The sequence below is a fragment of the Hyperoodon ampullatus genome (assembly GCF_949752795.1).
Source record: "Hyperoodon ampullatus genome assembly, chromosome: 17".
Lineage (NCBI taxonomy): Eukaryota > Metazoa > Chordata > Mammalia > Artiodactyla > Ziphiidae > Hyperoodon > Hyperoodon ampullatus.
The window spans coordinates 27,139,039-27,245,613 of NC_136930.1; the positions used below are offsets into that span (position 1 = coordinate 27,139,039).

The 106,575-nt window shown below is 36.6% G+C and overlaps 2 protein-coding genes and 1 pseudogene across 4 annotated transcripts; all 3 read left to right on the forward strand.

Moving 5' to 3' along the window:
* The first annotated feature begins 7,235 nt into the window (after nt 1-7,235).
* On the forward strand, nt 7,236-10,193 carry LOC307065315 (solute carrier family 7 member 13-like; annotated as a pseudogene). The gene is made up of 3 exons: nt 7,236-7,913; nt 8,524-8,534; nt 9,905-10,193. The product of its transcript is annotated as a solute carrier family 7 member 13-like (transcript).
* Nucleotides 10,194-19,753: 9,560 nt separating this feature from the next.
* On the forward strand, nt 19,754-51,937 carry LOC307065316 (solute carrier family 7 member 12-like; the record flags this gene model as incomplete). The annotated part of the gene is made up of 6 exons (XM_079722142.1): nt 19,754-20,420; nt 27,872-28,003; nt 30,992-31,353; nt 34,108-34,377; nt 51,415-51,526; nt 51,624-51,937. 6 exons carry the CDS (start codon nt 19,754-19,756, stop codon nt 51,935-51,937), a joined length of 1,857 nt encoding a protein of 618 aa, XP_079578268.1.
* Nucleotides 51,938-51,962: 25 nt separating this feature from the next.
* LRRCC1 (leucine rich repeat and coiled-coil centrosomal protein 1) lies at nt 51,963-85,242 on the forward strand (the record flags this gene model as incomplete). Of its 2 annotated transcripts, none has more annotated exons than XM_079722239.1 (19): nt 51,963-52,051; nt 54,307-54,512; nt 54,826-54,891; nt 59,208-59,375; nt 61,339-61,514; nt 61,615-61,824; nt 66,066-66,262; nt 66,537-66,675; nt 67,624-67,772; nt 71,990-72,194; nt 72,723-72,862; nt 74,251-74,452; nt 74,994-75,179; nt 75,927-76,101; nt 76,996-77,159; nt 80,129-80,337; nt 80,430-80,567; nt 83,074-83,209; nt 85,085-85,242. In XM_079722239.1, 19 exons carry the CDS (start codon nt 51,963-51,965, stop codon nt 85,205-85,207), a joined length of 3,078 nt encoding a protein of 1,025 aa, XP_079578365.1. In that variant the 3' UTR covers nt 85,208-85,242. The 2 variants fall into 2 exon arrangements, with proteins under 2 accessions (XP_079578365.1, XP_079578366.1); XM_079722240.1 differs by having other exon boundaries at nt 61,615-61,677.
* Between the last annotated feature and the right edge of the window lie 21,333 nt (nt 85,243-106,575).

Genomic DNA, 106,575 nt, shown 5'->3' on the forward strand with positions numbered 1-106,575 from the left:
TAATTAAAAAAATAAAATTTTATAACACAAAATGGTTAAAAAACCACTTATTTCTCTTCAGATAGTTATGTTAAATCTTTTGAGAGTCAAAGAGGAAAAATTATCATGACTAATGACTTTTTGAAAACTGTTAAAATTGCAAAAAGGAAAACACCAAGCTCCCAAAAGCAATGGGTTTTTTTTCCCAGGAAGAAAGGTTTTCAGAAAAATAGGTGTGGGGACTTTTCTGTCTCCCAAAGAGGTACTGAAATACTCCTCATTCAGCAAGAGAATCATCCCTGCTGTTGGGGCTGTGTGTTCAGTGGTGTCTATGCCATGTGCTCTTAGTCATGTAGAGACAAGAATAGCTTTCCTGGAAGTGGAGCACAGTACTTTGTTCTCTATCTTCTGATCCACCTACTGTCTCAGCAGCATGAGATGCCTGAAGAACTTTACTGCCAGCAGAGTTTATAACCCAGCCTTTCTATCCCTAGTATTCTAAAGTAGACCTCCTAAGAAAGGATTTTGTTTGATGATTTTGCAGTCTTGAGAAATTTTGATTTTTTGAGGTTTCAGGACATGGTTTCAGTGTATATTAGAATAACAGTCATTCACTTTATTTCCTTAACTGGAATTGTGCTTAGTTACAGGAAGAAAGGGGTTTGGAGCAGACTTGTGAATACTCTCAGTGATAGCCTTCTGAAGACACTGATGAAGAAAATTGAAGAAGCCACAAGTAAATGGAAATATATTCCATGTTCATGGCTTGGAAAAATTAATATTGTTAAAATGTGCATTCTACCCAAAACAATCTACAGATTCAATGCAATCCCTATCAAAATTCCAATGGCATTTCACAGAAATAGAACAAACTCCTAAAATTTGCATGGAACCACAAAAGACCCCGAATAGCCAAAGCAATCTTGAGAAAGAAAAACAAAGCTGGAGTCATCATGCTTCCTGAGCAGTGTCATATTGGCATAAAAACAGACATATTGATCAATGGAATAGAATAGAGTTCAGAAGTAAACCCACACATATATGGAGAATTAATTTATATATTAAGATATCATTCAGCCATAAAAAAGCATGAAATATTCCCATTTGCCATGACATGGATGGACCTTGAGGACATTATGCTAAGTGAAATAAGTCAGACAGAGAAAGACAAATACCATATGGTGTCACTTATATGTGGAATCTAAAAATGAATAAACAAACTCATAAATACAGAGATCAAATTGGCGGTTGCCAGAGAATAGATTGGTGGGAGCTGAGTGAAATAGATTAAGGTGGTCAAAAGGTACAAACTTCCACCTATAAGTAAGTCATGGGGACAGACTGTAGTTAACAACAATGTACTGTATATTTGAACGTTGCTAAGAGAATAGATCTCAAAAGTTCTCATCACAAGAAAAATATTGGTAACTATGTGTGGTGATGGATGTGAACTAGACTTACTGTGGTGATCATTTCACAACAAAGTTGCCATACACCTGAAACTAATATAATGTTGTGTTTCAATTACATGTCAAGTAAAAGAAGAAGAACAGAAAGCTTTGGCATATTTTTTACTGGTTACTTTTCCCCTCCCCCTGCTGGAAGCATAAGGGGATTTTTCTCTGATACTCATTGTGGGGACCTAGTAAAGTTCTTGAAAGTAAAACTCACAAAAGTGCGATGGCCCTCCTATGACTGGACTCCCTGAATTTTCTCTCTCAGACTTGTCCACATGAAACTTCTAGCAATTCGTCGACTACATTTTAGGTTTTCCTACACTAATACTGGTCCTTGCAGAGGTTTCTGCTGGTGAATTTCTGCTCGTCTAAGTTGTGATTCTCTGTATCTTCCTGTCTCTCATATTTTGGGCTCAACAGTTTTCCCGGTGACCTCACTTCTCTGAGAGATCTAAAAAGAGTTGTTAATTTTTCAGTTTGTTCAGCTGTAAAGAGCTATTGTTAGGACAAACTGAAGACTTCTGTGCTCTTTAGATGCCACACTAGAAACCAGAGCTCTTGAGGTAATATTTTAATTACCTTCCTGAGCTCCTTCGTCTGGGTGTTAATTTATAGTCCAGAGTCTCTTTCTGCTCTATTGAACTGTTCAAATAGCTCAAGATCACCATCCTCTCTCTCCTGCTAGCAGCAATGATTTACATAGATTTCCTGTACAAATCTATTCCCTGACAGGATAAGGGCACATAGGAAACTTCAGCCCAAGCTCACTGCTATCCTTTTGCCCCCAAATCTTCCAAGCCCTGAGACCAGAATGTATATCAACCAGATCCTAATAAACTGGATAGTATGCTTCCTGGCTCTCCTAAGAGACCCACACATATCCTTGTCCAGACTCCTCTACTGCCTATTTTTTAATTACCATATCTGGTTTTGGTATCAACAATTCAGAGAAAATAGAAAAAGGGCCCACATTTCACTCCCACCCCCATCTCCAGCCATAGATGCTTTCACATGCAATTTTTATTATGAAAACAAAATGATTTAGAAAAAGGAGAAGGATAGGGTCTGTGTAACTCTAAAATTTGTTCTATTTCTACCATCCCATGCTTTAGGAAGGAAATATATCGACAGACCAGACCAAGAATAAGGGCCTCAAAACACATGCCTTCCTAAAGGTCAGTATGTATTCCTCATCTGACTATGAAATGACATTAACAACAGAATTTACTTTTGTGTCATCAACTGTGCCATCCTCTTTCTCACAGATGGGATATAGGTACTGGCACAAAAGCCACAGACATAGGCACTCTGTTAGAACAGTGTGCATTTTTTCTGCATGAACTGATCCCAAATGAGGATAAAAATTTCCTGACCGGGCTTCCCTGGCGGCGCGGTGGTTGAGAGTCCGCCTGCCAATGCAGGGGACATGGGTTCGTGCCCCGGTCCGGGAGGATCCCACTTGCCGCGGAGCGGCTAGGCCCGTGAGCCATGGACGCTGAGCCTGCGCGTCCGGAGCCTGTGCTCAGCAACGGGAGAGGTCACAACAGTGAGAGGCCCGCGCACTGCAAAAGAAAAAAAAAAAAAATTTCCTGACCATCTTTCCCAATCTCAAGCCATGGATTTTAAACAATGCCAAAAGAATTGAAGTTCTACTGTGTCTAGAATCTTTGTCTATTTTGTATACTGATATGTACAGAGCACCTAAAACAGTGTACAGTTTAGGCACTTCACAAATATTTGTAGAATGGCAGAGAAGGCATTGGTTTAATATACCAAAACTTGGAGGCAGGGTTCTGGAGCTATAGCTCAAAGAAGCACTCTAATAATGTAAAAAATCCATATTAATAAAAAGTCTGATTCCATTTTGATGTTTGACTGTTGACAGCTTTTAAGTCCCACTACTCCCCTTTCCTTTTCTGCCCTACATCTGGACAAGCTGATAAGAAAGCCTGCCGTTTCCTCCATTGGCACCAAGAGGAACTTAAAATCACACGAGTGCCATCCCATTCAAATGGGAACTCTCACCTCAGCCGTACTTCCTCACCACCATAGAACACCAAGCTAGTAGCTCCTGTCTGCCCTCTCAAAACATTTTTGGACCTGCTTGGGATCCTACCCTGCCTCCTCATGAGAGTCTCATTATAAGAATAATGAACCCTTCCATATCTTCTTAGTGCATGTATGTCATCATTAGTTTTGATATCTGAACCAAATCTTGGATGGCAGGGATAGTGTGTGCATCCCATCTCAGTGGGGTAACTACATCTTTTAAGATTAGTTTTTTATCTTAAAAAAGCATGTTAATTTTATATTCTATTCCATAATATTTGCATGTTTAAAATAAATGCTTCAAAATAAATTTTGAATGCTTAAATAAATGCTTCAAAAGTTTTCCCCAAAAAAAGTACTTTGAGTGAAATTGACACTTCATGAAGATGAATAATATTTATCCCATGGCTTCACCTATTCCCTGGCATACAGTTATTTGAGCAATGGGTATTTCAGTTGGAGAGGTATAGATGCAGTCCTATTCCATCAATTTATAAATGACAGAAAATAATTCCAAGAAAACAAAAGAAATTTCTAAGGTTACGCAGTCAGCCTGAACAAAGATCTTTTGACTCCTATATGTCAAATATTTCCAAAATCTAGTTTATTGTTTTATTTTGTTTTTATTTTATATCTAACATTCACCTAATGCAATCAGAGACTTTGTATAAGTTATTCAGAAGCACAGTCAAGCATAAACACCGATTACAAATTACTACTTTAGGAGTTAAAAGTATCCAGGCAAAGGGTGAGTTACAAGTAAATGGCTACAAAAAAGCAATCACCATCTTTTCATATACTTGTTAGCCATTTGTATGACTTCACTGGGAAAATGTTTATTCAAGTTGTCTGCCCATTTTCAATTGGATTCTTTGATTTTTTGCTATTGAGTTGTATGAGTTCCTTATATATTTTGGATATTAACCCTTATTAGATAGATGGTTTGCAAATATTTTCTCCCATTCCATAAATTGCCTTCTCATTTTGCTGGCTGTTTCTCTTGCTGTGCAGAAAGTTTTTAGTATGATGTAGTCCCACTTGTTTATTTTTTTTTAAACATGTGAAGAATATTTATTTCTCTTCCACTTATTCTTTTTGTTTTAATTGAAACATTTCATGGTAAACCATACATAACATAAAATTTACCGTCTTAGCCATAGTTAAGTGTACTGTTCAGTAGTGTTAAATACATTTACATTTTGGGGCATACAATCTCCAAAACTTGTTTCATCTTGCAAAACTGAAACTGCAAACCCATGAAAGAGCAACTCCCCATTCCTCCCTCCCTCAGCCCCAGGGAACCACCATTCTACCTTCTGTCTCTATGAATTTGGCTACCCTGGGTTCCTGACTTCATACAGTATTATTAATTTTTGTGACTGGGCTTATTTAACTTAGCACAGTGTCCTCAAGTCTCTTCTATTTATTTTTTATAAGTTCTCTCAAGTTAGGTACTTTTATAATTTGGATTGTAGCTTTGCAGACTTTTAATGCATGCTCAGTCATTATATCTATCTATATCTATCCATCTATCTTCCTATCTACATAATATATATGCTGCTCTGTAATTTGCTCTTTGAAACAACATACTTTCAAATAAAACAGTCATACATTCCATAAGAAAATTGAGGATTACACAGACTGACAATCACTTGTTTATTTTTGCTTTTGTTCCTTGCCCTTTTGGTTTGAGAGCCAAAAAAATCATTGGTAAGACCAATTCAAGGAGTTATTTTCTGTTTTCTTTTAGTTTTACAATATCAGGTCTTATGTTTAAGTCTCTGATCCCTTTTCAAGTTAATTTTTGTGAGTGGTGTAAGATAGTGGTCTAATTTTGCATGTGAATATCCTATTTTTCCCAGCACCATTTATTGAAGATACTGTCCTTTCCCCATTGAGTATTCTTGGCTTCTTTGTCAAATGCTAGCTGGCTGTACATGCATGCATTTATTTCTGAGCTCTCAATTCTTTTCCATTGGTCTATGTGTCAGTTTTTACACTAGAAAAAGGAGTACAGGCTATTCCCAAAGAGTTTTGCTCTGTAGTAATATGTCTAGAGATCTTCAGAATACTGTTCTCACAGCCAAGACTTGAATTAAAGTCTGTTTATTGAGTTGCAATAACCTGTGCTCACAGGCCATTGTTATTGTGCCACTTGTGAGAGAGAGGAGAGTGAGGCTAATGCCACACTCATGGCTGTGAGTCAGACTTGAGTACTCCATCAGTCCTAATCCAGTCCCTGCACAAGGGGAGGCATCTCTGAGATTGGATAAACACAAGACCCATGAAAAAGTCACCAAGAAAAAACAAGCCAATTCTTATGGTTTATATTGTTGTTTCTTGGCTTCTTGTGGATTATGGATTTATTTATTTGTAAGTGAAATCATAAATATATATAAAAACATATATGTAAAATACATTAAAATTAGTTAATTTAAGTGAATAGCTAGGTGAACTTGACAAATTAATTTCTTCTTTCTTTATTTCCTCATCTATTGGTACTGTATCACAGGTGGTTGATTTGATTTAAAGAGTTAATATAAGTGTTAAACACAGTTCCCAGCACATAGTAGGTGCCATGTAAATATTAGCTATTATTAGTATTACCATGTTGAAGCTCACAACCAGTATATAAAAAGTCTTGGTTTATATACGTCTTCTTCTCTAAACAGGAGTTCCTGGAGGATAAGATCATTAATTCAACAGATTTACTGAGACATACTGTGTTACCCCAAGCTGGACCAGATGCCAGGGTAAAATGGTGAACAATATCCAGACCTTGTCTTAGTCATTCCTGCACATGCACTGATTCACACTGTACCAGGCAAAAAGCAGATGCTCAAAAGAGTGTGCCCTAAGTCAATAAGTAGCTGAAAATATAGAAAAAAATAGAGAATTCTGAAAAGATGAATCATGCCCCTACTAGGTAATTAACCAGGGAAATGTAAAACCCTACATATGTGTACTAACTGACCTGTTTGTCAAAAACTGAGTCTAATTTGCAACTAATTACAAAATGTTTTTAAAGGACCTTAGAGAAGCTGAAGCACTCTGTATATAATGCAGATAGTGAAAATTAAAATAACCAAATTATGAAACTAACATATATGAATCCCTAAGGTATGTCAGGTATGCTACCAGGAGTTTTGTATTAGTATTTGCTTCATCAATAAATTACCTTATTTAATTCTATTAAAGAAAAAAGGATTATCAGTCCCATTTTTCAAAATAACAAAATCGAAAGTCATTGAGTGACATAGATGTGCTAGTAAGTGGCAGATGTGTGTGTGATTCAAACCAAGATCTGCTAACAAGTGGCAAACATGTGATTCAAACCTTGGATTTTTTGTCATTCTTTAACTTCCTTATGGTACAAACTTTAAAAATTACTTGTTTAAGGATCAAAATTAATGAGGTTACATATCCATAGAAGAAACCTGACTTGGAATTTTTCATCTCATTCCCAATTAGCTGTGTCTAAAATCTTTAATTGTGCATAACTTTTTAAATGCTTAACACGTAAAACATAACTCTAATATTATCTCAGACAGTTTAGTTCAATTTACTCACAAGTTAATTTTTTTTATTATGTTAAGGGCTGTGAGAAAATCTATTTGAGTAAGAGAGGAAGAGGAAAGTAAAGCACTTAACTATAAGAAGATTGGCTGAAGCCTTTCACAAGTATGAACAGAGTAAAAACTGAATTTATGTTAGCTTTTAAATTTAAGTTTCAGACTTAAGAAAACGAAGATGGGAGAAAGTACTCAGCTTCAACGGGTAATAAGGTATTTCCATGGAAATATTTTTTATTCAGTATCATAATGGGTGCAGGAAGATTTGTTGCTCCTAAAGGGGTGTTAACATACTCTTCACTCAATGCGGGCGTCTCGCTAATTATTTGGGCTGCTTGCGCCATAGTGTCTATGATGGCTGCCCTTAATCACGCAGAACTGGGGACCACATTCCCTAGAAGTGGAGCACAGTATTATTTCCTCAAGAGATCTCTTGGACCCTTTATTGCTTTCTTCTATGTCTGGATCAATCTATTTAGTACCCCAGCAGGAACCACTGCACGTGGCTTTTTACTAGCAGGGTATATAATGCAGCCTTTCTATCCTGGATGTTTTGTTCCTGAGATGCCAAAAAAATGTTTACCATTGGCCATTTTATGGTGCTTGGGAATTCTGAACGATCGAGGAGTGAAGGAGATGACTTGGTTTCAGACTGTCAGTACGGTTGTGAAAATGACAGTACTCTGCTTCATATCTCTAACTGGAATCGTGTTATTGGTGAGAGGAAGAAAAGAGAGCCTAGCCAGGTTTGAGAAAGCTTTCAATTCTGAAGTTTCAGATGCCTCACAGATTGCTGAAGCTTTCTTACAAGGATTATATGCATATTATGGCTGGGGAGTCCTTGTTCGAATAGCAGGTAAAGTCATTATTTTTAAATTATAAAAAACACCACCACACTATAAACATACAACGGTTAATCAGCTTAATTCTAAGAAAGAAATACTACATTGTTTTAATATAATGTGTTTCTCTCTTGCTTTTATCAAGTGGGTGGGTGGAAATGCATTAAACTCTCTACAAATGTGTCTTTCCAGCTTTGGAAAGTGAAATATTTTCCAGGTGTTTACAAATGTAAACATAGAAGTGACACAGCTTAAGGACTCCAAGACAATTGCATTTTTTTACTGAACAAATATTTTAATAGTCTACACTTCGTAGTTATAACAACCCTCATCAGAGAAAAATTTTAAATACAGAAGATATAAATTAAACTAAAGATTACCTGTAACCAATTATCTTGTATTTACACACATGTGGGGGTCACACTTCACATATACCCTTATAACTTTATTTTACCTAAAGCACATAGTGAGAATTCAAAATATTATTAAATATAAATGCTTTCAAACGAATACACAGTATTCTATCATATGTAATTTGACCATTTTTCAAACTTTTTCCCATTGTTGTATCCGAGTTGTTTCTAGTTTTTCACTTTAAAATTTTATACTTATTGTTCCAATCAGCATCCTTTTATGTAAATCTTTGTGGGTTTCTCATTGCTTTATTAGAAAAAATCTTGAAGTAAAATTACTAAGTGAAACATACAAATATTTAGAAATGTCTTGAGAAATATTGCCAAATTACCTTCCAGAAAGACTTTACAAATATATCTATTAGTTGAATTAAAATGACTAGACTTGGCTTTATCAAACCTTGTTCATTCTTTAGTCACCTAAAGTTGTGAAAATCAAATTTCAGTGTTATAACTCATTTTTCTTCAATTTCTAATGGGTGGGAAGAGTTTTGCAAATGTTCATGACCAGTTATGTTTCTTCCTTGTAAGACAGGTAAATGGTTTTCCCAGTTTCTTTGTTTTTTACTTTGTTCATAAGATTTTTAAAATTTCAGTTTTAAAGACTAGAATTTATTTGTTTATTTAGTTATTTATATAATACCTATAAGTATCAAACTATCCATCTTTTAATTTTTCATTGTTTTCATACTTGAAAAGTCATTCCCCATCTCAAGGTTTAGATAAATATGTATCTGCGCTTCTTTCTCTAAATCTTTATGGTCTTATTTTGCATTTTACCTTTTAATACATATGAATTATTTTGAGGGAGTTGCATACTGTGAGTTAATAATATAATTTTGTATTTTCCAAGTAAATAGATATGTCAATTTTGGTGTTGGCAATATACACTCAAGTTTAATTTAAGGTTTAACTAGTCTAGAATCTTAATCCAAGGAGTGAAAAGAGCAGGAGAGTCTACCCTAAAGTCCTAGAATATTGTGACCAGATTAACAGATGAGCTATTCCAGCCCTTCATTAACACGTACTTGTAGTTCTATTGAATACAATGATGGCCGTAAGGTAAGGGAAGATTTGCTCCAGTCCTCCTGGCCTAGAATCCAGGTTTTCGGAGTTATTTTCTTGTCCAAAAATGCTCATGTTGGGCTTCCCTGGTGGCCCAGTGGTTGAGAGTCCGCCTGCCGATGCAGGGGACACGGGTTCGTGCCCCAGTCTGGGAAGATCCCACATGCCGCGGAGCAGCTGGGCCCGTGAGCCATGGCTGCTGAACCTGCGCGTCCGGAGCCTGTGCCCCGCAACGGGAGAGACCACAACAGTGAGAGGCCTGCGTACCGCAAAAAAAAAAAAAAAAAAAAAAAAAAAAAAAAAAAATTATTAAGTAAAAGCTCTCAGTTCTGCTATTTCATACGCCAAGGAGATTCTCAGCAGATTATTTTCTCTTATATAAAAAGGAGGAAGACCTGGTAATATTTTTTTTATCAATAAAACCAACTTCCTCAGTAACAAACAAATGTCTGTGGATAAAATGTTTTATGTTATTATTTGTAATAACCTCCAAGGCCACTCTAATACAAATTTATGTTTGTTCTCAGGTATGTTTGCCATTTGTATTTGGAACCATGGCCATGTCTTTGTTCTTGGTTTTGACACCCATTATCAAGTCTCCTAAGATGCACCATATCTATGTTCTTCTTTTTATCCTCAGCGGACTTTTATTTGCCTTTTGTTCACTTTAATTTGGGTTCTACATGTTTCAACAAGGTAACTTGCTTTTTACAGTTACTATTAAACGTTTTGCCTGCTGATGACGTTGATGAGTATATTTCAACAGAAGGAAATTTACAGAAAAATCCACCTACAACTGCAACCAAAAAAGAATAAATTATGCATATTTGACAAATGATTGATTTATTAAAAGCATCTTTCTCTTTCTTCTTTTTATGTATCAATTCCATACAATTTATTTTTCTGGCCTTTACACAAAATCTTTTAATTATGTGTTATCATCAAGATTTTGATTAAATTGTGTTCTATGACAGTCATGATCTAAAGGATTACAAAGATAAAATAAAATTATATTTGATCACACAAAATGAAATCGATGTCAAAAATGGGAAAATTTGCTTCCCAACAAATCCTTCCCTAAAATGGACCTCTAGAGTGACAGGGCCTATGGACCGTGAACATCATGACATACACAGGCTGGATACTGTACTGTTGCCTTTCCACCCAGGCTGTCTGAGGCCCTCCAGAACCCAATGATGTGGACTGGAGACTTCCCTACTTAGTTTACATCAGCTGTCTTTGAAATGTTTCTCACCAGCCCAAGAAAAGCAGGAAATCAGTTTAGCAGAGGGAAATAAACAGATGGACAGAGTCATTTATTTTGAGGGGAACTCTGTGCTGTTTGAATTAAAATAATGAGCACTTTATGATGCAGTGAAGCTGTTTTTGCATTTCATTTGAGTAATTCAAGATGTGAACAGAGCCCCATGGCAGATGAGCAGTACCAAACTTCCTCAGCTTCTGGATATTCTAATAAAAGATTAGGGAAGGGAACATCCTCCCTCTTACAGAAGTTAATAAAATAATAGTAATAATGATGGTGATGCTCTCAATAATAGCATCTTCTTATCAAGCATTATTATGTACAGGCCCCATATAAGATACTTCTGTATACAGTATCTTTAATCCTCATCATACCTCTGCATGTTCCTACTTAAAGATGACAAAACTGAGTCCCAGAAACTGGGAAATTTGTTATGTTTCAGAGCTGGTAAGCAGTGGAGCTGGGATCTGAACCCACTTCCCTATTATTCTAAAACTCTTAACTCTTTCTGCTGCACCACAGACTGAGGAGGTTCTTCTGTCACCCATTCCTCCACTTTAGCATGTTTGCTTTGTTTTTATTTGAACTTAATTGGAAAGAATTTTTCTCTTTCAACCAGAATAATACTCCTTATGTATATGTATGTACATGGTACATATGTAAAACACAACCAGCACAAGATACCTAATGCCCAGAACTTTCATGCTTTAACTCTCCTTATCTGTAACTAAAGCCTTACTTCCCCAATAATGCATGCAGATCTCAGTCTCCCAAGACTGAAGTAGACGTCCCTTTTTGTGCACTGATGCTTCTGAGCTTATTATGTCATAGTCCACACTCTCTTTTAATTGTCTACCTACTTTTTTCCCTAAATACAGTGAGCTCCTCTATGGGAGGGATTGTTCCTTAGTCTTTTTTCTTTATTTCATTCATTTATTTAAATTTGTATGCTCACCCCCTCAGACAGCGTGTGGATAAGAATAGACATCTTATAAAATAAGTGTCTGAATGCACAGACAAATGAGTGAATAAGTGAATGGACTGTAGGTGTACATCCCTATAGGGGGCATCTCCCCTGATATTCTGCTTCAGCTTGGGTTCTTGGCAATACCTCAGAAGTATTCCATTATTGATTTTAGCTCTACTTTTTTGTGTGACTGAGGCTGGAATGCCATATAGAGATAGTACCAAAGAAGAGTCTACACTAGTTCTTACCAAATATTTATTTTCTTTCACCCCTTGACTGACTTCTCTGAAACTGCTTTTGTCAATATGACCCTACCAGTGTCAACATAAATGTTCCCATTTGTATTTATCACGATGCTCACTGGTGACCTGACACCACTATTCTAAACATAATTGCAAACCACTTTTAGTGATCACATTGAAATGATTAATACAAAATGAAAATTAAATCCTAGAGAAGGCAAATAGGTATCAGAGAACCTAGGTTGAGAAAAAAAATGGGCAGTTAAGGATAAAATTGGATCTAGCATATATACTTGGACTAGCTTACTACAGGAATAATACATGGAGAGTCTTGTGATGACCTAGTGAATGATTAATAAATCACAGCCCAACTCTTCTTTTCAAATTTTGTCTCAGTGAGGTTTTCGATAAAATGTGTCTGGCAAAGAAATTCACAAATAGCAGGTGTCTGAAGGGCATGTAGTCTATATTCTGTTTGAAAGTTGATTCAAATACTCTAGGATACAGGTCTCTGAGTTTAAAAGTTGATGTTTTATAATGATAACAAAGGAGTCTGGTCTGTAAAACACAATTCAAAGGAAAACACCACATATGACACTTTCTGCACACTCTAAATAGTTTACAGGCACAAGGCTGGTAGACTACAGGTGGTCTTGCAGATTCTGGACAGCCCAGGAAGGTATGTTTGGCTATGCAGAGGACAAGTGGGCTGGTGCACCAAGGGTGTCACTCTAGGAGAGAGATCTGATGGCCTGCCACCTCACATTTCTACAGAGAGGTTGGAAAAGGGTAGAGATCACTCAACTGTGTAGAAAGACTCTGAGCTTGGCAGTTAAGGTGTCAATCCAGCAGACATGAACAAATACAAATTAGTCCCAGGACTTCCCTGGTGGTGCAGTGGTTAAGAATCTGCCTGCCAATGCAGGTGACACGGGTCCGAGCCCTGGTCCGGGAAGATCCCACATGCCGTGGAGCAGCTGAGCTCCTGCGCCACAACTACTGAGCCCGTGTTCTAGAGCCCATGAGCCACAACTACTGAGCCTGTGTTCCACAACTACTGAGCCTGTGCTCTAGAGCCCACAAGCCACAACTACTGAAGCCCACGCGTCTGGAGCCCGTGCTCTGCAACAAGAGAAGCCACCACAACGAGAAGCCCACATACCACAGCGAAGAGCAGCCCCCACTCACCACAACTAGAGAAAGCCGGCGTGCGGCAACAAAGACCCAATGCAGCCAAAAGTAAAATATAAATAAATAAATAAATTTATTAAAAAAAAATTAGTCCCAAATACAGCTAGTTTATTGCTCCTCACCCCCATATCTCATTTTTTATTAAAAAGAAAAAGATGTTTAGGGTTGATATGGAATTAAATGTTCAAAAAAAAGGATTTTCCCTTTAAATTTTCCTTTAAACCTCCTTTAAGGAGGCACTTCCCAGTTTTGTGAAATGTCCTTCTCTGATCAAAATCTTTCATCCCACCAGCAAAGAGCCAGCCCATCCATTCCATAGAGTAGTATCCACAGTCATCTTCAATCAGGGCAAGTTAAAGCCCCCAGCCAAAGGGTAGGTATGAAAACAATGCGAAAACAGTAATCATGACCTCAATCTCCCATTCATAAGTAACATTTGTAGTCCCACAGCACAAATGAGGAATTCACTTACTGTGGTCTTTCTAGAATTTCTGGATATCTATTTCTAGGTATAATAGTCACTAAGGATTCCATCCTCACTAACATTTATTATTTCTTGTCTTTTTGATGATAGCCATTCTGATAGGTGTGAGGTGATACCTCATTGTGGTTTTGATTTTAAAACAAACCATTTTCGAGCGCAGGAGCCCAGCAGTAATGAACTGCTCTGGATGCTCCACATACTACAAGCAACCTCATAATTCCCAGGTTTCCATTGCATGGAAGACTTGCTGTTCCAGAGCTTCAGTTCTAAAGTTCTAAAACCACCATGTAACTGGCCAACCCTACTTGTCAAGTGTCCTGTCCTGGACTCTAAAGGGAATGCCTCTCAAACCCTGTATATCACATTTGGCCATTTTACCGGGAAAATTGGTCCACATTTATGCACCTCAAGGTGCACAAGCCAAAGCTACTAATAACACAAGCTACAGTGCAGGGTCAAAGGAGTTTACAGATACAGTGCTGTGGGTACACGAGGGTCCCCAGACTCTTAACGTCCTATGAATAGATGTCCTTATACCAGATATGGTACCAGGATTCTAATCCAGAGAAGGGCCCTCAATACTCTGAATACGTATACATTTATAGAAGAAAAAGTGGGAGCAGGGACCAGATAAATAAGTCCAAAGCCTCTGAGGATTCTAGTATTCCCTTCACAATCATCCATATTGAAGCAAATACAAAATATGTTCAGCAGAAATTTAAAGCCAGTCCCTTTATCTCTACTTCCAACCAACAATCAAGGCACAGACAAACAAAAGGAATGAGTACTACTGCCACTTTTAGCATTCAATCACCTCAAATTATTATGCTATGTAACTATTATGCTGATTATTAACCAGAGACTCTCAAGATGAAATCAGGCATCTAAAAAGTCTATGTAAAACTTAGTAAGGACATTATAAACATGAACACTTAGGAGGTTAATTTTTCTGAGATACTAAATAAAGATCAAGAGAAAAAATGTTCTATATACAGGAGAAATGATTCAAAAATTATCCATCTGGCTTTAGCTGAGATGTCTATGACCATTTGACCCATATTTCTAACATGTAGGGAGAAAATAAAGTAGCCTAATGGTTTGGCCAGAACGGAAATCATTTTGCAAAAATTCATTTGTACACAAAATAATTTTAAAATCTGAAAGAAAATCAGGTAAAATGATGTATATTAACTTTTCATCTTGCCACTTCCAGGGAAAAGGTATTTAGTTACTATGGGGATGCAGTGAAGAGCAGTGGTTTAGAGCATGAAATTTAGAATCAAAAGACCTAGTTTCAAATCTTGACTCTAACTTGGCATGTGGATATTTGACAAGTTATTAAAGTTCTCTGAGCCTATTTACTCATCTCTACAATGAGGATAGGGAACTCCCTGGTGGTCCAGTGGTTAGGACTCCATGCTTCCACTGCAGGGGACACTGGTTCAATCCCTGTTGTGGAACTAAGATCCCACAAGCCATAGGGTGTGGCCAAAAAAAATAAATAGATAAAATAAGGATAACCATAAATCAATTTGAGTACAGATTAAATGAAATAATTCCTGGAAACTTCTTAGCATAGAGACGCATGAAATATTAATATATGCCTTAATTTCTTTTTGGAGAATCCACAGAATAAGGAAAAATGCATGGAGATTAGTATTATATTAATTCTGTAACTTCAAGTGGACACGAACACCAGAGTTGGACAAAACTAATTTACTTGAGCATAATACAGCATGGCCCATCATTTCCCTGGTCAGGTTCCAAGCATAGTCATCTTAAGTTAAAAGAGGCTTGACAGGGAGTCACTAACTGCTGAGAATGACAACACTTTGTCCTGCCCAGTTCCTGAGGCATTAGAAATAACAAGAGGAATGTGTTCACTAGTATCTTCAATTCACCAGCTAGGAGGAACTAAACTAAATCCTCCTGTTGAGTCCAGAGATACTCCCTGGACACCAATGAGACCTCTAATTTATGCCTTCCCTTACCCACTACTACATTGCACTCACCAGATCCCATCCCCTTTGCACTGGCTTTATTGAGGTTGCTAGTGTAACAATGCTAGGTATATTACTTATTTATTACTGTATAATAAACTACCCTCAAAATTTAGTGATTTAAAATTTAGTGATTAAAAGCAAGCCTTTATTATCTCATATTTTCTGTCAGCTAGAAATTTGAAAGAGCATTGGGAGAGTCTGAATCTGAGTATATCATGATTTCAATCAATATATGGACCAGGAGGACTACAACCATCTGAAGCTTGACTGAGGCTGAAAGATCCTCTTCCAAGATGGCTCACTCACATGCTTTTGATGAGAGGCTTCAGTTCCTCACCAGGTGGGTCTCCCCATAAATTCTCCTCATGACATGGCCAATGGCCTTCCCCAGAGCAAGTAATCTGAGAGAGAGAGAGAGAGAGAGAGAGAGAAATAGAGGTTGAGAGAAGGAGAGTGGAGGGGGAACAGAATTTCACTGACTTTTGTAACATAATCTTATAATTGACATACCATCTCTTCTGTATTCTATTGTCACATAGACCACAAGTAGTGGTAGCACAGTATGGGAGGGAAATACACAAGAGTGTATGGATCATCTCAGATGTTGGCTACCCCAAAGAAGACCTACCTGAGTTACAGTACAAATACAACACCCATTATTACACAACTTTGTAAGGTAAAAACTAAAAGACCCTCCTTTATCAGTCTTCGGTCACTTGCCCCTTCACTCACTATACTCCAGACACAATACCTATCTTTCAGCTCCTGAGTACATCAAGTTGCTTTTCACCTACGAGGCTTTGCATATCTCTTCCTTCTTCCTGAAATTCTCCTCCCTCCCAGTCCCTGCATCTTAAGTTCTCAGTTTAAATACTGCTTCCCCTGAGAGGTCTTTCATGATCAAATTATGTCATCAGTGACGTTAATACTAACAATGATAATTGTTAATATTTACTGTATGTTTACTATACGCCAGGTACCATTCCAAGAACTTTTTATGTTCTAACACATTTAATTCTCACAATAACCCAATGAATTATGTACTTTTATTATCCACATTTTACAAATGAGCAAACAGACCCAAAGAAGGAGCTTTCTTAAGGCAAGAAAACTAGGAACTGGTGAAGGATTTGAGGAATAGTGTGACTCACGTGTCTTGAACAAGAAGAGAGGGGAATGAGAGGAGATTGGAAAAAATAGTCAGGAAACTGATCTTGTAGAGCCTCATAGACCATATTATGTTGATATTTTATTCTAAGGGCAATAGTAAGCCATTGGAGAGTTGTAAGCAGTACATATAATCTGATAAAGAAATACTTAGACACTTTTTAAAATATAAAGAATAATAAACACTCAACCTAAGAAATGAAACACTACAAATATTGTTAAAGAGTGCTAGGCAACTCTCCTTTCCCCACTTACCCTTAGAAGTAGCCCCTATCTTGGGACTTCCCTGGCAGTCCAGTGGTTAAGACTCCACACTTCCACTGCAGGGGGCACAGGTTCGATCCCTGCTGGGGGAGCTCAGATCCCACATGCTGCTGACGTGGACAAAGAGAAAAAAAAGAAGTAGCCCCTATCTTGAATACCATTATATTTTTATCACATATGTATGTATCATAAATAATAGATGACATTCTTTTTTAATATTAACACTATATAGCCACATACTATGTATATTATGTATATATACAGTGCAACTTGCTCTTTTGTTCAATTTTGTGCTTTTAAATATATATACATTAACACTATTATCTTTAGTTCATTCATATTGACAGCTTTGTGATATTGCATTGCGTAAGTGTAGTAAAATACATATTTTCATTCTCCCGTTTGACAGACATTTATATGGCTTTAAAATTTTTACAAAGAGAAACAATACTGCTGTGATCATTCTTGTATGTTTATCTCTCTAAAGTGTGTCCTAGATATCAAAAGATTTTAAAACAATAGAAAGGAAAACAAAAAGGAAAAAACACCAAAACTGTCATTATCTACAGACTAAATGATTATCAATATATTAGAATTAATAAGAAAATAATTATTAAGCAATTAATCTGAGTCTAAGGTCAATTATGAATTACACACCAGCATCAAATAGTATGAAAATGTTCAAAAGATAGAATTTACAAGTGAAAATAAACACAATGTACCTAATTCTAAATTTAATCAAAAAATGAAAGAACATTAAATTTACTTTTAGAGTAGTCTATCTTTTTCTATGGAGAATGAGTTGGAAAAGACAGCAGCTAAAGCAGAGATGAGTTCAGAGTTTTTCACCATTACCTAAAAGAAAAATGATAGTGACTAAGATCAAGTTATTTGTAGTAGAATTGGAGACACATGATCAAATAAAGATATGATTTGGAAATAGAACCAAGAGGACTTGGTAATGGCTTGGATGTGGGGGATGAAGGAAAGTATCAAAGATATTTAAATATAGTTTTGATCAATTGAGTGGTAATGAAATCTACTGAGGCTTGAGACAAATTAGAATGTTAACAAGAGTTCCACCTTAACATATCAGTATTGAAGTTGCCTGTTATGTACAAGTAGATATAAGTAGAGGCTTCTGTTTCCAAGTGAGTGAACTAGCTTATACCAAAACAACCCTTCCACCAAAAATAATTAAAAATGTATAAAATATTAAAATGTCTATTTGAAAAAATAAGAAATATAGCAAAGCAGTAAGGGTTTAAGCAGTCAAAATCCTGAAGAAAAAAGAAAACTGGAGAAGTGAGCCTGACATTCAGCATCACTTCTCCCCTAGAAGCATTTGACAATATGTAACTGGTGAATCAGAAGGTACATCAAAATAAAATACCTAGACAGAAACATGGAGAAAGAAGTAAAAGATGGAAATACAGAAAGCAGAGTAAACATGTATAATATGGGCACAAGTCTAATATACTTCTGGGATATATTTTCACATCCATCAGATCAGCAAAAACTTTAAGTCTGACAATACTAAATGTTGACAAAGCTGTGAAATTTGGAATCATCTAATAAAACAGCAGAACCCTGTGAACTAACCATTCCATTTCTATGAATATCCTAAACTCAAATATGGATTAAAGAAGAAATTGTAAAGAATGTTCATGCAACATTGAATTTAATAGTGAAAAAAGGTCATCAAAAGGCAGATAGATACATTCATAAATAGAAACTGTAAAGACACCTTCATTCTTTCAGTTGCCAGGCCCACATACCTTGGTCAATCTTATTCCTTTCAATCTCTCATAACCCCACATCTAAATCATCAGCAAATTCTATAGGGTCTACTTTAAAAATATATCAAGAGTCCAATCACGTCAAACCTCCAATGGCAGCATTCTTGTCCCTAAGCTTAAATACTTGCTAGTTCTATGTACTTGGAGTGGTCCATCCCCAGCTTCTTCCCTTTTTTTTTTTTCTTTTTTCTTTTTTCCCCAGCTCCTTTTCTTGTGTGCAGCTCTAATTCCAGAACTACAAGTAATACCATAAATAATCCAGACAGCTATCTACTGCATGCTTCGGAACATCCTTGGATCAGGAATCAGTAAATAGAAACCCCAGCAACCTCATCTATCTCCAATAGCAGTAAGTTCAATTCAGGGTAAAATTTCCCTCAAGAGTACCTGTGGTTGAGATATAATTCCTATACCATACGACTCTCCCATTTAGAGACGTTTTTTGTATATTACAACTTTTTAAAACTTGTGGCAAAATACATATAACACTAAATTTGTCACTTTGACCTTTTTAGGCTCCGGACACGCAGGCTCAGCGGCCATGGCTCACGGGCCCAGCCGCTCCGCGGCACGTGGGATCCTCCCAGACTGGGGCACGAACCCACGTCCCCTGCATCAGCAGGCGGACTCTCAACCACTGCGCCACCAGGGAAGCCCACTTTGACCATTTTTAAGCGTACAAATCAGTGGCATTAGTCATAATCACAATGTTGTGTAGCCATCACCAGGCATATTTGAATTTTTAAATAATTAACATGAGAAACATTTTAACTCTGGCCTTAAAAGAGTTCATAAAATCTTAGAACAATTCACAAGTTAATCATTTTCAAAACCAAGTTAACGGCAGTCATAAAATGCTTATGTAAGGACAATGTTTAAATCAAGAAAGCACTTTGCAGAAGAATCATGGGGGGAAATGTATAAGAGTTAGTGATCCCCATGAAATTTTAAAATTATTTTTCAGGATTAAAAAAGAACAGGAAAAAGGCAAAAGCATGCAACTCCTGAGGGCAATAGGATTCTTCCGTGGAAACATTTTAATATTTAGTGCCACAATAGGGGCAGGAATCTTTGTGTCTCCTAAAGGGGTATTAAAATATTCCTCCCTGAATGTAGCTGTCTCCCTGAGTATTTGGGCTGCTTGTGCTGTGCTGACTTTGATCTCCGCTCTCAGTCACGCAGAGCTGGGCACAACATTCCCTAGAAGCGGAGCACAGTATTATTTCCTCAAAAGATCTCTTGGATCCTCTGTTGCTTTCCTCAGTCTTTGGATCAAACTTTTTACTCATCCCTTAAGACTAGCTACTGAAACTTTGTTATTATCTACCTATACAATTCAGCCTTTCTATGCCGGGTGCCCAGCTCCAGAGCTACCAAAGAAGTGTCTAGCTTTGGCTATTCTGTGGTCTTTGGGACTTCTAAATACTCGACGGGTACAAACAGTGGCTTTGTTTCAAACTATCAGTACTGTGGCAAAGATGACTGTCCTCTGCTTTATTTCCCTCACTGGGATTGTGCTGTTAGGGATTGGGAAAAAAGAGAACATAGCCAGGTTTGAGAACGCTTTCGATGCTGAACTTCCTAAAGTTTCACAGATTGCAGAAGCCTTCCTACAAGGATTGTTTGCATATTCTGGCACGTCAATCCTGAACAGCATAGCAGGTAAATCGTTTTCTGAAATATTTTTGTCGCAAGCATAAAGTTTTGTCTACAAGTCTGTGGAGAAAGATATATCTGATTTGTTTATTTGTGGGGAATTGAATTAAATCTGTTCTGCATGCTCTACATGTATGTAGTTTAATCATCATTAAGACTTGGTAGATACTTATCTATATAATATACGCAGAATTTAGTGTTTTTCAGGTCATTCCCTTATCACAAACTTGGGAATTTTATAAAGTTTTCAAGAGAAAATTAAGACCACTCTCAGATTTTACCGTACTTTATTCTAACAATTTTTCAAAACATTTTGAGTTAAATATCAATTTTATAAGAAATATATTAACATAATCCATTTGTAAAAGAATAAAACTATCACAGATTTTATATATCCCCTACCACATTGGTAAAATGTCACATCCTAATTTTGATTCCACAATATGTCTTAGAGAAATTTCCATATTAGTTCTTAGTCATCTAACACATTCTTTTAACTGCTGCATAATATTCCTTAGAATGGCTTTACCGCACTTTCACATTAGTGGTATTTAAAATGCTTCCCATTTTTTACAGTTTCAAGGACTGGTGTAATATCCATGCTTCCCTGCTTATATGCACTGTTGTTTCTGCAGGGCAATGCTACCCCCTCTGACGTCATGGTACCAAATGAATTTGGTAATAGTTGCATAGCTCTCTAGAATAAACAAAAGAAATAAATAGAAAACAATTCACTATATTTCTTTTTCATTTTAAAATTATAGGAATATTAAAATTTAAGGAATATATTAAATATTGAAGTTATATAAGACTTCCAAACAAAATTTTTGCAAAAATTTTAATAAGAAACTGGAGCTTGTTCCTCTAAATATAACATTGCTATAGATTTTATGTTTGAAATGTCCTTAATACTTTATCAAAACTTTTAGTGATGATTTCTTCAAATTCTAAATTCTTGAATTATTGAATTTTTTTTATGTTCCCTGGTCAATGAGACACTTTGCTCACTCATGTAGATTACTAAAAACTTAACAGTTGATATGATTTTTAAGTACTTTAGCATTTTCCTTTTTTAATTGACAAATTAAAATTTCACAGAGAAATTTAGAGAAGAGAAGAGAAGTGTAACTTCAGATCAATATGGTTGTATTTGAAATATCTAGTGAAATTTTCTGGATCCGCAGACTATTAGAGCAGAAGGTCGAATGCGATGAGTACAGTAACATGGTCAGAACTTGTGGCTAATTGAATGGGGCTGGCTATCAGAACCAGCACTTCATTAACTTACCAGATTTAGAGATCTGGCTTCTTCCATCTCAAAATAAGGTGATTCTCGCTAGAAAGAACTATCTCCCTCAAGTTTGGTTCTCCGAGTTCCTGAGCTGCCATATTCCTAACTAATCGTAAACAGAATAGATAGCTTGAAATTTCTTGCAATAAAATTAACAAATTTTTAAATATCAAGGCTTTTCAAATAAGACTTTAATTTACCTAGCACAAATTAATTATGCCAGCAGTCACCTTGCTGCTAGTTTGGCCATTAAAAGGCACATGAGTCATAAGTGAAAATATTGGATATATATGGAGGCAGAGTTTCACAGGTCACTGCTTTTGGAACTACATCCTCCAAGGTTCACCTAGTCAGTGGGCAGTGGTGGGTTCTGCAAAAATAAATACCCAGATGTTGGTGCACCCCTTGGTTAAAGTAAAGCATCGCACTAGAGCAAGCCCAGGTGTTCTTAATAGTGATCATTACCTAAAGACACAGCGCAATGCAGCCTTAGACCCAATTCTGTTTGAAGCACTCATCTCATTCTCCCCCTACTCCTTGGTTTGATTTGTTATCAAACAAGTTAAACCTTGAACTAAGGACAAGAATCCCATATCTGGAACTGATAGAGAAGTGTAACTTCAGATCAATATGGTTGTATTTGAAATGTCTAGTGAAATTTTCTGGATCTGAAGACTATTAGAGCAGAAGGTCGAATGCGATGAGTACAGTAACATGGCCAGAACTTGTGGCTAATTGAATGGGGCTGGCTATCAGAACCAGCACTTCATTAACTTACCAGATTTAGAGATCTGGCTTCTTCCGTCTCAAAATAAGGCGATTCTCGCTAGAAAGAACTATCTCCCTTAAGTTTGGTTCTCCGAGTTCCTGAGCTGTCATATTCCTAACTAATCATAAACAGAATAGACAGCTTGTGTCTAGATTCTTACACCAGGGCCTCCCAAAGGGATAACACTGCATCCCAAGCACTACTGTACATCCTTTATATTTACCTCTGAAATAAGGAATTATATTAGGTCTCAAAGCCATCAGTGCATCCATCTAAGTAGCAGGTCTGACAATATGCAAAGGAGTCTCTAGTGACATAGAGAACTGTTGGGACTTGAGTTCTATCCACTCAGTTACAAAAGGACAAAAGGCCACTGCTTCCATAACATGACTTTTGCAAGGAACAATCAGACAAGATACCATGGTATTCTGTTTAGAAAATCAGCATCACACAAAGCACATTAATATTGTGAGCAGTTTAAAGAGAGCCTCAGATTTAATAATCTGCCTAGAATTCCTGTTGTTAGTGAAGGGAATTTAGGAGGAGAAATAGGGATATACAGTATTGGCTGACCCTTAAAGGAAGTTGCATTAATAACGGCCCCACCCACTTGGATTTGCAACCACTCCTCTGCCAAAGCCTCAGGGCTTTCAAGCAGACTTGAAAACGGTAGTTCCCCAGGTCTGTGCACAAGTGGCGCAGAACAAGTGGTGACTTCTGGTCTCATCAATACCCTGATTGGCTTCCTATTAGAGGAACTTTTCAGAGACAGAATATACATGAATACTTGGAAACCCTCCTGACACTTAGCATGTTGCAATATAGTCCCCCCTTATCCACAGGGGATACATTCCAAGACACCCAATGGATGCCTGAAACCATGGATAGGACTGAACCCTATATATACGATTTTTTTCCTATATTAAGGGATCAGGAAGGTAGCATATACAGCGTGGATCCTAGAAGAAGGGATGATTCTCGTCCTGGGCAGGACAAGCAGGATGGCATGAGATTTCATCACAATACTCAGAACAGCATGCAATTTAAACTTTATGAATTGTTTACTTCTAGAATGTTCTATTTAACATTTTCAGACCACAGTTAATGGCAGGTAAATGAAACCATGGAAAGTGAAACTGCAGATGTGGGGGGGAGGGGTACTTTATCTCAGTTTCAGGGAGAAAAAAAGGACTTCTTCAGGACTGGTGAGCCTGAAGCACGCATTCTCTTAAGTTGCTGCAAGATGGAAATCTATGACAGACTTCATTCACCCTCAAGAAATCCAGCTTAGTCCTCCAGAAACTAAAGTTGTGCACACATGAGCGTGAAGAAAAGGCTCATTAGACAAAACTTTCCCCTCCCTTTATGGGAGACCAAGCAGGAGAGTCTAAGCAGATAGAGCCCCCACCATAAGCTGCTCCTCTCCTATGGTTGGAGATCAGAGGCCCTGGTCTTAGTTTACACTGAAGACAGGAATACCACAGGAAACACAAGCCACTGTTTTCCTAGACACACTTAAAATTTGGTAATACTCCCAGGTCCTAAGGATTTGACCAAAGTTGGGATCTGTTAGAGAGGATAAGGAAATTTCCACATTAAAAACAGCCAGGCTGGGCTTCCCTGGTGGCGCAGTGGTTGAGAGTTCGCCTGCCGATGCAGGGGACACGGGTTCGTGCCCCGGTCCAGGAAGAACCAACATGCCGCGGAGCGGCTAGGCCTGTGAGCCATGGCCACTGAGCCTGCGCGTCCGGAGCCTGTGCTCTGCAGCGGGAGAGGCCACAACAGTGAGAGGCCCACGTACCGCAAAAAAAAAAAAAAAAAGAAAAAGAAAAAAATGGCCAGGCTGAGCCAAGAGACAATATTCTCAAAGGACTCTTTACAAAGGATGTTGTTTTTTGAACAGTGGTGGGAAAAGAGTAGGATAAGGAAGAAAGCGTTAAGCTGGCACAGGTTAAATTTTTCTTATCTTTTACTCTTCTCTTCTTAAAGAAAAAAAAAATCCATGTTAGATGTTAATGTGAGTTTTATAACTTTCCAAAGTTGGAGTTAAAATTATTAGTCAATTTTCTTATGGTATAAATTAAAAATCATAACTTTTCATAAACCATTAATTTTAACTTATAAATAATGATATACATATATAAAACTAAAAATTTTACATAAAATTCACTTTTTCTTGTTTTTAATAAGCGGTTGATTACTAAATTGAACATATTAAATGTCACTAAAGAATATAACCTCATTCACAATTTATAAACTGTTTTAATTGCATGTTAAAATGTATTTAATTTTTAAACACTTTAAATGTCTGACTTGCAAAGCCTTTCTAATCACTTATGTCCTGTAACACTAAAATATTATCTTAAATATGATGAATTTTAAGTTTTCTTGTATACTTAAATACTGTTTATAAACAATGTCTCCTATACTTGCAACTTAAAATCGCACATCTAAAAATTCATTTACATTTAAAATTTAAGTAACAAGGTTGTTCTTTCAGGTTATCTAACATGCCAGATTCTCATAAAAATTAAGACACTGGCACAAATTGTGTAATTTAGCAGAAAATAAATGGTATCAAAGGTTTTCATTTACCTGATCATTGTTGTATTTAAATTGAAACATTGTGGCTTCTCTTGTTGCGGTTTCCTAGAAGCAGAGCCTGAGATGGGGATCCTTGTGCAAGCACTTTATTGAGGGCCTACTTCCAAGAGACAGCTGTGAGGAGTGAAGGAAACAGGACAGGGTGGGGAGGTGGAGCTGAACAAACATGTGGTTTCAGCTGAAGTCTAGACTCTGCCAGATCCTGCAGAGCCACACTGTCCAACCTGGTAACCACCAGCCACATGTGGCTAGTAAGCATCTAAAATGTAGTTAGTCAAAGTGAGGTGCTCCATAGGTGTAAAATACACACCAGAAATCAAAATCTTGAATGAGCAAAACAATGTCCAATAGCTCATTAATACTTTTTTTTATAAATGTTACATACTGCAATGATAACATTTTGGATATCTGGGGATAAATATATATTAATAATTCCATTTCATTGGTTTTTCTTTTATGTAGCTACTAGAAAATTTAAAATTACATAAATGGCTCACAGTATATTTTTATTAGACAGTACTGCTAGAATAAGAATATTACGAAATGTTCCCAACTTGAGGCATTAGGGATGGGCTTTTGTACCTTTTACCAGTTCATAAATGACTGTGGGCCGCCTCTGAGGGGAGAATGTAAACTTCTAGATTTTTCTAAGCAAGACAGCTTCCTCCCCTCCCTACCAAATCACCCAAGGACTAAGGGCAATTCTCAGGAGAAGGGTTCAACTATGGGGAATTAGCAGCCATTATTCACAGAAGCTGTAGGAGAGGAGAACCTGCCAGTCAAGTTGTAAAATCATTTACCCACACAGGGGATCAGGGTCACTATCTCAGGTGATTGAAGCTGCTGGGTGGACCATCCCAGCTTACACAGTTACTTACACTTCCCAGATTCAAGATAAGACATGTGATCTGAGCACTTGATGCTTCAAGTCACATATGCACAGGCTGGTTCTGTCACACCGTTGCTATAGTAATAGGGGACCCCAAGACCTCACAATTCAGCTGACACTGATTTTATATCAATATCGCCTGATTTCTTTCCAATTGGAAATTGGATGGACAGACTGTCTCGTTTCTACATGGCTTACGAGAAATTTCCTTCACTGCTTGGGTAGATTCAAACAATCTCTTGACTGCCTGATGGACTCTAAATTGTTTTCCTCTTATTATTTTATTCATAGCCCATAAGATCCTGAATTCCATTCACACCTTTCTTACTTATGATGACTCAGTAGTCATTTTAATACAGTAAATTTGCCTAGGTAGGAAAAGTTTGCTTGGGAGAGTAAGGATGAGAAAGGAACTTCCTCAGAGGTCAATTTGCTTGAGGGAAAGAGATGATGAGAGAACCGTTACTTCTGAAAAAAAGGAAGAAATTACATATCTCAGATGGGATGAAGAGACATGCTACATACCAAACAGTCTTTTTTTTAAACAATTGTACATTTTTTATTTGTACAAATCTGTGAGCTGGCAATCTTTGTTGCCAACTGCAAAACCTGTTTCCCAAAGTCCAAAAGCTAGTAAGGGTCACAGCCAGGTTAGAACCCCAGACCATTTAGGTCCAGGCCTGTGCTCTTAACCACTCCCCTGAACTTCCTTTTTAAGAAAAACAGTATGATGTTTAGGAATTTTGAGATAATATGTCAATTTTAGGAATTCACTGTTGATGCAATGTCTCCTCCCCTGAGGTAAGGCCCCTACAATTGACAGAAACTGACCAAAAGGCCCCTACAATTGACAGAAACTGACCCAAACATTGTTAGGTGCCTTGAGATCATCCCTGCTTTTGGTTTAAAGCAGGACCTCAAAGATTTTCCCAACTGAGGACGTCTATCTAAGAGGGTGGGAGTAAGTGTCAGAAAGAACTCGGCACCTTCTGTCCAAGAAATCCATCACCTCAAGGTCCAAGAGATCTAGTTACGTGAAGGCTGGAGGGTGCAGTGGTTACTGTCTGGTGTCAGACCAAACGTGGTTAAAGTCCTGCCCTCACCACGTATTTGCTGTGTGACCTTGGGCAAGTCTCTTAACCTCTCTGAGTCCCTGCAGTTTCCTCTGTATTTGAAATGTAGACAAAGCACAGTATGTCCTTGATGCTATCATGGATATTCAATATTACACTTTGGAAACCTCTGTGACAGAGCAAGACATAGATGCGCTCACGAAAGGCTGCCATGGCATGGGGAGGGGGAGTCTGCTTTCTTTTTGCACCAACTGATCCCTTTGCATAGACAGCTACCTACTGAGTTCTTCACATAGTTCCCTCCCTCACTTCCTTTAGGTCTTCCCTCGAATGTCATTTCTCGGCTAACTTATTTAATGCAAACTTCCTCCCCCCACTCTGCTCTCATCCCTGTTTCATTTCTTTCTCTTTTTTTATTGAGGTATAGTTGATTTACAACATTATATAAGTTTCATGTGTACAACATAGTGATTCACAGGTTTTAAATGTTATAGTCTATTTACAGTTATCATAAAATATTGGCTATATACTATGCACTGTACAATATACCCTTGTAGCTTATCATTTTATACATAGTAGCTTGTATTAAATAGTCTTTTACATCACTGTAAATCCATAATCATGAAATATTTGGAATAATTGGATTTTTAGTATAAGATGGTGAGAAATCCAAGCTTTCAGGCAAAACTTGCAAAGGAGTAGAATCAGTCAAGCAGATGAGGAAATAACAGACACATGAATAATACTTTCTCATCCTTTTCATTACAAAGAAGTCTTCAAAAGTCTCATAATAATATGACCTTTTCTGATGAGTTTATTTGTGTTTTTTAGGAGAGATAAAAAATCCTGGTGAAAATATTCCCAAATCTCTGATTACTGTCCTTCCCATGGTGGCTGTGATTTACTTACTGGCTAATGTTTCCTACCTGGCAGTTTTGACTCCCAGGGAAATCATCTCTGCAGGTATGAATGTGTCTAGACAAAGAGGAAATAGTCACTACTACCTCCTCTGAATAAACAGGGACTCCTATATACTGCTATTTTTTTGATACACCCATAAGGGTGTAAATGTGATGTGGTTCTGCTTTGGTTTTCACAAGAAAGGAAAAATAATCATCTAAAAAACCTATAAAAAAAATAAACACATGCTAAAGACTAAGGTCAAAGGGCAGAAGAATGTGAAGAAGCAAGAACTGAAAAGAGAATGAGGAGGAGGAAGAGAGAGATGGAGGAGAAAGAGGAAAGAGATGAGGAGAAACAGGAGCAAGCAAGGCAAGAAGGCAAAGAAGAAACACTTTGTTAGAAGATGTTCCACCCTTTAAGGTGCACCCAGATACCTCAAAATAGTTGTTTGGAACAAGCAGTACCATCTTCATTATCTTCATTTTTCATATGAGGAAACTGTAGTGAGGGAAGTTAAATAATGAACAGCATTGATAAGATTCAAAAATAGGTCTCAGTCATGCTCTTCTAATGATAAAAGATTTTCTTGTCCAGGTTATTTCTAGTAATGGATTGTAAATGTGGACAGCAATTTGCGAGGTCTGACCTTCAAAAATATATTCTTCCCGGGCTTCCCTGGTGGCACAGTGGTTGAGAGTCCGCCTGCCGATGCAGGGGGCACGGGTTTGTGCCCCGGTCCGGGAAGATCCCGCGTGCCGCGGAGTGGCTGGGCCCGTGAGCCATGGCTGCTGAGACTGCGTGTCCGGAGCCTGTGCTCTGCAACGGGAGAGGCCACAACAGTGAGAGGCCCATCTACCGCAAAAAGAAAAAAAAAAAAAAAAAAAAAAATATATATATATATATATATATATATATATTCTTCCCAATTCCATTAAGCATGGTGCTCAAAGTTACACAGCTAGTAATTGAAAAAGACAGACTCAAATCCAGGTTGTTTGACTCCAAGACCTGTGTTCTCAACCACCATACTAAAATGCCTCAACACAAGCAAACCAAATCAAAGCATAACCACCACTAATAGGGCCTATCAGCAAAGCAAGCAATAGGATGAATATTTATTAATATATATCAGATGATGAATTTTATTAATACATATAACATACACATGACTAAATGGAGATACAACAAAAAGTTAATAGTAAATGGTGCCACCTGAATGATAATATTGCAAGATATCTTTTATTTCCTTTTTTATACCATTCATATTTTCCACAATTAGCATGTTGTACTTATGATCAGAAAAAAAACACTTTAATACCAAATAATTATATTTCCACAGAATCAAGTGATGAGTTTTTATGACACCTTTTTTTATTGTGGTAAAATATATATAACATAAAATTTGCCATATAACCATTTTTAAACATACAATTCAGTGTCTTATGACACCTTTTTAAAAAAAGGTGTCTTTTTAAAAAGTGTTACATTATGTTCACTTTACTTTAAAAAGACAGAATAGTATTTGAAATATATTAGAAAAATTCTACAAAATTTTATTTTTTAAAAAATAGTTACTCCTGAAAGACGAGAAGTTTGGTTATCTAGAAAATTCATTTATCGAGAACAACTAACTCTTCAAATATTCTGGATAGAGGCCAAATAATACATCAACAAAAACATAGACTCCAAAAATATTGTATATACAGATAGGCACAGGGGTCTATGAATACGTATATGGTGTGTGGCTTTGGAGGGGCTGACTGTGTCACTCCAGTAACTAGAATTTCCCTGTAATGGATGTGTTTTCAAGGCCAGAGGTCACAAAGAGGATCAGTCTAGTGAGCCACACCACTGAAGTGGAGTTCTTTTCTATCATCTGCATTCAAAGCCTTTACAAAAATAAGAAGCTTTGAAGTTCATTTTTTTAAAAAACGATATTTTACATGGCCCCAAAAGTCAAAAGGTGTATTTATGCATCTTCTCTGAGACTAGTATAAAAATGTTATGTTGATTCTAAAAGAAAAAGAGTAATATAAATTTCTAAAAGTAAAAAGAAACACGATGCTTCCCACAGTTTGGTCACACAGGAATACAGTAACACACTAAAGGAGATTTTTTTAACTATGAAAATGAGGGGGAGAACTATAATTTGCCTTTCACCCTACATCCAAACCAGACAGCAAGTTCTGTAAAGACCCACGTCACTAACATCTCTCTCTTTGGGTGTTTCTTCCTCTTCTTGCCCCCACTCAGTGCCCAGGCCCTTATTTTTCTTACTTCACTTACAGCAATAACCTCCTAATGTATACGCTCACCTCTAACTTCCTCCTTCCAATCCAGCCTCCACTCAGTCTCTAGAGATGACTCTATAGAACACAAATCTAATCCTGTCATCTCCCTGCTTAAATATTCCATCATCTTGTTTTCTTGCATCTCCTCCCAGTCTCACTATCACAACTGCTGCAACTACCACCCCATCACTCCATCATCATCTTCCTTCAGACCAACTCTCAACTCCTAACCTGACCATGGCAGGTTCTCCAAGGTCTGACTCAAGCCTAACTTTCTATCCTCATCTCCTGCCTTCTCTTGCACACACACACACACACTCACCACACGTCAGACTTTCTAAACAATTTGCTGTGTTTCCAGAATAAATACTATCTCTCTGCCTCCCTCACAATGCCATCTCACCACCCCCCACCTGATTTAGATGCCTTCCTCATGCTTAATGTCCCACTTATAAGATTTATTCTAAGTTCAATACTCTTTGAGTCCTGAAAAGTGCCTCCTAAATCCGACACACAAGCTAGTCTTAGAAAGTTTGAAATGCAGTGGCAGATTACCCCTTCCAGTGCATTCCACTGACCAACACAGACCACAAGGCCAGACCGTATTCAAGAATAAGTAAAGAGACTCCCTTTCTTGGAAGGAGCTGCAACATCGTATTACAAAGGGTATGGTTGCAGAGAAAGTGAAGAATTATTGCCATAGTTTCAATCAAGCAAAGGGACTGACTTTTTTGAAATTTTTCTAAAATTTTCATAGATGCTGTTGCTGTCACCTGGACGGACAAAATAATCCCTTCCATGCAGTGGGTCATTTCTTTTGGAATTTCAACTTCAATATTTAGCAGCATGTGTTGTACAGTGCTTTCAGCATCAAGGATGATCTACACAGCAAGCCAAGAAGGACAACTGCCTTTGATCTTCTCGATGCTCAATAACCACTCGTGTCCAACCATGGCTGTCAGCCAGATAATCATCTTAACTTCAGTTGTTATTATAACCTCAGATTTGATCAATTTAATAAAATATTCAGGATTAGCAACATGGTTTTTAAGAGGGTTACATATGATAGGTTTACTTAAACTAAGGTACCAGGAACCCAATCTACCTAGACCTTACAAGGTAAATCAAAATTAAAATGTTAATATTAAGCTTCTATTCTCTGTCTAGGAATATAATTTCTTATTCTATATGGGATGCTTCTAACCAATCATGAGTCAAATTTACGAAACATCTGAACCAGACCTCCATTTCCCAGCTTACTGATGTGTAATTGACTGTAAGGCCTGCATTTGGTCTGATGTTTCTAGAGTAAAATATCAAAACTGATTCTCCTCAATGAAGACAGATGTTATCCTTTTTGTCATCTTTCAGGAGCTAGGCAATAACACTTCTGAGGGGAGGGCTTTTTGCCCAGCTCAAAAGCATCTCCTCAGTCCATGAACAAATGAGGGTGATGTGGCATACTCTTCTTGTGTATGGCCTTGATAGGGTCTTTATTTTATACAATAAGATGTTAATCTAAACCTCAGTTTAGGTGATTACAAAAATTTTGAACCTGAACTTACCTAGCAAGATAGAATCACTATCCTCTAGGTAATGTCAGCAGGGCTACTGTAGTTTCCTAGAGTATCTTTGTGCAAAATATAACAAAGCACCACTCTCTCTAGGCAGCCCCAGCCCCGTGCCCAGGCACAGAGCCTGGTGAGCTAGATATCAGCCCCCTTTTACTCCCTCAGATGGGTATGCTTGTATGAGTGTGAACTGCCTAAGTAACCATATGCAAAAGAAATAACATCAGACTCTCATTTGAAAAGACCATTCTGACAATAGTGTAGAAAGTGAATTAGAAGGAGGGGTGAACAGATTCAGGTCAAACAGCTGGCATAGATTTTCTTAGCTTTACCCCCATTTAACTCAGGAGAATCCTAGATCTCAGAGATTAAGTAAATTACTCTAGATAAAAGGATCAGGGCTGGGATTTAAACCACACATCCTGATTTCAGAGACCAAATTTTTGTTATATTTACTGAAAAGATAGTGATGAAATTTTTTATTCTATAAAGGATCCACTGAGGAAATTTTCTCTGATCTTAGCATCAGAAATACTTGGGCCTCTTCTAAACAACTGATTTGCTTATGCCTTTTGGTGGCCTGCTTTCAGAATCTATATGGGGCTTTGTGGCATGCATTTTGTGAGCCAAATTTAGTGTTTATCCATGTTTCTTTATTTCCCTCATTTCTTTTTTTAGTTTTCATTTATTTTGCCTTGGTATAAAATAAGCCATACCTTGCTATAATGTAAATCCTAAAACTTTCCAAACAGTCTTTGTTTTATTCTTTAATCATGTTGTAAATATAATCCGGGGGCCCATATAATTAAGATACTTCCTGGTTGTAGAGATTGTATAGACAATAAAATGATAGTCCCATATTTCATGCCAGCGACCATAAAGCCACTTGAGTGTGCTTGTTAAAAATCTGAATTCCAGTCTCACCCCTGGAGGTTCTAATTTATTAGGTCTTAGTTGGGCCTTAGGAATCTGTGTATTTATCGATTATCTTGGGGATTCTTATGCAGAGAGGTCGATTGACCATATTTTAAGAAACACTAGCTTAGACAGTTTTGACTTTCTTCCCCCCCAAAAAATGGCCATGTCCCAAGTTGAAAAAAGAAAACAATAATATCTTGAATTTCAGTCATCCATTTATTCAACAAATATGCAGTGACTATCTGCTATGTTTCAGGCACTCTGCTAGGCAGTTCATAGAAACAAAGATGAATTTTTCCATCAAGAATCTTCTTAGCCTCATAGAAGAGTAAGAAATGTATACAAATCACTGTTATAAAGTTAATTAAGAAATGCCATTTGTTGAACACATTTTACTGAAGTACACTGTATGCAATTCTGACAAAGATTTTAGGAGACCAGCATTAGATAAAAAACTCATTTTGCAAATGAGTCTAAGAGGACCCTATTTTTTTCGACACTCAGACTTTATATTTAAACTGTAATAACACACAACACACACATATTTCAGGAATATTTGATTAAAAACCTCTGAACATTAATGATCCATTAGTACCCGCCAACCCACCGTGTCCTTCCTTCAGTTGTGGTAGGGGTGCGGGGCCCTGAGGGTCTCACTGTGCCGTGTTTGGGGTCCCTGTGGAACAGGCACTTGGGGAACCACCTTCTGGTTCTCTGCAAATGGATCTGAAGATCAGATTACTTAGGTAGACCAAAGTTATACTGCTAGTCAGTGTCACAAGCTCCCTGGAGAAGAACCTTCTTTATCTGTCCTAAATACCTCTGTATCCTTAGCATAGCACATGCCACCAAGCAATTCAGTGAATATTTCTTGAAAGAATGAGCAATTAAAATAACAGAGATTGCATTTCTAACCAGACTTTTCTTATTCCAGTATTGCTGTTGTTTCTATTACTTGATGGTGCTTCCCTAAGAAAGACTGACACATGCTCCCTTAAAGAAGCATTATAAACAAATATTTCAGTTATGACATTACTGGATTTTCAAATTACCAAAACTAAGAATGCTTCAATGATTAATACTAGAATGACATAGTTAATTTTTGATGATGTTTAAATGTATTTTTTTCTATGCCTAAAAATGAATAACTAATTTTAGTAAATAAATGACAATATCTGATGAATTGAGTAGGCATTCATGAAAACTATAGAATGAATAAAATACAGTTCCACTTTTTTACAATCAATCAGTCTGCATTGATTTACTTTCTGTAATGTAATAGTTTGGAAACATTTGTTCCATGAGAAAGAATGTTCTTATGTTGTTTATAGAAACCTGAGGACAACGTCATCACTAATCTTAATCTTTTTTTTTTTACTTTCAGGTGCCTTTGCCATTTATATTTGGATGCATAGCTATATCTTTGTTTCTGATTTTGACGCCATTGATTCAGGCTCCTAAAATAGAGCATGTCTATGGGCTTATCTTTATGTTCAGTGGACTCCTGTGTTACTGGATTCATGTTCACCTTAATCAACATTCTGTCTGTTTTGTCAAAATCACTTGTTATTTACAATTACTGTTTAATGTTTCACCATCTGAAGACCATGATGAAGGTACTTCAACAGGAAAAAAAGACCTTAAAGAAATCTTTGTAAATAAGAAACTTTAAAATGTAAAATGTTTAATGAATGAATGAATACATTCTTAAAGGTAACCTTTGCTTTAAAATATATACACACAAACACAAAGCCTCTACCTCTTGCGCAACCCCCAGCTACACATATCAAAGCCACCCCCCTAGCTACATATTCAAGCTCCTTACAATTCAAATTATTCTCCTTGTAACTGAAGCCTTAGTTCCATAGTGCCCAACATGTTTCTCACCACTTTCTTCTTGGTCAAAAATTTTAAATGCGTGCACACACACACACACACACACACAAAGTTTAAAAGGCATAATATGCCCTAGTCACTTAATTATAGCCTACTTCCATGTGTAAAAAATATTATAATGTTGTAAACCAGAAACTAATATAATGTATGTCAATTATATATCAATAAAATAAACAAGTAAATTAAAAAAACAAAAAGTCATTGCCAGGAAGATAAATTCATAGGTGCTTAGTGTATAGCAGATACTTAATATTTGTTGAATGAATGAATATAGTTGCATCAGCAAAAATAAAGAAAATATTGTAAATCTGTAATTGATATTAATAAATACTATGCATTACTTTCTACTCACTGGTTTAAACTCTTCGCAGTGATACCAATTAAAAGAACATATTTTACTTTCAAATCTCTGTGTTTAGCCTATATAAAGTGTGATACGTTAAATCATGGCCCTCAAAAAATACGTCCAGGTCAATTAAGTTCATATCTAGTAAGAGAAGTTCATCAAAATGTTTCCCAAATTTTGTGGAACCCTAAAATCAATACAATAACTGGCATTAAAACGGAAATAAAGACACTAAAGTTTCTAAAATCCAGTAATAATAATAATGACTTTATTTTGTCCCTGTAAAAATAAAAATAAACAAGGCATTATTAAAAAAAAAAAAAAGAAGGGAGAGAATGTCATGACAACTTGTTTAAAGACTTTGAAATTGGGGTGGGGAACTTATTGGATGTCCTGTCTAGTATACCTTTCTTAGTTATTTGTGCTTTTTAATGTCTTTAAGCTATGTTACAACTCTAAGTTGCAGAATACTCACAATAATGCAAATGATTTTTGACAATAGAGATATAAGTGAATTTTGTCTAGTGGATGCAGTGATTACCATGGATACTGGCCACTTTTACTTCTACTTGTAAATTTATTTCGACATTCTTGACTGCCTATGTGTGCACATTGTTTGAATTCTCTTTTAAACTGGTTATAACATCTCACTGGTTCCCTCATTAAATAATGAGTTAAATATTTTTTAAAATATATATATATATATGTATAAGGTTATATATATTTTTTAAATATTTAACTCATTTTATAGATATAGATGATAGATATAGATATAGATATTGATATTGATATTGAGATAGATAGATATAGATCACCAGGTCCTAATCCCTGGAACCTCTGAATCTTACTTTATATGGAAAAGAGTTTTTACCAATGTGATCAAGGATCTTGAGATGAGGAGCATTTTACTGGATTATCTATGTAGGCCCTAAATGTAATCACAGATGTATTTATAAAAGAGAGATAGAGGGAGATTAGATACAGACAAAAGAGAAGGCAGGGGGAGACCTTCAAGATGGCGGGGGAGTAAGATGTGGAGATCACCTTCTTCCCCACAAATACATCAAAAATACATGTATATGTGGAACAACTCCTACAGAACACCTACTGAATGCTGGCAGAAGACCTCAGACCTCCCAAAAGGCAAGAAACTCCCCACGTACCTGGGTACGGCAAAAGCAAAAAAGAAAAAACAGAGACAAAAGAATAGGGAAAGGACCTGCACCTCTGGTAGGGAACTATGAAGGAGAAAAAGTTTCCACACACTGAGAAGCCCCTTCACTGGCGTAGACGGGGGTGGGAGGGGGTGGGCGAGGGAGGGAAGCTTCGGAGCCATGGAGGAGAGCGCAGCAACAGGGGTGCAGAGGGCAAAGCGGAGAGATTCCCACACAGAGGATGGGTGCCAACCAGCACTCACCAGCCCGAGAGGCTTGTCTGTTCACCAGCCGACAAGGCGGGGGCTGGGAGCTGAGGCTCGGGCTTCGGAGGTCGGATCCCAGGGAGAGACTGGGGTTGGCTGCGTGAACACAGCCTGAAGGGGGTTAGTGCGCCACAGCTAGCCGGGAGGGAGTCCGGGAAAAAGTCTGGAACTGCTGAAGAGGCAAGAGACCATTGTTTCAGGGTGCACGAGGAGAGGGGATTCCTTTCCCATGTGCCCACAGGAGGCAGAGCGCCACCTAAACGAGCTCTAGAGATGGGTGAGAGCTGCGGCTATCAGCTCGGAACCAGAGACGGGCGTGAAACGTTAATGCTGCTGCTGTAGCCACCAAGAATCCTTTGTACAAGCACAGGTCACTGTCCACACCACCCCGGCACCCACCCGGAGCCTGTGCAGCCCGCCACTGCCAGGGACCCATGATCTAGGGACAACTTCCCTGGGAGAACACACTGCTCCCTGCAGGCTGTTGCAACGTCATGTTGGCCTCTGCCACTGCAGGCTCCCCCCACATTCCAATTTTAACTATGTACCCCACCCTCCCCACAAACCTGAGTTAGCCAGAGCCCCTAATCAGCCGCTGCTTTAACCCCATCCTGTCTGGGTGGGGAACAGATGTCTGAGGGTGACCTACATGCAGAGGTGGGGCCAAAACCAAAGCTGAACCCCAGGAGCTGTGCAAAGAAGAGAAAGGGAAATCTCTCCCAGCAGCCTCAGGAGCAGGGGATTAAATCCCCACAGTCAACTTGGTGTACCCTGCATCTGTGGAACACCTGAATAGACAACGAATCATCCCAAAATTGAGGCAGTGGACTTTGGGAGCAACTGTAGACTTGGGGTTTGCTGTCTGCCAATGACTTGTTTCTGATTTTTATGTTATCTTAGTATAGTTTTTAGCACTTATTATCATTGGTGGATTTGTTTACTGGTTTTGTTGCTCTCTTCTTTTTTTAATTATTATTAGTTGTTTTTTTTTTTTTTTTTTTTTTTTTTTTGCGGTACGTGGGCCTCTCACTGTTGTGGCCTCTCCTGTTGCGGAGCACAGGCTCCGGATGTGCAGGCTCAGTGGCCATGGCTCACGGGCCCAGCCACTCCGCGGCATGTGGGATCCTCCCGGACCAGGGCACGAACCCGTTTCCCCTGCATTGGCAGGCGGACTCTCAACCACTGCGTCACCAGGGAAGCCCTTTATTTTTTTATTTTAATAATTTATTTTTTATTTTTTTCTTTTAATAATTTTTTAAACTTTCTTTTTCCTTCTTTTTTCCTCTGTTTTCTTCTGAGCTGTGTGGCTAACAGGGTTTTGGTGCTCCGGCTGGGTGTCAGGCCTGAGCCTCTGAGGTGGGAGAGCTGAGATCAGGACATTGGACCACCAGGGACCTCCCAGTCCCATGTAATATCAATTGGCGAGAGCTCTCCCAGAGATCTCTATCTCAACGCTAAGACCCAGCTCCACCCAACAGCCAGCAAGCTCCAGTGCAGGACGCCCCATGCTAAACAACTAGCAAGATAGGAACACAACACCACCCATTAGCAGAAGCTTTCTAAAATCATACTAAGTTCACAGACACCCCAAAACAGACCACCAGCCATGGTCCTGCCCACCAGAAAGACAAGATCCAGACCCAACCACCAGAACACAGGCACCAGTCTTGTGTTCCAACGGCCACTGAACCAACCTTACCCACGGGGGGCAGACACACAAAAAATGAGAACTACGAACCTGCAGCCTGCGAAAAGGAGACCCCAAACACAGTAGGTTAAACAAAATGAGAAGACAGAGAAACACACAGCAGATGAAGGAGCAAGGTAAAAACCCACCAGACCAAACAAATGAAGAGGAAATAGGCAGTCCACCTGCAAAACAATCCAGAGCAATGAGAGTGCAGATGATCCAAAATCTTGGAAATAGAATGGAGAAAATACAAGAAACATTTAACAAGGACCCAGACGAACTAAAGAGCAAACAATGATGAGCAATACAATAAATGAAATTAAAAATTCTCTAGATCGAATCAATAGCAGAATAACTGAGGCAGAGGAGTGGATAAGTGACCTGAAAGATTAAATAGTGGAAATAACTACCACAGAGCAGAAAAAAGAATGAAAAGAATTGAGGACATTCTCAGAGACATCTGGGACCACATTAAATGCACCAACATTTGAATTATAGGGGTCCCAGAAGAAGAAGAGAAAAAGAAAGGGACTGAGAAAATATTTGAAGAGATTAAAGTTGAAAACTTCCCTAATACGGGAAAGGAAATAGTTAATCAAGTCCAGGAAGCACAGAGAGTCCCAGAGAGGATAAATCCAAGGAGAAACAGGCCAAGACATATATTAATCAAACTATCAAAAATTAAATACAAAGAAAAAATATTAAAGCAACAAGGGAAAAACAACAAATAACACACAAGGGAATCCCCATAAGGTTAACAGCTGATCTTTCAGCAGAAACACTGAATGATGGAATGTTATATATATGTCTAGATATGTTAGGTCCATTTGGTCGAAAGTATAGTTCAAGTCCAACATTTCCCTAATGATTTTCTGTCTGGATGATCTATCTATTGTTGAAAGTGGGATATCAAAGTGCCCCACTATTATTCTTGTTATCTTTTTCTCCCTTCAAATCTGCTAGTATTTGCTTAATACAGTCAGATGCTCTGATGTTGGGTGTACATATTTATAATTGTTATAAACTCTTGATAAACTGACACCTTCTTCGTTATATACTGACCTTTTTTGTCCCTTGTTACAGTTTTAAGTTAAAGTCTATTTTGTATGATATAAGTATAGCTACTCCTACTTACTTTTGGTTCCCATTTATATGGAATATCTTATTCTATCTCTTTACTTTCAGTCTTTGTGTGTTCTTAAAGCCATGGTGAGTCTCTTTTAGGCAGAAAGCAGTTGGGTCTTGACTTTTTTTATCCATTCAGCCCCTCTATGCCTTTTGATTGGAGGAGTTAATCCATCTACATTTAAAGTAATTATGACAGGTAAGGATTATCTGGCTGTTTTGTAGTTCCCTTGTTCCTTTCTTTCTCTTATGCCGTCTTTGTTACGATTTTCCATAATGGTATACTTTGATTCCCTTCTCTTTATCTTTTGTGTATCAACTGTAGGTTTTTGCTTTGTGGTTAGCATGCAGCTTACATAAAACATCTTATAGATATAAAAGTCTAATCTGATAACAACTTTTTTTCTGAGTAATGATATTATGCCTTAACTTTGTTTTCTGTTATCTACATTTACACACACACAAAGTACTTTCTTTTTTCCCTTTTTTATTGAGATATAGTTGACTTACAATATGTATGTCAGAAGTGTACAACATAGTGATTCACAATTTTTAAAAGTTATACTCCATTTGTAGTTATTATAATATATTGGCTATATCCCTGTGCTGTACCATATATCCTTGTAGCTTATTTATTTGGTAGATAGTAGTTTCTATCTCTTAATCCCCCACCCCATCTTGTCCCTTCCACTTTCTCTGTCCCCACTGGTAACTACTAGTTTGTTTTCTATAATTTTGAGTCATTTCTATTATATTTGATTCATTTTATTTTTTAGATTCCACATGTAAGCAATATCATACAGTATTTGTCTTTCTCTCTCTGACTTATTTCCCTAAGCATAATACCCTCCAAGTCCAGCCATGTTGTTGCAAATGGCAAATTTTCATTCTTTTCTATGGCTGAGTAGTATTCCATTGTATATATATACCACTTGTTCTTTATCCATTCATCTGGTGATGGATACATAAGATGCTTCCATATCTTGGCTATTGTAAATAATGTTGCTATGGACACTGGGATACATGTATCTTTGTTAACTAGTGTTTTCATTTTCTTCAGATATATACCCAAGAGTGGAATAGCTGTATCATATAGTAGTTCTAGTTTTAGTTTCTTGAGGAGCCTCCATACTGTTTTCCATAGTAGCTGCATAAATTTACATTCCCACCAACAGTGTACTAGGGTTCCCTTTTCTCTACATCCTCTCCAACATCTGTTATTTGTGCTCTTTTTGATGATAGCCAGTCTGACAGGTGAAATGTGACATGTATTTTGGTTTTGATTTGCATTTCTCTGATGATTAGTAATGTTGATCATCTTTTCGGGTGCCTGTTGGCCCTCTCTGTGTCTTCTTTAGAAAAATGTCTATTCAAGTTTTCTGTATGATTTCTAATGTTGTACCAGATGTCTCTTAAACTGTCCTCATTTCTTTTTATTCTTTTTTTCTTTTTTCTGTTCATCTTCAGTAATTTCCACTATCCTGTCTTCCAGCTCACTGACCCATTCCTCTGTATCATTCAGTCTATGGTTGATTCATTCTAATGTATTTTTCATTTCAGTTATTGTATTATTAATCTCTGTTTGGTTGTTCTTTATATTTTCCACGTCTTTGTTAAAAACTTCTATCTTCACACTCTGTGCATTAATTTTTCTCCTGAGTTCTTTGATCCTCTTTACAATCATTTCCCCAAACTGTTTCTCAGATAGGTTGCCTATCTCTACTTCACTTAGTTCTTCTTCTGGGGGTTTATCTTGTTCCTTCATTTGGGACATGTTCTTCTGTTGCCTCATTTTGCCTAACTTGCTGTATTTATTACTGTGTACATGGTAGGTTGTTTACATTTCATGACATTTGCCAGCACCAGTGTCCATGTGGTAGAAAGAACTTTCAAAAACGGCTGTCACTACTGTCTATGTCCCCAGGGTGAGCTGCAGTTGCATCCTGCTTCTCCAGTAGATTCCCCCAGTAGGTCTGACCCAGATGCCTTTCAAATTACTGCTTCTGCCCTGGGTCCCTGGGCATGTACAATTTGGTGTGCACCCTTTAAGATTGGAGTCTCTTTCTCCCCCAGCCTCCTGGGACTCTGGGACTCCCCAAAGTAAGCCCACTGGTTTTTAAAGCCAAACGTTCTGGCAGCTTGTCTTCCCAGGGCAGGACCTCTGGGCTAAGAAGCCCAATGTGGAGCTCAGACCCTTACTCTTTGGGGAGAACATCTGCAATTATAATTATTCTCCTGTGTATGGGTTGCCCAGCTCAGGGTATGGGTCTTGTCTATACCACGACTCCATCCTTCTTACCCATCTCGTTGTGGTTCTTTATATCTTTAGTTGCAGAACATCTTTTCTGGTAGATTCTGGTCATTTTCATCAATAGTTGTCCTGTAATAGTTGTAATTTTGGTGTGCCCCAGAGAGGATGTAAGCTCAGGCTCTTTCTACTCTTGGCTGTCTATCATCTTGGCTGATATCTCAATAACAACTTAACTTTGATTGCATACAAAAACCCCAACCTTTTACTCCCCGCTTCCAACCTTTCATTTTGATGTCACAATTTACTTCTTTTTATATTTTCTAGCCATTAACAAATTATTGTAGCTATAGAAATTTTTAATATTTTTGTCCTTTAACCTTTACACTAGAGGTAAGTAGTTAGCATGCCACATTAAAATATCAGACTATTCTGAATTTGACTATATACTTACCTTTACCAGGGTGTTGTATGTTTTCATGTTACTAATTAGTGTCCTTTCTTTTCCTCTTGAAGAATTCCTTTCAGCATTTCTTGTAAGGCAGTTCTAGTGGTGATAAACTCCCTCAGCTTTTGTTTGAGAAAGTCTTTATCCCGCCTTCATTTCTGGAAGACAACTTTGCCAGGTAAAGTATTTTTGGTTTGCACTTTTTTACTTTCAGCACTTTCAATATGTTATCCCATTCTTTCCTGGCCCAGAAGGTTTCTGCTGAGAAATCTACTGATAGATTGATGGGAGTTCCCTTGTATGAGAGATTTTTCTTTTCTCTTGTTGCTTTAAAAATTCTTTGTCTTTAATTTTAGACAGTTTTATTATAGTGTGTCTTGGAGAGGAGTATTTTGGATTGAAATGTTCGAGTACTTATTAGCATTGTGAACTTGGATGTTTAAATATCTCTCCAGATTTAAGAAGTTCTCAGCCATTATTTCTATAAATAAGATTTCTGTTCCCCTTCTCCATCTCTTGTCTTTCTTGGACTCTAATAATTCATAGATTATTTCTCTAATGGTATCCTATAGTTCACGTAGGTTTTCTTCACTCTTTTGCATCCTCCATTCTATGTTCTCCTCTAAGTGGATAACTTCAAAGGACCTGCCTTCTAATTCACAGATTCTTTCTTCTGATTGATCCTTTTTGTTGTTGATACTCTCTACTGCATGTTTCTATTCATTCACTGTATTCTTCAGCTCCAGAATTTCTGTTTGGTTCTTCTTATTATTATTTCTATCACTGTGTCAAACTTTTTATTTTATTCATTTATTGTTTTACTGTTTTATTGCTTTCCTGATTTCACTGACTTGTCTTTCTGTGTTTTCTTGTAGCTCACTGAGCTTCCTTAGAACAGCTATTCTGAATTCTATATCTGGTAAGTCACAGACCTCCATATCTTTGGGTTACTGGGAGAGTATTGTATTCCTTTGGTGCTGTCATGTTTCCTTGATTTTTGATGTTCCCTTAAATCTTGTATTGCTATCTTTGCAGTTGAAGAAGCAGTCACTGTCTCCAGTCTTTAATGACTTGCTGTGAGATAAAAATCCCTTCTGTCAGACCTTGTAGAGATTCTGAATGTATGGTAAGCATTCAACAAAAATGATCAAGTAAGCTCATACTATTTGCAAAGTCACTTTCTTTTATACTATATATTACAATGAAGCCACTTTCAAAGATTATATAAGAAGTTATTTTTTATAAATGGCCTCATTTTTTTTACAGGAGAGCTGAAATACCTCGTAAAAATATCTTGTAGTTGAGGAAATATTTATCTGCCAACTATTAACCCTTTCCTTCCACACAGACACCAACATCACTACCTCTCCTGCCTCCACACAGTCACCATCCATCACTCATCACCACCTGACATATTATACATGTGTGTTTGTTTGCTTACCTCTCCTATGACTAGAATAAGAAAGTACTTTGTCCTGACTAGAATATAGAAGGTTTGACTGTTTTGATCCTTCATATAGTGGGTACTAGATAAATATTTGTTGCATTTTAGGGGGTCTAGAGATTTTGAGGCTGATAAAGGGAAAGGATAAGATCAGCTTGTGAGAGCACATACACGACTTACTTGGGCAGCACTCTTACTGGTTTGCAAGTGAGAGAAGTCACTCACATATGAGACTTCCCAGAGGCCATGGCAGGCCACCGGAAGGGAGGAAGGCAAGAAAATTCCTGGGGAAAGGAGAATCAGACAGAGGCTTGTGCATCTAGAAGATGTCACTCAGCAGCACAGCATGCAGTCTCTGGATCAGAGAGTTTCCAAGGGTAGCAGTGATGTAGAGTCTTTATTGCCCTGAGCTTACCTTACTTGAGCTAACAGATGTTGTGTGCAGTTTCGCAGGGCATGCAAAGCAGGCAAGTTCTAAATGGCTAAAATATGCTTATTTGGACTATATTTAAAACAATGGAATGTTTAAAAACTTGCTTGCTGGCTTTAGAGCTAATGGGTTTCAGCCTGCTGTGAGGAAGCAGACAACCTAGAGTCCAGTATACAGAGGTCATCTTTGGCTCCTTCACATACCATGTGTGAAATGAACAAAACATCATCACAAGTTAATTTCTCTATAGCTGATCCTGCTACAAAATTAGTGGAGGAATAAATGTTTGAATTGATGAATAAATATACATTGGGTAAATTAATACCTATAAACTGGTGGAAGAGCAGTAGCCTTACATAAATTTAATACTAGACTGGTTTGCATATATACTCAGGCCCAATATAGATATACTAATTAATCCTAATTGTGGTGTAATTAATCCTAATATGTGAGGTAATCCAACAGGTGTTTCACATATATTATCTCATTCAATACTATGGAGCTTATACTACAATATTAAATTGTTATCCTCATTTCACAGATAAGGAAATGTAGATTCTAAAAAAATAACACAACTTGCTAAAAACCATGCTGCAAGTAAGTGGAAGAGGGGGATCCAAACCTTTGCTCACTTGAATGCAAAGTTTACATTCTTTCCATTAAACTACAACTTCTTCCTTAGATTCATCTACAAAGTATTATTTGAGCTAAATAATATCATTGTTATACCTCCAGTGGAGACTTCTCCACCCAGAACCTTTGAAATCGTCCTTTCTTAATTAGCTGTGACTAACTTGTTCAGTGGCATAGACAATTTTTTAAAAAATAATTAACGTGTGAAACATTTTAACTCTGGCCTTCAAAGAGGTCACAACATTGCATAACAATTCACAAGTAAATCATTTTTAAAACCAAATTAGGTTTAATAATAAAACGCTTGTGGAAGGATGAGATGGCTAAATTAAGGCCATGTCACTGTTTGGGGAGGCTTTCAGGAATATGGAAGGAAAGTATAAAGACACAGCAATCGCCATGAAATTTTAAAATTATTTTTCAGGATTTAAAAAAAAAAAAAAAAAGGCCAAGCATGCAACTCCTGAAGGCAATAGGATTCTTCTTTGTAAACGTTTTAATGTTTAGTGCCACAATAGGGGCAGGAATCTTTGTCTCCTAAAGGGGTATTGAAATATTCCTCACTGAATGTAGCTGTCTCCCTGAGAATTTGGGCTGCTTGTGCTGTGCTGACTTTGATCTCCACTCTCAGTCACACAGAGCTGGGGATGACCTTTCTTAGAAGTGGAGCACAGTATTATTTCCTCAAAAGACTTCTTGGGAGTTTCTGGCCTTACATTTAGGTCTTTAATCCATTTTGAGCTTATTTTTGTGTATGGTGTTAGGGAATGATCTAATCTCATACTTTTACATGTCCCTGTCCAGTTTTCCCAGCACCACTTATTGAAGAGGCTGTCCTTTCTCCACTGTACATTCCTGCCTCCTTTATCAAAGATAAGTTGGCCATATGTGCATGGGTTTATCTCTGGGCTTTCTATCCTGATCCACTGATCTATCTTTCTGTTTTTATGCCAGTACCACACTGTCTTAATTACTGTAGCTTTGTAGTATAGTCTGAAGTCAGGGAGCCTGATTCCTCCAGCTCCGTTTTTTATTCTCAAGATTGCTTTGGCTATTCGGGGTCTTTTGTTTTTCCAAACAAATTTTGAAATTTTTTGTTCTAGTTCTGTGAAAAATGCCAGTGGTAGTTTGATAGGGATTGCATTGAATCTGTAGATTGCTTTGGGTAGTAGAGTCATTTTCACAATATTGATTCTTCCAATCCAGGAGCATGGTATATCTCTCCATCTATTTGTATCATCTTTAATTTCTTTCATCAGTGTCTTATAATTTTCTGCATACAGGTCTTTTGTCTCCTTAGGTAGGTTTATTCCTAGATATTTTATTCTTTTTGTTGCAATGGTAAATGGGAGTGTTTTCTTGATTTCATTTTCAGATTTTTCATCTCACACCACTCAGAATGGCCATCATCAAGAAATCTAGAAACAATAAATGCTGGAGAGGGCGTGGAGAAAAGGGAACACTCTTGCACTGCTGGTGGGAATGTGAATTGGTACAGCCACTATGGAGAACAGTATGGAGGTTCCTTAAAAAACTAAAAATAGAACTACCATATGACCCAGCAATCCCACTACTAGGCATATACCCTGAGAAAACCATAATTCAAAAAGAGACATGTACCAAAATGTTCATTGCAGCTCTATTCACAATAGCCCGGAGCTGGAAACAACCTAAGTGTCCATCATCGGATGAATGGATAAAGAAGATGTGGCACATATATACAATGGAATATTACTCAGCCATAAAAAGAAACGAAACTGAGCTATTTGTAATGAGGTGGATAGACCTAGAGTCTGTCATACAGAGTGAAGTAAGTCAGAGAAAGACAAATACCGTATGCTAACACATATATATGGAATTAAAAAAAAAAAAAAAGTCATGAAGAACCTAGGGGTAAAACGGGAATAAAGACACAGACCTACTTGAGAATGGACTTGAGGATATGGGGAAGGGGAAGGGGAAGCTGTGACAAAGCAAAAGAGAGGCATGGACATATATACACTACCAAAGGTAAGGTAGATAGATAGTGGGAAGCAGCCGCAGAGCACAGGGAGATCAGCTCGGTGCTTTGTGACCGCCTGGAGGGGTGGGATGGGGAGGGTGGGAGGGAGGGAGATGCATGAGGGAAGGGATGTGGGAACAGATGTATATGTATGACTGATTCACTTTGTTATAAAGCAGAAACTAATAAAAAAAAGAAAAAAAAAGAAAACTAAAAATAGAACTACCGTCTAATAAAAAAAAAAAAAAAAAAAAAGACTTCTTGGATCCTCTGTTACTTTCCTCAGTCTTTGGATCAAACCTTTTGTTTATCCCTTAAGAATGGCTGCTCAAATCTTATTACCATCTGGCGATATATTTCGGCCTTTCTTTGCCAGGTTCTAGGTGTCCGTGGAGCGTAGGTGGGGAAGCAGTGAGGTTAGACAGGAAAAGACTGTGAAAAAAATAATTTTATAAATTTGTTTTACTTTTTACTTGAGTGAGCAAAGTTTCTCATCGATGGTGACCATCAAGAACTTGAAGAAAAAAAAAGGGTCATGAAGAACCTAGGGGTAAGACGGGAATAAAGACACAGACCTACTAGAGAATGAACTTGAGGATGTGGGGGAGGGAGAAGGGTAGGCTGTGACAAAGTGAGAGAGTGGCATGGACATATATACACTACCAAACGTAGAATAGGTAGCTAGTGGGAAGCAGCCGCATAGCACAGGGAGATCAGCGCAGTTCTCTGTGACCACCTAGAGGGGTGGGATAGGGAGGGTGGGAGGGAGGGAGACGCAAGAGGGAAGAGATATGGGAACATGTGTATATGTATAACTGATTCACTTTGTTATAAAGCAGAAACTAACACACCATTGTAAAGCAATTATACTCCAATAAAGATGTTAAAAAATAAATAAATAAAAGAACTTTCTGCAAAAAAAGAACTTGAAGAGATCATCATTAAAACTTTTTGCATTAAAATTTTATAGTCATTTCAAATATAAAACCTTTTTCATCTTCAAAATTAATTTTTGAAACCATATACATTTTAGAATAATTTTGTCAAGTTCTATAAAAGATTCAGTGGGGATTCTCATGATGGAATTTTATTTGAAGTGTATTTGGGGAAAATTGACATCTTCATAATAATGATTAAAGGTTTCTCTTGATTAAACTTTTTGATAAACTTCAGTTTCTTACACAAAATTTTGCATACTTCCTGCTAGACTTATTCCACAGCTTACAATTTTTGTTGCTATGTTGATTCAGAAAATCCAAGAGAATCTATGAAGAAAATTATATCTTATGCAAATAAAAGCAGTTTAATATCTTCTTTTTAAATTCTTAAAACATATTTTTCTTTCTTACAGCATTGGTTCTAGTTCATTTTAAAAATAGAGCAGGAATCCTTGATTTGCTCATGACTTTAATGAGAATACTTCTAATGTTTCATATTAAGTATGATGTTTGCTGTAGGTGTTTAGAAAATGCTGTTTAGTTACAGCACCATCGTCTACCCTTCACTTGCTAAGATTTAAATTATGAAAGAAAGAATATTGAATCTACTAAATGACCCTTGCTTCATTAAGATAATTATGCTTTCTTAATCAACTAATGTAGGGCATCTTTTTTAGCTTAATGAGTCTTCCCTCTTTTTTTCTGTTAGTCTAACAGTTTCTCCATTTTATCTTTTTGAAAAACGAACTCTGTTTTGTAGATTTTTCCTAGTGTTTTTCTAGTCTCTAGTTCTCTTTCTGCAGGAGCCCATAGTCTTATACTCCCTCTGGTGTCCGACTGATGTACTAACTAGGGGCCAGGATGGAAGGCAGTTCCACTGCTCTCCTGCTTTCCTGTGGAGAAGCCTCAAGCCCTAGCCTTCTCCCAACCTAGCAGAGCTGTGCCTGGGTGCACAGAAAGGCTCTCATCCCTTTTCCTTTGTACTTAGCTGCCCCAGCAAACTATGCCAAAATCAGCCCCACTGCCAGTGCCATGAAAGGCTAGGACGTTCTGGCATGCTTTACCCAGTGTTTAGAGGGGGTGGTGCATACAACTAAGTAACTAGAATTCATGAGTGATGCAAATTTTTTCAAAGCCAGAAATCACAAAGGGGACTGATCTTATGCTCCCATGCCATTGACCTGATGTTCTGCACTGGTATCTGAATGTATCAAGTCATCATAAAATTTTTAAAGCTTTGGGTTTTATTTTGAAAAAAGCTTATATATTTTTAGATGGTTAAAAAGCCACATGATGCCTTTGTGTATCTTGTCTGAGAAATTAGCATAAAAGTGCTAGTTGATTCTAACAGAAAAAGACAAACGTAAATAACAGGATTAATATCACCATTACATTTTGGTCTCACAGGAATGCGGTAAAACACAAAAGGATATTCAAAAAATATCAATGAAGAAAAAGTTAACAACTATAGTTGCCTTCTACCCTGCATCCAAATCAGTCAACAAAGTTTATGAAATCTATGTTATTAACTTCTCCTCAGGTATTTTTCTCTCCCATCAGTCCCACCCCTAGGGCCTTTGTCCAGGCCTTCATTTTTCTCAGCTGGTTTACTGCAACTGTCTCTTAACGCCTGCTGCCAATCTTTTCCCTCCAATCCAGCCTCCATTCAGTTTCTAGACATGTTATAAAACACAAATCTAATCCTGTCATTTTCCTGCCTAAATACTCATCTTGTTTTCTTGCATATCCTCTCAATCTCACTCTCACAGCTGCTGCAACCACCACCCCATCACTCCATCATCACCTTCCTTCAGACCAACTATCAACTAACCTGACCATGGCAGGTTCATCAAGATCTGACCCAAGCCTAACTTTCTATCCTCATCTCCTGCCTTCTCTTGCACACATACACCCTCACCACACATCAGCATTTCTAAACAACTTGTCATTTACAGAATAGATACTATTCTCTCTACCTCCCCAGCAATGCCATCTCACCAGCCCCAGCCTGACTGCCTATCTCATACTTGATGTCACACTGGTAAGACTGATTCCAGATATATTGCCCATTTTGCACCCATGAATACATCATAGATATCATGTAAAGCAAGTCCAAGGCAGATTGAAGTACAGTTTAAAAATATAAAATAAAACTGCAGAATGTAGTTATTGAAAAGAGTTGATTACAGATTATTCACAGTTACAATTATTTACAATTACAACCTATTAATGACAGGTTTTTTGAATTTTAGAACTGAGATCTCCTATAGAAACTACTTTAATAATTTTTGTTTTGCAGATAAAGAATTAGAAGCAGAACTGCAGGTTTCTAAGCACTTGTGATTTTAACAGGCAAATAATAGAAATACAAATTCATCAAATTATCATTCTGAAAAAAAACAATCAACCTTTAAGTGCTGAGGTAACCCAGATACAATCTATATTTTTAAACTCTACTAACTATAATAAATATCTTGATTAATTAATTTAATTAATTATAATTAATTACATAATTTTGGAGGAAATATCCAGTACATTTAATATCATTGCAGAATGACTTGTTTCTTATATCAGTTGTTTGTTTTAGGTTAGACCATAATACTTATCTTCATTGAAAACATCTCTATTTTAATTGATATTCAGTTATCGTATTAATGACTTATCTGTCATCTAATCCTATCTCCTCCAGAACAAAACAAAACCCTTTATTTAGCTCCTATTTCTGTTATTTGGCAATTTGCACTGGTTCAGCTAGCTGCTTCCGGGCTCATGCATGCATCTGTGTGTCCTTAGCTGGGGTGACTTGTTTCTGCTACATGTAGCTTGCTCAAATGGCAGCTCAGGCAGTCTTCCAAGAGAGGGAGCAGAAGCGTGCAAGACGTCCTGAGGCCTAGCACTAGATGTCTTGGGACTAGCACTAGAATTCCAATGAATTCTATTGACCAAAACAAAAACTAACATGTAAGCCCAGAATCAAGATCCAGTAAAGAGTTTGTACCTCCACCTCTTGTTAAAAGGAGCTGCAGACACATGGTAAAGCATGCAGCTATAGGAAATAGTGAATTGTGGATACAAGTTTTAGAATATATTAGGTACAGCTAAACAATAGGAGACTAATGACAGTTATGTTTGGATATATCTTCAACATTAGAAAGTTAGGCCTTTATTTGACGGCCAATGTTGACACAAATAATCAATAAATGATCTATAATAAAAATAGGAAAGAGTTTTATTCCAGCCAAACTAAGAACTATAGCCCAGGGGACACAGATTCAAGAAGTACTTGAATTATGTTCTGCTGGGCAACAAAACGGGGAAAGCAAAAAACAGCAAAATTATATAAATTGTCAAGAATTGGGCTTGGAGCTGGTAAGAAGTAAGGGTGTTTGTTAAGCAAGGTTAGGTTGGGGTCTGAAATGGTTGCATAGTTATAAGTGGAGACTTTGAGACCATAATGTTGCAGCTGGCAGATGCTAGCAGATATTGTTTTGAAAACAGCTGGTGGTGTCCTTGAGTTTGATGCAGTTCAGAAAATTCAAGTTCTGGAAGATGCAGGAATGTGTTTGAAACCACATCTACAAGGCCTCTCAGCTCCATTTTGAATGCCCGAATCAGTTAATCCATTTTGATTTTTAAACGCATTCTTTCCTTTAATGGTTAAAGCAGATGTACAATGCATGTTTGATGTAAGGTAGGCTGTTCCAGTTAGCATAAAGCCAAATCATCTATAAGCCAGAATGACTTCCCCATGCCTCAGTACGTGAAAATTTCTTCCGTCACTAGTGAGGAACCATGGAAGATTTTAGTTTAGGATAGTGACTGGTCCAGGGTTGAGATAAACATTTTGTCTCCATTTAAAAATATTCCCTTGACTCAGAAAGCAATGTAACCAGGAGGGTTCTTGGACCTTATTTGGGTATTGTTCTCCTACCTGGAATGCCATTCTGTCCAGAACACACTGTGAGCTAGCAAGACTCTGCTCAGTGATCTATTGATGACTTCCTTTTATAAAACATTCCCACTACCCACAGGAATATACAGTTGGCTTACATGCTTCTGTGCTATTCCTAGCACTGGCCCTGCTGCACAGCAATTCTGTTTCCTGCACTGAACTGTGAATGCTTCCAGGAACGAGAATGGGCTTCATCTTATTCCTCACTGCATAGGGAGGTGCCTGGCACAAGTAAGGCATCCAGTAGACGCAATAACCTGGGGGAACAACTTATAGGTCTGTAAGTCTACAGGTCTGTAAAAACAAACTGTTGTGAGATCGCCTTCAGAAGTCAGTCGCCTACAACGCAAAAATCATACAGAAGAGCCACAAAGGAAAGACGCATTCCTTCCCCAACCACCAGAGGCCAAGCAAAATGTTTCGCTTTACGGCAAGTCTCAGGAGTCGCGCCGTAGATACCGTAAAAGGGAGGGAAGGCCTCGTTGGGGAAGCTCAGGCTTCTGGCTTTGCGACACCGTCGGGGCGGGAAAGTGCCGGCTGTCGGTTGGAGCAAGGGTCCTCGGCCCGCCCCCTAGGGCCGGACTTCCGCGCACCCGGGAGGCGTGCTCCGGTCTATCAGACCCAGCGCTGGGCGCCGGTTAAGACCCACCTCTGCGTCGCCGGTGCCATGGAGGCGCCGGTGGAGCCGGAAGTCGAGAATGAGGAAGACGAGAGCAGCTGCGGGGATCTGTGTTTCATGGACAAAGGCCTGCGGAGGTAAAGGGCAGCTTTACCGGAGACCGCACGGCAGGGGCCGTGGGCAGCAGGCGGCCTCGGTGGAGCGGAGGCGCGGGGCAGCCTTACCGAGACCGCACACGAAGGCGTCTGGCTGTCGCCCGCCGTTCTCCGCCACAACTGCGCTGCTGAAGTGCCAGATCGAAATCCAATGCGCCCCCTTTCCTTTCCTCCAGAGACTAATGAGCACCCTGGAAACTGCCCCACGTCCCGGTTCCCTGCCGGCGTTTGACCATCCTCCCTTCTTCGCTGGTTCTCCTTTCTTTGCTGGCAGTTATTTCTTTGCTTGCCCTGTAATTGTTGGTCTTCGCGGGTTCTGTCCTCTCTCCTTTGCTCTTTCTCTGTGACAGAAAGTGGCAAAGTAGTATCTCTGGCAGCTGTAAAGCAAGAGTTTGCTGCTCTTCATTGGTTTTGCCTTGATTGTCTTAGCTCCTGGTCTAATTACTTTGCAGAGCCCTGTGATACATATACTGTTATTATACTTCTTGAAAATACTAAACATAACATATTTAGTTCACTGCTTTCCTCTTTAATGCAGCCCAAATTTGTTCACGAAGAACAAATTTCTTCTTACCCTGTGATTAGCCACACTAAGCTACAAGCGGGCAGTTCCATAGTAGGCTTCTCTGTGCCTTTCCACACACTGTTCCTTTGTCGCCTGCCCTCTTTGTGCACCTTGCTGATAATTAAAGCAACTTGTTCTGGATCCTCATCTAAAATTTGCCAGAAAGCCCCAGGAAGGTGTCTTTCAAAAGAATATTTATGTTTATATTTAATAATAGTTGCCATTTACTGAATGCCATTTATGTGTGCATGTTACATATATTATCACAAATCCTCACAACAATTCTGCAAGGTAGTAATTTTACGAGGGACAGATCTGAGAGTCACAGGATCTTTATAACTTTCCCAACATCATGCAGCTGGTGGATTAAGTTTTAATTCAAAACCATTTCTATCTAATTTCACTGTCTGCTTTTTCGGCTATACTACATTATACGCACAATAGTAATTTCCAGAAACCGAAATGCTTCAGAAAATAGATGGCTGCCATTAAGAGCATGTGTTAATAGCATAAGGTCTGGCACTAAATAATAGCTCAGTAAATGACAGAAGCAAGATAATTGGAAAATATTTGAAACAGTCACATTTAGAGATTGCTAGTTTGAAATTTAGAAATGCTTTATCTTTTTCTGCCAGGGGTTCTTATGTGCTTCCGTCTGAAGACTAAAGGATAAGTTGAATGACCTTGTGACTTATTCATACTTTCCGTGTTTTAATTTTAAATTTGAGATTCTTAATGCAAATTTGGAAGCAAACTTGAATTCCTTGTTTTCCCTCTACTCCCTGACTGCTAAACTTCTCATTTTCCTGCTACTAGATTTCCTACAGCTTTACTATAGCTGCTATAGAACATAGAACAGATGCCAATGACATTGTGTGTCCCAGTTCAAGCATCTCTGAATTATGTGCACTGTAGATTATATTCCTGGAACTCCTATCTTCAGAAGAGGTTCCAGTTAAAAATAGCAGTAATTGACAGAATGAAGAGATGAGTTCCATTTAGTGGAGATGCTTTCCAACTTTCAGCAAGGGAGGACAGGGACTGTTTCACTACGAATAGCAATAACTAATGGTTTATTTTGAAATCAACTACATTCTGGGTAAACAGACATAGCAGACAGTGAAGAGAATAAGATTGTAAACTCCAGTGCCAGATCTGTATTTATACTGGCTCAATTTGGTAATAGCTATAAGAATTTGGACAAGTTGTTTAATTTCTGTAAACCATGGCATCCTTAGATACCTACTGCTTGGAGTTGTTGTGAGGATTAAATGGGCAGAGGAAACAGGTTTAGAGAGGTTAATTCATTTACTCAAGTAACATAGCAAAAGTGGTAGAGTGCAGATTTGAACTTGGGGTGTTATGATTCCAGGAACTGACTTTACAAATAACTGCTTTCACTCAGTGCTGATGACTTTGTTTGCATATAAAAGCTAGAAATGCCTGGTATCCCTTGCCTCTCTTGATAATGGTCCAAAATACTGGTTAGTTGTAAGAAGCACTATACCTTATGAGACATTTCAAGGCTACCACAAGTAGGAAGGATTTTATTATAGAATGAAGAGAGCACATACTTACTATCTACATGCTGTTTGGTTAATTTTAGTTATTTGGTCATGGTTTTTAAATCCATTTTTTACTTGTTTTCGATAATACATATTTTCCTTTGTAGCATATCAGAGTTATCTTTAGATTCAGCCCTTCGTGCTATCAATCTTCATTGCAATAACATCTCGAAGATCAAAGCCATGGATCACATTTGGAATTTACAGCATCTAGATCTGTCATCTAATCAAATAAGTCACATTGAAGGGCTAACCACACTGACAAAACTACGTACTTTAAACTTATCCTGCAATTTGATCACAAGAATAGAAGGTTTGTAACTGATTTTCATCTAATACTTTGCATAAGGGAGCTGATTTAAGTCCATATTTCATCTTCTTCCCAAAAGAGTGGGATAAGTATTATCATAAACTTTTCAAAACTGACCCTAAAACTCTATATAAAAAGTTTTCTTCTAGAAAAGTTATCAATTTTTAAAAAATTATTTTATAAAATACCAACAGAATTGATTTCACTGTTATCAGACTGTAGATTTGCTTCAGAGCAATCTGAAATAGTATTGTAATACTATATAACTCTAATTAATTGATTATTTAAATCTTATAATGGCTTTATTTTGTTTTAGGACTTAAAACACTAACTAATCTGACTAGACTGAATTTATCTTATAACCACATAAATGATCTTAGTGGTAAGTAGATATGCTTATGTTTTCTATAATGCTGAGTATTTGCCATGTATAATGAGTTAGACTGAGCTATGCATGTTGAAGAACTGAATAATCCAATTTTTGACCACAAATCTTATCTAGAGGGTGTTTCTCAGTCATATTTGTTTTTTGTTGGTGCTAAAGCTACAGCTGAATAAAAAACTAGGAATAAAAACCAGAGTAATCAGTAACAGAAAAAACTTGGTTAGAAAGAACCTACTTCGGGAGAATAATGTTTTAATCTTAGATAATTAATATACTATTATGTAGAGAGGAATAGTTCCAGCAGAACTTTTTACAGTGATGAAAATATCCTGTATCTGTGCTATCTTGGATGGCAATCAGTAGACAGATATGGCCTTTGAGCACTTGAAATGTGGCTAGTACACTGAGGAACTGAATTTGTAATTTTATTTAATTTTAATTAAATTTTTATTTAAATTTAAAAAGTCACATGTGGCTAGTGCTACCATATTGGACAGTGTAGGTATATAACATTCCAAAGGCTATAGCAAACTAACAATCAAGGTTTTTTTTCTTTCAAAGATTTATTATTATTTATTTATTTAATTTATTTTTTTGGCTGTGTCAGATCTTAGTTGAGGCATGCGGGATCTTTTGTTGTGGTGTGTGGGCTTCTCTCTAGCTGTGGCGTGCAGGTTTTTCTTCTCTAGCTGTGGAACGTGAGCTCCATAGTTGTGGCACGTGGGTTCCAGAGCACATGGGCTCTGCAGTTTGTGGCATGCGGGGTCTCTAGTTGAGGCGTGCGAGCTCAATTGCTGTGGCACGCGGGCTTAGTTGCCCCGCAGCATGTGAGATCTTAGTTCCCTGACCAGGGATCGAACCCGTGTGCCCTGCATTGGAAGGTGGACTCTTTACCACTGGACCACCAGGAAAGTCCCAGGCTTTTTTTTTTTTTTCTTTTTGACTTTACCGTATATAAGAAGGTTAAAACTTGTTAATCTTTTAATTGATTAAAGTGATACACTGATAAAATGAACGGAGTTTTATGATAATTCTTAAAATTATCTGTCAGAACTAGCAGAATTTCTCTAATTATCTTCATAATCCTTATCAATATTTGAAACAGTCTTATTATTTGTTTGTTTTTCTTCCCTGCTAGAAAAATACAACCCTATGCCAGGTATTTAGTACACAAAAGAATAAAATACAATGACCTAGTCCCTACCCTTAACCAAAGTAGCAACAGTATTTTAATTTTTAAAAACCTTTTTCCCCAAAAATGTGAAAGTATTAGAATTGAGTATTAACTGTAGCTCTGTCTCTGCTGTGTGATGCTGAGCAAAGTATATTGTTCTTTGGATGCAATTTCCTTAACTGAAAAGTGTGAATTTTGGATAATATAGTTCATTCAATTTACTTCTATAGTGATGAAAAAATAACAACAACAAATAGATAAAGTTCTTATCACAGGGCTTACATTGTAATGGGGAAGTAAAACAAATAAATGAGATCATGTCAACCTCCCCCCAAAAATAAGCAAAAGATTTGAGCAGACCCTTCCCCAAGAGGATATCCAAGTTGCAAACAAGCCCATAATTTAAAAAAATGTTTAGCATCCTTAGTAATTAAGGAAATGCAAATTAAAATCATAATGAGATTCCACATCATACCTACTAGAATAGATACACTTTTAAAAACTTAAAATACAAAACGCTGGTGAGATAGTGGAGCAACTAGAACTTGCATACATCGCTGGTAGAATTCAAAATGGTAAAACTACTTTGGAAAACAGTTTGAAGGTTTCTTATAATGTTAAACAAATACTTAGCATATATCATGCACTTCTACTTCTAGTTGTTTACCTAAGAAAAATGAAAATATGTCTAATCAAAGACCTGTACATGAATGTTAACATGATTATATCACTTTTTAATATAATCATGTTTACATGATTATTCATAATCTCCAAAAACTAGAAACCACCCATTTGTCTATGACCTGGTAAATGAATAAACAAATTGTGATACATCCACAGGATGGAATACTACTTGGCAATAAAAAGGAATGAACTATTGATATATGCAACAACATAGATAAATCTAAAAAGAATTATGCTAAGTGAAAGGAGCCAGACACAAAAGATTACACTGTATGATTCCATGTATATGATATTCTGACAAAGCCAAAGATACAGGGGCAGAAAAGAGATCATTAGTTACCAGGGGTTGAAGATGAGGAGAGAAGATTGATTTACATAGGGACACAGTGATTTGGGTGATGAAAATGTTCTGTGTCTCCATTGTAGGGGTTACATAACCGTATATGTTTGTTAAAACACATCAAACTCTACTGTATATATTTTCTGCAAAACTATAAGTTCTAATAGATAATTCTTAGAATGATAATATTTTATATGTTCAGAAACACTTCAGTAAGTAAATAATGACAGTTCATACAATTAAGAGCATGCAGAAACACTAAGGTGTGATCAAGCTTGCCATGATAAAGGCAGAAAGAAGGCTACTGTGGCTAGAGCATAGCAAATGAGTGATTAATGTGCTTAAAAAGGAGATAACAAAACAGGCAAAAGTCAGATCACATACAGCTTCATAAGCAGGGTAAAAAGTTTGCATATTATTCTAAGTACAATAGGAAACCATTGGAAGGCTTTAAACAAGTAAGTGACTCAATACATCTGTTTAAAGGATCACTTTGGCTGCTGAGTGGGTGAAGAATGGACTTCAGTAGGACAGGGGTGAAAGTCAGATGACAAGAAGCTATGCCAGTGGTCTGGATGAGAGAAGATGGAGACTTGGACTAAGATGGAAACAATGTAGAGGAGTAAATACATTATGTTTTGCATGTGGAGTTCATAGAACTTGCTGATGGATTGAGATGAGGAGATGAAGGGAAAAGGAATCAAAGATAATTAAGAGTTTTCTTTGTAGTAACAGGTGGATGATGGTACTATTTCCTGACATGGGGAAGATTGGAGGAGGAACAGGTTTAGAGATGAAGGGATAAGAATGAAGGATCCTATCTTAAATTCAAGAACCCTATTAGATATATGTGTGTGTATGTGTATGACCTGCGGTTTGGGGATAGGGCATCAGGGTTGGTATTGTAGATTTGGCACATCAGTGTTGATTGTTGCCATGACACTATAGGAGATTCTGGAGAGTGTATGAATAGGGAAGGGGGCGACCAGGAATGCGCCCTGGGGCACTTTAAAATCAAAACATAAAAGGGACATGAAGTTACAACATAAAAGAAAGAACCAGTAACATGGAACAGGAACTTAGAAATGTGATGGTAAATTAAGAAGAAATGCTGAGTACTCATAAGAATGCTTGGTAGGAAATCTGATCCTGTAGTGAGTGGTCAAAGATTTTTCTGAGGGTGTGACAGATGAACAGAAGTTAGTGATGAGGACTATGAAGAAAATAAGAGGCAACCCTGTAAAAAAGATGAGTAGAAGTTAGCCAGATATGATAAAGATCATTGAGGAGAGAAGAGTATTCCAGTCACGTTGAAGAAATTGAAGGGGGGGGAGGTGAGTAAAGTTGAATTTATACATGGAGAGTACTAAACTAGGCAAAATTGAAAAATAAGACCTTCATCGGAACAGTGTAGAGTGTATCTCAGAATGGTCCTTCCAGAAGAAGGAAGGCTAGGGCATTCAGCCATGGATGATTCTCCTTTTGTTGAGGGGTTCCTGGAGGTGTTAACTCCTTCACACTTCTGAGCTAAACTCTTGCTCAACAAGCTCCATTTTGAAGAAAATTCTGAGGCATGGCCCCTGTCCACCACAGCTGCAGCTGAAGTCAGGCTGGCCAGGGAGATGTGCCAGGAACCAGTAGCCTCTGCGACAAACCTAGTTTCTAACATTACCATGCTCTAGATAATCTCATGCAAGAAATGTTACCAGGGAGCTAAATCAAATGGGTGCTATTTATATTTATTTTATGCTCAAACCAATGAAATTGGAGTGTTAGCTTATGTCTCCTAATTAAAAATAATGTGTTGATTGAGAGCCTGAAGCCATTGCTTTATTCTTATTCTCATAAAAGTACGTGGGCCTGGGGAGGCCCATTTGTTTTGTTTAAACAGCCCAGGTTCCCCTGGGCTAAGGCCTCAGAGATGCCAAACCTCTGTTTCTTCAAAACAACAATTGACTTTGCTGATACCCTGTTCATTAGATATAGCTGTTTACAGAAGGGTCTTATTAATGCTACTCCTTTGCCTCTTGAAATACAACCTATATAAAAATTATTTTTAGTTAGCTGTTATAAAAATTACTGTTGTGACATCAAAAATTTTTTTTCCTGTTGCAGGTTTGATGCCCCTTCATGGAATTAAACATAAACTTAGATATATTGACCTACATAGTAATTGTATAGATAGTATCCATCACCTACTTCAGTGTACCGTAGGATTGCACTTCTTGAGTAATCTTATTTTGGAGAAAAATGGAGAAGATAATCCTGTCTGTCATTTACCAGGTATGATCGATTAATTTAATACTTTTAGTAACAGTTGATTTTCCTGCAAGTTGTATTTATGACCTCCTTGAATTTGTCTTAAGCTTTGCAACTTTTTATTATGCATTTGGAAAAGTATAATTGCAAATAAATTATTAAGACAAACTAAATTGCTGTTAAAAGAGGAACACAAGCTGAAGAGATAAGTAATTCTCTTTAGACAGTTTTATATTTGATAAGTGAATGCCTCAAAATTAAATTGTGCTTATGATATATTCTTATAGTATAATACTAAGCAGCCATAAAAAAGAATATAGAATCTCTTTAGCTACTGATAAGCAGTTATCTCCAAGATACACTACTGTTAAGAGAAAGAAAAGCAAGTTGCGAAACATTGTGTATAATGCGCTCCCATTTGTGTGCAAAGGATAACACGTGTGTGTGTGTGTTTGCTGAGTATATATATATATAAAATACCAAGAAGGTTATGCAAAAATCTGATAATAGTGGCTAACTTCAGTATTAGGTAGGTAGGGATCAGGAAATGAGAAAAGGGCATCTGGGAATCAGGAAATGTTAGGAAAACTTTTTACTGAATACCTTTTGAATTTTACACCATGTGAATATGTTAAATTATTAACAAGTAAATGACTTCTTTAAGAAGAAAGCTTAAACTTAATATAAGCTTAAACTTATTAAGATACAAGGTATATAGAAGATGCTGCTGAAATGCCATCTGATCTAATTCAAAATCATTGAGGTTGGCAAAGATAAAGCAGACCAGGCTGCCATTTCTAGAACTCACTTATCTCAAATTGCTTAACCCAACAATAAGATACAAACATAGAATATGAATATACATTCTAAAGATGTGTTTGGGTAGAAGTTGGCTGCAGAGGCTGTGTTCTCATTAATATGCAGCTATGAGAAGGCTTTTCCCAGAATGGAAACCTATTTTGATAATTTTACTTTGCAAAAGAATATATTAGATTTGAGATCAACTATTTTCCTAAGCCCGTATTATGATAGAGTCTCCCTAAAAATCAGAGCAGATTTCCATTTTGGGGGGAAACCCTTTTCGTGGAAAAAAAATCTTATTCCTAAGACAACTTTAACTTACTGACCCACAAGTTGGATTTTTTGCCTAATAATCTCGTCTCAAGAACCTCTAGTTCCTATAGTTTGAACCTTTGTTTTTCATTTTCTTTCCTAGATGAGGTATTTCTCTGAACACAGTTGCCCTCTCCCCAGAATTATTACTGAAATTACTTTTCTTTCCTCAAAATTTCTAACATGAATTTTCCAGACTTCTTTCTTTTATAGTTCTTCCAACCACTTTATTTTACTTGGTTTTAAAATTTATCAAAATTGAAGTGTTTCTATTAGCCTAAACACCAAATTAATGTTAATTTGCCAGACTTCTCATATGTAATTAGGGAAAATAAACATATTCTTAAATACTTGATAGATTGTCTGTTTTAATCCTAGTTATATGGAATTTAAGAGGAGAAAGTAGGAATGTTTAAGTTTGTTAATGCTTATGGCCTCACTAGCAAAATTCTTGCTTCTCTGATTGTTATTCTCATCATCCTGATTTACATCTATACTAATCATATTACAGATAAACAAGAGATATGTTTGGTTTTCCGTCTGGAATGAACTGCTACTGGTTTCATGCATTTATAGCTTTACAGCAATTTTATGAAAGATAGATCCAGAAATGATGATTTTTTAACTTTCTGACTTTCATCAGGAGGGTTGTTTGGGAGGGATTGGGGGGTAGTGTTTTGTTTGTTTTGTATTTAATGATTATGTACTGGAGAAGAACTAAGTAGTTTTTTATTACACGTTTATTAGTTGCATTCCAGGACAAATTTTATCATTCAGGTGATATATTTGGTAGCTGATAAATTTACTTCATTCTAGAAATAATTAACCTTTCTTTTTGTGCTTGAGTTTTCATTTTGAATGATTTGTTTCCAAGGGTACAGAGCAGTTATGCTCCAGACTTTGCCACAGCTTAGACTCCTAGATTGTAAGAACATATTTGGTGAACCAGTAAATATGGCAGAAATAAGCTCATCACGCCTACAGTGCTTTGAAGGTCTTTTGGATAATTTAGTTTCTTCTGACTCTCCCCTAAATATAAGTGAAGATGAGGTATAGTACGTTTTTTTTTTCTAATATAAAAGATATCTTCAAATTTTAATCAATAAATAAATGTAAATTTAAAGGATTTTGGTTTGTTTCTGTGTCATAGATCTTTGATGGTATGCCAGTGGTAACACCACCTATCGATGAGGTAGCTCCCTTGGATCACTTTGCAAGTACACCAGCAGATACTGGTTTGACATCCTCTATATCTGTGTGTCCTTCGTCTGAGCCAGAGAAAGTTAATAATGAAAATGATTATCAGAATGAGATGAAACTTCAGAAATTAGATGACCAAATTTTACAGCTTCTCAATGAAGTAAATATTTTTCCTACTTTTCTAAGCAGTGTGTTTGTTGAAGAAAAAAATAGTAAGAAAATGTGCAATAAAATTGCATACAAGCTGACCCACCAGAAACAATCTATATTTATTGCATTGGTGTGCATGTTTTTTTTCTTTCTTTAAAATAGGATTCTATTGTAGTAGTAGTGGTAGAAAAAACATTTTTCACTCATTTTCCTTAATATCCTCCTTCAAATCTTCATTATGTAATTCCTTTGTTGTTCTGCACCAAAGGAATTATTTGTTGTTATTTCCACCCACCCACCTTTTATTTCAAGTAAATAGAACTCTTTGGATTCAGTGCTTATTAACATAGAGGATATGTGAGCTATTTTTGGCTTCTACTTTCTCTTCAGTTGTTTCATGGTCAAAACCACTTCTATAATCTATAGCTAAATAGCAAGTTATTTTATATAATTCCTGTTTACAGCAGACCCTTACCAAATAACCTCTGCTTTCTTGAAATACTAATCCTTTTTTATCCCTGCTACTGGGTCTCTGGTTTTTAGAAACCTTTGAACTATGTGGATGATCCATAATTCCTAGAATTTACTACTATTTGAGTCTCCAACCTTCTCTCTAGCATTCTTGCTCTGATCTATACTGACAGTTGTTTCCTTGAACACTACACCTCCCAGAATGAAATGGATTTTTCCTTTATCCCCTACCTGGACATGGGGGAGAAAGACTGTGGGATAGGCCCAAAAGGCTATTAGTCAAAAGTCAGTTTGACCTAGAAATTTGTAGTTGAATTTTAATATTTAAATGTTTTCTCAAAATGGGGGTGGGTAGTGGAAAATGCTTATGGAATGATTATGGTTCGATGGGTTTTTAATAATCCTGAACTATTGTCTTAGCTATAACATTAGCAATGCTTGATAAACATGAGGTCTACCTTAGGTGGGTGCGTGAATAAGACTATAAGGATTCTGTGTGCCAAAAATCCCTAGAGATTTCAATTTGGGCCACAGAGGTAGATTGTAGTAGATCTGGGACAAGAATGCTGGCAGATGCATTCTTTGACATCACTGATAACATATTACTGAGATACTAGGCTCTTCATCTCTTCAGGTTTCATCTTCCATCTTAGAATGGCTGGCTCTTCTTTCTCAATGTCAGAACTTAGATTTAAGCTTAATAACCTAAATTTGAAGTGAACTTATCAGCTTCTCTTATGCCATCCTCATTTCATTCTCACAATAACTCAATCAAGGATCAGTAGATAGAGATTAATATATTGTTGTTCTTGTTATATAGAAAAGAAACGCAGTTTATTTAAGAGTCCTTTATTTTAGTGAGGCAGAGTTGAACTTCAAAGGCAAATGTCCTGATATCCAACCTGGTATTCTTTCCACTGTCATGCTTCTTATTCAGTTAGTGATAATTCTTCCTACTTTATAACTAAGAATAGGAGTCTAGCTCTCTGGGGGAAAAAGGATGATTTGTTGCTATGCATGTAAAAAATGTTTAGAAGGACTTCTTGTTTGCTAACTTACTTGGTATAAAGGGTAAACATACAATTTGAATTTCAGTTGATATATACAATTAAATTATAAGTGAAGTCATAAAGTTACTGAAAATGTGCTATAATATATTGATGATTATTCTTCTTAATTACTGGGCTTATAATTGTTACACTGATTTTGAGAATTCTCTCTGTGAAAGGCTGTTTTGTCTTTAAGTTTTCATTTTCCCCCACCATTTTATTATGAACATTTTAAAACTTAGAACAAATTTAAGAGAATTTCTTAGTGAATTAGCAGTATACCCACCAACTAGATTCCACCATCAACATTTTACTATACTTATTTCATCATATGTCTATCCATCTACTCATTTATCAAACTGTCTTATTTTATGACACATTTTAAAGTGAAGCACACATATCAGTATACTTCCCCCTAAATACTTAAGCCTGCATATCATATCATTATAGTTCAGTATATTTTTACAGTTTTCTTTACTTTTACTTTTTTTTTTTTTTACTTTTGGTGTAAAATAAAGATGTGTGTATTCCCTGAATTGACAGTACATAGGCCTGTTACCCAAACGTTTAGGAAGGTAAGCGTTACTGTCCTAAAACGTTCCCTCGTGCTGCTGCTCACAGGCGTTCCTCTCCTGCACTCCCCACCCTCGCCATCACTTTTCTCATTTTCTTTGACCATAGACTATTTAATACTCCTTCCAGAACCTAATATAAGTGGAATCATACAGCATATATACTCTTTTGTGTAAGGCCTCTTTCACTCGGAATAACCTTGAAATCAGTCCATTATTATGTGTATCAGTAGTTTATTTTTATTGCTGCGTGGTATTCCGTTGTATGAGTATACCACAGTTTATTTTCCCATTATCCCTTGATTTACCACTGGGTTCTTTCCAGGTTTGTGGATAAAACTGCTATGAACATTACAGTACAAGTCTTTTTGTGAACTTAGGTCTTCATTTCTCTTCAGTAAATAGCTAGAGCTAGAATTTCTAGATTATAGGGTAGGTGTTTGTTTAGTTATATAAGAAACTGCCAGAGCTTTCCCAAGGTGATTGTTCCATTTTATTCCCACCAACAATGTAAACTGACTGTTCCAGTCGTTCCATATCCTCACCAATGTTTGGTGTTAGCATTGATTTTATTTTAGCCATTCTAGTGGGTGTATACTGATATTCATTGTGACTTTAATTTGCATTTCACTAATGATCAGTGATGTTAAGCACTTTTTCATGTACTTATTGAATCTTTTGTGCAGTGTTCAAAAATGTTGCCCATATTTTTATTGAGTGATTAGTCTATCACTGAGTTATAGGAATTCATTTTATATCTTGAATACTAATATTTTATCAAATATATTTTCTCCCAGTCTGTGGGTTGCATATTCATTTCCTTAAGGGTCTTTTGATAAGCAGCAGTTTTAATTTTACTGATTTTTATTGTCTAGTTCTATCAGTTGCATGTGAGATGTTAGATTCTTCAACTATGATTGTGGATTTGTGTATTTCTTCCTTTAATTCTCTCAACATTTGCTTGTCATATTTTAAAGCTCTCTTACTAAGCACATACACATTTATGACTACTTTTTCTTCCTATTTAACTGACTCTTTTACCATTATGCAATGTAAATTTATGTTTTTACTCAATTTCAGAATTTTTGGACATCATTGCTTCAAATATTTCTCTGTCCCATTCCCTCTTTCCTCTTTTTTCAAATTCCATTTAGACCTTTTGATGTGTCCCACAATCCCCTGATGCTCTGTCCGTTTTATCAACTTTTTTTCTCTGTATTCTTCATATTGAATAAGTCCACTGAACTATCTTCAAGTTTACATAGTCTTTCTTTTATCACCTCATTCTGTATTAGTCCAGCCAGTCAATTTTTACTTTAGACATTGTATTTTTCAGTTGTAAAATTTCCATTTTTTAAAATAATTTTTACTTCTCTGCTGAATTTCCTTTTCATTCATGATAAGCACTTTTTATATCATTGAGCATAATTATGATCACTGTTGTAAAGTTCTTCTCTGCTTATTTGAACATTTAGGTCCTCTCAGGTCTCCATTGATTGTCATTTCTCTTGAGAATAGGTCATATTTTTCTGGTTCTTCCTACTGTGAGTAATTTTGGATTTTGTCCTGGACAGTGTGAATGTTACTTTGTGGAGAATCGAGATGCTGCTATAGGCCTCCAAAGAATGTTAATAGTTTTGTTATAGCAAGCATTTAACTTGCTTTGACTAACTGCTGCTTTTTTTTAATCCTTTGCTGGGCTTCTTGCAGTCTATTCCATACTATCCTCAGATTCTTCAGACCCAAAAGTTTGTGGGTTTTCCACCAGAGTTTTAAGACTCCCTACATAGTGCCAATTGTGCTGTTTTCTTAGGATAAAAGCCATAAAGCAGAAACAATCTATTCTGGTCATATTTCCAGGTGTCAACTCTCCTCTAGAATAAGACTACTTTTGTTCACTTTCCAGGATTCCAAGTAGTGTTTGTTTGTTGTTGTTTTGTTTTTATTTTTCCCCAGTTTGTAATTGTTATCTTGAGAGCGTCAACCTCATAGGAGCTTACTTGTCCATACCAGAAGTTGAATCCCTTGTCTTTAATTCCAAACATACCTAGTTTATAAATCTTTAATCTTGTAAAAAGTTATAACATTTTAGAAAATGTCAAACTATGTTCTTTTATACCGAATTGAACTTTTTAAAAACTTTGTTTTTTTTATTCTAGACTTCTAATTCTTTAATAGATAATGTTCCTGAGAAAGATCTCAGACCAAAAAGAGACACGGATGTGACTTCTGAAAGTGACTATGGAAACAGAAAAGAAAGCAATAGAAAAATTCCTCGAAGATCAAAAATCCCATATTATTCCAAAACTATTCAAACTGTTAAGCACCACAGTAAAAACAACAATGCTTTTATAAGGTACTTCTTTTAGTTCCAGAAATTCAGATAAGGCACACAGAAGTTACTATTGCTGGCTTCTTTCTTAAAGCTATCTCATGGTCATATTTTTTTACTATTCTAATGTCAAAAGATTTGACTTTTCAGCCTTGCAGCCTCAAATTTAGTCAGTACTTTCATATAAATTTATATAAAAGTCTCTCTTTATGCTGGATTGTCATTACCTAAGTTGTGAAAAATAGTTATAAGTATTATACATTTCTTTGAGTTATTTTTTGTGGTTTTTTCTTTGCAGTTGTAATCGTAAAATAAAACAACCTTTCTTTAAAGAAAGATCATCTTTAGTGAACAATAATATATTAGAAGAATCAGAAAATCAGAAGACTGAAATAATTAAAGTAAACAACGGTAGCTCAGAAAATGCCACTTACCGGGTATGATTGAAGAGATTAAGAAAAACTGGATATGAATAATCTTAGTTTTAAATTCAAAGTTAGTCCCAGAAAAACTATGCATGTTTTTATGAGCAAAAAAATATTTCATGTAATTTTATTGGGGGTTGCGGTTGGGTTATTTTCCCCTTCCTGATTTCCAGATTTTGTGTAATGTTACTATTTTTGTAATTTTTAAAGGAATGGAAATTACACATTTATTTAAGATCAGATTTCAGTGAAATCATTTTGTTGTATGCTTGTGGAGGAGAAAACATGTCTGAATTTTTGAATTCTTCCTAAAGCAGTGGTTCCTAACTTATGAGTCTCAGACTCCTTTAAATATCTAAGGAAATCTATGGGTTTTTGCAGAAAAACTTCCTTAGAGAAACTCATAAAATGTTGTATATAATTTCAGGGTATTCATGGGCTCTCCTGAAACCCAGTTTTGGACCCATGGATTCCAGATTAAGAGGCATTCAAGAATTTTAAAATTCTTCAATATTTTCCTTAATCATTCACATGTTAAGAATTTTTAGCACACATTGATTTATTTTATCTTTTTTATTAACTTACCCTTATTTTACTGTGAACAACTGGTTATACTTAGGATTGTAATGTGCACTATTCTTCTAATAGTATGATTACTTTTTGAAACATTTCACACCTTTCATGCTATTGGTTTTGTAGCCTTATTCTCAGGTATAAAGGCCTTAATATTTAGAAAATAATAAAAATCATTATGACAATATTAATAGCAGCTAACATTTATTGAGTGGCTATTTTGTGCCAGACACTGTTCTACATGCTTTACTTCCATTCTTTTGGTTAATTCTCACCACAGCCCTTTGAATTAGATGCTCTTATTCCCACATTATAAATGAGAAAATTGAGGCAGTGAGAGGTTAGGTAACTTTTCCAAGTTCACATAACAATACTGTTTTCTTTCAGGCACTTGTTGAGGAACTAGACCAAGAGAGAGAGAAGAGATGGAAAGCTGAACAAACTGAAAAGAAACTTATGGATTATATTGATGAACTGCATAAACATGCAAATGAAAAAAAAGATATTCATAGCCTGGCTCTTCTTACTACAGATAGGTAAGGGGAAAGTCTATAAACCTTAAGTTATCTCATAGCACAAAGAATGCTGAACTTGGAACTGGAATGCCTTAGTTTAAACTAGCTGTAGTATTATAAAAAAAAACTATGCATGTGGTTTTAGTTTGAACTAATTTTATTTAAAGGTTTAGGGCTTTGTCAGTTTTTTACATTAACAAAGGATTCAGGATATTAATTTGAGCCCTCAAGCTGGGAGATGTCAGATCAATAAAAAAAGTATTATAAGTGAAAAACATGAAGAGTGTAGAGCTGGGATTGGCAGACTTTTTCTGTAAAGGACGGGGCTTGGCACACTTTTTCTTTAGGCATTCTGGGTCATAATCAGTCTCTGTTGCATATTCTTCTCAACAATGGGCTTCAGTACCAGATAACCCAAGTTTCTTAATTCTAATGTTTTTATTCCATCTTATTCCATTTCCCGTTTTCTCTCTTTTTTTTTCTGTAGTAAATTATGTAATATAGGATTGTCTTATTCCAAGATGTGTGAATACCAAACGGTTTTCTGAAATAACAATAACTTTTCTCTTCTGTTTCCTATAGGCAATTATTTTGAAAGTTATGCTTTTCCTTAAAGGTCATAAGATTTTTTCCATGGGGCTTCTTTCAATTTTTATCTCTTCTTCTCCTTGAATGAGCACTTATAGTAGTACAATTATAGTAGGCAATTATAGTAGGTACACATTGGAGTGGCTGCCTAGCTCAGAAATTCCTTCATGAGGCTATGTCTTTGCTATTCGTTGTCCCCTTTTCAAACACTTGACTTCTGTTCTGTCATGAACTGCCTCTCTGCCTATAATATTGGTTAAGAGGTGAGCCCCTGGCCTTAGCCCACATGGCCACAGTGACCGCTGCATGGAGTGGGCATATGAACCAAATTGGACTAACCAGAGCCTTTCCCAGAGCTCAGTTCTAAGTTGAACTAGAGAAAGATAACCTTTTCTGTTTGGTTCTCACTGCTGTCAGAGATGTTTATAGCCTTCCCCATCTCCCTGGCATGTTACAAAGAAGCCTGCCATAGGAAAAACTGAAACCAGCCTATAGGGAACCAGAGAGACCTGATGGTATTCATATCCTCGGTTTCAGCTGTCCCTCAGAATAGTGCCACCCCAGCCTCTGAATTGGTTATGTGGGTCAATAAATTCTCCTTTCTTACTGAAACTAGTTAAGAGTTTTTAGTCAAAAGGCTCTAAGTAACACAGAGGTAGTATAGTACTAGGATATAGTACTTAGTGTCTGGGGAAGATACAGGGAAGTCAGAGTTGACTTCCATGTATCTGTTCAGATATTGCTTCTCTCCTGTAGCTTTCTTTATAAATGCATCTGTGTCCCCTCTGCTAGATATTAAGCTCCTTGAAGACCAGGCTGTATCTTATTCATCTTGCTTGCTTTTAAGCTGACATCTAGCACAATGCCTGAAAAAATGTGTTTTGTAGTTTTGCTGTTGAATAGTAAAGTTCACAAAAGATAAAGTTTCATTAATTTATTTTTTTTCTCAAACTCAATATTTTATTTTTCAGCTTTGTTGAGGTATAATTGACAAATAAAAATTGTATATATTTAAGATGTACAATGTGATGTTCTGTTATACATTGTGAAATCATTACCACAGTCAAGCGAATTAATATATCCTTCACCTCATATAGTTGTTTTCTTGTGTGTTGAGAATACTTAATATCTACTTGCTTAAAAAATTTCAAGTATACAATGCATTACTTTTAACTTTAGTCACCATGTTGTACATTAGGTCTCTGGAACTTACTCATAGTTGAAAGCTTGTACCCTTTGGCCAACATTCCCCCCACTCCTGACCCTTGGTCACCACCATTCTACTCTCTGTTTCTATGAGTTCAACTTTTTTTTTTTAATATTTATTTACTTATTTTGGCTGTGCCAGGTCTTAGTTGTGGCACATGGGATCTTTAGTTGCGTCATGCAGACTCTTAGTTGCAGCATGCATGCAGGATCTAGTTCCCCAACCAGGGATCAAACCTGGGCCTTCTGCATTAGGAGTGTGGAGTTTTACCCACTAGACCACCGGGGAAGTCCCATGAGTTCAACTTTTTTTAGATCCCACTTATAAGTGATATCACCATTTATTTCACTTAGCATAATCTCCTCCACGTTCATCCGTTTTGTCACAAATGGCCAGATTTCATTCTTTATTAGGCTGACTAATATGGCATTTATTTATTTGTTTGTTTGTTTGTTTGTTTATTTATTTATAACCTTTTAATCCATTCATCCATTAATAGACATTTAGGTTGATTCCATATCTCGATACTGCAAATAATGCCACAGTGTAGATGGGAATGCAGGTATCTCTTTGAGATACTGCTTTCATTTCCTTTGGATATATACCCAGAATTGGGATTGGTGGATCCCACTTTTATGGTAGTTCTGTTTTTAATTTTTTGAAGAACCTCCATGCTATTTTCCATAATGGCTGCACCAGTTTAAATTCTCACCAACAGTGTATAAGGCCTCCCTTTTCTCCATATCCTCACTAAGACTTGTTATCTTCTGCCTTTTGGATAATAGCCATCCTAACAGGTATGAGGTGATACCTCACTGTGGTTTTGATTTGCATTTTCTTGATGAATAGTGGCATTGAACATGTTTTTGTATACTTTTTGGCCATTTGCGTATTTTTGGAGAAATGTCTATTTGAAGGTTTTGCCCATTTTAAAATTGGTTTATTTGTGGTTTCTCTGCTTTTGAGTTGTATGAATTCTTTACATATTTTGGATATTATCCCATTATCATATATATGGTTTGCAAATATTTTTTCCCATTTGTCAGGTTGCCTTTTCAGTTTCTTGATTGTTTCCTTTGCTGTGCAGAAACTTCTTATTTTGATGTAGTCCTACTTGTTTATTTTTGCTTTTCTCGTTCATGCTTTTGGTGTCCCCATGGAAAAATCATTGCCAAGATCATTATCATGGAGTTTCCTTCTATGTTTTCTTCCAGGAGTTTTATGGTCTCAGGTCTTATGTCTATGTTCTTAACCCAGTTCATGTTGATTTTTGTGTATGGTGTAAGATAAGACCCAATTTCATTTTTTTTCCTGTAGATATCCAGTTTTCCCCATACCATTTGTTGAAGAGACTGTCCTTTCTCCACTATGTATTCTTAGGGGCTTTGTTGAAAATTAGTTGACCATATATGTGTGGGTTTATTTCTAGGTTTTCTATTCTGTTCCATTGGTCAATGTGTCTGTTTTTGTGCCAGTGCCATACCGTTTTAGTTACTACAGCTTTGTATTTTTTTTAAAATTTTTATTGGAGTATAGTTGCTTTACAATGTTGTGTTAGCTTCTGCTGTGCAGCAAAGTGAATCACTTATACATATACGTATATCCACTCTTTTTTTTTTTTTTTTTTGTGGTATGTGGGCCTCTCACCGTTGTGGCCTCTCCCGTTGCGGAGCACAGGCTCCAGACGCGCAGGCTTAACAGCCATGGCTCACGGGCCCAGCCGCTCCGCAGCATGTGGGATCTTCCCAGACCGGGGCACGAGCCCGTGTTCCCTGCATCGGCAGGCGGACTCTCAACCACTGCGCCACCAGGGAAGCCCTATATCCACTCTTTTTTAGGTTTTCTTCCCATTTAGATCACCATAGAACACCAAGTAGAGTTCCCTGTGCTAAACAGTAGGTTCTCATTAGTTATCTATTTTATACATAGTAGTATATATATGTAAATCCCAGTCTCCCAATTTGTCCCACCCCACCCCCCTTGGTAACCATAAGTTTGTTCTCTACATCTGTGACTATTTCTGCTTTGCCAGTAAGTTCACCTGTACCATTTTTCTAGATTCCACATATAAGCAATATTATATGATATTTGTTTTTCTCTTTCTGACTTAAGTTCACTCTGTGTGACAATCTCTGGGTCTGTCCATGTTTCTGTAAATGGCACTATTTCATTCCTTTTTATGGCTGAGTAATATTCCACTGTATATATGTACCACATCTTCTTAGATAAAGTTTCATTAATTTATGTAAAATGTCTTCCCTCTTGGCCCAATGCTAGTTTCAGGGATGGGCGAAAGGCATACTGTTTTTCAACATTTTTTATCTAAGGAGAATTTGGAACATACTTCAAATCTTCCTCTCTACTGTAACTTTTAATGTTTAATACAGTTTTTATCCTTCTATATGTCTAATATACTTAAAGCAACATTTGATTTATGCTTTAGGCTAAAGGAAATTATTTTTAAAGAGAGAAATTCCAAACTACAACTCGAAATTATGGTTCACAGACTTCAAAATGAAATTAAAAAACTAACTATTGAATTAATTAAAGCAAGAGATCAACAAGAGGATCACGTTAGACACTTAAGAACCCTGGAAAAAGCATTAGAAAAAAAGGAGAGACAAAAAGGGCAACAGCAAGCAGCACAGGTATTTCTCTATTTTACTCTATCAGTCCCATGCATTAACACATTCATAGCTTTTGTCCTGAAACAAATTATGTCATTATATAGTAAACATAAAGGATGTTAGGCCAAATCCAAAAATTAGTTTAAATGTGCCAGTAATTTAACCTATGGAATCATTTCTTCAATTAGGGCTGCCAGCATTCACAAAGCAGAGTTGGTGGAAATGCTGCAGGTTGTTAGGCTTGTGTTTAAGAGCCAGTTTTTAAATGTCTCCTTGGGGTGCTTGGAGGCTTTTAATTTTCATGCCTTCTGAATGGGAATTTTCAATAAAGTCTGTGGTGAAATAAGAGGTAATGCTAATAATGCTAATGTGTTTGATGCTTCTAAGACTACACTTTATGTGACCATAGCATTATTTAATAAATTTTGAAAATCAGCTTAGTCACTAGGTCCTATTATTTAGAAGGCACTTGTCTTTGGGGAACTGACATTAAAATAGAAGCAGAGGAGGTTATTATCTAAATACTGTAATGGTGTGTATTTTATTCAGATGCAACTTATCGAAGAGGTGGAACTCAAAGCCGCAGCCGCTGATAGAGAAATAAACTTACTTAGAACTTCTCTTCATCAAGAAAAGGAACAGGTGCAACAACTTCATGAACTTCTTGCACTGAAAGAACAAGAACACAGGTAAATGAAATATGTATATTTTAGGAAAATATGGACATTTAAAAATCGGAAAAAGTTATTTGGTTTTCCCCCCTGCCCCTGCCCCTGCCAAGACTAGACAGTGATTGAGCAGTGGTGAAGTCTGGCACAGTTAGCTCATGGAGAATGACATTTTTATGTATGCTTTAGAATCAGTCTTAGAGTTAGAACTAGTAGCTTAAAGACAAATCAGTAACTTTATTGAGGTTGAGGTATGGGCTTATAGCAATGAAGCTCATTTTCCATTTCTCTAAGCCCAACTAAAAGTTGATCATTGTAATACAGAGAAAGCTGTTTTAATTGACTTCCAAGTAACTACTTGTTAAATTATCAGTATTCTTTGTCCCTTTGAAGCAGGGTTCAACAAACTTTCTCTGTGAAGGTCCAGATAGAAAATATCAATATTTTAGGCTTTTCACGTTATGCCTAGCTATCTCTTTGTACCACAGAAGTAACCACAGACAGCACATAAATGAATGCACGTGGCTGTGTTTCAGTCAAAGTTTACTTCCCCACAAGAAGGGCAGCAGGCCAGATTTGGTCCAACACCTGCTTTTTAGAGTCCACAGTAATTTAAGCACATTCAGCTAGTTATCTGCTTACTACCAGTTGAATTGTATGATTGCCATGAGTTAATTGTGTTTGTTCTCAGGCCTGTTTTGGTTTTGTCCTTGTGTAAATCAAATTTTAATATATAAATTTTGATGCTCTGGGGAAAATTGTCATCATATGTGTGGTCAAGACAACTATAAAAGATTGGGGGACAAATAATCACAAAAATCTAAAAATTGGCACTTAATTTTCTTTTCAGATATCTTTTAACTTGTTCTAGTTTAAAGAAACCAAAACCAGAAATAATGGGTTTTGTGTGATGAGTTTGATTTATTCAAGAAAAATAATGGAGAACTCTGAAGAATGAATTCACATTTAAATTAAAAAACTGGCCCTATATTAAAAGATTGGTGAAGTTTCACACATAACTGTTGTTTTCAATTAACCAGCCACCAGGACCAGTCAGACTGTATTTATTGTATGTCAAAGACTCAACCAAAGTAGAAGATGCAGTGAGACAGAACCTGACTTCTGTGAATGCACCCAAAGAATTTTAGAAACCATAAAATGATTCTGAACTATCTCAGTGAAGTTAAGATTTGGCATACTCCTCTTATCCCTGTCACCACTGAATACGCAGTCAAAACTCATATTCTTTCTGTATCTACCACCCTTTCCCTAGTTTTCTGTGTGTGAAAGTGAGGAGCTGATCTTTAACAATAGGGAATATAGAACATTTAATAACTATTTAAAGACCTTTAAAGTTTTTCTTTCCAGATAAACAGCATCCTGAGATTTTTATTTGTTTTTCATTCCAGGAAAGACCTTGAAACAAGGGAGTTTCTTAGTGAAGCTGAGTTCCAGGAAGCCTTAGCTAAAGAAATTGCTAAAGAAAAGAGAAAACATGAACAAGTTATAAAAGAATACCAAGACAAAATTGATGCATTAAACCAACAGTATATGGATTTAGAAAATGAATTCCGAATTGCTTTAACTGTTGAAGCCAGAAGATTTAAAGATGTAAGAATTGGCATCTAGCTTTTTATTGAAAACAGAATCAACAAGATATGGTTTGATAAGAGGACTATGTTTTAGAATTCTAGCTCTATTTGCATGTTGGCTATGTGATCTTAACCAAATTACTTAAATTCTTAGAGCCTTATTGCTTCACATAAATACTAGCTAATCTTCATTGCTATTGCCAAAGCTAAGTGAGGTTATAAATGGTCAAGTAAAGAGAGCACGAATAGGAATTAGGAAACCTGAATTCTCTATTACTATAGAGCAGGGATTGGCAAACTAAAGTCTCCGGGCTCTATAAATAGTTTTATTAGAACAGAGTCATGCTCACTTGTTTACATAGTATCTGTGGCTGCTTTTATGTTATAATAGCAGGGTTGAGGACTTCAACACAAACACATACAGCCTGGCTAGCCTGCAAAGCCAATTATATGTGAATTTTATTCACATTCTAAAAATGAAAGAAGTAAGCTGTTTCCAGAAACAGGTATTTTCTAAATATTTGCAGAACTGCTATTTACAATGCAATTTTGAAATATAGGTTAAAGATGGTTTTGAAAATGTCACAGCTGAATTAGCAAAGAGCAAGCATGCTCTTGTTTGGGCTCAACGAAAAGAAAATGAATCTTCCTCTTTAATTAAAGATCTAACCAGTATGGTGAAGGAACAAAAAACAAAACTGGCCGAAGTTTCTAAATTGAAACAGGAAACAGCAACAAATTTACAGGTAAGACATTGTAACATCATATTTCCTTTTTAATTTTTTATGTCATTTTCTCAAAAATATTGTGATGATTTTAGGAAGTACACAATTAAGAACTAGATAACACTACTTATATATTCTTACGTGTGTGAAAAGTAATATAATTAGGAGATAAACCATGATTGCACAGATTGTATTGCTTACACTAAAATAGTATTTAAGTAAAATAAGTGAATTAATTTTAAGAAGCATACTAAGTAAATGTACCAGTTTTACAGTGATAGAGGTGGTTGAAGTTTGGGAAATACATGAATTGTTGATGTATTAATTTTGTGGTAGTGGTTGTTTTTACATATACCTAACTATAATAATTTTTTAACTACTTTATTTCTGTTGTCTCAATTTTAAATATTAGTGGTATTTTGCCCAAAAGGACTCACTTTCTATAAGTAACCTTTAGACTATTGATATAAATATTCAATATTTCGTGAGAAATTTTGAGCATTACATGTATAGTTGCTCTTTTAAGATATTAAATAAAATTCAGAGCATTTAAAGGAGTAGGCTCTTAAAATTTGACTTTTTATTTCATGACCTACATTTATCTTTAGTTAATAAAATTTAAACATTTTCTGATGTAAAATTTAGGAACATTTAATTTGTATTTGCTTAAATAACATTTTTTCTCATAAAATGCAAAAAAAAAATAAAGAAGCACTTAAATATAATAATTACTTTGCATTTTTTTCAATGTGTTTTGGTGGTGTACAGAATCAAGTCAACACACTTGAAATTTTAATTGAAGATGACAAGCAGAAGAGTATTCAAATAGAACTTCTCAAGCATGAAAAAATGCAGCTTATTTCCGAACTAGCAGCCAAGGAATCGCTAATTTATGGTTTAAGGACAGAAAGAAAAGTATGGGGACATGAGTTGGCACAACAGGGTAAAATTCTCAATTTTCAAAGGGAAAAAATAGCCCATTCTGCTAATCCAACAAATCTGGGTATTAGAAAAGGGAGGGCTTAACTCTGCCTAGACATACCAAGAAAGAAGGTGACACTGTATATGAAAGGAGAAGTAGTCACTTGCCAGTCAAACAGGAATGAAATTATACTTAGGGATTGGGAAGTAGTTTATTACACCTGTTATGAAGTTATAGCTCTGATTTTTTGCTGTTGGTTTCCTTCCCCACTATAATTTGGTTACGTTTCTGAACAGGTATATATTTACAATGCTACAACTGAATAGGTTGTTGAAAACAATTCTTTCTTATCTAGTGATTTTAAATTATTTGTACATATGCAGCATTCATTTTTTTTTTTTAGCTAAAAATGTTGGTAACATTTATGTTGTTATATGTGGAGAAATGTGAAATCGTTTATGAATGAAAACCACTTTAGGTTCAGGTAAACTTACATTCCCTTTCCAGTCACCGTAAGGCAAGAGATATACACCATTTTAAGGCATTCTTAGAGACTTCACAAATTATGAATAGTAGGTGTTGGCCTAAATGGAACATTGTTCATTTGTCCATTCCATATAGAAATCTATTATATGATTTTGTTTGGACAGCATAACATGACCCATTAAATATTTCATGTCTGAGTTACTTGTTCATGATTTGTGGTTTTAAGTTCTCAAATAGCCACAGTTGTTTATTAGAAGGCCTTTTTGTTCTTTTCCCCTTTCTTCTTCATATTGTGCTATTATATATTTTGTTTCTTTATTCAGCTTTTCTTTTTATTTACTATATTATACATTGTAAAATTAGATGTTCATAAAATATAAATTCTCCAAGGCCTTTTTAAGTTTTTTACTGATGATGTTTGTTTCTTAGGATCTTCTCTAGCCCAAGATCATGGGAGACTAGAGGCTCAAATTGAAAGTTTGTGTAGGGAGAATGAATCTCTGCGAAAGGCAAATGAACGTGATAATGACACATTAAGAATTAAGTGCAAAATCGTAGAAGACCAAACTGAAACCATTGGAAAATTAAAAGAAGTAAGTTTGACATTTTATTATAGGAAAAGAACATGTGGAAAGTTTGAAAAATCTGTGGATCAAAGTATAATAATAAATATTTGTCTCAGTGCATCCCAACTGTTATGGAATTTAAGACATATTATCATGTTTTTTCTTTTATGTTTGCCTCTTTGCTTTTAAAAGTTATATATGACATTTATTTATTAACTTATTAACTTGAAATTACTTTTACCTCAAAATTTTATGGAAAATGTTATTATGGCCCTTTGAAATAATTGGAAGTAGTGTCCATAAAGGGTTAGGAACCACAAAAACAAATATTTTATTTAAACTTTTCATTGTTTAGTATCTTCCAGTATTGCTAATTTACGTTTCGAAATTATGACAGAACCTACTATCCTGTATTTTAAAGTATCTGAATAGAAAGAATGTAAAAGATTCATGCTTGTTCCCAAGGGAAACCGTTTTTACCCTCTTCTTCAATATGGCCTATCTTAAGAGAGAATACTAACAGGATCACTTGTTTCAAAGTATCTTACATGAAAATTTCCGGAGAAATATTCTGAAAGTTAGCTTGAACAGTGAATCAAATTTGAACTCCAAAATTTTCTTCTAGAGATTATCTTTAAGGTATAAAAATAGCTGAGAAAAGGTTTTTAAGAAACTTGTAAGTAAGATTATCACCCAAAAAGTTAGGAACTCATTCTTTAGAGTAATTATAACTACCTAAGATTTGGGTTTTTTTTCCCTTAGTCATTTTTAAGAAACTCCTTGAGAACTTAACTTCGTCAAGTACAGAAAATAAAGAAACATATTTATCACCATGTTGCTATATCCATAGCTAGATTTAGGCTGTGAATGCTTGAACTGTATAACCCTAAACAATTATACTGGTTTTTTGGTTTTGCATGAAACCATAATTTCAATTATATCTGTCATACGTGCCAAGCTACACTGAAAATTATTTAAATTTTTTAGCAGTGAGCATTTTTTCTTGTTTTAAAAATCTATACTTGGTATAATACTTGTGGTTGACATAACTACTTCCACAGTAAGACTACTGCTTATTAATCTCTGAGCAGAGTTTTGGGAGGAAATGACTAGAAATGAATAAATAGTGGAGCCAAAAAACAGATGACTTTTAGTTTTAGATTTTTGGTTAAAAAAAAAAAGTTTTCAGATTTTCAACTCATCATTTTTCTTTTCACAACTTAGTACATTTACTTTAAAGAACACTGTATCAGTCTCAAAGATATGAGCATTAATGGTGCATTCCATCTAATCACAGAACATACAGAGATAGCTAGGCATAATTTCTTTTAGCAGTAAATTCATCATAGCTAATAACTTAAAGGGATAATGACCTAATCTGCAAAATTTGGAGTTCAATGTTTTCAATTAAGTAGATCCTGTAGTTAGCTTCTGACTGGAAATCAGAAACAAATCTTCTGAGATTTGGTTTCCTCCTGTGTATTATTTTGGTACTTTTAAGTACGGATCACAAAATTCTCTGATGCTACAATGTTATTCTTTTTATTAATGGGGTTTTTCATAAGAATCTTCTATAGCTTCTGTGGATTCCTAATATAATATGTGTCAAGACTGCTCTCCTCTAAGTACTTAAGTATTACTCTTAAGTACGAGAGTTGTGAGGAGAGAATAAACAATTCATTCCTTTTATGCAAATGTTGGTCAAGACTAGAAGACTACCTGATACCTTTGCGTAGAATTTTTAGATATATAACACACTGAGGAATTGAACCACATTTTTTAAAATACTGATGAATTCATGCCTAAATTAGCTTTGTTCAGCATTTGTTTGTTTGCCTACATCTTCTTCCCAAAAGGGAAAAAAAGGCAAGGTGGGACAGGGGAAACAGGGTAAAAACAAAAACTGCCAATTTCATCTTTTCTCACTTTCAGAGACTGATATCAGTAGTTGGTGTTATAGCAGGGCTGTTCCAGCCATCCAGGCATACCCCCTAAAAGCAAACATGTTCATTGAAGTAAATAACCCATATAAGGCCTAATACCTGCAAACGCTTTACAGTGCCTAAGGTGGTCTTGGGCTTTCATTATCCTCTGATTTGTAATATGCAAATAGAGGATAAAGTATGACTCATAGTATAGAAGATATAATAAAAGGAAGTTTTGGGGGATGTAGAGCCTATTTTCATGTGACATTGTAATAGTGATGAAATCATACTTTATTTTAAAGTATTTGATCATCCTCATGCAGAAGACGCTTGTTAGCATAGTAGAAATAGCATTTTAATTTGTGTCATACATGCACAGTGAACATAAGTCTTTGCTGTATTCCATGTTAACTGAAATTTTCATTGTACAGTTTTCTTTTCCTTCTACTCCCTCTGTGTGGTTGGTAGTTACTAACTTAATGAAATAAAAAGTGTAAATAGTGCATCTTTCTTAGTGGCAGTTAAAACATAGTAGTAGTGCTATTCCTTATTGATTGTGATTTTTTAAATGTTCTGTAAATCTTTTCTAAAACATTCTTTGAATGTTCAATTTATTTTTTAATCTATAGTTTTTATAATAATTTTAAATCATACTGAATTAATTAGGAAATGAGACATTCAAGATTAATAAAAATTGGGCTTCCCTGGTGGCACAGTGGTTGAGAGTCTGCCTACCAATGCAGGGGACACGGGTTTGAGCCCTGGTCCGGGAAGATCCCACATGCCGCAGAGCAACTGGGCCCGTGAGCCACGGCTACTGAGCCTGCGCGTCTGGAGCCTGTGCTCCGCAACAAGACAGGCCACGACAGTGAGAGGCCCGCGCACCGCGATGAAGAGTGGCCCCCGCTTGCCACAACTAGAGAAAGCCCTCGCACAGAAACGAAGACCCACCACAGCCATAAATAAATAAATAAAGCAAAAACTGTCAAAAAAAAAAAAAGAAAAGAAAATATAAGATTAATAAAAATAATTATTTTTTTAAATAATGATTTTTTTCCTGTAAAAATGAAGTGTTTACAGGAAAGAGAGGAACAAATCAAAATTTTACACGAAAAGATCACTGAAATACAAAAATGTACCCAAGAACAACTTGATGAAAAATCTTCACAACTGGATGAAATAATTGAGAAACTAGAAAGACACAATGAAAGAAAAGAAAAACTAAAACAGCAGTTGAAAGTAAAGGAATTAGAACTTGAAGAAATTAGAAGAGCTTACAGGTATTATACGAATTTCCTGTTGAGAAATAACATGTGGCTTAATAATTTCATATAACCAATTTTATTTTTTAAATTATTTCTTCTCATATTAGTACACTTAATCAGAAGTGGCATGGTAAAGGAGAGCTTCTGTGCCATCTTGAAATGCAAGTAAAAGAAGTGAAAGAAAACTTTGAAAACAAAGAAAGGAAACTTAAAGCAGAAAGAGACAAAAGTATTGAACTGCAAAAGTAAGGACTAAGTCCTAAAGTATGTGGGATATCTTTAAACATAAAACTGAATTGGGATGGGTGGGTTGTGTAGAACGGGACGGGATGGGGGTGAGGAGGGTAAAAACATGCTGGACATAGGTAATTGCCAAGTACTTTATTTCCATTCTATCTATAAAATGAAGATTATAATACTTCCTACATTAATGTTTGATGTGAGGTTTAAACGTTATATATATGTGTATTTATGTATATATATATATATGGCTTGTATGGGTTATTTAGCATTTAAATGGTGCCTGACACATAGTAATTGCTGTATAAATATTTCATTCTTATTACTGTGATTATTGTTTTCAAACTCTGTTTGAATGAAAGCAGCAAGTGATATTTTTGGCTGTTGTATGTGGAGTTTAGAGGAGGAAATCACTGACTACCAGGGACAGTGAGTTCCTGAAGAAGCTAAAACACATTTAAGTAGCAGTTGGCCTGCACCAGCTGAGGATAAGAGTTGATTTTAAAGAAGGGGAAGAAAATGTATACATATATGCCATTGTTTTATGGATTTTATAAAATACTCTAGAGGAAATGAGGGTTTTACCTTGTAAGCTGTATAACTAGACTTTTTAAAATAATTTACAAAGTTGATTGCCTTAAAAATTAGGTAGCATGGTTTAGTGACTAGTGCTCATGTCAAGATACAGAATGGCATAGATAACATGGCATATAGGTAGCCAAAAAATCTCATATAGAGGTAGGTTCCCATTATATCAAGTCTAACAGAACCTGGAAATTTGATTTCTCATATTTTAATTCTTTGAAAAGGTGTTATTATACTCCCCAGAAAGTTTTGATTGATAATACAGTCATTTGTTTATTTGCTAATGGACCCTGTTCCACTTTGCTTTACAACCAAGCATGAATACAGAGACCTTGACTTGGAACCTATTGCAGTTTTCTCTCCTGCTGGTCACAGCTTTGCAATTTGGAGTCCTTTTGATCCTAAAAGAAACAATCATTTCATATAACTAGCAGTTCCTAAACTTAATAAGAATCATAAAGCCTGACAATTTTTAGAATCTCTTATATTGCATTGTTTATCATGTCTTTAAGAGCAAAACAATAAAGGCCTGATTTTATACATTAATGCTTTTATGACTAAGATTGGTAATATGATTTTTAATTTAATGGAATTTTAATAAAATAAGTAAATTATTGTTCATAAGAATATATTTTATTTGCATAGTTTCTTATAATGTATAAATTGTTTTTTTTTCTTATATCTTATTTTGAACCCAGCAATAATTCTGTGAGGTTGGCTGAACAGGCAGGATTATTGTGTTTTATAGTTGACAAACTTTAAACACAGAGTTTGTGACTCGCCCTTAGTCACATAGCTACCAACTGTTGCAACTGGGAATAAAAAAAAAAGACTTGATTCATGGTCCTGATGCTGAAAACTCATCCTCTGTACACTGGTGCTGAATCAAGTCTCAGAGACAGAGTTTTGGGTGAAATAGAGAAGAATGGCTTTATTGCTTTGCTGGGCAAAGGGGGACACAACAGGCTCGTGCCTCAAAAAACTGTGTCCCAACCTGGGAAGTGAGGAGTTTTATAGCAATGGTTCAAGGGCGGAACGGCTAATAAGGATCAGGGTGTGTGCAGTGCCTGCACTCCTTTAATCTGGCCTCAGGTGGTCTCCTGATGAGCTTCTCTGGTTCCTTTAATCTGGTGTCAGGTCGTCTTCTCCCTAGTCTCTGCATCCCCTCCCTTCCCTCATTAGCAACTGTTTGAATCTGCCCTTTGGAACTCAGGGAAGGTCATGGGGGCTGGAGTCTATTCCCTACAAACAAGAAATGGGGACACAGAAAGGCTTCCATGCCCAGGAGCCCCACAGGGTCCTGCTCAGTTTCAGTCCCAGTGTTCAGTCCACTATTACAATGGGCTGTGCCAAAACCAGGAAGTTTGTTCATTATGGACTTAACGTTTTTAATAAAAGTATTCATACTTAATATAAAGGAATGGGTATTTGGCCTATAAGAAACTTTTAGCACTAAAATTTTGTGAATACTGCTTATAATTTATTAACAGGGTTTTATCCATTAAGCATTAACATAGGGAAGTCAGACATATATGCTTACAAACTTGAACCTTCCTATAGTGTATATACCTCAAATTATTATCACACTGCTAATACATGAAGGAAAAAAAGATTGATAGTAGCGTCTATGAAGGTGCTTATAAACCACATTCTTAGACTCAAAATAAATGAGAACCAATGTACTCTAACTTTCATAGGGTAATAGTGTAACAAACTTCCATTGATGTTACCTTACTCTCTTCTGTTACTAAGATTCTGTTGGATGGTGAACTACTTATATCTTTAGTTACCCAAGATAGCCCTTTGCTGTTTAATGGAGTTATGCTTCCATTAAAATATGAATGCAAGAGCTTCCATCTAAAAAGACAAAAAGCAGCCTAATTTTTATATGTCCCAGTAGATATGTGGGTTTGTTTTGTTTTTAAGGGATGCAATAGAAAAGCTTCACAGTATGGATGATGCCTTTAAAAAACAAGTTGTTGCAATTGTTGAAGCTCATCAAGCTGAAATAATCCAGCTGGCAAGTGAAAAGCAGAAATGTATTGATTCTGCAAATTTAAAGGTACTGTAAGTAAAATTCACTGATAATCAGTATTAAATTGTTATAGCTAAGTAAATTGGATCTTTACAATGATAAAAGAAAAAAGGAAGCATGATTTAATAACCAAATAGATATGAAGAAAATTGCCAGTACAGTTATGAAGCCAGACCAAAATGTCAGTAATACTTAGATTAGTTGTAGAATATAATTTTAATGAAACCAAGATTATAAGTTTGATTCTGATGTGCACCTACTCCATGAACTCTGCATAAAAATTTCTGTATCCCTAGCCAATTTCAGCTGGAAGCCCTTTTGGTTACGCATAGGCAAGATGAGAATGTGAATGTATTAAATACAATCCATCACTACCTAGGACAAGTTCTCAAGGAGTGTTTTATTATCAATTAGGGTTCAAAACTATCAAGTTTCTCATTTTAATATCATTGACAAAGGAATGGGTTAGGATGATAATAAATCAGAGGCAAACATCAGAATTACCTGCAGAGCTTTTTAATAATACATATGCATGTGCTTCCCCCTCAGACTTTCATTCACTAAGACTGGGATCAGACCCAGGTATTTTTCTCAACAGGTGCTTCTGATATGACCCCTCTGTTAAAATCCACTGGATGAGCAGACAGTTATGAATTTCCATTTTTCCCTGATTTTGAAGTAATAATAAGAAACAGATATCTTTAAGACTGGAGATTCAGAAATCAGCAACTGGAAAAGGAAAAGAGTTAGTAGAAAAGGAAAGTAATACTTCATATATTATAATCAAGGTTGTATAATTAAATGACATTAGCATCAGGAGTCTATGTAACCAGAAAGAGGGATTTAGGTCTTTGGAAATAATCACAATGAATAAGGAAATATAACTTGTTCAAAATTTAGTTCTTTATTTCATTTCAAGTTAACAGATGTTTCAGATATTTTATTTAAAATCTACTGATTGTTGAACAAGAGTACATTAGGTATTACTAAATAAAGTATAAAATTAGGCCTTTAGCTAAAAGGAAAATACTGTGTTTGATTATGGACATCTTGCCAATATGATGTAATATCAAAGGGAGGTGTTTGTTAGAGAATAGAAAAATTTCACCAAAGCTTAAATGTGGTAATCATGAAAAAAAAATTGTAATAGAGTAAAATTGTAATGATCATAGAGGTGATCATTTAAATTAGGAAAAATGTTAGTTTTCAAAGGGAAAAAAATTAGGAAGTCTGTATTAGAGATTAGGAAGAGGGGAGTAAACAGAAAGGGATGATGATATTGGTAGTACTCTCAGGAATGTTGTATGATAGGAGAGAGAGTTTCAAGCAGAAATCAGTAGCATCAAATACATTGAATCCTAGGAGAATGTAGGTTAATAAAATCATAAAATGATCTCTCAAAAAGATGGTAATTTATAACCACCACCAGCAATTTTAGAAATGCAGTATTTAAATTAAAGAGTTTCTTTGGAAACGGAGGTTGTTTCAGTTTTTAAAGTCTATAAGGGTAAGTCAAATTCATGATTCAGCATTCCTAATCAGCACAGGACAGTGGAAAGATTAAGTCAGAAGACTGGGTATCATCCAAATATGCTACTGAGAAGCTACACAACTTGAACAAGTTTTCTAAATTATAAAATAGAGGTAAAATAAATTACCATGTATTATTCATCACAAGAACCTATGAGAAATAAATGGAAAATACACATGTAAGTACTTTGTATAAAGTATAACATTTTCCCTATTAGTATTTGACCAAGTTAACATTTTATTAACCTCTGTGCTTTAAATGAACATCACAAAATACAAAATGTATAAGAATAAATTTTTCACTTTTTGCATTTTTTAAAATACATTTTCATTAAGAAATGTAAATGTTATAAAATTTATATGTTGATTTAGGTTCATCAAGTTGAAGAAGAAATGCGTGGACTTCTGGAAGAAACATGCAAGAACAAAAAAGCAATGGAAATAAAAATTAAGCAACTTGCTTTTGCTCTAAATCAAATTCAGCAAGAAATGTAATGGTTCTGAGAATGGATTGAATTGAAATGACCCAGCAGACCTATTGTAAAAATGATTAAATATTGTGATAGTAGTAACTGCTATGACTTTGAAATGTCTCTTTCTACACATTTCATTCTGATTATATTTTAAAAGACTTGATCAAGTATTTATTAATTGTATATGTAGTTTTTTTTATAATAAATTGTTGACAATATGTGTATTAGAAAAACCTATCAAAATAACTAAACTTAAAACACTTTTTCTCGTTTCTGTGCTATACATTGTTTGTTAATTACACATTTGCCTACAAATATGTTAATGAAAATTAAGATTAGTATTTTGACTATATGAGGGAAAGTATTTTAATATTGTTGTTAACCTTACTGTGTTGATGAAGAACTAATTATATTTATTGGTTGTCCTTTAGTTGATATAGCGCCATTCTTTTGAAATGCTCATAAATGTAGCTAAAAAATATTTTAAATCTGTATGAAGGATGTGGTATTTTTAAGAATGCATATGTATCTCCACATCACTCATAATGACCCCTTTTTATATAATGCATATGACTTTTTCATTAAAGATTATATTAAGGTTTTATAAACATTGTCTCAAGAGGAACACTACTGTTCCACTGTCACTCTCTCATTTTCCCTTTTTAGTTATTATTTATGAAGAGAATTCTTATTTTATAACTGGAAACAGTTTTCTTCCATTTCATATCAGTTCACTTATTACTATTTCACTTTTGTCATCTCTTATGTTCCTCTGTATTCAGAACAAAGATTTAAATACTATTCTCCTTAGTATATAGAATATATACTTATACTTAATATATACCTTAGACTATAATACCTAATTCTTAACTAATAGCCAGTGAACTAAGTTTTTAAAATTAAATGGAATCAGAAAAAAATGTAAATGTAAAGAGAGGGCCCCATTTTGTTATAGGCAAGATTTATACTGAAATCCGTGGGACATCAAGCATGTCAATACATGTAATAGGAGTCTGTGGAGGAGGGGAGGACATAAGAAATATTGGGGGAAATAATAGCTGAAAACTTCCTAAATTTGATGAAAAAGATTAACCTACAGATTCAAGAACTTCAGTAAAACCCAGGATAAGCACAAAGAGAACCACACCTACACACTTTACAGTCAAACTGTTGGGAAAATCTTGAAAGCAGTAAGAAAATATGATTTATTTCATATAAAGCAACAATATAACTAACAGTTGACTTCTCCTCAGAAATAATGGAGACCAGAAGGCAGTGAAAGACATACTTTAGGTACAGGAAGAAAAGGAACAGTAAATCAAGAATTCTACATCCAACAAAATTATCCCTCAGCATAAATGCAAAACAAAGGAGACTAGAAGCAGTGGGCTGACAGAGTACTCAAAAAAAAATAGCTAAGAATCTTATATCCCACAAAACTATCTTTTAAACATGAAACCAAAATCAAGTCATTCCCAGGTAACTGAGAAAATGTGTTCCTACCAGACCCACCTTACAACAAAGGCTGAAGGAAATTCTTAAGGCTTCAGATCCTTTCAGAAGGTGACCCTAGAGAGTAATTTGAATACACATGAGAAGAAAAAAACACCGGTAATTATAAAAGAATGTAAATACATATTTCTTTTCCTTTCATCCCTTAGCTGATTAAAAAAGCAAATATATAAAACAATGTGTATAATTGTATTATTGGGAGTAAACCATAAAATGTAATATTTCTCAATATCAGCACAAAGGTGGGTGAAAGCAAAGCTGTATGGAAGCAAGGTAGTAACAGGAGACAGTAACTTGAAATCATAGGAACAAGTGACAAAAATAATAATGAAAATAAATATGAAAATGTAACTATATTTGCTCTCCTTAGACTTTAAGTTATATAAAACAACTATAAAAACATAGTTGCAATTATAAAATAGGTGTAACATACATAACAAAGCACAAAAAGAGGAAGAGAATAGAGCTATATAGGAGAAGATACTACATTTCATTGAAACTGGGTTGGTATAAATCTGTTGTATATTCTGATAAGGTATATATAAGCCCTTGTGAAGCCATTAAGGAAGTAACTCAAAATAAGTAGAAAATGGAATTAAAATGTTATACTAGAAAATATTTGTGTAATACAAAAGAAGCAGAAGTAGAGCAATAAAGTATAAAGCAATTATTAAATGCAATAAAAAAGACAAGATATTTAGAAAACAAAAATGGCAGAAATAAGTTCAACTCGTATAATTCAACTACATCAATAATTATGTTAAGTGTGACTGGATTAAATAATCCAAAAGACAAAAATAGACAAGAAAACAAGATCCAACTGTGTGTTGCCTACAAGACACTTTCATTCAAATATGCAAATAGGTTGAAAGTAAAAGGACAGAAAAATATATGTAAATAGCAACCATAAGAAACATGGAGTGGCTATACTAATATCAGACAAAATAGACTTTAAAACAAAAAAATGTATTAGTAGGAAAGATGATAAAATGTCAATTTATCAGGAATGTATAATAATTATTAACATGGGTGTACCTACTGGCATATTCCCAAAATTCATGAAGCAAAACTGACAGGCTTGAAGGGAAAAAAAGGTAATTCAACAGTAACAGAAAATTCAATGCTTCACTTTCAATAATGGATAGAACAATGAGGCATAAGATCAACAAGAGAACAGAAGACTTCAATGACATGGTAAACCAATTAGGCCTAACAGACATCTGCAGGACACTTTGAGCAACAGCAGAATCTTTACATTCTTCTGAAGTGCACATGGAACATTCTGCAGTATAGATTAGATGGAAGGTCAAAAAGCAAGCCTCAATGGATTTAGAAGTATTGAAATCACACAAAGTATGCTCTGTGACCACAGCGAACTGAAATTAGGAAGGAATAACAAATTTGGGGAATTTACAATTATGTGGAAATTAAACTCCTAAATAAGTACTGGATCAAAGAATAAATCACAAGGGAAATTAGAAAAATTCTTTGAGGTGAATGGAAATGAGAAGAATGTAGCAAAATTTATGAGATGTAACTAAAGTAGTCGTCAGAAGGAAATTTTTATCTGCAAGCAGCTACATTAAAAAGAAAAACCTGAAATTAATATCCTAACCTTCCACCTATAAATACTGGGAAAAGTGGAGCAAACTAAAGCCAAAGCAGACAGATTGAAGGAAATAAAAATTAGAGCAGAAATTAATGAAAATAGAAAAACAATACAATCAATGCACCTAAAATTTTGACTTTGAAAAATCTACAAAATTGACAAAGTTTGAGCTAAATTAATTCAGGAAAAAAAGGGCTCAAATTACTAGAATCAGGAATAAGCACAAGAAAATGATAATAAGGGTGGGAGGAAACTTTGGAAGTTGTTGAATATGATTATGGCCTTAATGATGGTGATAGTTTCATGAGTTTATACTTATTCCCACTCATCAAATTGTACAGACTATGTACAGCTTTTGCATGTCAATCATACCTTAATACAGTGGTTTAAAATAAAAAGAACGAACTCCATAGGCAGTAGAATCAAAAAGAATAAAATTCTTAGGTATAAATTTAACAAAAGAAGTGAAAATCTCATACTCTGAAAACTACAAAACATGGTTGAAAGGAAACAAAGAAGACAATATTCATGGATTGGAAGACTTAAGGTAATTCTCCCCAAATGCATCTACAGATTAAATGCAATCCCTACCAAAATCTCAGCTAGCTTATTTGCATAAATTGACAACATGGTCTCTAAAATTCATACAGAAATTCAAGGGACCTAGACTATCAATCTTGAAAAAGTTGGAAAACTCACACTTCCTCATTTAAAAGCTTACTAGAAAGGTACAGAGGGACAGCAGCCAAGATGGCAGAGTAAAAGGACCCTAAACTCACCTCCTCTCAGGAGCACACAAAAATAACAAAAATCTGCAGAACAACCATCATTTAAAAAGACTGAAACCTACCAGAAAGTAACATTTAAAAAGACCGAAACCTACCAGAAAATATCCTCTACAGTTAAAGACATAAAGAAGGAACCACAATGAGACTGGTAGGAGGGGCAGACTCATGATATAATCAAATCTCATCCCCCCAGCGTGGGTGATCCACAAACTGGAGAATAATTATATTACAGAGGTTCTCCCACAGGAGAGAGAGCTCTGAGCCCCAGCCTGGGGTTCCAGCACTGTGAAGAGGATTCCCAGAGCATTCAGTTTTGTTTTGGTTTTTTGGGGGTTTTTTTGTTTTTTGTTTTTGTTTTTGCGGTACGCGGGCCTCTCACTGTTGTGGCCTCTCCCATTGCGGAGCACAGGCTCCGGACGCGCAGGCTCAGCAGCCATGGCTCACGGGCCTAGCCGCTCTGCGGCATGTGGGATCTTCCCAGACCGGGGCACGAACCCGTGTCCCCTGCATCGGCAGGCGGACTCTGAACCACTGCGCCACCAGGGAAGCCCCGAGCATTCAGTTTTGAAGGCCAGCAGGGCTTAATTGCAGGAGCTCCACAGGATTGGGGGAAATAGAGACTTCACTCCTAAAGGGCACACACAAAATCTCATGCATACCAGGACCAAGGGCAAAAGCAGTAATTTGATAGGTGCCTGGGCCAGACCTACTTGCCGGTCTTGAAGCATCTCCTGGAGAGGTGGGGGGCAGCTGTTGCCCACCATGGGGACATAGACACTGATGGCAGAGATATGGGGGAGTGTTCATCTATATGAACTCTCACTGGAGGGAGACATCTTGCTTGGGTCATTAGCACCAAGACTTGGCCCCACCCAACAACCTGTATGCTCTAGTGCTGGAATGCCTCAGGCCAAACAACAACCTGAGTGGGGACACAGCCCCAACCATCAGCAGACAGGCTCCTAAAGACTTCCTGAGCCCACAGACACCTCTAGACACGCCCCCTAGACATGGGCCTGCCCACCAGAAGACCAAGGCCAACTCCAGCCCCTTGGGGGCAGGCACCAGCCCCTCCTGCTTAGAAGCCTGCACAAGTCTCTAGACCAGACCAGCCTCAACCACCAGGGGGCAGACACCAGAAGCAAGAAAACTAAAGTCCTACAGGCTGCAGACAGAGTCCACAAATGCAGGCCAGACACTATCCTGGGACCAGCTGGTCCCTAGCCATTGGGTGACAAGAGGGGAGTATACTGCTGGAATGCATAGGACATCTCCTACAGAGGGCCACTTCTCCAAGGTTGAGAAACATAAAAAGACTGCACTTTTAAAGGGCATGCACAAAATCTCATACACTCTGGGACCCAGTGCAGAAGCAGTGGTTTGAAAGGAGCCTGGGTGAGACCTAACCTGCTTATCTTAGAGAGTTTACTAGAAAGGCAGGAGGCAACTGAACTCACCCTAGGGACATAGACACTGGGGCAGCCATTTGAGGGAGCTCATTCTACCACGTGGACACTGGTGCTGGCAAGCGCCAACTTGGAATCTTCCCTCTAGCTCATAAGCCTCAGGACCCAGCCCTGCCCCCATGCACCAGTCTATAGTCACCAACACTGGGACAACTCAGTAAGCAGGGACAAAGCCCCCTGCACACACACACCAGCATAGAAGCTGCCTTAAGACTCACTGAGCCCACAGCCTCCCCTGAACATGACCCTGCCACCAGAGGGCCGAGGAACTTGTCCCCACACACCAGTGTGCAGGCCTAGACCTGGGACCCCAGGGCCCTGCAACCAGAGACACTAGTATCCAGATCCACGTACCAGTGGGCAGGCACCAACCACAGAATCCCTGGCCTCACTCACCAATGAGCCTGCTCTAGCCTTGGGATCAGTCTCACAGACCAGAGGGCAGACACCAGCCCCAGGACAACTGCAGCCCCACAGCCTGTGGACCCAGCCCACCCACCAACAGTCCAGCCCCAGCCCTGGGACTGGCTGGGCCCTGGCTCTGCCCACCAGCAGGCCAACACAAGCTTCAGAACACCCCAGACCGCACAACCAGGGGTGTCAGGAGCCAGTCCCATCCAATAACAGCTCTGGGACACCCTGGGCCCTGCAGGAAGAACTCAGGACATCGCTCTGCCTATGGGTAGGTCATCACTAGCTCCAGGACATGGCTTCACCCACCACTGGGCAGGAACTAACCCTGGGATCTCCTGGAAGCTGACAGCCCATCAGCGAGTGAGTACTAGCCGTCTGGGTTCCCACCACCAGCTACCTCATGACACAGCCTCAACAACCAATGGCCAGCAGCCTCCAAACAAGGCAGGGCCTGGCAACCAACTGGACCAGGGACCAGCCAAGCCTACCAGACTTCCCACAGTAGTCAGCCCACCACAACAGAAGGACCCAAGCAGCCCACATAGGGGGCACCCCTAGAGCATATAGCTCTTGTGACAAGAGTGGAGTGCACTGCTGGGGCGCATAGCTACATCTCCTACAAAAGGCTACTGCTGCAAGGCTGGAAAATGTAACCAACTTACCAAATACATAGAAATAAAAACAGCAAGTTAGGCAAAATAAAATGACAGAGGAACACGTTCCAAAAGAAGGAACAAGATAAAACCCCAGAAAAAGAAGTAAGTGAAATAGAGATAGGCAATCTACTTGGGAAAGAGTTCAGGGTAAAAATTGTAAAGATGATCAAAGAACTCAGTAGAAGAGTGGATGCACAGATTGAGAAGTTAGAAGTATTTAACAACAAAATGTTAGAAAATACAAATAACAACCAAGCAAAGACCAAGACTACAATAACTGAAATGAAAAATACACTAGAAGAAATCAACAGTAGACTAAATTAGACAGAGGAAAGGATCAGCAAGCTGGAAGACAAGGTAATGGAAATCACTGATGCCAAACAGAAAAAAGAATGAGAAGAAATGAAGACAGTTTAAGAGACCTTTGGGACGACATCAAGTCTACTAACATTTGCATTATTGGGGTCCCATAAGGAGAAGAGAGAGAGAAAGGGATTGAGAACATATATGAAGACATAATAGCTAAAAAATGTCCTAACCTAGGAAAGGAAATAGACATCAAAGTCTAGGAAGCATGGAGAGTCCCAAACAATATTAACCCAAAGAGGAACAACACCAAGACACATTGTAATTAAAATGAAAAAACTAAAGATAAAGAGAGAATATTAAAAGCAGCAAGGAAAACAAAAAATCTATAATAGATACACACACACACAAAAGAAAGAAATCCAAGTATAACACTCAAGATAGACACCAAATCACAAGAGAATAGAACAAAAGAAGATGAAAGGAACAACAACAAAAACCCCACAAAAATAATCCCACAACAATTCACAAAATGGCAATAAGAACATACATATCAATAATTACTTAAAGTGAATGGACTAAATGCTCCAATCAAAAGACATAGAGTGGTTGAATGAATACAAAATGAGACCCATATATAAGTCGCTTACCAGAGACTCACTTCAGATCTAAAGACACACAGACTGAAAGTGAGGGCATGGAAGAAATTATTCCATGCAAATGGGAATCAAAAGAAAGCTGGAGTAGCAATACAAATATCAGAGAAAATGGACTTTAAAACAGACTGTTATAAGAAACAAAGAAGAACATTACCTAATGATGAAGGGATCAATCCAAGAAGAAGATATAACAACTGTAAATACATATGCACCCAACATAGGAGAACCTAAATACATAAGGCAAGCATTAACTAACATAAAGGGAGAAATTGACAGTAACACTATAATAGTAGGGGACTTAAAACTCTGCTTACATCGATGGACAGATCACCCAGAGAGAAAATCAATAAGGAAACACTGGTCTTAGAGGACACATTAGATCAGAAGAACTTAATAGATATACATGGAACATTCCATCTAAAAGCAGCAGAATACACATTCTTTTCAAAGGCACATAGAACATTCTCCAGGATGGACCACATGCTAGACCACAAAACAAGCCTTGGTAAATTTAAGAAAACTGAAACCATATCAAGCACATTTTCCAACCAAAATGCTATGAGACTAGGAATTAAGTACAAGAAAAAAAAAACTGCAAAAAACACAAACATGTGGAGGCTAAATAATATGCTATCAAACAACCAATATATCACTGAAGGCATCAAAGAGGAAATCAAAAAAATGTCTGAAGAGAGATGAAAATGAAAACACAATGCTCCAAAATCTATGGGTTGCAGTAAGAGCAGATCTAAGAGACAAGTGTATAGTGACACAAGCTTACCCAAGGAAACAAGAAAAATCTCAAATAAACAACCTAACCTTACACTTAAAGGATCTAGAAATAGAAGAACAAACAAAATCCAAAGTTAGTAGAAGGAAAGAATGCATAAAGATTAGAACAGAACTAAATGAAACAGAGACTAAAAAAAATAGAGAAGATTAATGAAACTAAAAGCTGATTCTTTGAAGAGATAAACAAAATTGATAAACTTTTAGCCATCATGAAAAAAAGAGAGAGGGCCCAAATCAGAAATGAAAAAGGAGAAGTTACAACCAACACCACAGAAATACAAAGGATCGTAAGAGACTATTATTAACAACAATATGCCAACAAAATGGACAACTAGAGGAAATGGACAAATTCTTAGAAGTGTACAATCTCCCAAGACTGAACCAAGAAGATTTAGAAAATAGGAACAGACCAATTACCAGTAATTTAATTGAATCAGGAATTTAAAAACTCCCAACAAACAGAAGTCCAAGACCAGATGGCTTCACAGGTGACTTCTACCAAACATTTAGAGAAGAGCTAACACCTATCCTTCTCAAACTATTCAAAAAGATTACAGAGGAACAAATGCTTCCAAACACATTCTATGAGACCAGTGTCACACTGATACCAAACGATATCACAAAAAAGAAAATTACAGCCTGATATCCCTGATGAACATAGATGTAAAAATACTCAAGAAAATATTAGCAAAGTAAATCCAACAATATTTTGAAAGGATCATACACCATGATCAAGTGGAATTTATCCCAGGGATGCAAGGATGATCAATATCCACAAATCAATCAATGGGATAAACCACAATAACAAACTCTAGAATAAAAACCATATGATGATTTAAGAGATGCAGAAAAAGCTTTTGATAAAATTCAACATTTTTATAACAAAAACTCTCCAGAAATTGGGCATAGAAGGAACATACCTCAGTATAATTAATAAAGGCTATATATGATAAGCTCACAGCTAACATCATACTCAACGGTGAAAAACTGAAAGCATTTCCTCTAAGGTCAGGAACAAGACAAGGATGCCCACTTTCACCACTTTTATTCAACATAGTATTGAAGTCCTAGCCACAGAAGTCAGACAAGAAAAAGAAATAAAGGGAATCCAAATTGGAGAGGAAGAAGTAAAACTGTCACTTTGTGCAGACATGATGTTAAGATGCCTCCAAAAAATTACTAGAGCTCCGCAATGAATTTGTTAAAGTTGAAGGACACAAAATTAATATACAGAAATTGGTTCCATTTCTATACACTAACAGCAAGCTATCGGTAGGAGAAATTAAGGAAGCAATATTTACCATTGCTTCAAAAAGAGTAAAATACCTACAAATAAACTTACCTAGAAAGGTAAAAAGAACTGTACTCAGAAAAATATAAGATACTAATGAAGGAAACTGAAAACAACAAAAACAGATAAGCCATGTTCATGGATTGGAAGAATTAATATTGTTAAAATGACCATACTGCCCAAGGCAATCTACGGATTCAATGCAATGCCTATCAAAATACCAACAGCATTTTTCACAGAACTAGAACAAATAGTCTAAAATTTTGTATGAAAACACAAAAGCCCCTGAATAGGCAAAACAATCTTCAGAAATAAGAACAGAGCTGGAGGAATCATGCTCCCTGACTTCAGACTACACTACAAAGCTACAATAATCAAAACAGTATGCCACTGGCCCCCAAAATAGACACATAGACAATGGAACAGATTAGAGAACCCAGAAATAAACTCACACACTTATGGTCAATTTATCTACAACAAAGGAGGCAAAAACATACAATGGAGAAAAGACAATCTCTTCAGTCAATGGTGCTGGGAAAACTTGACAGCTACATGTAAAAGAATGAAATTAGAACATTTTCTCATACAAAAATGAACTCAAGATGGATTAAAGACCTAAATGTAAGACCAGATACCATAAAACTCCTAGAGGAAAACATAGGGAGAACACTTTTTGACATATATCATAGCAATATTTTTGTTTTGACTGTTTCCTAAGGTAAAGTAAACAAAAGCAAAATTTAATGAATAGAACCTAGATAAATGTAAAAGATTTTGCACAGCAAAGGAAACCATCGACAAAATGAAAAGACAACCTACTGAATGGGAGAAAATATTTGTAAGTGATATGACCAATAAGGGGTTAATATCCAAAATATATAAACGGCTCATACAACTTGATATCAGACAAACAAACAACCAAACCATTGATTAGAAAATGGGCAGAGGATTTGAATAGACATTTTTCCAAAGAAGACATACAGTTGGCCAACAGGTACATGAAAAGATGCTCAACATCAATAATCATCAGAGAAATGCAAATCAAAACTACAATGAGATATCACCTCACACCTGCCAGAATAGCTATCATCAAAAAGATCACAAATAATAAACATTGGCAAGGATGTAGCGAAAAGGGAACCCATGTACACTGTTTATGGAATGTAAATTAGTGCAGCCACTGTGGAAATCAGTTTGGAGGTTTCTCAAAAAACTAAAAATAGGGACTTCCCTGGTGGGCCAGTGGGTAAGACTCTGTGCTCTCAATGCAGGGGGCCCAAGTTCAGTCCCTGGTTGGGGAACTAGATCCCACATGCATCCTGCAACTAAGAGTCCACATGTTGCAACTAAGAAATCCTCATGCTGCAACTAAGACCTAGCGTGGCCAAAATAAATAAATAAAAAATAAATACATACTTTAAAAAAACTAAAAATAAAACTACCATATGATCCAGCAATTCCACTCCTGGGTATATATCCAAAGAAAATGAAAACACTAATTTAAAAGATACATGCACTCCAATGTTGATAGCAGCATTATTTACAATAGTTAAAATAGGGGAGCAACTTAAGTGTCCATCACTAGATGAATGGATAAAGACAATGTGGAATGTATTTACTATGGAATACTACTCAGCCATAAAAAAGAATGAAATTTTGCCATTTTTAATAACATGAATGGACCTGATGCCTATTAGGCTTAGTGAAATAAGTTAGACAGAGGAAGCCAAATATTGCTATGGTATCACTTATATGTGGAATCTAAAAACAAACTAGGGAATATAACATAATAGAAACAGACTCACAGTTATAGAAAATAAACTAGTGGTAATCAATGGGGAGAGGAAGGAGGGGTAGATAAGATAAGAGTAGAGGATTAGAGATACAAACTACTATATATAAAATAAACTATAAGAATATATTATACAACATAGGGAATATAGCCAATATTTTATAATAACTATAAATGGAATATAATACCTTTTTTAAAATTGTTAATTACTATGTTGTACACCTGAAACATATAATATTGTAAATCAAGTATATCTCAATAAAAAAATCACAAAGTGTAGAAAATATTTCGAATTGAATGAAAATGAAAATAGAACATGGAAAAAATTATGGGATGCAGCAAAACAATGTTTAGAGAGAAATTTATAGATTTAAATGCCTATGTTAGAAAGAAGGAAAGGTTTCAAATCAGTAATTTAAGTTTCCTTTTTAAGAAATCAGAAAGGGACTTCCCTGGTGGCACAGTGTTTAAGAATCCACCTGCCAATGCAGGGGACACAGGTTTGATCCCTGGTCCGGGAAGATTCCCACATGCTGTGGAGCAACTAAACCCATGTGCCACGACTATTGAGCCTGCGTTCTAGAGCCCATGAGCCACAACTACTAAGCCCGCATGCCACAGCTACTGAAGCCTGCACACCCTAGAGCCCGCACACCGCAACTACTGAAGCCCCTGTGCCTAGAGCCTGTACTCTGCAACAAGCCATCACAATAAGAAGCCCACACACTGCAATGAAGAGTAGCCCCTGCTTGCCACAGCTAGAGAAAGCCTGCATGCAACAACGAAGACCCAATGCAGCCAAAAGAAAAAAAGAAAGAAAGAAAAGAAACCAGAAAAAGAAGATCCACTTAACCCCAAGGATAAAAATATTAAATCTCAGAGCAGAAATCAATCAAATAGAAAAGAAACAAAAAAAGCAATAGAGAAACTAGCAATCAAACCAAAAGTTGGTTCTTTGAAAATATTTTCAAAAAATGATGCACTTTTAACAACTCTGGGCAATAAAGAAGAGAGAATAAAATTTTCTAAAATCAAGAATGAAGAAGGGGCAGCATTATTGACTCTATAGATGTTAAAAAGGATTATAAGAAATATGATTAACAACTTTATGCTGACAACTTAGATGACTTAGTTGAACAAATTTTTGAAAAGATACAAATTACCAAAACTGACTCAAGAAAAAATAGAATATCTGAATAAACCTATAATAAGTAAACTGAATTCCTATAAAGAAAAGCTCAGGTTCAGACAGTTTTGCCAGTGAATTCTGTAAAATATTTTAAAAAGAAATAAAATCAGTCCATAGCCATACTCTTTCAGAAAAGAGAGAAGGAAGGAATAGTTCTCAACTCATTCAATATGGCGAGTAATAAGTTGATAATTTCTGGTGGCCATTAATTCTAAATAATATTTATAAACTCACTTATATTAAGTATCTACTAATCGGTACCCCCTATGATGTGTGTGTCAATGTTAAAGAATGGCTTTGATGGCCACACCAGCCTGGATTTCTTCTCTGAACGATTAGATACTTGATATTTCACCTCTGACCATACTGTTGGTGGTAGATGGCCATGTGCACTTCTTTCCCATTAAAAGTCCCCTGTCGGGCTTCCCTGGTGGCGCAGTGGTTGAGAATCTGCCTGCTAATGCAGGAGATACGGGTTCGAGCCCTGGTCTGGGAGGATCCCACATGCCGCGGAACAACTAGGCCCATGAGCCACAACTACTGAGCCTGCGCATCTGGAGCCTGTGCTCCTCAACAAGAGAGGCCGCGATAGTGAGAGGCCCGCGCACCGCGATGAAGAGTGGCCCCCGCTTGCCACAACTAGAGAAAGCCCTCGCACAGAAACGAAGACCCAACACAGCAAAAGTAAATTAATTAATTAATAAACTCGTACCCACAACATCTTCTTTAAAAAAAAAAAAGTCTCCTGTCCACAGTAGTCACTGTCAAGCTAATTATCAAGGAGACTTTTGTCTACTTCAACCTCCTGGAGGAAAGAGTAGTTCCTTAATATTGCGTGGATAGGTAAAAGTGAGGATACAAATCCACTGTGATCCATAGATATTGTTCAGCCAAATACCAGTCAGCCCCATTCATAAATCATCAAGTTTTTTGCCTGATGATGAGCTCAGCATGTGGTTGATCCCAATTTGTTAAAATAGATGATATAATATGAAGGGACAATTCAGGAAGATTCTAGAGTCCTTAGTGTGCACTAAGGTAGCACATGCTCCATCAAGCTTGTCTAGTTATTACCATTTATCTAATCTTGATTATACCATTTCTACTAGCTGCTAGAGTACTAGGCTTACTTATCTGTGAGAAGGAAGAGCTGAGAGCCCTCAATTCATAACAGGTAGTTCAGGCCGTTGTGTGATACAGAAATGAGCTCTGTATTGACACATGCTGTGTGTGTGTGTGTGTGTGTGTGTGTGTGTGTGTGTGTCTTTGCCTAAAGATAATTGAAAAGATGTTAGAGGTTTAAAAAATTATTTGACTTTCTGGGTCAAGGGTTGATTAAAACTGAAGCTTATCCCTGGATCCAAAATCTTGATTTAAAAGTACCTCAACTCGGGCTTCCCTGGTGGCACAGTGGTTGAGAGTCCGCCTGCCGATGCAGGGTACACGGGTTCGTGCCCCGGTCCGGGAAGATCCCACATGCCGTGGAGCGGCTGGGCCCGTGAGCCATGGCCGCTGAGCCTGCGCGTCCGGAGCCTGTGCTCCGCAACGGGAGAGGCCACAACAGTGAGAGGCCCACGTACCGCAAAAAAAAAAAAAAAAAAAAAAAAAAAGTACCTCAACTCAAATTTACTAGACTTCCAGCTTAACTAGTACATACAGCACATCAAATTCCCAAAGCCAAGGTATGCTATCTCAAGACTGCTGGCTCCGTCAAGGTTGGGACGTTAGGTATAGAGGTTTCAGTTTAATATTCCGGAGGATAATTAGAAAAGATATTCTACCTTCTCTCATCCATTGGAATCCTCGTATGTTCACTTACATGGCAAGACCCTAAGTTTTTTGGAGGGGTAACAATTTATCCCTTCTCCTTTTTGTTGAGATATTAGTGAATAAGAAGTTGATACCTTGCTTCATTAAATCCTACTAACATTTAAATATCATCAATGCGGTTGATGACAGTAATGTCCTTAGGTTGATCTCATCATTGCAAGTCCCAGTACATAAATCTGTGACAAATAGTAGGTGAATCCAGATTTTATAGGGGTGGGGGAGCAACTTTGCCAAAGTTGTGATTGCTTAATTCAATTGGTAGACTTTTATCAAGAAATCTTGATATTCCATCTGATTTATGATTTATCAGCTGGCCATACTGGAGGACTGAAAGGAGATAGAGTGGAAATACCAAAGGTGGTCCCCAGTTATCTCATCTATTTTTTTACTTCCTCTGGAGAGATGGTATTGCTGCTCACACCTAATGTACATGGCTTGAATCACAGTGATCAAAGGAGATATGACCAGCTAAACATATTTTATTAATATAATTGACTCAATTATGTTAAGTGAATGTAACCACTGCTTTTGTCCAAGTGTCTCCTTGGGAGTACATAAATTTAAGACAGCTGTTTTAGGGTGCTTAGATTCTGATTGAGTTCTTTCATTACAGCTCAGTCATGCTCTTATTCCCAACATTAGTCGCACAGCTTGGGTCTAAGTCAACAGTCTGACCCAATTGCTTCCCATCAGATAGCTCAAACCTTGTCCTGTCTAGAGCTCCCTACCAAATCTCTTACCCCATTATCACTCTTTGAAAGGCCTATTGAATCAGGTATACAGATAGCCACCTACAAAGCAAAAGAAACAAACATCTATTTATTAGAACTTATGAAACAAAAGCTAGAACCAATCCCCACCCTCAACCCTTACCTCAGGATCTAGCTGAGGATATGTTCAGGCTTTAAAGAAAGGGTAAGCATCCTTCCCATGTGGCCACTCTCTTTGGTTTGATATACATACTTAGAGGAAATTATATAGGGTGATTAGTCTGTGGGTCTTAACCTGAGTCTCACCAAATCAAAACACTCATTTCCAGGGGCTGCTGTACAGTTTTCCACCATGACTCCTACCAGGTTTTGGAAAGGAATTTAGAAGTATAGTTGTTACATCTGTAAGTAAACTGAATTTTTCCTTATACTTCCTTCAAGAAGTATATAAGCTGTAGTCTGCTTAGATACACATGGATCTAAGTAAGGATGTGATTTATAATTGAGGTTGGATTTTTATTTTCCACTTTATCAAATTCTTGGAATACCTTTTACTTAAACCTAAGGAAATGGTTGTTCTTATAATCTTGAGAATTTGGGGTCTAGTTCAATATCATAAGAATTTTCAATATCTTTCTAGGATTTTGACTACTGTCTGGCAGTACTGCCCACAGTAGATAATTACTCTTGACCCACTTCATGGTTATATGCTTCCCAACCACCTCTCACCTTGACGTAGGCTGTTCTCATAGCTGCCACAACTTTCAATGGATTATCTTTTTTTTTTTTTTTTTTTTTGCGGTACGCGGGCCTCTCACTGTTGTGGCCTCTCCCGTTGCGGAGCACAGGCTCCGGACGCGCAGGCTCAGCGGCCATGGCTCACGGGCCCACGGGCCCAGTCGCTCAGCGGCATGTGGGATCCTCCCGGACCGGGGCACGAACCCGTGTCCCCTGCATCGGCAGGCGGACTCCCAACCACTGCGCCACCAGGGAAGCCCGGATTATCTTATTTTTGTTCGCCAGTTTTTCACTTCCATATACATACTGCTATATTTGTTGGTAATGTACCTGTCTTGATTTTAGAGCCTGTTTTCTTAGGATGTGGTCCCCTGAGAGTAAGGACACAGTGGGAGACTTTGAAGATTGGTTTATACCACTTCTTTCCATTATCCTTAAACCTTTGTGGGGAGGGGCTTCTTGACTGGTAGATATTTTCTTCTGGACAGTGGTGAAGAGAACACTAGTTTGTACTTTCAAATCCTGGACTGCACTTCCTACTCAGTGTTAACGATGCTGGCAGGTATCACCTACGATTTTGTAAACATTACTGACCTTATGAAATCTGTGTACTTGCTCTCTTTACTGATAAAACCCACATAACAATTCTGAACTTTGAGAGGAAATTCTTTGCGATGCATAATTGGCTAAAAACTACAAGAGTAGTTTAAGTTTTCTAAATGGTTTTCTTCCTGTCAGTTAAAAGGTAAGTGTTTATCAAAGTTCAACTGATTATGATCATTGAATAAACTGGCCATATAAAAATTGGCATAACATCGTTAAGTTCACCTTCATGATTTTTGGGTTTCACACTACCCAAACTATTAGTTTCTTATCACTTTTCCAAAAATGGACTTACTTTTAAAAATTAAATATCTCTTTTATCCACAACTTAAATAACATAAATGAAATCACTAGTTTAATGTTCTGGTCATGTTTATTTTTAATTTTTGCCTAATCCACATTAAATTAATCATGAAAGTATTAAAATAACAAAAGATTTACCATGTATCAGCTACATTCATTCTGTTAACACTAGTAATATGTATATCACACAATTACAAAAGACAGATAAATTGTTGGATGATCTACTGACTGAGGAAAGATCCCAAGGTAATTTTTTTTTTCCAGTTTACAAAGCATTTTTTTTTCAGAGATTCTAAAAGCATGTATTATTTCATTTTGTGATGTGTATGGCTAATATGACTTAGTTGGGAGATATCCACTGAGGGTCTGAATTTAATTTTTGCTGAATAAATTCCTTAATTTTTATAAATGGCACACATATAATTAAATAAATAGGTATTTTTATAAATAAAATAGTCAATTATAGTAGGGCAAGATAGGATGGTACATTTGTTAACATTAGATAATTCTAGGGTACCTATAATCATTATCTTGAGGGACTTATTTATTTAGAGTGCTTTATTTTTTCATTCTAGGAAATAGATGTGACACTACAAAAGGAATTGAATGATGTGGGGACCATTCAGTGGTGAGAAATTCTTTTGATAAAACCACTTTTGACTTAGAATTACTCTCTCTTGGTGATAAATTCAAAAATTTTCAACACTAGGTTGACACAGCATCTTAGTTACCAAAGGGTTTGTATCAGAGCGTATGATTTTTAAGTTTGTGTCTTAATTGGGGCAATGTATTGTGAACAGGAGGTCTTTATGCTATGGCTTATTATTTGCACAGGCAGTCATCTTATGCTTTGGTAGTTTAGTGATAAACACTTTTACCTTACTGAAATTTCAAAAAAATAGTGTTATCAACAGTGTTTCCAGTGGGACAGTTGCTGAGCAACTTGATTTTTCAGGAAGGTCTAAACGACATACAGTTTCTGTAAATGTTTGACCATATTTACCTTCCCTTTTTATCCACAAGAGCAGTCAGAGGACTGTTCAGGTGTTAGTAAATAGAAGCTTCTAGTGTATATTAGTTCAGTTTATTTTTGTTAAAACAAACTTGGATCTCTTGTTCTTACATTTGAATATGTGTGGTTGAAGTTCAAACCCCAACATCAAATCGTAAGTTTTAACTTAATGAAGACGAGAATTCGAATTTTCAATATGACTCTTCAAGAAGATTTAGAAGCAACTATTTCTTTGTTTCTTTTAATATCATGCCATATTTCTTAATGTAAGCTGCCTTTGGAATGTAAGCTTCCCTCTTTCCGTAAGCTGCCTTGATAGGGCAATAAGGTAGAGTATAAGTCACTAAAGAAAATTTAAAATCTCTTTAATGTGTGTGAATTATATTTCTATAGGTGTTTGAATGTAATCTTCATTTCCCATTTCTGCTTACAGGGTACACACTTCTGAAGTCCAGGTCTTTGGGTTATCTATCATATTACTATACCATGCAGGTTATAGGTAGGTAAAAAATAATGTTGTTTGTCATAATGTGAGGATTAATAATCCTTGAAACATATATGTTTACCTAATTTTTTTAAATCTTGAAAATGCATAATATGATAGATGTTTCTGTGTTGTAAGATTTGGAAGGAAAAACAGAAAGCCAAATTTTATCTTCATTAACTTAGAACAGATTAAACAAGGGAGTAATAAAGCTGATGTAAGCAGCATTTTGATGGAAGTTTCTTAGCTCAAAGGAGACCTGAGAGTTGGAAGTTCCAACCTATCACTTCCAACTGATAGGCCCATGCATTTGAAAATCAGTATACCACCATCAGTGAACAAAATAAAATTTGGTTGAATTTTCTTGAATATTTAACTACTATATTATGACACAACTGCACATATATTCAACTGATCCTGGACTTCTATGAAAATAACATATGTGAAATTCCACAAATGTGACACTCTTAGTCCAGTGAGCTATGGGCTAATAAGTCATTCTGTTGAATTCAAAACACTGAAGTCCTCCCTTCTACTCCTGAATTGGCTAAGCAGCTGCACTTCCAAAATGCATAAAAATAATGAAAATATAATCAGGAGCATATAAACAATATTATAATAGATCATAATATCTGCCCAGTTAATCTGGTGTAATTAGTCTGAATTTAACAAAGGATTACTGTCATGCATTTAGTACTACATAGGTCAATGCAATGCAATAGTTTAACTGGATTATTCTAGTGCATAAAAATTTTACCTACTTCTTGATAATATGCTATGACTCCTAACTTTTGATGGAAAGAATTATTAGGCTTTTGTCAGAATTGGTAGAAAGAACTAGTGTAGCAATTGATAGCCATTTAGAGTTGTCTCCTTTATAGCCAAAAGGATACAGAAATCAAATTCAGAGTAATATACTTCAAACAGTGACCAATATCAGTTTCTTAAAGATTACTTATATTCTGATTTTAAAAAATCACATCTTTAAATAATTCATTAGCAGAAATTCCAAAAAGTTTCAAAATATTAAAAAGACTTTTGCATTATCAGGCTCTGATCTTTAGCAGTTTTAGGAAAAATGATATATTTTACTATTTTTCATTGTGTTATTCAGTGTTTCTCAAAGGGGTGACTGTGTGCATGAGAATTACCTGAAACTATCTGTGAAGAAATGCAGATTCCCAGGTCAAATTCTCATATCAAATGCTGATTTAATCTCTGAAATTTGGAAAAAAAGAATCACATTTTTAACAAACACCATAGATGATTTTTCTCCTTAAAGTTTGGAAGCCACTGGTGTAAGTAATTTGTAGTTTCTCTGACAGACATAGGATTTTGAAGGCTAATTGAAATAGCTTCTAACTTGTGAATGTGTTTTAGTTGAATCCTACTGAGTTTAAAAAAACGAAAAATTAATTGTGAAAAACACAAAAATATTGCAAAATAAATTTCAAATGACCTATTAGCATCATTAATAATAACTGCTTTGTAGAAAAACTTAAAAAACTGAAATTAAAAAGAACAATTAAAAAATGACCAAAATAGTTATTATGATTTAATATACATGCTATGGAATGAATTGTGTCTCCCCCAATTTCATATGTTAAAGCCCTAACCACATTTGGAGGGAGAGCCTTCGAGAGGTATAGGTTTAGACGAGGTCACAGAGTGGGGCCCTCATGATGGGATTAGCGCCCTTCTAAGAAAAGACATCAGAGAACTTGTTTGCTCTCTCTCTCTGCTATGTGAGGACACAGAGAGAAGGTAGCTGTCTGCAAGCCAGGAAGAGAGACCTCACCAGAATCTGACCATGCTGGCACCCAAACTTCCAGACTCCAGAACTGTGAGAAAATAAATTTCTGTTGTTTAAGTCATCTTGTCTATGGTATTTTTGTTATGGCAGACCAAGCTAAGACACATATAAAAAAGTTTTTAAAAATAACAACTTTATTTTTATCAATTCCTGTCCCTGCATCTATAGCAGAATGTTACCACTTCAAATTAAAACTAAAACCTCCTTAAGAAACACTATTGTATTTATTAATTCTATTAATTTATTAATAATAAATTAAAACTAATTTGCAAATTAATTTAATTTGTAAAATAATGATTTTGTTAATGCCAAATCACATAGCAGAACCCATTTTGAGATAACTTAAATTGAGTGGTTTTATTAATTGAATTTTTCATGTTTAAAGAGTTTTAATTCCAAGTTTTGCTTATAGAGTTCTTTGATTAAAATAAAGGTTACCTGGTTATTAATGAAGTTCTGTACCTATGAATTGGAAGCATAAATATTTTGTTATAAATGGTGTGTCCAGTTTTACTAGCTAATGCTGCTGAGTATTTCACTTCATTCCAGTGACGCTTTTTTGCTAGTTTATTGTTATTTTAAATTTAAAATATTTCTTGCATGAAACTTTCTTGATTACCATCATATGGAATTTTCATTCACCTAATATTTATTGAGCATCTACTATAGTCAAAGCGTTGTGTGTGACACCAACTCATTTAAAACTTAGTTCTGACTCTAGAGAGTTTGTAATCAAATGAGAAAAAACTTTTACCCAGATCTCTGTGTTATCTCATTTCCCATCAACAGTTTGGGGTATCACGGAACACAAGAACCTGTGGGTGCCTAATATTCTAAACAACACAATATAATTTGGTTCCAGTAAGGTATTAAGAACACTGTTCTAAGTGCAGGAGATCTGGAGTCCAGCGGCGAGTCTGAGCAATTCAAGACCTCTCCCTCCACACCCCAGTATCTCTACCTATGACTCCATGATTCTGTTTTTCCTGTATTTCGAACCTAAACAGATAATCTATGGAATATAACCCTGCATTTGGTCCGAGTCACTGAAATATTTGCAAAGGATCCTAAAGCTCGAAAAGAGCACACAGCCGAAACCGCCCAATGAAGGTAAGTGACCGAAGGCTAATCTCGTGTGGCTCCACGGACCCAGCGGCTCAGAAATTGATGGCCACCCAGCAGGGTTTTTTCCTGCCCTGAAGCCCGTTTTTCCTCCCGGCGTTGCTGCGGGAGGTCGCCGCTCCCGGGGGCGGCTCGCCAACAGCAGGGAGTCCAGTGTGAAACCCAGTCACCGACGCTGCCCTCCTCCCCGCTTGCCCCTCCTTCCTACAGAAAAATGCGTTTCCAAGCAACGGCGGGCCGCGGCGTCACTTCCTGCCATTTAAACTCGGGTCCCCACCCCTAGCCGCCCCTTCTTCTCGCT